A 103759-nucleotide genomic window follows, 5' to 3' on the forward strand; every position below is an offset into this window, starting at 1 on the left:
CGGTCGGCAAGTGGTTAAAAAGAAGATAAAAATCAAAAAAAAAAAAAAGCACCCCTGTCCCCCCCTGCTCTCGCGCAAAGGTGAACGCAAGCATCGGTCTGGCGTCAAATGTAAACAGCAATTGCACCATGCATGTGAGGTATCACCACGAAGGTCAGATCGAGGGCAGTAATTTTAGCAGTAGACCTCCTCTGTAAATTTAAAGTGGTAACCTGTAAAGGCTTTTAAAAATGTATTTAGTTTGTCGCCACTGCACGTTTGTGCGCAATTTTAAAGCATGTCATGTTTGGTATCCATGTACTCTGCCTAAGATCATCTTTTTTATTTCATCAAACATTTGGGCAATATAGTGTGTTTTAGTGCATTAAAATTTAAAAAAAGTGTGTTTTTTCCCAAAAAAAATGCGTTTGAAAAATCGCTGTGCAATTACTGTGTGAAAAAAAAAAAAAAAAGAAACACCCACCATTTTAATCTGTAGGGCATTTGCTTTAAAAAAAATATATGTTTGGGGGTTCAAAGTAATTTTCTTGCAAAAAAAAAATTTTTTCATGTAAACAAAAAGTGTCAGAAAGGGCTTTGTCTTCAAGTGGTTAGAAGAGTGGGTGATGTGTGACATAAGCTTCTAAAAGTTGTGCATAAAATGCCAGGACAGTTCAAAACCCCCCCCCCCAAATGACCCCATTTTGGAAAGTAGACACTCCAAGCTATTTGCTGAGAGGCATGTCGAGTCCATGGAATATTTTATATTGTGACACAAGTTGCGGGAAAAAGACAATTCTTTTTTTTTTATGCACAAAGTTGTCACTAAATGATATATTGCTCAAACATGCCATGGGAATATGTGAAATTACACCCCAAAATAAATTCTGTTGCTTCTCCTGAGTACGGGGATACCACATGTGTGAGACTTTTTGGGAGCCTAGCCGCGTACAGGACCCCAAAATCCAAGCACCAACTTCAGGCTAAGGGCGTAAATTTTTGATTTCACTCTTCACTGCCTATCACAGTTTCGGAGGCCATGGAATGCCCAGATGGCACAACCCCCCCCCCCCCCAAATGACCCCAATTTGGAAAATAGACACCCCAAGCTATTTGCTGAGAGGTATAGTGAGTATTTTGCAGACCTCACTTTTTGTCACAAACTTTTGAAAATTGAAAAAAGAAAAAAAATACATTTTCTTGTCTTTCTTCATTTTCAAAAACAAATGAGAGCTGCAAAATACTCACCATGCCTCTCAGCAAATAGCTTGGAGTGTCTAATTTCCAAAATGGGGTCATTTTGGGGGTTTTGTGCTATCTTGGCATTTTATGGCCTTCGAAACTGATAGGTAGTGAGGAGTGAAATCAAAAATTTACGCCCTTAGAAATCCTGAAGGCGGTGATTGGATTTCGGGGCCCTGTATGAAGCTAGGCTCCCAAAAAGTCCCACACATGTGGTATCCCCGTACTAAGGAGAAGCAGCAGAAAATATATTTTGGGGTGTAATTCCACATATGCCCATGGCATGTTTGAGCAATGTATCATTTAGTGACAACTTTGTGCAAAAAAAAAAAAAAAAAAAAAGTCATTTTCCCGCAACTTGTGTCAAAATATAAAATATTCCATGGACTCAACATGCCTCTCAGCAAATAGCTTTGGGTGTCTACTTTCCAAAATGGGATCATTTGGGGGGGGTTTTGTGCCATCTTGGCATTTTATGGCCTTCAAAACTGATAGGTAGTGAGGAGTGAAATCAAAAATTTACGCCCTTAGAAATCATGAAGGCGGTGCTTGGTTTTCGGGGCCCCGTACGCGGCTAGGCTCCCAAAAAGTCCCACACATGTGGTATCCCCATACTCAGTAGAAGCAGTTAAATGTATTTTGGGGTGCAATTCCACATATGCCCATGGCCTGTGTGAGCAATATATAATTTAGTGACAACTTTGTGCAAAAAAAAAAAAAAGTGTCACTTTCCCGCAACTTGTGTCAAAATATAAAATATTCCATGGACTCAACATGCCTCTCAGCAAATAGCTTGGGGTGTCTACTTTCCAAAATGGGGTCATTTGGGGGGGGGGGGGGTTTGTGCCATCTGGGCATTTTATGGCCTTCAAAACTGATAGGTAGTGAGGAGTGAAATCAAAAATTTACGCCCTTAGAAATCCTGAAGGCGGTGATTGGTTTTCGGGGCCCAGTACGCGGCTAGGCTCCCAAAAAGTATCCCCGTACTCAGGAGAAGCAGCTGAATGTATTTTGGGGTGCAATTCCACATAGGTCCATGGCCTGTGTGAGCAATATATCATTTAGTGACAACTTTTTGTAAAATTTTTTTTTTTGTCATTATTCAATCACTTGGGACAAAAAAAAATAAATATTCAATGGGTTCAACATGCCTCTCAGCAATTTCCTTGGGGTGTCTACTTTCCAAAATGGGGTCATTTGGGGGGGGGGGGGGGGGTTTGTACTGCCCTGCCATTTTAGCACCTCAAGAAATGACATAGGCAGTCATAAACTAAAAGCTGTGTAAATTCCAGAAAATGTACCCTAGTTTGTAGACGCTATAACTTTTGCGCAAACCAATAAATATACGCTTATTGACATTTTTTTTTACCAAAGACATGTGGCCGAATACATTTTGGCCTAAATGTATGACTAAAATTGAGTTTATTGGATTTTTTTTAATAACAAACAGTAGAAAATATCATTTTTTTTCAAAATTCAGTCTTTTTCCGTTTATAGCGCAAAAAATAACGGCAGAGGTAATCAAATACCATCAAAAGAAAGCTCTATTTGTGGGAAGAAAAGGACACAAATTTCGTTTGGGTACAGCATTGCATGACCGCGCAATTAGCAGTTAAAGCGATGCAGTGCCAAATTGGAAAAAGTCCTCTGGTCCTTAGGCAGCATAATGGTCCGGTCCTTAAGTGGTTAATCAGAAGACGATTCAAGCCTGTGTGAGGCTCAGAAGGCATCAAGACACCCTTTTCTGGCAGACGAGATAGAAGAGATACTTAAAATAATTTACGTAACTGAAGATATCCGATAGACATTACCTAGAGACTCAGTACAAGACTGGCTGTACAAAAGATTACAGGAAACCAAACGTAGAACATTTCCCGTTCATAACTTTATCAAAAACATTATAAAGAATGGAAAAATCCGAAAGGTAAAACTTTTTTTTACCAAAAGTTTTAAAGAGGAGGTTTCCATTTGAGGATCAACAAGGGATTCAAGCCAAATGTCCTAAGCTGGAAGCCTCACTAGCCTTTCGCTGCCATGTCCTGTGGTCCATTTTGTACACTCAGGTGACCAGACCATTTTTTCCTTTGCTTTTTCATTTTTCACTTATAGCTTTCAGGGTTTGTAAAAGACCCCCCCAACCATATATTTTCAGAAAGCACATGATCAGTAGAATAAAAAAGGGGCTAATGATTTTTTAGACCCTGCGGTATTTGCGCAAATGTTTATCAAAACAATCTAATGTACAGTCGAACAGAAGTGTTGACAAGTTTACAGACAACTGAACAGTTTCTAGTTTCACTAGGGTGGAAACAACTTGGAAAAAATCAAACAGTCCCTCTCAGAGATTGATCTTTCTGGGTTACACCATCGACAAGGTCCTCCACAAGTTTATCTTGCCGGAAAATAGAATCAGCAAACTGATAAGTACGACAGACCATATGATAAAGTTGATGCAAGTGACAAAGTGGAATATCATGTCGATCCTGGGTCAAACGTCCTCATCGATCCCTGCAGTGCAGTGGGCCCAACTCCATGAGAGCACTCCAGTTCACCTGTTTAACAACTGGGATGGCCAAGTGGAGTCCTTGGAAGAAAGGATTTCTGTCCCTCATATCAAGAGGTCTCTGTGGTGGTGGATGAGGGAAAACACTGTCGGAAGGAAGACTCGACTCCTCCCACTCAAATTAGGCAGCTCTACAGATGTGAGTGCAGTAGGTGGGGGGCTCACATAACCCAACATGTTCGTCAAGGTTTCTGGAAAACAGACATATCAAGGGCTACTTCCAATCTAAGAGAAATTACAGTGGCCCACCAGGTGCTGGTAGCAGTAGGGAGACGTGCAAGTACTCTCCAACTATGCCACTACTGTAACCTACAACAACCATCAAGGAGGCACCAGATCAAAAACCCTGATGAGGGCAGCTCATGCTCTGTTATCTTGGGCAGAAACAAACCTGATATCGGTCACGGCTGTGCACATCAAAAGGACAAAAAATACTCCAGTGCAGTGGTCATCAACCCTGTCCTCAGAGCCCACTAACAGGCCAGGTTTTATGTATTACCTTGGGGAGATATAGACTAGAATACTGCAAAGCTCTGAAAGCTCACTTCACGCACTCAGTTGCTACCTCATGGACCAAAAGGGCTGGGGCCTCTATTGAGCAGATCTGCAAAGCAGCTATCTGGACTACAGGATCGAGCTGGTCTCCCTCCAAGATCTGGCCTTTGGTCACAAGGTCCTTCAAGCAGTAGTCCCACCCTAGGTATGCATAGTTGGGGTCTCATGTGACCGTCCCGGAGGATGACTTGGGAAAGTCTAAGTTACTGAATAACTCCCTTTCCAGGAATCCTCCAGGATGGTGGATTCCTGCCCTTATTTCTATACGTTGGTTCACATATGTTCGAACTTTAGCATTTGCTGTCCAGGTAATCTTTATATAACTGAGGGGCAGCCTGTGGGTGGCCTTTTTAAATACATCTGTGCTTGTGTTACCTGTAGGAGGTGGAACCCATCTCTCATGTGACCGTCCTGGAGGATACCTGGAAAGAGTCATCAGTTAATAACTCAGACTTTCTTTTACAAAAATTTCCCACTTCATAAAATATCTGGGGAATTCATATCATAGTTGTTCATTCCCAGTTCTAACCATTAAAATACTTGCCTCTCCCACAGAAAACCCTTTCAGTTCTTGAAGCCTATGATCAGAAAATGTACTCTTGGTTTAGTTGGTTTAGTAGAATAAACCATTCTACAATCTTTAGCACCTGGGTACCAGCATGTTTCACCTCCTTTACTAATTCATTTTACTATGTCAAAATGAATTTTACATAATTTTTTGAGACAAGCAGAGCTTCCTTTTGGTGGTATTGAAACTGTAACTACACTTTTGTTGAAAAAAAAAAATATTCCCCTGTGTGATCTATGTACATCACAAGGATTTTGACAAATCTTGTTGCAGATTCCTACCTTTTGTTATTCTCAAGAAATCCCTGTGTGTCTGTGCCCACATGCATGATTCTAATGGAAGTGGTTTCTTAACCAGCTTCTGCACCTGCAAAGCTCTGAGGAAAATTGCAGGGTCTGCATCCCTTTAGATGCAATTTCCCACTGGAAGTATCTAACTAAAAATGTTGCAGGGGATGCCTTAAATCTGACATGCATCTTAGTGCAGACTTCTGGGAGAATCAGTGAGCCAATCACACAAGCAGGAAATTACATATCTGGGGGGCATTCTGTGTACATAACACCTCCAGGTAGCCATATTGCATTTCACAGAAAATTACACACTGCAGATTGAAAAGAAAATTAAATTGTTAATGACATTCAATTACAATATGACTTGTGTCACAATTGTATATGCTATATATATTTCTTTCCACAAAAGTGGAGCCGCCCTTTAAAAGCTACATGTTTTTATAATACATAAAAGGAAAATAGACTGAAATTGAAAAACTATTTTTCTTCCTTTCGGTTATAAACATATTCAATAGGCTTTCATAATTTTAGAGAAAACTGTATTCAGCTACCTTTCTTTATTCAAAATATAAAAAGTTACAGAATCTATAAACAATGGTACACATTTAAAACCCTGATGTTCTGACCACCTCTCTTTAGGCCCTAAAATACCAGAACAGTACAAATTACCCTAAAACAACCCCTTTTCGAAAGTAGCTACATCCAAAATATTTAGTAAGAGGCACGGCATTTTGAAGATCTAACATTATGTCACAAGGTTTTGGAAAATTAAATGAAATTTGATTTTTTTTTTTCACAAAGTTGTCATTCTAACAAAGTACCTTCTTCCAAACAGCATAGGCATACTTACAGTTACACCCCAAAAACACATTATCGCATGTAACCGATGGTCCCAGTGATTAAATTCCCCTCTGCATTGTTGTGTACAAAGCACTGTTACCTATGGAAGAATGTGAGTGCAAGTTTGCTTTTATATTTCATAAAAGTATTTTATTGGACCACATCTGTGTACGCTCTTCTCTCGGTTTTGTTTTGAAGTTCTACTGAACAAGAAAGCTGCAAACTGATCTGGGATTGAAGGTGAACTAGAAGATCATTAGTAATGGAAATTGAGTTGTGGTGCACTGCAACACACGTGCACCGGAAGCTGTGTTGCCTTAATACGGTGGGGTGCTATTAAGAATAAATAGCACTGCAATGGGCTAACACACACATTATTGCAATTCACCCAAGCGCAAAAATATAAATGGATTCTAAAGTCAAAGGGTGGAAACAAAATAATTTGACACAGCGTTTCTCTCCTTTTATGCACTTTGTAGGTTACCAGACACAAAAATTTGATTGAACTTTTTAAAGCATGCTTACTTTGCAAAAGTTTTAGACACTTGGAAAAAAATTCTGTAGAGTACTATATACACATTAAAGCATACATGAGGCCCAACTTACCTTTAAAGCAAGGAGATTTGTACATGTAAATACTATATAAACAGGTTACTGCCAGTGCAAGATCCCATTTTCCCCTTTTTCTTTGCATGTAATGTGCTATTTTTTTATTTTTACATTAAAACCAGTGTTAAAAAAAAAAAAAAGTTGTTTACACTATTTTTATACAAGGATATAGAGAAGTTAAGATAAAAAGCAGGTTTTAAGAACATGCAAAAAAACTCAGAAAACGGCTACAGCCAGTTTAGCAAAAATCAGCCAAGTTAAAAGTTGCACTGAACATAACTGGGGTTGATGTCGGTGCTACAGTCCATTTACCATTAGCTGTTGAGCAATATAAAAGTAGAACAAACCAGTAAAGAGTATCACTACTTATGAAAGAAAATTGACAGCACTGCAGAATTCCTAGTATTCAAAATTTTCAGATATACAAACAAGGAGTCCCCTCCACCATCACAAAAAAGTAACTTGTTTGACACATGAACATTCAGACACTGTTACAAATGGTAGTATATTGCATTTAATTGTGGAACAAATTATGTTATGCCCCACTGTGCAATTCAAAGAGAACCGAGATAAACATTAACCAATTGAAAAATACCAACAGTTACATCTTTGTCCAGTGTTTTCACAAACCAGCATAAGGCAGCACTAACAAGCCTGCTGCTATTCTCTTTATAAGTAGATGTGAAAAGTTCTACAACTTTAAGTCTTTATATACACAAGCAAACCTGGCCTCAACCCAAAGAGTATAAATGGTGTTGACAAGAATCTTGCATTTTAAGCTACAGCATACTTCAAATACAAGGGTAAAAAATAAAAAATCACATTTTAAAATTATCTGAAAAAAACATTTATTAATGTCTGCAGTGCATCAAAAGAAATGTCAAATTAATTCAATGTTCTACTTAAACAGAATATGAAAATAAACATGACATACTAAACCTACACTTAGTGCAGAAAATGCAGACCTTTCTAAAGCACTTTACATTTAAGAAAGGATAAAAAAAAAAGTGAAATCTTGCAAAAAAAAAAAAAAAAAAAAAAAAAGTAAAGCCTTATGTCTTAGTAAAAAAATATATTTTAAAAAGTTGGAATGCTCCATCAAAACGGGTGAAAGTTTTTCATTTATTGAAACATAACTCAAAAAATATAAGACGTAGTGTACAATATATTACATAACGCACTCTTAAGTGCAAATTCATTCAAGTATGAAAATCTTAAATCCCACAATCCCAGACAATCATGCACATTTATTGTCAAAGGAAGCCCCATTATACTGATGTCCTAGCACCAAGTACAGTTTTCTGCTGGGAAGATAAACCAAATATATTGTGAACACAGATAAGTACATTCATGAAATGTTACATCTAAATTGCACAAAATGTCTACATGGTACCCCTCATTTATGAGCAAGCCTTCTGTGTTACTTTGAAGTCTCTCAAATTAATACTGGCAATCTTTTAAGAGCAGGCATATTTCATGAAATGCCCACACACAGTTGATCAGTTTTTTTGCTAGAGAATAAGTCTATTAGAGGTGCTGTGAAGTCTGATCGCTCCAGAACAACAACAGGTTTTTGATAGAGCTGGTGAAGTTGTTTTAAAGCTAAGTCACCACAATCTGTCAATGCTTTATCTAACATTGTCCTTAAATTTTCTAACGTGGGTTCAGATGATGCAGTTTTACCCAACGACAAACATGTTTCACGTTCATTTCGCTCTTTACAGGCTCGTTTCCGATTCTGCAAAGAATTTCGACGTTTGCTTTTTTGTGGGAAATCCCATTCATCAGAATCTGATTCATCATCTTCATCCGAGTTCCTACTTTCCTGCAGAAACTTTAAAAAAGATGATTCAAAGCCCATTGGCTTAAAGTTGGTAAGTCCAATGACTGCTTGAACTGGATCTTGTTGATTGCATTTTGTTGACTCAAGCAAGTCTGATTCTGCAGGATCTTGTGAAGGAACTCCTTTATAGTTTTCCTCTTTGTGACCTTTATGGAAACTGGAGATATTTTCTTTTCCACTAGACTTAGAAGTTCTATCCTCATTTCTCCTGTTAGAAGACCTCATGTCAGATTCATTAAGATTATTAGAGATTTTATTATGATGTGGTGATGTGCCATAAAAGTCTCTATCCACAGAGCCATTTTTTCTGAGGTCACTATTAGAGGTTTTGTGAGAGTCACATCTCTCATTTGATGTGCTAATATTACTACTACGCAAACTTAACCTGGTTATTTTATGATCCTGAAAGTGATCACTGCTTTTAGGACTGCCTTCTGGTGAACTGAATTCTTCTCTGTTCTTAGAAAGGTTTTTTACACAGTAAACCAGTTCACGTATTTGATTGCTTACAAATGCAGGATTTAGGTGATGTGTTAGCTTGTAATGCCGAATAATACTACTTTCTAACTTTACAACCGATGAACAGCCATGAACCATACATGGAAACTGTGTAACATCTGTATTTTGTGCACACATCTGTAATGCTTCTTTTCTGGTTTTAAATTCAACCTCCTCTTTTTTTCCAGCATTATTTTGAACCTTTACATTCTTCCTTTGAAAAAAACGTTTGTAGCGCTTGGGCTCAATATAGTTTTCATCCACTTCCTTTACTTTTTTCTTACGCTTTCTCCTACAGTCATAAAGGTTGCATTTTCGGTGACGTGTCATGTGTCGTGAATAGTTTGTATGATCCGTGAACACGGCAGTGCAGCCCTCTACATCACAGTAAAATTCAGATTCCTCACTTTCACTTTCGTCACTAAATTTTACTTCATCTTCCTCGGTTTCAGATTGCAAGTAGTTTTCATCGTCAAAACCATCAACCTCCTTCTCTTCATTTTCACTCTGATCATGAAATTCTTTGTAATGTTTGGACAACGCTCTACCACAAATGAAGCTTTTTTTGCATTCTTCATATTTGCAAGTGAATATCCTTCTACATTTATTTGTCTCTTTTTTGTTCTGCTCCTTATCTTTTTCCAAGCATAAAGACTCCCTGTTATATTGATGTACAAGCTGGTAATGGCGAACTAAGCCTCGCTGACTTGTAAAAGAAGCACTGCAAGATTTATGTATGCAGTGAAAAGGTTTGTGATACTTGTTTAAGGCATAACAAGACTTATCTTTCTCTACAATGCGCCTGGTTCCTCTCGCTTCTATAGAATTCAGATCATCAGGTCTTAAAGCACCAAAAGCATTACTGCTGTCAGTCTCATCGGACAACGAATCTGCATACGTCTCAGAAATAAAACCCTCTTGGACTGGAGATGTCCTGATATTACTGTGGCAGCTGACCTCATTTGTCAGGAGTTTTTCCCAGCAACCTGTGCGTCTTTGATGCTTAATACGTGGCTTCATCTTTTTATCGAATTTCCTGACATTTCTTCTTGGCTTTTCCTTCCCTATGTGGTGATCATTCTTATAATGAAAGCGAAGTAGAGTTCGCCTTGTAAATCGTCTTTGGCAGATATGGCACTCAAAAGGTGAAAATTTTTTTTGGAACATGTTCAGTTTAAGAGCTTTTTCCTTTGTATAGTCATGCTTTTTACAATAATGCAATAAAAGGGCAGCTTTTGTGACAAAAGCAGACTTGCAGCCCTTAAATTCACAGAAAAATGGTTTGGAGGATAATTGAGAAATATACTGGCTGGGGATCTTTTCTTTCTTCTTGGTGTTTCTATTTTGTGTTACTTTAGAGCTTTTAGGGGAATTCGCTATTGTTTCTTGAATACACGTATCCACATTTTTTAAATTAAGCTGTTTCAAACTAGTAAGAAGTTCAAACATTATGTCTTCTGATGTGGATGACTTTGTAAAGTCTTCAGATGTAGGAATCTCCTCCTCTTCACTTTTTATGTGAGCTTCATTTGGCATTGTAACATCACATAAACTTTCAGCTTCATGTGGCTTTTCAAGCAGTTCTTCAACACCTGAACTATGTAGGCATTCCTGTTTGATGTCACTTGCTGGATCAGTCATTTTGCATGTGCCCATGTTAAGTTTTTCAGTATTAATTTGATCTTTGCATTCATTTTTCAATGTGCAGTCTGGACCCATTCCATGATGCAAGCAGGGTTCTGTTTTGACTTGCTCAAGCTTTTCCTCATCCAGATTTTCAGATTCAGGCTCTGTTTTCTTAGAAGACATATTTCTTTCAATAAGTGAAGGCAGGTAATTACATGAAGAATTATTTAGATTGTCAACTTCATTTTTTAGGTTGTTGAAGAACTCGGTCCCATTGCCAAAGCTGTTCTCAGAATGTGCCACATGTGTTGCAATATGTTTCTGTAATTCAGTCTTACAATAATAAAATTTTTTGCACTGCGGAAAAGTGCATGTATATGCAGCATCTCGAAAGTGCTGAGCTTCATGATGGTACAGTAGTCCTAAGTCACTGAACACTAAGTGGCACCCTTCCAATTCACATTTGTATTGAAGTTCTAAGTGTGTATGTTTGTGATGAAGCAGTTCATTGACAGTTTTAAACCTTTCATTGCAGTCTATAGAAACACACATAAATGGATGGGAACCAACATGAATTCTCATGTGCTGGCTTAAGTGAAAATTTGTAATAAAATGTCGACGACAATAACCACATTTCTCTCTCATATTTTTCAAGTCTAAATAATGTTTTGCATTTTCATCATTGTTTTGGTGTTCTGCTTTCAAATGTATGCTTAAATATTTGAACTGCTTAAAGACTCTTGAACAGTCAGTTCCGGGACAAGGATAGACGTCTCTATCCTGTAAATTTTTGTCCCTTAATGCCCTGAATGACATATAACCGTCGGGGTCACTCTCAGGTTCAGGTTCAGGTTCAGGTTCAGGTTCAGGGGACTTTGCAGATTCCCGTTTCTTAGTTTCTTTCTTTTTTTGACGATGTCTCATTGGCATTTTCATATGATCCATTACGTGAGGAACAAATATTTCTTTCTTTCTGAACTTTTTTACGCACACAGGACATGTATAAATGCCATCTTCAAGGTGCATTTTAGCATGATGGAGTATTCGTGCCTCAATTACTTCTCTGTTGCAAATTACACAGTAAAATTTATACTGCAACCACCGCTTATATCTTTCAGAAGACCCAACAGGTTTTTTCACTTTAACATTTTCAGTTTCATTAAAAGTATATTCTTGAGTTTCTTCTGTCTGTTCAGAGTGATAATTATAACTAGCCAAAGAAGCATCCAAAAGATCAGGATCATTAACTGAAGGTTCGCCATAGCTCTCCTCCTCTGTATCAGAACCATCTTGCCCAAGAAGTTTAAGGCAGTGTCGCTTTAATGTCTTCCAATCCCAGAACTCTGGATCAAACAACCAATGACTTTTCAGGGCTAGAAGTAGTTCACAGCGTAAAGAGTTTGAAATAACACTAGATTCCTCAACATTCTTTTGATCAGGCTGAAGATAGAGCTCCTCCAGAATATTCAGTCCTTCAGTTGTTGGCTCAAACAAGAATTCTGTGAGCTGGCAGGCTCTTCTCACCTCCAAGTCTTGAGGTAAGAGACAAGCTATTGTTTTGCAAACTGAAGTCTTTGTGGCATCATTTTCATTTGAGGTGATCTGAAGTGCCCGAATGCAAAGCATAATTGAAACTGGAACGCCTTCATCACCAGCCTAAAAAGAAAAAGGAAACAAATCCATCAGCGAATAATCTAATGCCAAAAAATTTGTACATCCTACAGTTTCTGCCATTTTTGTCGATTTGAAATAGTTTATATTAAGTAAAATGACTGGTTAAGACAATATAACCATTTATAATAACTTATGATTACTTTCTTTTAGATGCCAAGTTAACAGCAACTTTGAAGACACTCTTATGCCTATTGGTGACACTATGTAACTAAATTTGAATTTCTTCAGCCACGTTTTTGAAGTGAATAAAGGGATTATTTACAGCATTACATGGAAGTGGCTAAATAATAAGCTGAAATGCTTACCTGTACTACTATTCTCTTAGCTTTGGAATACAAGCATCCCTTATTAAACAGTACAGCCAGGTCCCCAACATCAAAAACAATTTAAGCAGCAGTTTGGTCATAAACCTGCAACAGCCAGTCTGCTAATTCAAAGTGATTTTAATGTTATTTTTATAGAAGAAAAAAAACTGACTAACATGTCATACTTACTAGCCCTGTGCATTGAATTTGTAAAGGACAGCCCGGATTCCTCTGCTTGGGTCCCTCTTCGGCTCTCCTGGCCCCTCCCTCCTGTTGAGTGCCCCCACAGCAAGCAGCTTGCTATGGGGCACCCGAGACAAGCCAGAGCCGCGATTAGGCTCCGTCCCCTCTCTCTCCCGATTGGCCAACTGCATTTGATTAAAAGCAGCATGAGCCAATTGCGCCGCTGCTGTGTCTCAGCCAATCAGGAGGGAGAGTCCCAGATGACCGAGGCACTCGTAGACATCGCTGCATAGAGAGGGGCTCAGGTAAGTATTAGGGGGGCTGCCGCACACAGAAGGCTTTTTATCTTAATGCATAGACTGCATTAGGATAAAAAAAACCTTCTGTCTTTACAATCACTTTAGCATGTAAATGAGAACTAAGGATAAACCTCTTCTGGCCATAGTTCTCTTTTGGGTCACAAGTGTGCATTTACTTTTGTTCTCCTGTGACCCAGAGCAAGCTAATAGCAGGCTTTTGCCAAATGACGGGTAAGGAGTCAGGCTGTCGAAAGGGAGCCGAGAGATGAACCTGAACATATCATATTCAGACAATGATGGAAGATGTCCTTGGGATTTTAAGGAGAGAAAGAAGGACAGATGATAAAACAATGTGAAAAGAGGGGAGAAAAAAACCTTGGGAAGAAAAGAAGCCTCAAAACAACCCACCCAATATTAATGTAGCACAAGACAGGGTTCTTTACAAGTCAAGGCCAACAATTTAGAAAGACAACCTTGCGACTAAGGGTAAGAGGAACATCCCTGTGGTTTCTGAAGTACCGAAAGAACAAGGTTGAGATGTCACAGAGTTGCATACAGGAAGGATATTGTAAGCAACCCCCATACTAGGACCTTCAGAAAGGCCAATATTTAAGTCTTGATGGCACTCGGGGCCAACTATTGATCCAGAGCAGATTGGAGAGAGCACTCGCCCCTCACAGAACTTTCTGGGATAGAATTTAGTCAGCTCAAATTAAGAAATACATTTTGAAGAGCGTAGGGTACCTGAATCCAACAAGCCTCTGTCCCTCAGGACCTGGGCTTTAACAGCCAGACTGTTGAGTCAACAACAAAGAAGGATGGTAAACTGGTGTAGATAAGGTTGAAATAATCTTAAATAGTCACCAGAGCATCCATTATGAAGGCTAGAGGATCCCTGAAAAGGCAAAAGGTTTTGCCTGGATCAACCAAATTTAATTAATCAATAATTGGCCGTTTTTGCAGGTGAGTATAAATCTATCATGCAGACATAAGTCTGAATGCAGTTCAAGTTGCCCTATTTGCATATAAGAAAAAACAGAGAGAAGGTTCTCTAAAGAGGGTCAACAAAGAACACTTTTGAAAATACAAACCAGCTTTATTAGTTACCAAAAAGATAAAAACCAAATTGAAAATTCAAACAGTGGAAAAAGGAGCAATGTGGACAGACGGCTACCACAAACCAATTAAAAATTGGACAACGTTGTCACAGGGGGTTATAAAAACAAATGGGAGCAGCGGCTATACACCCACTCATACACATCAATCAATACATCATCCATTCAAATTGGAGTATAATAGTGTAGGTAAAGTCCAGGTTAATTTTGGTATTAGTTTCAGGTGTAGAATTATCTTATAGGGGAATATCCAACATACCACGGACAGTTCTTATACCAACGGTATATTAAGGATGTGGAGTAGGTGCACGATCTGGCCGTCAGGTCTGGATGTAATGTGATCCAATGTGGATCCCTGAATCTGAAAACAAACCTGATTTGTTACTGAAATTGGAAAGCGGTTCGAACTGAAACAAAGGAAAAAGGCGCACAGGCCTCCTGCAATACCATAAAAACTCCTTATTAAAAATAGCCAAAATGGCAATATACTCACAAAAGGTACACAAAGTGCAAGTAACAGATCCAGCCCCAACACAAATGTGTCCACTCACAAGGGCACAGCAGACGCGCTTCAAGGGCAGATCGTGCCATATGGGATGTGCGTGACTGGGAGGGTGCCATATGGCTGCCACCTGAAATAGTAGAGCACCCACCTGGCCATATTTGTACAATAGGTTGTGCAAGAAGTGGTATATTTATGAACTGGACGATACTCTGTATATGGTTGAGAAAATTAAAATTATATACATTTCCTTAAAAAGTTAAAATTCTTTAAAACAAGCCTTCACGGCCACCTTTAACTGCAGAACCGTGGAATTCTTCATTGTATATATTACACTCATACATACACACACACACACACACACACACACACACATATATAAATTTTACACTTTTGGCTATAAAACACATCCAATAAAAACATTTTTCTTTTTAAAAATAGGATTTTTTTCGTCATACTACCTGTAAAATCCTTTTCTTTGAGTACATCATGGGACACAGAGTTAGGCTAATATTCATTACCTACTGGGTTATACGCCATCTCTAGGTGAATGGACACTGGTAAACAAAGTCTTAGACAGGAAGTGATCCCCTATATAACCCCTCCCATACTGAAAGTACATCAGTTTTGTAGCTAGAACTGAAGCCTCAAAAAAGAGGGGAGGGATCTGTGTGTTCCATGATGTACTCAAAAGGATTTTACTGGCAAGTATAACGAAAAAAAAATCATATTTTCTTTCTCATACATCATGGGACACAGAGGCTAATATTCATTACCTACTGGGATGTCCCCAGAGCAATAGCCTTGAGGGGAGGGAGACACCCTGCCAAACAATAGCCATCAACATGGCAGCCTGCAGTACACTGCGGCCGAAAGCTGATGAATCCTTAGCTGCTCGAACATCCACTTGATAAAATTTTGTGAACGTATGCACGAAAGATCAGGTAGCAGCCTTACAAATCTGTGCCACAGATATCTGATAGCGAAAAGCCCAGGAGGTTGCTACACCCCTGGTAGAATTAACTCTCACCATAAAGGGAGGAGCTTTACATTTCAGACCATACGCTGAATGACCAATTGATGGACCCAATTGGCAATGGATGCTTTGGAAGCTGCCCGCCCCTTCTTGGATCCTTTTGGTAAAACAAAAAAGGAGTCTGATCCGTGGATCTCAGCAGATCTAGACAAACCTTGACTGCCCGGACAACGTCCAAGGAATGCAGTCGTGTCTCTTCTGTCGAACGAGACAGAGAAAAAAGGCAAAATAATGTCTTGATTTAAATGAAAGGCTGACACCACTTTTGGCAAAAAGGATGGAACAGGTCGTAACACGATCCTGTCGTGGTGAACGAACAAGTATGGTTCCCTGCACAAAAGGGCCGCCAACTCCGACACCTTTCTAGCCGAGGTGATGGCCATCAGGAAGGCTAGCTTGCGTGACAGCAAGTCTAATGGAATTTCCTTGATAAGCTCAAATGGTTGTTTCTGTAACACAGACAGCACCACCTTCAAGTCCCAAGGACATATAGGTGACCTAATGGGGGAAGCAAACAAGTTGCCCCCTGCATAAAAGTTTCGGACCAGCGAATGAGAAGCTAAAAGGCCTTTGGAAGAATACTGACAGGGCCGAAATCTGACCTCAGATTATACTCAAAGCCAATCTGATTTCCACAGCTGACTGTAGAAAGGAGAGAACTCTCCCAATCACATATTTCCGAGGATGCCATTTTCTGGCTTCACACCAAGCAATATAAAGATTCCAGGCCTTATCATAGATCTTCCTAGTGACAGCTTTTCTAGCATTCACTAGGGGAGATACCACAGTCCTTCAGCACCCTGGCTTCAATAGCCATGCCGTCAAATTTAGAGACTGTAAATTGGGGTGGGATATAGGACCTTGAGGCAGTAGATCGGGGTGGCGTGGAAGCATCCATGAACCATCTACCGCCAGTCTCATAATCTCCAAGAATCAGGACCTTCCTTCTGGGCCAGGCTGGTGCCACCAAAATGACTGGAACCCCCCCTCTCTCTGAATCCTACGCAACAAAATGTGGAAGGAGAGGGATCGGGTGGAAAGCATAAACCAGGGAGTACTGGCTCCATGGAAGTACCAGAACATCTGCTCCAATTGCCAGAGGATCCCTTGTTCGGGACACAAACTGCTGTAGCTTGTTGTTGAACCTGGATGCCAATAGGTCGACCTCAGGCCATCCCCAACACTGGCAAATTTCCTGGAACCCCCTCGGGTGAGATAACCTGCCTTCCAATTCGCTACTCCCGGAATATGGACTGCTGATAGAATCGGCACATGTCCCTCTGCCGAGGATAGTATGTGGTTCACCTCCTTCAGAGCTGAACGACTCCTGGTACAGTCTTGGTGGTTTATATAGGCCACTGCAGTGGCATTATCTGACTGAATCCCGATAGGGCAGTCATGAAGCGCTACCGTCCAGGACCAGAGGTACTTGCCCGTAACTCCAGGATGTTGATGGGCAGGTTCTGTTCTGTCCTTGACCATCTCCCCTGAGCTGTGCGCCCCCCTAGAGTCTCTCCCCAGCCTGAGAGACTGGCATCTTTGGTCTAAGTTACCGTGAGGAAGGATCTTCCCTTTCGCTGGTTCTGATCCTGCAACCACCAGCTTAGGCTTAAGCACGCCCGAGGAGAGAAGAACATTGGATAATACAGGGCTTGTCCTCTCCTGCTCCAAGCCAACAAGATGTCTTCTTGTATAAGCCTGAAATGAAAGTGGGCATAGGGCACTGCCTTGAAGGAGGACACCATCCTTTACAGGACAGGTTCCACTCAGAACAGGCCTCACCATGGTCGACCAAAGAAGTTGAGTGCACGTGCTCAGCGTCATATCCAGAATTTGTCTTTGGGAAATAGACGTATGAGTGCTGCCAGCATTGCTGTAGAGGATGAAGGGGTGGGGGGTCAGCCTGTCAGTGCTCAGACCATACGCCGCAGACTGCATCAAACTGGTCTGCATGGCTGTCTTCCCAGAAGGAAGCCTCTTCTAAAAGATAATTCACAAGAAAGCCTGGGGATATGGATTACTGGAACCATGTCCTGTGGTCTGATGAGATAAACTTATTTGGTTCAGATGGTGTCAAGCGTGTGTGGCGGCAACCAGGTGTGGAGTACAAAGACAAGTGTGTCTTGCTGACAGTCAAGCATGGTGGTGGGAGTGTCATGGTCTGGAGCTGCATGAGTGCTGTCGGCATCGGGGAGCTACAGTCCATTGAGGGAACCGTGAATGCCAACATGTACTGTGACATACTGAAGCACAACATGATCCCATCCCTTCGGAGACTGGGCGGCAGGGCAGTATATTCCAACATAACCCCAAACACATCACCAAGATGACCACTGCCTTTCTAAAGAAGCTCAGGGTAAAGGTGATGGACTGGCCAAGCATGTCTCCAGACCTAAACCCTATTGAGCATCTGTGGGGCATCCTCAAAACAGAAGGTGGAGGAGAGCAAGGTTTGTAACATACACCAGCTCCGTGATGTTGTCACGGAGGAGTGCAAAAGGACTCCAGTGGCAACCTGTGAACCTCTGGTGAACTCCATGCCCAAGAGGGTTAAGGCAGCACTGGAAAATAATGGTGGCCACACAAAATATTGACACTTTGGGCCCAATTTGGACATTTTCACTTAGGGGTGTACTCACACTTGTTGCCAGCGGATTAGACATTAATGGCTATGTGTTGAGTTTTTTTGAGGGGACAGCAAATTTACACTGTTATACAAGCTATACACTCACTACTTACATTGTAGCAAAGCATAATTTCTTCAGTGTTGTCACATGAAAAAAATATAATAAAATATTTACAAAAATGTGAGGGGTGTACTCCCTTTTGTGATGAAAAAAAAAAAAATTATATATATATATATATATATATATATATATATATATATATATATATATATATATATATATATACACACACACACACACACATACATATATATATATATATATATATATATATATATATATATATATATATATATATATATATACATATACACACACACATATATATATATATATATATACACATACACATACATACACACATATATATACACACAGTGGCTTGCGAAAGTATTCAGCCCCGTTGAACTTTTCAACCTTTTGCCACATTTCAGGCTTCAAACAAAGATATAAAAATTTTATTTTTTGTGAAGAATCACCAACAAGTGGGACACAATTATGAAGTGGAACGAAATCTTTTGGATTTTTGAAACTTTTTTAACTAATAAAAAAATGAAAAGTGGGGCGTGCAAAATTATTCGGCCCCCTTGCGTTAATACTTTGTAGAGCCACCTTTTGCTGCGATTACAGCTGCAAGTCGCTTGGGGTATGTCTCTATCAGCTTTGCACATCGAGAGACTGAAATTCTTGCCCATTCTTCCTTGCAAATCAGCTCGAGCTCAGTGAGGTTGGATGGAGAGCGTTTGTGAACAGCAGTTTTCAGCTCTTTCCACAGATTCTCGATTGGATTCAGGTCTGGACTTTGACTTGGCCATTCTAACACCTGGATACGTTTATTTGTGAACCATTCCTTTGTAGATTTTGCTGTATGTTTGGGATCATTGTCTTGTTGGAAGATAAATCTCCGTCCCAGTTTCAGGTCTTTTGCAGACTCCAACAGGTTTTCATCCAGAATGGTCCTGTATTTGGCTGCATCCATCTTCCCCTCAATTTTAACCATCTTCCCTGTCCCTGCTGAAGAAAAGCAGGCCCAAACCATGATGCTGCCACCACCATGTTTGACAGTGGGGATGGTGTGTTGAGTGTGATGAGCTGTGTTGCTTTTACGCCAAACATATCATTTTGCATTGTGGCCAAAAAGTTCGATTTTGGTTTCATCGGACCAGAGCACCTTCTTCCACATGTTTGGTGTGTCTCCCAGGTGGCTTGTGGCAAACTTTAGACGAGACTTTTTATGGATATCTTTGAGAAATGGCTTTCTTCTTGCCACTCTTCCATAAAGGCCAGATTTGTGCAGTGTACGACTGATTGTTGTCCTATGGACAGACTCTCCCACCTCAGCTGTAGTTCTCTGCAGTTCATCCAGAGTGATCATGGGCCTTTTGGCTGCATCTCTGATCAGTCTTCTCCTTGTCTGAGCTGAAAGTTTAGAGGGACAGCCAGGTCTTGGTAGATTTGCAGTGGTCTGATACTCCTTCCATTTCAAAATGATCGCTTGCACAGTGCTCCTTGGGATGTTTAAAGCTTGGGAAATCTTTTTGTATCCAAATCCGGCTTTAAACTTCTCCACAACAGTATTACGGACCTGCCTGGTGTGTTCCTTGGTCTTCATGATGCTCTCTGCGCTTTCAACAGAACCCTGAGACTATCACAGAGCAGGTGCATTTATACAGAGACTTGATTACACACAGGTGGATTCTATTTATCACCATCAGTCATTTAGGACAACATTGGATCATTCAGAGATCCTCGCTGAACTTCTGGAGTGAGTTTGCTGCACTGAAAGTAAAGGGGCCGAATCATTTTGCACGCACCACTTTTCAGTTTTTTAATTGCTAAAAAAGTTTAAAATATCCAATAGATTTCGTTCCACTTCACAATTGTGTCCCACTTGTTGGTGATTCTTCACAAAAAATTAAAATTTTATATCCTAATGTTTGAAGCCTGAAATGTGGCAAAAGGTTGAAAAGTTCAAGGGGGCCGAATACTTTCGCAAGCCAGTGTGTGTGTGTATGTGTGTATGTATGTATGTATATATATATGTATGTATATATATATATATATATATATATATATATATATATATATATATATGTATATGTATGTATGTATGTATGTATGTATGTATGTATGTATGTATATATATATATATATATATATATATATATATATATATATATATATATATATATATATATACACATACATACACACACATATATATATACATACACACAATTTTTTTTTTTTTTTCAAATAGCCAAAAATTTTTAACGCCTGTAAAGGAAACGCGGCTAAACGAGAGTTATCACGTTTACAAGCCGTTACAGGCATTTGGAATTTCAAATGCCTCTGAACATCGATCCTGAACACATTTTTTTGCCTAGAAACAACTATAAAATGACTCAGTGTACGTGTACTGATCAGACAGAGCAGAGCTCAGGGGCAGCTGAAAAAAAAAAAAAAAAAAAAAAACGCCCAACTGCTCTTAAACGTCCATTTACCAGCAGCAGTGTACATGAAGCCTAAGCGTATACTGATTGTTTATAGCGTCTACAAACTATGGGATATATTTATGGAATTTTTTATACTAGTAAAAGGTGGCAATCTGCGACTTATAGCGGGACTGCAATATTGCAGCGGACAATCGGACGCTGACACTTTGCGGGAACCAGTGACACCAATAAAGCGATCAGTGCTAAAAACATGCACAAATGACTGGCTGGGAAGGGGTTAAACGCCTAGGGCGATCAAAGAGTTAACCATTTGCCTATCCAGTGTTTGTGTACTGTCTGTGCTGCTTTTACTAGGGGGGGGGGGTTGATGGATTTTAGTCCCGTTTACATAGGTAGAGCTCGGTTCTGAGTCTCTGCCTGACAATTGGGGGGTGCAGGTGGACATCGAGTGTCCAGCACCCACAGATCGGCTTCTGCTGTAAAATAATCACGGAAGAAGCAGCCTGCCCGCAGGCGGAAGTGCATGATCCTGTATATATATGCAACCCGACCCAGAGCTGCCGCCCTGTAACAGCAAAACTGCTACAAGGCAGTCAAGCAAGTGGTTGAAGTGATTGTAAAGCTCAGTTTTGTTTTTTTTACCCCCTTCCTGAACCAGGGCATTTTTTTTTGCGATTCGGCACTGTACCCAAACAAAATTGACGTGACGTCACACACCCCCCCCCCCCCCCCCCCACACACACACACACACACACACACACACAAATAGAGCTTTCTTTTGATGGTTTTTGATCACCTGTGCAAGTTTTTTTTGTGCTATAAAAAAACAAAAAAAAAAAACATCAATTTTGAGAAAAAAAAATAAAGCAATATTCTTTACTTTTTGCTATAATACCGCCCCCCCCCCCAAATATATATATAAAAAAAAAAAATTCTTCCACAGTTTAGACCGATATGTATTCTTCTACATATTTTTGGTTAAAAATCGCAATAAGTGTATATTGATTGGTTTGCGCAAAAGTTATAGCGTCTACAAAATAGGGGATAGATTTAAGGCATTTTTATAATTTTTTTTAATTTTTAACTAGTAATGGCGGCGATCTGCAATTTTTATCTTGACTGCGACATTACGCCAGACAGATCAGACACTTGACACTATTTTGGAACCAGTGACATTTATACAGTGATCGGAGCTAAAAATAGCCACTGATTACTGTATAAATTTCACTGGCAGGGAAGGGGTTAAACACTAGAGGGCGAGCAAGGGGTAAGTGTGTTCTAACTGTGGGGGGAGATGGGCTCACTACAACATGACAGAGATCACTGATGACAGGGAGCAGTAGATCCCTGTCATGTTGCTAGGCAGAACAGGGAAATGCCTTATTTACATACGCATCTCCCCGTTCTGCCTCTCCTCTCCGCAATCGCGTACGTGGTAATCAGAGTTCGCGGGACCCAAGGGCACGTGCGCCACCCGTTAGGCAAGAATTTCAAAGGGACGTAAGGGTACGCCCTTTTGCCTGCTCGTGCCATTCTGCTGACGTAAATCGGCGTGCAGCGGTCGGCATGTGGTTAAATATCAAACATGTTATACTTACCTCCTCTGTGCAGGGGTTTTGCACAGAGCGTCCCCGATCCTCCTTCTCTGGGGTCCCCTGGCGGCGCTCCTGACTCCTCTTCTCAAGAGCCCCCACGGAGAGCCGATTTCCATGGAGGGCACTCGGGGCGAGCTCCCGAGTCTTGCTGCTGCATCCATTGACACAGACAGCGGGACTTGGCCCTGCCCCCCGTGCCACTGCATTTGATTGACAGCAGCAAGTAAGGGGGGGGGGGGTGGTTACAAAGAATGCATTAAGGGGAAAATATACTTGAGAGTTAAGTTGAGAGTTTAATATCACCAACTACTTCCAGTCTCATTTTCTACATTTCTAAGTCTCCAAGACAGAGCTCATGTGAGGGTCATTAGATTCAAAGAGACTGCCTGTACGTCTCACCTCTAGTGCAGACTCCCAGTTACTGAGAAGAAAGAATATGAAACACCAAAATTCAAAAATAAGTAGACATGATGTAAGGAGGACAAGCCACCATCAACTTTTTTTCTGTCTACTGTGCTAAACCTCCTGTAAGCAAAAGCCTATAACCCAAATGTCTAAGAAACACTACATTCCTGTGTCCCTCAATGGATGATAAAGATGGCAATTTGCTAAATAAATTAAACTGTATTAACAAATAGAGTGAATAAAAATATATTGCAAAAGGATAACTTTCCACCTACCTCTGTATGAACAACTTTAATGAGGAAGAAGAGATGCTGACGTGTTTTGGCAATCACACCAAATTGCCTACATCTTTCCAGAAAAGTACTTAAACAGGGATCAATTCTTCGCTGAAGTTTACTCCAAAACAAAGTTAGCTCCCTGTGAGAATGAAAATCCATAATAAAATTTCAAGCCATTAAAAGAAAAACCCACAAACCCATTTAAACTGTTACCCAATTACAATTCTCTAGGGTCTCTGCTAAAAAACATATAATGTTTGGGGGTTCTATGTAATTTTATAGCAAAGAAATTATGATTTTTGACATGTAGGAGCGAAGTGTCAGAAATGGCCTGGATGCGAAGTGGTTAAATGGGCTGCAATGACTAACTGCATATTTTATTGCTTTTACAGACCAGACTCTGAAAGATATTAGTGGATGTGTTACATGTAATAGGTACACAGTGCCTTGAAAATGTATTCATGCCCCTTGATATTTTCCACATTTTGTCATGTTACAACCAAGAACGTAAATGTATTTTATTGGGATTTTATGTGATAGACCACCACAAAGTGGCACATAATTGTGATGTGGAAGGAAAATGATAAAAGGTTTTCAAATTTTATAAATATGTAAAAAGTGTGGCGTGCATTTGTATTCAGCCCCCTTAACCCTAATACCCCTAACTAAAATCTAGTGGAACCAATTACCTTTAGAAGTCACAATTAGTAAATAGAGTCCACCTGTGTGTAACTTAATCTCAGTATAAATAAAGCTGTTCTGTGAAGCCCTTAGGAGGTTTATTAGAGAACAAACAGCACCATGAAGGCCAAGGAACACACCAGACAGGTCAGGGTTGAAGAAGTTTAACCACTTAAAGTAACGGCACACTCACTGAAGCAATGGCACATACGTTTGTGTCAGTGCGCATGTGACGATGACGTTGACACATGCAGATACAGGGGATATCTCCTAAACTGTGCAGGTTTAGGAGATATCCTGGGTAGCTACAGGTAAGCCTTATTATAGGCTTACCCTTAGCACAAAGTGGTCTGTAAGGGTTTACAACCACTTTAAAGACCATGTCTATTTTTCAAACTTGTTGTTTAAAAGTTAAAATCTGTTTTCTTTGCTAGAAAATTACTTAGAACCCCCAAACATTATATATATATTTTTTCGAACACCATAGAGAATAAAATGGCGGTCGTTGCAATACTTTGTCACACCGTATTTTTGCAGCGGTCTTACAAGCGCACTTTTTTGGGGAAAAATACACTTTTTTGAATTAAATAAACAGTAACGTTAGCCCAATTTTTTTTATATTGTGAAAGATGATACCAAACATGTCATGCTTCAAAATTGCGCCCTCTTGTGAAATGGCGACAAACTTTTACCCTTAAAAATCTCCATAGGCGACGTTTAAAAAATTCTACAGGTTGCATGTTTTGAGTTACATAGGAGGTCCAGGGCTAGAATTATTGCTCTCGCGCTAACAATTGCAGCGATACCTCACATGTCTGGTTTGAACATCCTTTTCATATGCGGGCGGTACTCACTTATGCGTTCGCTTCTGCACGCAAGCTCAGCGGGACAGGATGCGTTAAAAAAAAAAAAAAAAAAAAATTTTACTTTTACACTGTTCTTTAAAAAAATCTTCCCCTCACTCAGCTCCATGCCAAGATGGGGACAGAATCCGGTCACCTCTGCCAGCGGATTCGGTAAGCAGCAGAGGGCACTGGAGTGCGACAGGAGGGGGGGCTTTTGCCCTAGCGATAAAAGTGATCTTGCAGTGAATTCGCAGCTGGGACCACTTTTATCTTAAGGCAGACCGCCCACTGAAGTGGAAAACAGGGTTATGGCAGCTAGCTGCTGCCATAACAAAGAGCCGCCGTATGATGGTGGGCAGTCCGTAAGTGGTTAAAGCAGGGTTAGGTTATAAAAAAAATATCCCAAGCTTTGAACATCTCACGGAGCACTGTTCAATCCATCATCCGAAAATGAAAAGCGTATGGCACAACTGCAAACCTACAAAGACATGGCAGGCAAGGAGAGCATTAATCAGAGAAGCAGCCATGAGGCCCATGGAGCTGCAGAGATCCACAGCTTAGTTGGGTGAATCTGTCCACAGGACCACTATTAGTCTTGCATTCCACAAATCCTGCCTTTATGGAAGAGTGGCAAGAAGAAAGCCATTGTTGAAAGAAAGCCATAAGAAGTTCCGTTTGCAAGAAGCCTTGTGGGGGGGGCACAGCAAACATGTGGAAGAAGGGGCGCTGGTCAAATGAGACCAAAATTGAACTTTTTGGCCTAAAAGCAAAATGCTGTGTGTGGCGGAAAACTAACACTGCACATCACTGAACACACAATTCCCACCGTGAAACATGGTGGTGGCATCATCATGTTGTGCGGATGCTTTTCTTCAGCAGGGACAGAGAGGCTTGTCAGAGTTGATGGGAAGTTGGATGGAGCCAAATACAGGGCAATCTTAAAAGAAAACCTGTTAGAGTCTGCAAAAGACTTGAGACTGGGGTGGCGGTTTACCTTCCATCAGGAAAAAAACCTTAAACATACAGTCAGAGCTACAATGGAATGGTTTAGATCAAAGCATTTTCAATGGTTTTGAATGGCCCAGTCAAAGTCAAGACCTAAAGCCAATTGAGAATCTGTGGCAAGACTTTAAAATTGCACAGGCACTCTCCATCCAATCTGACAGACATTGAACTATTTTGCAAAGACGAATGGGCAAAAATGTCGCTCTCTAGATGTGCAAAGCTGGAAGAGACATACCCAAAAAGACTTGCAGCTGTAATTGCAGCGAAAGGTGGTTCTACAAAGTATTGACTCGGAGGGGCTGAATACAAATGCACGCCACACTTTCAGATATTTATTAAAAAAAATTTAACCATTTATCATTTTCCTTCCACTTCACAATGTGCCACTGTATTGGTTTATCACATAAATTCCCAATAAAATACATGTACATTTTTGGTTGTAACATGACAAAAATGTGGAAATTTTCTAAGGGTTTGAATATTTTTTCAAGGCACTGTATATAAGAAATAAAATGTTTTTGTTATTCTTCTAATCAATGTTGCAGTTCATTAAGCTGTTAGGCTGCATTCCCACTTGATCGCATGCAAAATCGCTGCGATTCACTCTGCGATTTCAAATAACTGCAAAACGCGGGGCGCATTTGCGATGCCATTACTTCTAATAGCACCCCAATCGTGCTGCGATATTGCCAGGATTGTAAGGTGGTAAATCGTGCTGCAATCGCAGCAAATCACACTCAAATAGGAACATGAGCTTCTTTTGAGTGATCAAAATCGTGCCACGATTGGGGTGCAATTACAAGTAATGGCATCGCGATCCCGCCCGCCATTATACAGCACGAGGCCTCCTTCACACAATCGGACTCAAAAAGGGACCAGCAGACACGATCGGGCCACCCACTGTCTTCTATGGGGAGGCGGATGTTGGTGGACATGTGTCCATCCCCTCCTGCACTATCTGGAAAAGGCCAGCTAACACAGGCAGAGCAGCCGACCTGTACATGCTCAGTTGTGTCTTTTATGCTGGAGAGAACATTTACTTGTTCTCAGAGATAGCCAGGTCACATGATCTTGACATCACACATGTGGGTGTGTATACAGGCTAAAGTGAAAATCTCCTCCTTCCTGAACTCTTAGCACTGGAGAATCTCTGCAGTTTATCATGTAAACCTGGTATACAGACCATCCAAAAAGGTATATAGTGGCAGTATTTTAATGCAAAAAGAAGATTTATAAGCTGTGGGCACTGTGGGGGCGGATGAACTATTTTCATATTACTGTTTTTTTGTTTGTTTTATTTAAGATATTTTTATTGGGTTTAAAGATAAACCAACATACAAAAGGAAAAAAAAAAAAAAAAAAAAAAACTTTGGTTGTTCATTGGTACACATAAACAAGCAATACAATCTTTTAGTCAATAAATATCAATTCACCTATATCGTGTAATTATTAAAATTCCATTAAATTGACTGTACTGTCAGTGTGAACTTCATATATCAACAATGGAGATCAGCACATTGAAGTACGTGGCACGACCAAGAAATGACAATATAATATATTGACTCTTGGGTAAGGGTCAGAGGGCTAGCTATCCATCTACCCCAAATTTTGTGTAATGTCTTATTCCTTTTCCAGAGTTCAAATGTAAGTTTGTATAGTGGTATAGGATCGTTAGCTTTAACCAGAGGGATTTCAGAGGGGTCTGTGTTCCCTTCCAAAACAGCAAGATAGACTTTTTAACATAGAAACACAGAATGCTGAGTAGTCTCTTAGCATGTGACGGTATGTGTAAATCACCTAAGATGCCTAGAAAGCAGTTCTTGGGATGGTCAATTTTTAGGAGACCCACCGCCGAAGAAATTAAAGAACCTACATCTGCCCAGAAGTCTTGAACCACTGGACAGGACCAGAAACAGTGTAGGAAATCAGCAGTTTGGCCACAGCCTCGAAACACTCAGCCGAGGGGGTTAGCCTCATTTTATGTAATCTAGCTGGAGTAAGGCGAGAGTGGTGAAAGATTTTGATGTGTATAATGCGGTCCCTAGAAGAGATAACTGAGGTCTTGTATGTGTCACTAAATTCCGACCAGTCATCTTCTGTGAGGGAAATGTCCATAGAGGTCCATTTCGTCTAACCCTAGATTCCGTATGGCTTAAAAGTCAGTCGTGAGGGCAGCATAGTAAGTGGAGATGAGTTTAGTGGGATCAGGGTGTCTTTGCAGTTTCTCCAATGGGGTATAGTTATAGGGACATCCAACGAGCCAAACTGGGAGCAAACAGCATGTCGGAGCTGATAACAGGTAAGACCGTGGTAAGTCAAAGTCAATGCATAGTTGGTGGAAAGATTTAAAACCCTATGCATTGTATAAGCGACATAGGTATTTAACCCCTTTAAAGTACCAGCGTATGGTATTGGGTAGGTTCGGGTTGAGCACAGTTCCTGCATATTGGGATTGAACCACAGAGTTATTGAGGGAGGTCGACCAAGATTGTTTGGATATCTTCGAAACAATTGAATGAAATAATGAAAGAGAAGTAGCTAATATGGATGTGCCTAGACAAGCTAGAACACGGTCTATAGAGGTCGACCGATTTGGGGTTTTCTCTGGCGGATGCCGATATTTAGAAATCGGGGAGGCCGATGGCAGATATATGATGCAGCTTTTTGCGGCCTATTTTTCTTCCTTCATCTCAAACTCACCCACTCCCATTCCGCTCCCCCCTGTTTGCTCCTTTCACTCTACCACACACTTGATGTCCTCAGTATAGATGGCACTGACAGGTTTGCAAATCCTCAAACAATCCATGTTAATTGCAGGTTGTGAGGCAACAAAACACAAAACATGCCAAGGGGGTGAATACTTTTGCAAGGCACTGTATGTTAGTTTCACACACACTGAGCAGATCTGGAAAGTGCCAACCGCCACGCTTGTGGGAATGGTTTGGTCAGTGTTAAATATCAGCCTAATATGGATAATAATCGGGCGATTTCTCAAAAATGGCCAAATATCAGCAGATATATCGGTGGACCTCTACCACCCTCTATAGATAACGTTATGGAGGGTAGTACATGCATTTGCTGCAATCGGGTGCAGCCAATCATGAATATGGACCAGTTGAGATGCTAGATAAGATAGATAAAAGTTAGGAAATGCCAAACCTGCCAGATGTGTCGGCAACCTTAGCGTTTTAAGTGCCATCTGGGGAGGTCGGCCATTTCATAAGAATGTCGTGCAAATTGTGACTATACGCTTAAAAATGGATTTAGGGATTTTACAAGGGGAGTTAGCCAGAACATACAATAACTTAGGTATATAATTTTAAGGGTGTTGGCCCTGCCCATGAGATTTAGAGGCAAGTCCATCTATTGCTTGGTTTGTTCTTGTAGCGGAGTTAATAAGGGACCTAGGTTATTCGCAACGTAAGACGATAGAGGTATCTTTACCACAACCCCAACATACCTAAAGGAGGACACAGCCTGCAGTCTGGAGTCTGGGTGAATCTGGGGAATCGCAGCGGAGGCCAAAGGAAAGAGATTAGGCTTATCCCAAATCACCCGGAAGCCAGAATAGTCGCCAAAGGTGTTAATTTTGGAAAGCAAAGTGTGAAGTGACTCATGAGTATCAGCTAGGTATACCAGGGTGTCCTCCTCGTACAGCGAGATTCGTTCCTCTATGGTAGCAATGGGGAGACCCTAAAGGGGAACATTGGATGCGTACAGCAAGAGGCTCCATAGCTAGAGTGAATAGGAGAAGTGACAACGGACACCCCTGCCTTGTGCCCCTAGTGATTTGGAAAGAAAAATCGGTAATGTGAGTTAACTTAGATACGAGCCACTGGAGAGGTACAGAGGAGTCTTATCCATGCTATAATACGGGGGCCAAAGCCATATAGCAGTAGCACCTGAAAGAGATATGGCCATTCCACACTGTCAAAGGCTTTACAAGTGTCTAGGGACACGATGGCATGGGTGGGGGGACAGTTATGGGGGGGTACTGTATATTTTGGATCTACCAGGTATAAAGCCTCCCTGATCGCTGTTGACCAAGTTCGCAACCACAGCAGTCAGACGTTTTGTCAAAACTTTGGCTAGGATTTTAACATCCACATTAATGAGATATCGGGCGGTATGAGTCACATTTGAGAGGGTCCTTGCAAGGTTTCAATAATAGTATAATCAGAGCTTCCCGCATGGTGGGGGGAAGAGTTCCTATATCTAGGGTCTTGTTACAGGTATATGAAAGAAATGGGCATAATAGATCTTGTAACTGGGCATACCATTCGTCCGGAGATCCATGTGCTGGTAGCTGCAAAATGGCCGCAGCGATTTCATCAACAGGAATGGTGCCTCCAATTCTTCTCTTTCAGTCAATAGGGAGGGGAGAGATATCGGCCAAGTAGTCATTTAGTTGGGATTCGGTGTAGTCAACCCTAGATGTATAGAGGTCCTTGTAAAAGTCTAAGAAGGCCTCCATAATATCCCTAGGGGTGTCACTAATTTGACTCTGTGTAGTTAGAATGCGTGGGATAGAAATAGGAGAGTCGGTCAGGCCTAGTCAGGTATGCCAATAGGAGTCCAGCTTTGTTACCATGTTCAAACAACTTGAGCAGCGTGCAACATGCGTTTTTGTGTAAAGGTCTAACAAATGGAGCTCGAATTCCCTGCGACTGTTTTTTCTAGAAAAAAGACAAGAATTCCGCATACCATTGCTGCAACTCTGCGTACCATTGATGCATCTCTTGTGTTGGAGTCAGGGTTAGTAGCATAGGCAGGCTCTGCTGTGAGCATGACCGTCTCGAATGCCTCAGTACTTTGCTGATTTTTTTTGCTTATAAACACCAGTAATGGACAAGAAGGTACCCCTCAATGTGGTCTTAAAGGCCCCCCATTCTGTTAATGGATCTACTGTGTCCAGATTGTCTTTCCAATAACCAGCAATGCCCTTTTTGCATTCCCCCTGCACCACCTCATCCTCCAGCCAGTAGGAATTAAAATTAATTTCTTGGCGTATAGTATAGGACACAGGATCTTAGCCATTTACCTGGGCTTTATGCAGCTACCATCAGGTGACTGAACACTGGCAAAAAAAAAAAAAAAAAAAAAAAAGAAGCTGTTAGGACATCCCTTACATAACTCCTCGCGCCAACAACTAGCCTCAGTTTTGTAGCAAGCAATAAGGAGATCATAAGAACAGTGGGGAGAGACCTGTGTCCTAAAATGTTCTTCAAGTGACTGGCAAGTTTTAGTAGTATTTTCTGAGCTAGATCATAAAAGGACAGGGGAATTCAACAAACTTCTAGTGACACTTTTCTGCCAGCATTGCCCTATAAAATGTCCTGCATCAGTTTATAAAATCCCTGCTGCTTGTTTCAGTAGCTTTACGGACATGTGGCAAAGTCACGTAGTTCTTACTATCGCCACTTTTACTAATGCACCAAATTCAAAAATAAATTACCTTCAGAACCTAGCTCACGAAAACAGTAAGAAAACCAACTCGAAGTTGATGTACAGAAACAGGCAGAGTGCCTGTCTCTGTACACCATGTAGCAGTGCAGCATATTTGTGCATCCTAGCAACCAGCAACACTGACCGTGAGTAGAGCCTGATTGGGGAAGCGTAAAATTTCCCATCAGGTGTGCTTCCCTTGTGATTGAGAACAGTGAGCAGATCTTAATACCAATAGCTGGCTGTTGGCTTGGCTATGGATCTGCCCACTGCCAGTCACAAGGGGAGCTAGTGTCCAAATCCCCATCAGGTTCTGGCCCATACAGCTTTAAAACCAAACTTCAGTTTTCATGTAACAGTTTGAACCAAGATGGTCCAAAAGAACCATTTCCTTCTCTAATACATGCGGCCACTGTCAGCACTGTATAAAATGTATGTAGCATCAGCTACAGTAGAAAGCACCGTATTGCAGCAATAGTACGCAGAATTCTTGTATTGTTTCTAGAAAAAAAATAGGATTTTTATAACAGCTTACCTGTAAAATCCTTTTCTTGGAGTACATCATGGGACACAGGGCACCAAGTAATTACTATGTGGGTTATAGCCACCTTCAGGTGATAGAAACTGGTACACCCTAAACAGGAAGTTGCCTCCCTATACAACCCCTCCCATACCAGGAACACCTCAGTTTTTGTAGCAAAGCAATATGCATATAACCCAGAAGAAGAGGGGAGGGACCTCTGTGTCCCATGATGTACTCCAAGAAAAGGATTTTACAGGTAAGCTGTTATAAAAATCCTATTTTCTTTATCGTACATCATGGGACACAGAGCACCATAGTAATTACTATGTGGGACTCCCCATAGCAATGCTATTTGAGGGAAGGGAGACACAACCCGTAGGGCGCCAACAGACTTGAGGACTTATACTGCTGACTGCAGCACACTGCACCCAAAGGCGATATCGTCATGCCCTTTTTTACACCCACTTGATAAAGTCTGGTGAATGTATGGACTGCAGACCAAGTTGCGGCCTTGCAGATCTGAGCCATGGAGGCTTGGTGATGCACTGCCCCGGAAGCATTAACTGCTCTAGTGGAGTGCGTTTTGACATGAAAGGGTAAAATCTTACCTTTTAATCATTAGGTCTGAATTATAATTTGCCGAATCCACTTAGCAATAGTGGATTTCGATGCTGCCTGTTCCTTCCTAAGACCCTTTGGCAGCATAATAAAACATCAGTCTTTCAGCCCTGAGCAGTCGTCTTTAACCACTTCCAGCCCGCCCACCGTCATATGACGTCCTGGGCTTTGAGCGGGTATATCTGAATGATGCCTGTAATTACAGACATCATTCAGATATTGCCGGTTTCAGCCGGCAAATCTCTACACCATAGGAATGATCATAGCGGCCGTTCCGCCGCTTGATCGTTCATATGGGAGGCGAGAGGAGGACACCCCCCCCCCCCGGTGCTTGTTCCGACTCACCGTTACGATCGGTGAGGCGGAGAGCGGATCCGCCGGCGCCGGGTGTAGATCATAGAGATTCTCTATGATCATCGGAGGCCGGGCGCGATGTTATGACGTCACGCCCGGCCTCTCCATTCAAAAAAACGGCGCCGCTTCGGCTGGGAAGCGGTGATCGTTTTATTTTTTTATTTCAGGCTTCCCAGCCTAGTGGTGAGATATGGGGTCTTATTGACCTCATATCTCACTATTAAGAGCACCTGTCATGTCATATTCCTATTACAAGGGATGTTTACATTCCTTGTAATAGGAATAAAAGTGATCAATTTTTTTTTTTTTTTTTTTAAAGTGTCAAAATAAAAAAAAAGAAAACAATAAAAAAAAAAAAAAAAAAAATTTGTTAAAGCGCCACTGTCCCCGTGTGCTCGCACGCAGAAGCGAACGCATACGCAAGTCCCGCCCACATATGAAAACTGTGTTCAAACCATACATGTGAGGTATCGCCGCGAACGTTGGAGCGAGAGCAATCATTTTGTCCCTAGACCTCCTCTGTAACTCAAAACATGTAACCAGTAAAAAAATTTCAAGCGTCGCCTATGGGGATTTTTAAGTACCGAACATTGGCGCCATTCCATGAGCATGTGCAATTTTGAAGCGTGACATGTTAGGTATCTATTTACTCGGCGTAACTTCATCTTTCACAATATGCATAAACATTGGGGTAACTTTACTGTTTTTTTTTTTTTTTTTTTTAAACGCGTTCGAAAATACTGTGCGAGATAAAAAGTTGCAACAACCGCCATTGTATTCTCTAGGGTCTTTGCTAAAAAAACATATATAATGTTTGGGGGTTCTATGTAATTTTCTAGCAAAAAAAATGATGATTTTTACAGGAGAGAAATGTCAGAATTGGCCTGGTAGGGAAGTGGTTAAATAGAACTTGACCGCTCTCGCTACATCAAGACAATGTAGTGAGTTCTCTATCCTAGAACCTGGGTTTGGGAAAAAAACGACGGTAGGACAATATCTTGGTTTAGGTGAAAACCTAAAAACCACCTTAATTAAATATGGCTTCTTTACAGGAAAGAGCAGCCAACTCTGATACCCTGTTACAGAGGGTATAGCAACCTGAAACACTATTTCCCTTGACAGAAGGACCAAGGAAGTATGCTGTAACGGTTCAAAAGGCTGTTTTTTGAATACCGGCAAAAAAACTAAGTTCAAGTCCCAAGGGTTCAAGGGTGGTCTAACTGGCGGAATAAGCCGCCTTACCTCTTGTATAAAAACCCCAGACCAAAGAACGTGAAGCAAGCGGTCTTTGAAATAAGACTGATAAAGCCGAAACTGGGCCCTTAATAGTACTCAAGGCCAGCTTCATCTGTACTTGTAGAAAAAAACAAGAATTCTAACCATGTTATATTTCTGAGGGTGCCAACCCTAGGATTCACACCAGGAAACATAAGCCCTCCAGAGTCTATATTATAGGACTCTGGTAGCCAGCTTCATTATTGAAGGTAGAAATCACTGACCCGGAGAGACTACGTCTCTTCAGAATGTGGGCTTCAATAGCCAAACCGTCAAATTTAATTTTGTAAGGTAGGATGGAATATCGACCACTATGAGAGTAGGTCTGGCCGTAGTGGAAGAGACCATGGATCCTCCACCGCCATCTTTACGATTTCTGCATATCAGGACCCTCTGGGTCATGCTGGGGCTACCAGAATTACCGGCTTTCTTTCCAGATTGATCCTGGAAAAAAACAACTCAGTGAAAACTACATGTTGAGCCTGGACGCCAAAAGATCTACGTCCGGGATCCCCCATTCTTGGCATATAGCCAAAAAGATTCCGGGGTGAAGGGACCACTCTCCCGGGAACAACTGCTGGCGACTCACGTAGTCCGCCTGCCAATTCTCTATTCCTGGAATGAAGACTGCCGATAGGCAAAGAACATCCCTTTCCGCCCAAGCTAGAATATGGTCAACCACTCTGAGCTGCGCGACCCTTAGTGCCCCCTTGGTGATTTGATATAGGCCACAGCTGTGGCATTGTCGGGTTGGATCCTGACAGGATAATTCTGTAACCTGAATGTTCAGGGCATTAAAGCCAGACGCGCTGCCCGAATCTCTAGGATGTTGATGGGCAAGGCTTTTTCAGTTCTGGACCACTGTCCCTGAACAGTTGTTTTTTTCCAGTATTGCTCCCCCATCCTGAAAGGTTGGCATCTGTCATTACCACTTTGGTATGAAGGTTTTTTCCTTCTGCAGATTCCCAGGTACCAAGCACCAACTGAGGTTCTGGAACACCTTTGGGGACAGCCGCAAATCTAGAGCTTGAACCGTTTTGTTCCAAGCAGACAGGATACTGTTTTGCAACAGTCCCGAATGGAACTGGGCATAGGGAACCGCTTTAAATGAAGCCACCATCTTTCCTAACAACCTCATGCAAAGGCGAATGGAGGGATCTCTTTTCTACCTGACCATCTGCATCAGCACTCTTATGGCATTTGATCTTGCCTGAGGCAAAAAACACCTTCTTCTGGGCTGTGTCTATGATCAGACCCAAGTACTCCAGCCTTTCTAGCTATTTTAAGGAAGACTTCTCTAATTTGAGAATTCAACCCAGATTTTTTCAGATAATTTGGTTGTAATGCGCGGGCTTTTCTCCAAACGAGCCAATGACTGGTCTATTAGCAATAGATCGTCTAGATACACCAAGACTGTTATGCCCTGTGCCCTTAACCTGACTAGAGGTGGGGCCAGAACTTTTGTAAACACCCAGGGTGCTGTAGCTAGCCCGAAGGGCATGACTACAAACTGAAAATGCTGCTGTTCTACCTTGAACCGCAGAAACCCTTGGTGAGTGAGAATATATGGACATGCAGATATGCCTCCCTAATGTCGATAGACGCCAGAATTTCTCCTGGTAGGATAGAAACCACTGACCTGATCAACTCCATGTGAAAGGAGCGGATCTTCAGGAACTGATTTAGATTTTTTAGATCTAGAATGGGTTTGACATCACCATTCAGTTTTGGTACCGTAAAGAGGTCTGAATAAAAACCCCAAACCTTGCTCTTCTGTGGGGATCTGTATGATCACTCCCTGAGCCAGTAAAATCGGTCTAGTGCCCGAAACAGGGATTGCTTTTTCCATAGATCTTTGGGAACATTTGATCTCAGAAAACGAGATGGTGGAGACTCCCAAAATTCTAGTTTGTATCCTAGAGACACCGTGGAGATGACCCATCTGTCCTGAATTTCCTCTTGTCAAACTTCTGAGTATTGCATAAGTCTTCCCCCCACTTTGGTGAGGGGGAGCGCCTCTTCATGAGGCTTTAGAATTCTGCTTTGCAGATTTCCGGCCCCAGTTCATCTGTGCCTGGGCCTGACCCTGAGGCTTTCCTCTAGAGTCTGACGCCACTGCCTAGAGGTGGATGCCCCTGGCGCAGGGGAAAGAGTCAGCTTAAATGAGGGACGTTTATACTTTCTTTTGACTGGCAAAAGAGTACCCTTCCCACTAGAAATAATTTGAATGTATTTGTCTGAATCATCCCCAAATAGTTGATCCCCATGAAAAGGGAAACTAGTCAGAAGCCTTTTGCAAGGTGCTTCGCCTGAAATGTATTTATTTTTTTTAAACCACAGAATCCTTCGCATGTTCGCCTGATGAATAGAGTCTTTCATGGCGTCTATGGCTAAACATAATGCCTTTGGTATTTCGGTCAAATCACAGGCCTGTTGTGCAGGGACCTCCTTAAGGGCCTGTTTAATTTTTTTTACTGGTCCTTTAGGGACTGACAGAAACCTATTGCAGCGACTGCAGGCTGAGTAACGGCCCCTGCCAAGGAAAAAAGAGGATTTTAATAGGAATTCCAACCTTTAGCCCGGGTTCACACCTACGCGAATTAGATGTGCATTTCCCCGCATCTAATTCGCATAGTAGGAGAATGTGACCGGCTCCCTATGGAGCCGGTCCACATATCTCCGGGGCAGCTGCGGAGCGCACTGCACAAAAACACTGTGTCTTTGGCTCCGTTTCAGGGCCGAATTCAGGCATAGAATTGGCCCTGATTAGTCTCTGAAACGGGGAACAGGGACGCACAGCTCTCCTGTGCGATCCGCAGCCCGGTATAGTGTAAACCCGGGCTTAATCTGTTGGATCTTTAAGCATTTGTGCATGGTCTACTGGACAAGTTAAACTTGTACTGGTACATTCCATTTTTTGGTTAATTTCTACAGCGCTGTAGGGGGGATCCCTGCATCCACCCTGAAGTGGATGTGCTAGTTTTTTTTTTTTTTAATTAGTTTAACCAGCTGGTTGAACAACAACAAAAAAAACTGTGTGTATACCCAGCTTTAGAGTCAGACTTTCCCATAGGTTACTGCAGTCTGTAAGACCGGTCCCAATAGCCTCTTCCTCCCCTATGTTCTGAAGGTTTCAGGTCCTCTGACATCATGAAGTACAATACAGAAACCACAGGCATGCATTTTTTACTCTCCCGCTGCTCCGCCCAGGTCTGCCATCCCACCGGGAGACCTGGGCCATCAGCCACGTTGTGCCGGCTGGCTGGAGACTCGAACCCGGATTCGGCTTTCATCGGGTCACCGATGTAGAAACTCGGAAGTGCCATTTTTAAATCTTGGCATTTTCAAAACTTTCAAGTGTAGGAGGGTTTTAGACCTCAGATCCCTCCATAAAGAGTACCTGTCACTGCCTATTACTGTGACAAGGGATGTTTATATTCCTTGTGACAGCAATAAAAGTGTCACAAAAAACGCCCAAAAAAAACTCATACGTATGTCGCGCCCACAAATGTGAACAGTATTCAAATCACACGTGAGGCATCGCCGCGATCGTTCGAGCAAGAGCAATAATTCTAGAGGAAGACCTCCTCCGTAACTCTAAACCTGTAACCGTTAAAAATTTTTAAAGCGTTGCCCATGGACATTTTTTAAGTACCGTAGTTGTCACCATTCCACGAGTGTGCGCAATTTTAAAGCATAACATGTTAGGTATCCATTTATTGGCGGTACATCATCTTTCACATTATACAAAAAAACTGGACTAATTTTACGGTTTAGTTTTTTTTTTTTTTTTTTTTTTTTACATTTTATTAAAGTGTATTTTTTTCAAAAAAAAAATTGCATTTGAAAGACCGCTGCGTAAATACAGTGCGACAAAATATTGCAACGACCTCCATTTTATTCTCTACTAATATATATGTTTGGGGGTTCTAAGTAGTTTTCTAGCAAAAAATACTGATTTGTACTCAACAAATGTCAGAAATAGGCCCAGTCTTGAAGTGGTTAATTATCCTTTTTACCCTAGTATTTAACCACCCCAGTTTAGCTTTTGTTAATTTAGATTTGCTGTCTATTGAAATACACTTATGAATGCTATGGTTTAATATGTCCCTAAACTACTCTCACTTTTCTTCAGTGTTCCTAGTTGCAAGAATTTTTTTTTTTTTTTTAACAGAATATCTAGTTGCAAGAATTTGATCCCATTTAGCATCATGTAGTGCAGCTTGGCAAAGTTGGCGCTTTTGAAATTTTAAGCGAAACTAAACCTCTCGATTTAACAGTTTCAAAAAGCAGATTCCTGGCATGTGCCGGAACTTTCACATTGGTTATGCCCTCTACCACAATGGCAAACCATCAAAAGTCTGATGTCATAACTGATCACAAGTGCAGCATCATGGCAGTTGAAGATCACACAGAGGCCAAGATGGCAACTACCATGACTGAAAACAATAGGAGGGTTTACTTCCGCTTTAAAGTGGAGTTCCACCCAAAAGTGGAACTTCCACTCATCAGATTCCTCCCCCCCTCCGGTGACACAGTTGCCACCTTTCAGGGGGGAGGGGGGTACAGATACCTGTATATTACAGGTATCTGTACCCACTTCCGGCATAGATAGCCCGCAGAATCTGCGGTTATTTACGCCACTTCCTGCTCCCTCCCCGCTGCCTGCTGGGAAACACACGGGTCCCAGAGGCAGCAGGGACCATCCGTATTGCGCTGCGCGACTCGCGCATGCGCAGTAGGGAACCGGGAAGTGAAGCCGCACGGCTTCACTTCCTGATTCCCTTACCGAAGATGGAGGTGGCAGCACCCGAGGACGGAGAGACGCTTCGGCCTCGGGTGCCGACATCGCGGGCGCCCTGGACAGGTAAAAGTCCATGTTTTAAAAGTCAGCAGCTGCAGTATTTGTAGCTGCTGACTTAAAAAAAAAAAAATTTTGGCGGCGCTCCGCTTTAATGTTATGTTTCTACCCTTATGCCTCCCTTTCCTATATGGCAAACGCAATTACTCTGATCATGGTTGCCCAAATGATCTCTCACTTCCACATTTGCAATGAGCTTGGTGTTGTTTGTAGTTAGTAGATCCAGCAGAGTCTTGTTTCCAGCTGGGGTTTCCACCATTTCAGTCGTTAAATGGTCTTGCAATACTGCCAAGAAATTATGAGCCTTGGTTGAGTGAGCAGTTCTGTCCAATCAGAACCAAGATAGTTGAAATCTTCCATGATTATAACATTGTCCTGCCAACCCCCTTGCTCTAACTGCGTCGCCTATTGGCTCCGATCACCGGAAGTGACTTCATCCCTCTGGTTGTCGGCGTGCGCTCCAACCCCAGGAAGTGTCAGCAGCCATCGATGCAGCCTGCTCTCCGAACACAGCCGCCACAATGGATCCAGTCACATCAATGATACCCGGCAGTTCATGCCCTAATGCCTGTGGCCAGTGTACCCTTGTGAGTACTGTGTGTTCAGCTTTTATTAAAGATTGTGTGATTTTTTTTTTTTAATCCCAGTATAAAAGTTAATATAAACTTAAGCAAAGGCATAAGAGAGTGCATTTAATATGTGAGATTATATCTATATGATCTATCTATAGCTGCTTACCAGGAGCAGGATGCTACTTCATTCTGCAGCTGCTGAGTAAGGTATGTGGTACACAGAATAAATGCAGTGTTAATCTGTCCTTCAGATTCCAGATTACAAATCGCATCCAACACATCTTGTCCAGCCATCTTAGAAATCTATATGAAGATGTAAAATAATTTTCAGTGCTACAATTACATTGATTGGCAAATTGTTAAGTGCATGCCCAGTTAAAAAAAAAAAAAAAACACCCAACAACAACACACACAAAACAACTTAGTACATCTCTGCAATACATACACATTTCCCAGGGTTTCATCCCTTTAAAGGCCTTTTAAGTATGAAAAAAAATAGAATGTGTATCACAGGACAGGCCAAGACCATTGAGGGGTTATTGCTACACCTCCAGGTGACTGGGATACTGGCACAGGTAAACCTGAAAACACAGCCCTGCAAAACCCCTCCTACACTGATCATGCCTTCAGTTTTGTAGAAATAAAAGAGCACAGATTAAAAAATATATAATAGGGCATTGTGCTGGACACTATGGTCCCCAAAAGGTCTCGAACTACTCCTGCCATCGTTTTTATAGCTTTTTCCCAAGCACAAAGATTTTGAAGGAAGGGTACTTTTTGGGTTAATCAGGCAGCTTTAAATTTGACACTTTGGGAGAGAGGGGATGCTAGTTCTTCTCCCTTTGTACTGCTTATGTGTCATATATATACACATATTTGAGGATCTCAACAATGTCCAGGTGAGAGTTACTCTTCCTTAAAAGGAGTTTTTAATATTGGGATTACATTTTTGGTATTTTAAGGTCTCCCCCCTTGACAGATTTAAGCTCTCTGTACCCCAAGATATTGTATCTTGCTAATCAGGAAGGGGATTTGTTATGTAATAGTTGTGAAAGGTAGTTGTTCCTTTAAGTGGGCAGGTAACAGATCCAGGACAGTTGACTAAAGACGTTAAGCATCCCGAGATTATGTCCTTAAGAAGTGCCAAGGAAGCGCCCTCAGACACAAGCAAAAAATAGACAAACTAATATAGTTACATAGTAGGTGAGGTTGAAAAAAGACACAAGTCGGTGTGGGGTAAGGTGATAAGAGGATATCCAGGGTGCATGTCCTCAAAAGCTCTGCTAGGGTCCAATCACCCAAAGGTACCAGCCTATAACCAAGGGTCTATCGCAATGGTGGCTGGACATAGAAACGGTTTTATTTTTTATAACTTTAACCATGGGACATCCAAAAGCAGTCCAACTGAGGGGAGGGCAATGACACAAACAAATGCCAACAGGTCCACATAACAAAAGGGTCAAGAAAGACTTGACAGACAGAGCAGTTTGAAGCACCTTACGCCAGAAAATAGCATCAACGGAGTCCTAAAAATCCACCTGGTAGAACTTAATTGAAGGCAAAACTTTTTTAGTTTTAGATAGTGGAGAGGGATTAGAACACCTGTTAGAGAGAATTATGCTCTTTATTTGTCCGGTTTACTGGTAGTACTTAAAAGTAAAATAAAATCCCAAATTTTGAGCTGTCCCCAGAAAAATAATAAAGGGGAAATCTTCCTTTGGGACACTAGTTCTGGTGAACTGGGGGGCCCCAAGGGATTCCATTAATTTGCAGGTATTTCCTCACTCACCGTTTTGGATATGGGACAGGAAGTGAAGGTAAATCTCCAAGACACAGGTGGCAAAATAAATAAAGACAGGGAGCCTTCCCTTACTCTATCCAAAATGAAATAAAATAAAATAAATTATTAGACTTTAAATGTATGAACAGAAGATCAGGTGGATGCCTTGTCAGCCTGGAACAGATAGATGCCTGATGGTGAGAAGTCTATAAAGCACTAAGAGATTGTAGAATGAGTCTTAACAGGGAAAAGAGGAACCCTATTTTTTAGACCATCTTGAATGAGTTATCTAATCCACTTATCAATAGTGGTGCAAGAAGCAGGGATCCCCCCCTGTGGAACCCCTGAGAATCACAAAGAGGAAATTAAAGTTAAAACAGTACTAAACCAAAAAGCTAAAATTATACTGCAGCTTACTAATTTTTAGATGTGATGTCATTTTTTTAGGCTTGCTTTTCGGCAATTTCTATCTGGTGATCCAGCCAGTAAGTCTGTTTTTTTTCAAAAGCTCAGGTTCTCCAGCAGAATGTATTAGTTTACATGGATGAGATGAACCATTTAACACTGGCAGGGGTGGTTAAACGGATCAGTGTTAGCTGGAGTTTGGCTTCAATTAGTTAGTGTATTTAAATCTGCTAAGAAATAACACACCCCTTCTACCCAGACTGACCATGCTGCTGTTTGCTATGCCTCCTTTGCTCATTTAGCAAGAGATGCGTCTCACTAATACGGGTGGTGCGATACTGGCCAGATCACCAGGTGAAAACAGAGGGAAAAGGCCAAAGAAAAGAAAACTGATGCAGCTCCACATCTAATGACTGGTAAGCTGCAATATTACATTTTTGGTTTTGGGTTCAATACCGCTTTATAGGATAAGTTCGCCTTTCGTAACATGTTACATATTACACCCATATTCTGTATGTAAAATGTTACAAACGGACCAGCCCCCGCAGCGGCAGGAACTTGGAGACTAGCCAGGATCAAGGGAAAGATGAATGCAGAAATATACAGAGACATCTTTGATGAAAACCTGCTCCAGAGCACTCTGGACATCAGACTGGGACGAAGGTTCATCTTCCAACAGGACAATGACCCTAAGCACTCAGACAAGATAACAAAGGAGTGGCTATGGGACAACTCTGTGAATGTCCTTGAGCGGCCCAGCCAGAGCCCAGACTTGAACCCGATTGAACATGTCTGGCGAGATCTGAAAATGGCTGCGCACCGACGCTCCCCATGCAACCTGATGGAGCTTGAGAGGTTCTGCAAAGAATGGGAGAAACTGCCCAAAAATAGGTGTGCCAGGCGTGTAACATCATATACAGGGATGTAGTGAGCGCTAGAGCCAACACACTGTGACCACCACTCTAATCTGCTCACGGTAAGAAAATGAGACACAGAGTGGCGACTCAATAATAAATTCTACTAAAAAATGATGAACATGATAAACCAATGGCATGTGTAAAGTCCATATGGATTATAAAAAGATAGCAGCTTTGGAAGGCAGCCCCGTTTAAAGGATAAGAAGCAATCTTCTGGAGATTCTAGAGATAAAAAAAAAGGCGCCACTCTAAGTGCAGTAAATCACACAATCTTTAATAAAAGCTGAACACACGGTACTCACAAGGGTACACTGGTCACAGGCATTAGGGCATGAACTGCCGGGTATCATTGATGTGAACTGGATCCATAGTGCTGGAACGCACGCCGACAACCAGTAGGATGAAGTCACTTCCAGTGATCAGAGCCAATAGGCGACTCGTTTATGGGGCTACGCCCCTTCTTCAGGCCCGTAAACGCATGGCCTATTGGCTCCAATCACTGGAAGTGACTTCATCCCCCTGTTTATTGGCGTGCGCTCCAACCACAGGAAGTGTCAGCTAGCAGGAAGTGTCAGCAGCCATCGACGCAGCCTGCTCTCCGAACACAGCTGCCATCCAGCACTATGGATCCAGTTCACATCAATGATACCCGGCAGTTCATGCCCCAATGCCTGTGACCAGTGTACCCTTGTAAGTACCGTGTGTTCAGCTTTTATTAAAGATTGTGTGATTTACAGCACTTAAAGTGGCGCCTTTGTTTTATCTCTACAAGCGTGTACCATCATACTCAAGAATACTTATGAACATGTGAGGTTTTTTTAATTTTAATAAATTTGCAAAGATTTCACACAAACTTTTTTCACTTTGTCATTATGTGGTATCGTTTGTAGAATTTTGAGGAAAATAATACATTTAATCCATTTTGGAATAAGGCTGTAAAAATAAAAATGTGGAAAAAGTGAAGCGCTGTGAACACTTTCCGGATGCACTGTACATACACTTTAAAAGTGAATTCACAGTATGTGCGCTGACAGACATTTTACTGCATCGTAAAACGTCTGTCACCGCAAGGACACAGGAAACAATTGTTTCCTAAAAGAGAAGAATGGCAAATGTTTTTAGCCCTACCTCTCTTGTGGGTCACAGGAGCCCAATGACAGTCACTGCTCAATAACAGCAGTAATGTGATCACTCAGTTCCTCCTCTTAGTAGGGATGTGGAACAGCTACAGCATTACACAGATGCTGCAGCATTGATGTATCTGCTTTTTTTTTTTCCAAAATTATTGTAAGAATTCACATAGCAGAAAATCTGTAGAGGGAGAGGCACTACCAAAAAGCAAGTGCTAAAAAAACAAAAACCTGTTGCTGTAAACTTAAAGCAACCCTGTCAGTAAACACAATTATGGCCAAAAAGGTTATGCAACAGTGAATGCTTACAACTCCCTCTGCACCGCTCAAGTGAAATCCCTAGTGTAAATCTATTGAGAAACCAACATTTCTGGTAAAGCAAAGCACCAAGAAGAGACGCAGATAATAAAATTGGTTCTAAGGGCAGGTGTTTTTTTGTTACCTAAACGCATTTTATACATTCTGTGTGCAGCTCCCCAGCCCCCCTTTATACCTACCTGAGCCCAATAGCTATCCAGCACTGGGCATGAGAGTAGAGTAGCCATTGGCTCCTGCTACTGTCAATAACAGCCAATGAGGAGTGAGCAGGGCCAAGCTGCCTGGGATAGAGTCTGCATGAGTGCCCCCATAGCAACTGTTTGGGACCTCAGAAAATAGGTATTGGGCTGCTCTGTGCAAAATCTTTTTTTTTTAATAACAAACACAGTTTACAAATCACTTTCACCTACTTGATTTAGGTCTGTGTAAGTACACATTTTGTTAACATGACAGTTGGACAATTGAAGAAATAACATAAGAGCAAATACCATTACCCTAATCATCTTTGGAATGCTTATATGTACCTCTTTAAATGCTTCATCATCTGGTAACATTGTGCACAAGCATGTAATATAGGACTGTCGAAAAAAAGAGTCACTTGAAGTCTCTTCTGAATCTGAACATATTTTTGAGAGTAGCATTGCTTGCTGGATACAGTTTGTCTTCATTAAATGTTTAATGCGCAACTGGAGAAAGTTGAGGCCTTCTTGTAAAATCCAGTAGTTAACTGTGGAAAAAAAATAAAATAAAATCTGTGTAGAAACAAAGCTTACAAAAGCAGTTACTCTGGAAGAGGGGAGTTTATATTCGTCAAAGATTGGTCAATGTCTCACTAAAAGCAATGGATGAAGAGACATCTGCTCACCCCATTTTACATGACCATCACAGGGGATTTAGGATTTTAAAAAGGTATTCAAAAGCTCAAAAATGCCAGCTAACTTCCTAAAGGCTTACATGGACGCATTTCCTGGACCACACCAGGTCACATGCCAACATGAGGGGGGGGTCATGGTCCTGACAAAATTAGGTTTCACAGGTCGCACTGTAGAATTCCTACGCAAAACGTATTCCAACCTGTCTACACATCTTATCACCTCAGTAGACTCATATGGTAATATACCCCTTTATTTAAAAAAAAGGTACAAGACAAGACAAGGTGCCCACTATCTCCTCTTCTATTCAACCTAGCTTTGGAACCACTATCGATAATCCTGCTGACCTCCGCTCCCCTCCAAGGCATTCACATTGGCCCCAGGGAATTACGTACGGTGCTGTTTGCTGACGACATGCTAATCTTTACATCTGACCCCTCTTCAGTTTTAATTACCTTAGTCTATTTTAGATATATTTTACACTTGCTCAGGATGGTATGGTAAAAGCGAGGTATTACCCCCTCACTTGCTCTACCTCATCCAGATGGGACACCTTCATTCTCTCTGGCTCAACACTATATTGTTTATCTAGGTTTTAAAACAGGGAAGGAACTGTCTTCTCTCTATGATATCAATTTCCCCTCCTTGATCACTAAAATTGTGAAGCAATTGGGGGCTTAGATGACTCTACTCTTGTTCTACAGAAGAGACCATCTAGTTAAAATGGTGAGCTTCCTTCGTCTTTTTTATACCCTTTACAAACCACCCTCCTCCTTTTGAAACATAGGGATGTACAAAGGCTTAATAAAGCAGTTACTTTTTATTGTGCAAGAAAGGCCAGTTAATGCTCTATCCAAGTTACAACTTCTGAAGAACGAAGGAGGAGCTACATATTAGGAGGTATAAAACTTAGCTTGTTTACTTAGGTATGGTGTAGACTGGCTCTCTCATTCATCTGTTTATGCTATGTCCTGGAATCTGACCAAGCCTATCCCTATCACCTTTTTAGTATATTACACCGTAAAATACAGTCCCTCATAACAAAATATTTTGATCCAGGACACTGTTATGGTCTGGCAGGAGATCAGGAAGAAACTCAACCCACCTCCCTAGGTTTCCCGACATCTCTTGATCCATAGTAAACCCATGTTCCACAGACCACGGAACACAAAGCCTACAGCTTATGGCATGCTAAAGGATTGGTAAAAATGACCTCTTAGTTTCATCTGGACACTATGAAACAGGAACCTTTTAGAGATAACCGAACTTCAACTTCCCTCAATGCATCTCCTATACCATCATCATGCAATCTTTCAAGTCACCTCTTGCTGCCTAGACACCTCTAAAAGGCTGCTCCTTTCTCTGAATGATAGTCTGCTTAAAAGAGAAGAATGGTTTTTTTTTTTTTTTTTTTTGCGAATTATACTGACCTTGGTGGATGCCGCATAGGTCCGATGCTGAATCTGTCCCCCGATGCCTCTGCACTGAGAACCGAGCGATCGAACATCGCCGATCACTTGGTTTTCAGAGATCCCCAAGCTAAGAGCTGTAGACTGTCAGTCACAGCTCTCCGCTCTGCTTTCTCCTTGCACACTGGAGTGCTGAGCTGTGGAGGGGTGAGAAGCAGCCGTCTCAAACTCTCAGCGGCTCACTGAGAGGGGTGTCAGTCCAGGCACCAGGCGAATCCAGACTTTGTCGTGATGACGCGGCGCATGGACTGAAATCTGATGTCAGCAGAGGGCGGACTTCAGAATTGCACACCTATGGCCCATAAGAGATGTACAGCCAAACAAGCTTTGGCTGGACTTCTTTAATAAACGTACACATTCCATCTCTGAGGTTTATAAATCCATTGCACTCTGTCTTCAACTCTGCCACCCAGAGTCACTTTCTGGGTAATGGCACAAGGACTTTCTGGAAATTGACCTAGGAGACAAGATCTTGGAGTACTTTATGAAAGTCCACAAATGCATCACTGAAACTTGGAGAAACCCAGTTTGAAAGAATACATAGGGCCTTTATCCCGTTTCTCTTCTTCAAACTCAGTTTCTCACTTTACCAAAATGCCCAGAGTGAGGGTCCAACAAACCCTCAATGCTTCAGTTTCTGGTACTGTCCCCCTGATCTCAACCTTTTGGGACCAAATTATCAACTTCATACATGGCATCACTGGATTGCACAGGCCCAAGGCACCTCTCTCTTGAAAAAATGGTTTGAAAATGGGGACAGCTTTTTCTCCAGCTACTATTACCGCAATCAAAAAGGATCTCACAACACTCCACAGAGAGAAACTAGAAGCTGAAATACAGAACAATTCTTTACAAGATGGCAATTTTATCGAACATACCTTCTCATCATCTGAACTTTTAACAGAAATCACTTCCTTTCAATAGAGGGGGGTAGAGAGAGAGAGAGGGGGGGTAGAGAGAGAGAGAGGGGGGGTAGAGAGAGAGAGAGGGGGGGTAGAGAGAGAGAGAGGGGGGGTAGAGAGAGAGAGAGGGGGGGTAGAGAGAGAGAGAGGGGGGGTAGAGAGAGAGAGAGAGGGGGGGTAGAGAGAGAGAGGGGGGGGTAGAGAGAGAGAGAGGGGGGGTAGAGAGAGAGAGAGGGGGGGTAGAGAGAGAGAGAGGGGGGGTAGAGAGAGAGAGGGGGGGGTAGAGAGAGAGAGGGGGGGGTAGAGAGAGAGAGGGGGGGGGGGGTAGAGAGAGAGAGGGGGGGGGTAGAGAGAGAGAGGGGGGTAGAGAGAGAGGGGATAGAGAGAGAGGGGATAGAGAGAGAGGGGATAGAGAGAGAGGGGATAGAGAGAGAGAGAGAGAGAGAGAGAGAGATTCCACAGTGAGTATAACATGCATGCTATTCTGCATTTACAGGCAGATTTTACTGTTGTGGGTTTAGTAACACTTAACTTTTTAGACACTTTAAAGCCATTGTTTCTATCCTTTAGGGACTCAATAATGGGAATGGTACCACTGGATTGGCGTAAGGTCAATGTGGTGCCTATATTTAAAAAGGGAACAAAGTCTTCACCAAGTAACTATAGACCTGTTAATTTAACTTCTATAGGTCAGGAAGATACTAGAGGGATTATTAAAAGACCAAAAAGAGGAGTTCTTGCTGGAAAAAAATATTTTAGGCAACAGACAGCATGGGTTCACGAAAGACAGAAGTTGTCAAACAAATCTGATTTCTTTTTATGAAGAGGTAAAACCTTGGACAGAGGGATGGCTGTGGACGTGGTATACTTGGATTTTGCAAAAGCTTTTGACAGTTCCCCACACACGACTAATGTGTAAGGTAAAGTCTACAGGCTTGGAAATATCAATTTGTACATGGAAAGAAAACTGTCTAAAAGACAGAATTCAGAGAGTAGTGGTTAATGATTCTTACTCTGAATGGTCTAAGGTTATCAGTGGTGTACCCCAAGGTTCAGTGTTGGGACCTTTACTTTTTAGTACCTTTATAAATGATATAGGGTCTGGGATTAAAAGTACCATTTCAGTCTTTGCAGATGACACCAAACTATGCAGTGCAATAACATCCTTACAGGACGTCTCCAATTTACAAGCCGACCTCAATGCACTGTCTAATTGGGCGCCTATGTGGCAGATGAGGTTTAATGTTGATAAATGTAAAGTTATATAGTTGAGGGCTAAGAATATGCATGCATCATACATACTGGGGGGAGTACAACTGGGAGAATCCATAGTGGAGAAGGATCTGGGGGTTTGGGAGATCATAAGCTCAATAATAACATGCAATGCCAAGCTGCGGTTTCCAAAGCGAGCAAAGTCCTTTCTTGTATTAAAGCGTTTGTTAAAAAAAAAAAAATTCATTATCTTATTTCAGACTCAGTGATGGCATCATTGCTGGTTCTCTGTGTGTGTCTGTGCAATTCTGACAGATAAGGGGGCCAGAAGGATGCCGTATAGGGCTGCAACTAACGATTATTTTCATAATCGATTAGTTGTCCGATTATTGTTTTGATTAATCGATTAATAATAACCTTAAAGAAAAGTGTGGTGTATAATTTAGTTACTATGTAAAGTTTTAAAAAAAAGACAATTTATTCTTAAATATCTCTATGCAGTGGTAAATATAAATAACCAACTATATAGTTAGAGAGCAAAATCTCTAATCCACTCTGAGAATAGACAGAAGAGATATACCGTATATACTATTAGAGGAGATATACCGTATATACTATTAGAGGAGATATACCGTATATACTATTAGAGGAGATATACCGTATATACTATTAGAGGAGATATACTGTATACTATTAGAGGAGATATACCATATACACTATTAGAGGAGATATACTGTATATGCTATTAGAAGAGATATACTGTATATACTAGAGGATATATACCATTAGAGGAGATATACTGTATATACTATTAGAGGAGATATACTGTATATACTATTAGAGGAGATATACTGTATATACTATTAGAGGTTGAATCTGGTAAATATCATCAGACTCAGATCTTTTTTTAAAGAAAAGAGACTGTTAAAGACTGTTTTGCAGATTTTGAAACAGAACTAATAACTAATATATTATATGCTGGCCATGCAGAAACAATATCTTCCTTCAAAAAAAATGTAATTTTAAGAATGTTCGTTGAATCATTAGTGGGGTCAAATCGACGTTAGTTTTCAACCACAGTGACGGGAAAATTTAGAAAACTTCTTGGTCAAAGGAATTTTCAGACAGTGTATGTTGTTTTCGTTCAGAAATTACATTCATTTTAAAACAGAATGTTAAAAACAAGTGAAAATTTCAAACAACATTCTTTCATTCAGCGAATGTACAAAGATTTTTCATATGAATATTCTCATCTGAAAATTGATCCGTGTGGCCAGCATAAGGCTCAGTACACACCTATGCAGTTTGCTTTTGATCTGTTTCTACACTGCTTTTTGCTGTGCGTTAAGTACAGTATAGAGTGCCCCAATAGAAAGGTAAAGAAAACTTCTGCCTTTATAACCACTTACTTCCTGCCCGGGACTACATGTCCCATGAGGCATTGCTCCTCATACATTCACAAGTTCTCAGGCACTTACTGACATGTATGGAAGATGTACTGAGCTGCACTGTATTTCCTGATATGTAAACAAAGAATGCATTCTGTATGCAGGCCAACTAATCGGCTAAGTGCCGGTTCACACTAGACGCGGCACGACTTGCAGGTCGCCTCACCGAGGCGACCTGCACACGACTGCCGGGGCGACTTGCAAGACGACTTCTGTATAGAAGTCTATGCAAGTCGCCCCCAAAGTAGTACAGGAACCTTTCTCCTAAGTCGGAGCGACTTGCGTCACTCCGATTAGAACGGTTCCATTGTACAGAACGGGAGGCGACTTGTCAGGCGGCTAGGTCGCCTGACAAGTCGCCCCCCTGTGAACCGAGCCTAAATGATTATGAAAATAGTAATCGATTAATTTCATAATCGATTAGTTGTTTCAGCCCTAGTGCCGGACATAGCTTACTGAAAACATCACAGCACCCTGCCTCAGTACTCCTATCGAGAGCCCTAAACCCTATGTATGCTTGTTGCAGAATTTGACTTAAGTATGGAAGCTTGACACAGCCAGGCAAATAACATTTGCAAAAGTAATGGTGGCAGTCATTTCATCACAGGTGCAATTTTGGATCAAATGTAAAATACAGCAATATCATTTTTAATGAATTATGAAAAGTTAACAGACCCACAATGCAAGTGTGTGTTATCCTCACCTTCTTCTGGGTCTACAGACTGTCGAGACAAGATTTTGACAAGTACAGGGTTTCTCCATGCTCCGCCAAGATTAACGTTATCTACCAACAATTGCAAATGTTTGTTTCCAAAATCCGCCAACATCTCATGAGAATCCTAGGATTAAGATTGGTACAACATTATGTTAAAAGGGTTTTGTACGCAGTTGCTTAACACAACAGTTGTTCATTCTCTAAACAGTGGGACATTTACGTAAAAGCTGTGGTACCATACACAAAAAAACAAGACTGTTGTATTACTTTTCTAATAGTTTCCTGGAGTACAGAACAGTATACAGGCTTCTTTAATCATTAAAACTTGATAACATATTACTGTCAGGTAATTGGAAATGGCAAGAGAAAAAACAAAAACAAAAAAAAAAACCTGCTGGACATCCCCCCAGCCCACGTTTACATTGGGCCACTTTAACATGCAATGCACTGGTGGTGTGGCTGAGCCACACGGCATCAGTGTTAAAAGGGCTACAGGCTATAGGGGGCTGGTAAGCACTCACGTGAAAGCAGTAAAGTTATTGGAAATAGAGGGTTCTAAAAATAAAATCAAAAGCTACCCTGTCACACTGTGCACATACGTGAACATCAACACATGCTTACGTGTATGTAAACAGCAGATACGCCACACATGCCTAGGGCTGCTAATGATTTTTTTCATAATCGATTAGTTAGCAGATTATTGTTTTGATTAATCGGATAATAACCTTAAAAGTGTGGTATATAAATTTAGTTAATATGTAAAGTTTAAACAAAAAGGCAATTTATTCTTAAATATCTATATACAAATATAAATATAACCAACTATATGGTTAGGGAGCAAATTCTCTAATCCACTCTGAGAATAACAGACAAAAGAGATATAGTGGAAGAGAGAAAAAACTGCACTAAGGTGTATCAAAGTAATGTGCCAAAACACAAACAACAATTAAAACAAATGGTGAACCATCTAAATAGTATGAGCAGCGATTCTTCTGCACAACAAAAACAGTGTAAATATAAGAGTAATAATAGAATCGCGCTACAACATTAACTCAATAATGTGTGATCAATCAATAATACTGCTCATGAGACAAATTACATAACATGAACAGGCTCCACAAAAATGTTAAAGTGCCAAAAATAAGAAAAAAATGTTGGTTGATGAATACAAAGATATGTATGACATAGTGTAATAACCAAAAATAAATAATCAAACACCCGTGAACAAATGAATGGATACAAAAATTGGAAAAAGTCCATCAAATTGGGAAACGTATGAGGTCTTCCATGACATGGAAAATATTGTGTTCAATCCACCACCAGTGATAAAAATTGTCCGCTTATCAGAGCCCCATGACCCTCCACTACAGAGGATCAGGGGGAGCCTGTACAGAGATAGCCCTCTGGAGCTTAACAGATGGACTCAGATTCAAGAGTTGTGGGTGGTCATTAAACATCCAAAGATACCAAATGGAGCTATTGGAACTATTGGAAATCAGATCCCATCGTATATCCCTGGCTCATAGGTGATAAATATGGCATGAAAGATAAGAGAAGCTCCAATAGTGTAAAACCTTCGATTTATTTAGAAAAAACAAACATGTATTGCACTCACATGTAAATAGCAGAAATAGCGCCTGTAATATCTGGTGCTCCGGCTGGTGAACACACAGACAAACCCATCCTACTGGGACATCCACGACAATGTGAGGTGACGCAAGCACGTCGCTCCGCCCTACGCATTTCGTAATAGGTTACGTCGTCCAGGGGCACGGGCGGCACGCTGCGTCACCTCCCCAAATACTAAAATATTCTAACCAAGCCTCGTTTTGAATCCAGTCTATCAGCGGACATGCGCAGCAGCAATGTAGGAATTCAACACTCAATTCTCTGCGCAGAGAGCCAAAAGGACACGAAAACCAGGTGGATCGCATTATAAGTAAGAAAAGTTACAAAAGTAACGAAATATAAAATGTGTATATGCCATTGGTGGGTGTCAGAGTCAAAAAGTCAGTAGACAAAGGTGTCACACTAAATGTGAAATTGTCTCACTACGCCCTGACCGGGCGGAAATAGGCTAAAAGTACACTACAGTGTCACATATGGTTGCCTGACCAGACGACACCAAGTGGTCAAAATGTATAACACATGAAATGTTTAAATAACGGCCAATGGACAATTGATAATTCTAGGGACTGACAATAATGACCAACAATGGCAATATACGAAATCCAAAAATTGTAAAAATATATGTGAAAATATAAAAACATATAAATAATGAAAATTAATAAAAATATAAAAACAGTGTCTACGACTCTAGAACACCTAAAAATGTATATACTCAAAAATGTGGTGTTTGCACCCCTGTATGACTGCAAACGTCCAAACAGATGTGGACTCAAAAAAGACTTGGTGTTGATACAACAAATACCCCAAAATTCTAATAATACTATAAGTTATGACGACATATATTTATGTCACATGAGATCATGGAACTAAAATTCAATAAAAAAACCTACAAAAAATACAATTTATATATCAGGAGGCCTAACCAGCAGTGAAAAAAAATGCTTAAAAAGAAAAGGATTTTAGAATGTTTATAAAAACAACGCGCCACCCGTGCCCCTGGATGACGTTACCTATTACAAAACGCTTAGGGCGGAGCGACATGCTTGTGTCACCTCGCATTGTTGTGGATGTCCCAGTAGGACAGGTTTGTTTGTGTGTTCACCGGCCGGAGCACCAGATATTACAGGCGCTATTTCCTGCTATTTACATGTGAGTGCAATATATGTTTGTTTTATCCAAATAAATCGAAGGTTTTACCAAAAATATGTAGAAGAATACATATCGACCTAAACTGAGGAAGAAATTCGTTTTTTTTTATCATTTTTCGGGTGATATTATAGCAAAAAATATTGCTTTTTTTTTTTCAAAACGTTCGCTTTTTTTGTTTATTGCGCAAAAACTAAAAACCGCAGAGGTGATCAAATACCACCAAAAGAAAGCTATTTGTGGGGGAAAAAAAGGATGTCAATTTTGTTTGGGTACAACATCGCACGACCACGCAGTTGTCAGTTAAAGCGTCGCAGTGCCGTATCGCAAAAAAAGGCTTGGTCAGGAAGGGGGGAAATCCTGCCGGGGCTGAAGTGATTAAGAACGTTCGTTCTATTTTCTAATTGTTAGTGGGGTCAAATCGACGTTCATTTTCAACCAGAGTGACGGGAAAAGTCTAAGGAGCAGAATAGCAAACTTCTTGGTCAAAGGAATTTTCAGATGGTGTATGTGGTTTTTGTTCAGTGAATACATTCATTTTAAAACTGAGTGTTAAAAGCAAGTGAAATTTTCAAACAACATTCTTTCATTCAGCAAATGTACAAAGAAATTTTCATGTGAAAATTCTCGCCCAAAAATCTATACGTGTATGGCGAGCATTAGACTCGGTTCACTCCTATGCAGTTTGCTTTTGTTACATTTCTGCAGTGCTTTTTGCACAAGCGATTTGCATTTGTTATGCTTTTTTTAGCCAATTTGTTGTTGGGCAGATTAAAAAATTCAAATCGCTGAAAAAAAAAAAAAAAAAAAAAAAAAAAAAACAACACACTACATGTTTCTCTGCAGCTTCTCCATTAAAGTCTTTTGAACCAAAAAAAAGCAAAAAAAGCACTGTTTTGGGTTGAAAAAAAGTCCTTAACCCTTTCCAAATACGCAGCAGCTGAAAAAAGCATAGATGTGAATATGCCCCATAGGAAACCATGTTAAATGAACTGTAGTATGTCAGCGCAAAAAGCACCAAAAAACGCACAGGTGTGAACCAGCCTTAAGCTGGTAAAAGTTTAACTTTAGAGGTAATAACATAAGGCATTACAATTACATTTAGTCTATCAGCCTCCACCTTCTCTGGGTTTCCCTGCACAGAGTCTTTAGCCTAGGTTCACATTGGAGTGATTTATCATGAGATTTGAGAGATCAAATCGCATGACAAGTCGCAGCCTATTGGAGGCAATGGCACTGTTCCAACTGGTGCGATTTTGCAAAAGTAGTTCCTGCACTACTTTTGATGATTTCAGGTGCGACTTCAATAGACATCTGTGCATGAAGCCACACAGATGTCTATTAAGTAGCAGCTGAAATCACGCTGACCTTGCTACTTTGAAATCGCGCTACTTCAAGTGAAGTAGCATCAATGTGAACCAAGGCTTAAAGTGATTATTTTTTTTAAACAAACATGTTATAGTTACTTGCTCTGTAATGGTTTTGCATAGAGCAGCCCAGATCCTCCTCTTCTGGGTTCCCCCACCGACGCTTCTGTCTGCATCTGCCTTTAGACTGCCCCTATAGCAAGCTGCAAAGTATAGTATAGACTGCCCCTATAGCAAGGTAAAAATAACTTCTGCCTTTAGAACCACCCACTTCCTGCCCAGGACTACATGTCCCAAGAGGCATTGCTCCTCACAGAGTCACATGCACAAGTTCTCAGGCACTTACTGCCATGTATGGACGGTGTACTGAGCTGTATTTCCTGATAAGTAAATAATGCATTCTGTATGCAGGCCAATTGGATGGCCAATTAATCGATTATGAAAATAGTTGACATTTTCATAAACGATTAGTTGTCGATTAATCGATTAGTTGTTTCGGCCTCAATAGGGTTATCACTCATTCTCACAGATGAACATGTAAGGCTTTGAAAGCATCACCTATGGACACTTTCTTGCCCTTTCACAAGCATGTGCAGTTTAACCACTTGCCGACCGGGCCATAGCCGAAAGACGGCTGCAGCGCGGTCGGCTAGTTCTGGGTGGACGTCCATGGACGTCCTCCCAGAAAACTGCTCTCGCGCGCCCTCTGGGGCGCGCACCCGAGAACTTCCGTGACCGCCGGGTCCAGAGAACCCGGCGCATCAGGGATCACGGTAAACGGCTGCTGATCGCGGCCGTTTACCATGTGATCGCTCCGTCAAATGACGGAGCGATCACATGTCAACAGACCGGCGTCATGTCATGACGCCAGTTTGTCCCTCCCCTCTCTGTACCGATCGGTACAGTGCGAGGGGAGAGGGGGAGGGATCGGATGGCAGCACCGCTGTGGGCTGCATGTGTAGTGCCCACAGCGGTGCTCAGTGACAATTACAGTCACATCCATCCATCCCTCCATGCTCAGCCATCCCAGCAATACGCTGCATAATACCCTGCATAATACCCTGCATAATACCCTGCATAATACCCTGCACTACTCCGCAATATACCCGACACTACTCCGCAATATACCCGACACTACTCCGCAATATACCCGACACTACTCCGCAATATACCCGACACTACTCCGCAATATACCCGACACTACTCCGCAATATACCCGACACTACTCCGCAATATACCCGACACTACTCCGCAATATACCCGACACTACTCCGCAATATGCCCAGCAATATACCCTGCAATATGCCCAGCAATATACCCTGCAATATACCCTGCACTACCCCGCAATTTTTAACCAGTTCCCGCCCACAGTCATATGACGTCCTTGACTTTGAGCGGGGATATCTGAATGATGCCTGCAGCTACAGGCATCATTCAGATATCAGCTTTTTCAGCCGGCGATTTCCTACACCATAAGAATGATCATAGCAGCTGTTCCACTGCTTGATCGTTCTTATGGGAGGCGAGAGGGGACGCCCCCCCCCCCCCCCTTCCCGCCACCCTCCGGTGCTTCTACCAACTCACCGCTACGATCGAAGCCAAGATCGTTTTTTGTTTTTTTTTTTTTTTATTTCAGGCTTCCCAGCCTAGAGGTGAGATGTGGGGTCTTACTGACCCCATATCTCACTGTAAAGAGGACCTGTCATGCCATATTCCTATTACAAGGATGTTTACATTCCTTGTAATAGAAATAAAAGTGATCAAAATTTTTTTTGGGGGGGAAAAAGTGTCAAACTAAAATAAAGTAAAATAAACAATAAAAAAAAAAAAAAAAAAAAAAAAAAAATTAAAGCGCCCATGTCCGTGTGCTCACATGCAGAAGCGAACACATACGTAAGTCCCGCCCACATATGAAAACAGTGTTCAAACTACACATGTGAGGTATCACTGCGAACGTTGGAGCGAGAGCAATAATTTTGGCCCTAGACCTCCTCTAACTCAAAACATGTAACCAGTAAAAAAATTTGAAAGCGTCACCTATGGAGATTTTTAAGTAGCGACATTTGGCACCATTCCACGAGCGTGTGCAATTTTAAAGGGTGACATGTTAGGTATCTATTTACTCGGCGTAACTTCATCTTTCACATTATGCAAAAACATTGGGCTGACTTTACTGTTTTGTTTTTTTTTTAAAGCACAAAACTGTTTTTTTACCCAAAAAAAACGCGTTAGAAAAATTGCTGCGCAAATACCGTGCGAGATAAAAAGTTGCAACAACTGCCATTGTATTCTCTAGGGTCTTTGCTAAAAAAATATATATATAATGTTTTTATGGTTCTATGTAATTTTCTAGCAAATGATTATTTTTACATGCAGGAGAGAAATGTCAGAATTGAATTGGGTGCTCCAGAACGCCTGGAGGTGCTCCTTGCATGTTGGGCCTCTGTATGTGGCCACGCTGTGTAAAAGTCTCACACGTGGTATCGCCATACCCGGGAGTAATAGCAGAATGTGTTTTGGGGTGTAATTTGTTGTATGCATATGCTGTGTGTGAGAAATAACCTTCTAATATGACAATTTTGTGAAAAAAAAAAAATCTTGATTTTGCAAAGAATTGTAGGAAAAGATGACAATTTCAAAAAAACTCACCATGCATCTTTCTAAATACCTTGGAATGTCTTCTTTCCAAATAGGGGTCATTTGGGGGGTATTTGTACTTTTCTGGCATGTTAGGGTCTCAAGAAATTAGATAGGCCGTCAGTACTTCAGGTGTGATCAATTTTCAGATATTGGCACCATAGCTTTTGGACTCTCTAACATTCACAAAGACCAAATAATATACACCAAGTTGTACTTATTTTTACCAAAGATATGTAGCAGTATAAATTTTGGCCAAAATTTCCAAAGAAAAATTACGAATTTGCTAAATTTTATAACAGAAACAAAGAAAAATTCATTTTTTTACCAAATTTTCAGTCTTTTTTCTTTTATAGCGCAAAAAATAAAAAACCCAACGGTGATTAAATACTACCAAAAGAAAGCTCTATTTGTGTGAAAAAAAGGACAAAAATTTCATATGGGTAAAGTGTTGTATGACTGAGTAATTGTCATTCAAAGTGTGAGAGCACCGAAAGCTGAAGATTGGTCTGGTTAGGAAGGGGGTTTAAGTGCCCAGTGGTCAAGTGGTTAAAGGATTGATGCCCTATATTACCAAAAGTATTGGGACACCTAACTTTATATATATATATATATATACACACACACACACACACACACGCGAACTTTAATGGGTTCCCAGTGTTAGTCCGTACGGTTCAATATTGAGTTGGCTCACCCTTTGCAGCTATAACATTTCCAACTCTTATGGTATAGCTGTCCACAAGGTTTAGGATTGTGTCTATGGGAATGTTTGACCATTCTTCCAGAAGCGTATTTGTGGTGTCAGGCACTGATGTGGATGAGAAGGCCTTGCTCGCATGCTCTGTTCCAAAATCGACTGGTGCACAGTCATGTTGGAACAGGAAGGGGACTTAAGAGTTTCCTTCACTGATTTGGACCAGTGCACAAAGCAAGGTCCATAAAGACATGGATGAGCGAGTTTGGGGTGGAGAAACTTGGCTGGCCTGCACAGAGTCCTGACCTCAACCCAATAGAACACCTTTGGGATGAATTAGAGCGGACACTGAGCTAGGCCTTCTCGTCCACATCAGTGTCTGACCTCACAAAAATGCGATTCTGGAAGAATGGTGAAACATTCCCATAGATACACTCCTAAACCTTGTGGAAAGCGAAATCAAAGGCCGATTCAGGAAGGGAAGAGGTTTAATTGGCATGGCTGTGACCCCTGCTATCAATAGCCTCAATAAAGGCCAGAAATTCTGCCCATGAAATCTGGCACTGCAGGAGATAGAAAAGATGAAGCTGGTGCAGCTGATGGGCCAGCTGAATGGCAAGAGGTAGGCAGAAAGTCAGAGAGGGGGCAACCATCGGAAGAAAGAGTACTAGGGCTCTGAAGGGATGAACCACCACCACTGGAGCTAAAAGCTTACCCTCAAAGCTAGAAAGTCTATGATTTTTTTTCCCTGTACTTAATCTACCGTGCCATACTCAACTGTACTGAGCCCTCAGCATAGACAACCAGCATATGTTGCCAGATTGAAGTTAGCCAATCTGGAAACTGCAATAGCACCTAGTGGCTATGGTGCAGCAGTAATCTAGATTGAAGAATCATTCTGTAACACAATCATCCAAAAAGAGACCTATATGGAAGAATGTAAGCTGTTCCTCAGAAGACAGAAGAGGTCTATCACCTAAATACACTAGAAAAAAAAAAAACTCGCCTACCAGGGAGTGTGAGGTGTTGTATAGAGGATATCCCAGCAGCTTTTTTTTTTTTTGCCTGTGTCTAATTACCTGAAGGTAGTTCCACATAACCAAGTTTTAAATATTGGAAAAGCCTGTGCTGTACAACTGGGAAACAACATTTTACTACAAATAATAGAGCTCAACTCAAGGCATATACAAAAGACACAAATAAATGCAACTCTGTATTCATCAATACATCATTAAAGCGGAGTTCCACCCAGAAATGGAACTTCCGCTGTTCAGATTCTCCCCCCCCCCTTCCAGTGTCACATTTGGCACCTTTCAGGGGGAAGGGGGGAGCAGATACCTGTAAAATCCAGGCATCTGCTCCTACTTCTGGGAAGAGATTGCCGCACATTGTGCTGTGATGTACGCAACATCCGGCAAATCCCCCCCCACCGCTGTCTTCTGGGACACACACAGGTCCCAGAAGTCAGCAGGGACCAATCAGAATGTGCAGCGTGACTCGCGCATATGCAGTAGGGAACCAGGAGTTAAGCCGAAATCTTCACTGCCCGGTTCCCTTACCAGGAATGCAGGCGGCAGCACCCAGGAGTTGAACCGAAGATCAGCTGGGGTGCCATCATGGGCTACCTGGACAGGTAAGTGTCCTTATATTAAATCTGTAACTGCTGGCTTGATTTTTTTTTCTGCCGGGGGAACTTTGCTTTAAAGTGGCTATAAACCCTCTCGTTTGCCCAGTGAAGTAAATTGCATAAGATGACACACAGAGATGAAACAAATCCTTCTACATAAGTTTTACTTCAAAATGCTGAATTTAGAGAACATGCTTTTGCATCTGTCAGTAGCACAGAGGAGGGGGCAGGGAGCTGCAGCTAGACCTCTTGAACAGGGTGCGAAAGCTGATTGGAGTAAAGGGACACACCTCCCTTCACACACACAGCTCCTTTATATGTATTTCATATCTGTGTTTAACTCTTTACCTGGGGTTCAGCTTTAAAGAACTAGTTCTTTACCAAAAAAACTGGCTTTTCAGGGTAAAGGACATTTGTAGAAAACAAATGCTGAAGCTGAATAATGTCCTTGTTTTGGGTGAAGGCAATTTATGTACCTCTTGAAGCCTGGGCAAAAACTTGTAGACATGTCAACCCCCTGCCATGCCTTGTTGCTAGGATGTTGCCAAGACAATCCCAGTTGTTACTGCTCACCTACACCATGACAAGCGCAATCTTTCTTGGATTCTAACTCCCTGACATGCACTCTTTTCACCTGATTCTGTAGCGATGAGGTCCCCATTTGAATGGCAACTCTTGTGCTGGAGGTGGTGAACAAGAACAGCTGGAAGTGTCTTAGCAACAAGGAATAACAGGGGATGCCATCTCAGGGAGTTCTTTGGCCATGCGCCGGGAGGTACATAAATGGCCTTCACCTATAGCAAAGGGCATTATTCAACTTTAGTCAAAGCTGCATTTTTCATCTACAGGCAGCCCCTAACGGCATAGGCAGTTTTTTTTAGTAAAGGTAAACCCTTTAGATTAGGTTTAGACTAGTGCGATCTCAGACATCGCATGTGATTTGCACCTGCAATGCAGGTGTGTTCACATGCAATGTCTGAGCAATGCAAGTTCAGCCATACAGATTCGCACAGAAAAAGGTGCAGGGACTAGTTTTTCCCTGCACTGAAATCGGATTGCATGGGCGAACCATTCTGCTGGTGTCATTAACCATTTCAATACAGGGCACTTACATACCTTCCTGCCCAGACCAATTTTCCGCTTTCAGCGTTGTCGCACGTTGACTGACAATTACGCGGTCATGCTACACTGTACCCAAACTAAATTTTTAGCATTTTCTTCCCACAAAATAGAGCTTTCTTTTGGTGGTATTTGATCACCTCTGGAATTTTTATTTTCTGCTAAACAAAAAAAAAAAAAAAAAAAAATTTTGAAAAAGAATTTTTTTTTTGTTTCAGTTACAAAACTTTGTAAATAAGTTTTCTCCTTCACTGATGGGCACTGATGAGGTGGCACTGATGGGGCTGCACTGACGGGCACTGATAGGCAGCACAGATGTACTGTAATGTATGGTACTGATGGATGCCAATCAGTGCCAAACAATAATGCCTGCCAATCAGTGATGCCCATTGTGAGCACTGATTGGCATCCCTGGTGGTCTAGGGTGGCATACCTGGTGGCATCCCTGGTGGTCCAGTGTGAGCATTCTCAGGGGGAGCTGCGCTGATAATCGATAAGCACAGACCCCCCCCGGCAGAGGAGCAGCCGATCGGCTCTCCTCTACTCGCGTCTGACAGATGCAAGTGAGGAAAAGCCGATCACCAGCTCTTCAGGTTTACCTCGTGATTGGACACGGCTGATCACGTGGTAGAGTCTCCGTCAGACGCCACGATGCAATGCGCGCTATTGCAGCAAGTTGGCTGGAAAAAATGGGGTTAAAACAGGGGGTGAGGAGGCATCCAATCACTTCCTCACTGCCTGTCAAGAGCTTCTGAAGCGCGAAGGCAAGGCATGTCTAACCTACCCTTATTAGGTTTTTTATTTTTACAATTGTTTTTACTTTTTTTTTTTTTTTTTTTAATGGGAGACCCCCAATGTGTCTTTTTTAAGACTGAAAAAAGGGACTGAAGATAGTCCCTTTCTCTGAACCCTGACCTGCACTGTATATGAATGACATAGGAGTCTGCATGCAGACTTCCATTCATTCACAAACACAGAGTAAACAGTTTACTCCGTGTGTAGCTATCACTATGTTTACCTAGGAAAGGAAGGGGGTTGGTAAAACTATGTTTACCTAGGAAGAAAAAAAAAAAAAAAAAAGTTCAGCTCTGCAATTGCCGGCGGGAGTGGCAGCGGAGGGAGCCAGCAATTGAAATGGATCCACAGAGATCCGTACTGGCAAGAGGGGGGAAAAATTAGTGCTGGGGACTGACAGATGCAGTAGGCAGAGGACAGCATGGGGGGGGACAGAGCAAAGATTTGAGGTAGTTCAGGAGGGGAGGAAGCAGCGGGTGAAAGGTAGAGAGGCAGCGGCGGAAGGGGGGGAGGGGGGTTAATTTTAACTGAATACCTTTGATCAGCGGCTTGTAAGATGCTAAATCAGAGCTATCGTGTTCAGCAGTCTGAAGTTTAGGGTCATTGAAGTGACCATGAGCTTTAACAGAGGAATGTAGGTCTGTATGGCGTGCGGATTTGGCCACCTGCAGGCACGTCTGTACGTCCGTACGGCATACAGACCTGGCAGCGAAAGGGTTAACAGGCCAAGGTATCCAGCAAAAGTGGCAGTTAAAAGGTTGAACAAAAATTAACAGGGGTGCTTACAATGATCATCTTATCAATAGGGTTTAAACCTTTATCAAAAAAAAAAAAAAAAGTCGCTGTAACTGCTTAATAAGTGATAGCTGGAGTTTGGGCTTTAATATGTTAGCCACGTATGTGAAGTCCACCAAATCTAATAGTCCATTTAAAATTACCCTCTCCCACAGGTTGAAAACAATGCTGTCCAAAAGTGGTTACACTGGGATTTAGTGAGTGAGTATATAGCCACATTAAGACAGTGGGGTGTGTTATTGGAAGGATTACCAGGTAAAAAAGGAAAGGGAAAAAAAAAAAATCAGCGGCCATAACATTTAAAAGAGTTGTATTAAAATTTTGCTCTTGGATTTCGATATGCTTCAAAAAAATAGAGACGGATACTTGACTCACAATTATTGACTTTTTCATGCGCTCTCCTTGATCGCTTGAAAGATCATCTTCAGACATTGACAGTACTACTTCAAAGCAACTCCTGAAAAACAGTAAACATACTAAGATAAGGGGACAAAACTCAGCTTAACACGAAGTCAGAATTTGCATTTCATACATTACCAACTGCTGGGACAAACATAAGGATGTTTAAAAATATGTATATGCTCTTCTAAGGTTTTACTAAATTATCAGTATAACATTTTAGAAAGTGTCAGCTTTACTCCAAAGGCACAAACCAAAAAAACTTGCAGATACACATAACAGCTATAGCCTTCAGAACAAAGCTGTTATGACAATTATTGGGCCACCATGAAAGCATTGCTCCAACATTTCCTAATGGTGGCAAAGATTGCCCATCCCTTTTAGCCATCAGCACATTCAAGGGGTGGGCCAATAGGAATGAGGGTGGGGAGGTGCTGAGTTTTTGGCCTCTTGATTGGCCGGTGAAGGGTGATATCATCATGTGCATGGAAGTCAGAGTGCGCCAAGAATGCACATGTGCAGCTCAGTATACATTTAATAGAAAAAGCGAGCAGGCAGATAAATGTGCCTGCCAGCAGTTTTCAAGCTAGGTTTTATTCCACTTTAAGGCTACATTCACCCAGCACTTTTCTGTGTTCAGAGGCAACAAAACTGGCCAATTAACTGCACCCAAATTGTACATGGCCAAATTTCTGCAGAAACGCCAACCCCTGGATGCATAATGTGTCCAGGGTTAGTCAGCAGCTTTATTCATATGTAACCACTCAGATGAGCGGTTAGCATGTAAAAGCAGCAGCAGCAGACACTTATTTGTACGGAGTACAAATCTGGCAGCCGCGGCTATTCACACACTGTGTGCATGCACTGTTTACAACCGCCGGCAAGAATCCACTGATTGTTGCTTGTGGCCACCCCTTGCAACTGCTAAAGGTTAAAAAATAAATTAAGTTTATAATAGGCTCCCGACTACAATGAAGAAATAAACAGAGCAGTGTTAAATTTGCCTGATCACTTCTACAGGTGGCAGAAGTACAGGTCCCAGGTGATTCACCTAGTCCCTCCCAACCTAGAGAGAGGACAACAAGAAGCTGTTCAAAAGCAGGAGCCAGTGCTAGGACCCTTCTTAACACTTTGGGGGTTGAAGCAAGTCCGCAGGGAAGAGCCACAAACCAAACAGTGACTGTGACCATGGCAGTGAAAAAACCACTGGCAAAACCACATGCTTTAGGTTAATGGATGTCAAGTCTCTGATGCAATAGAGGCAATATCTGAGCAAATTAATTCCAGTTGTGGGCATATGAATGGGCGGCAGAGTGGTGTAGTGGGTAGCACTCTAGCCTAGCAGTAAAAAGGGTTGCTGGTTCGAATCCCAACCATGACACTACCTGCCTGGAGTTTGCATGTTCTCCCTTTGCCTGTGTGGGTTTCCTCTGGGTACTCTGGTTTCCTCCCACACTCCAAAGACATGCTGTTAGGTTAATTGGCTTCTGTCCAAAATTGGCCCTAGAATATGAATATGAGTTTGGGACCTTGGATTGTGGGCTCCTTCATGATAGGGTGCGATGTATGTGTAGATTGCTGCATAAATTGACAGCACTATATGGGTACCTTAAATAGGTATAATTGTAGATACGCAACCACACTCACTCAGGTTGAACTGGATGGACTGGTGTCTTTATTCAACTTTACTAACTATGTAACTATGTGTTGAGAGCCTTCAAATCAAAGATAATGAAGGCATGCTTTGTGTTTCAGACCTGTAAGCAAGGGTTGCGTAAAAACCTTGAAACCCTTCAGTTGCAGGAAAAGGAACAACTTTTCCTTAGTACAACAATCTTTGATGGGATGAAAGTTGAGCGGTTCATCGGAGAAAGGGACAACCAAATGGCATTGGAATTCATCTTTAAAATTAAATCAAAAGACACAACTCAGAGTGCTGCTGCAAGAACTTTGTGGCCAAAGGCTACATCTGCAGAAGACTGAAGGTCTACAAGGCAAAAAACTTTAAAAATGTATGAGCAGAGGACCAGGGGGTAGCTGGACTATAGAGGCCTGGCTCTGGAATGCCCAGGAAACAACCACCGATCTGGTGAGGTTGGTATGTAAAAAATGCAAGAGGAGTTTTGTTCTTTAGGCTACATTCACACCTTCGCAACGTATTTCGTTTTTTCCCGCTATTTGCAGGTTTCTCATGAAACACATTCAGGGTGTGAACCCATGTTATAGTTATGGAATTAAAAAAAAAAATTGACATATATATGTTAACTACGGTAACTGTCCCATGAATGTAATCAAATTTCTTAAAAAAAAATTTAGGCCAAAATGTATTCTACTACATGTCTTTGATAAACAAAGACCAATAAGCCTCGGTTCACACTGGGACGACTTGTCAGGCGACCTAGGTCGTCTGACAAGTAGCGCCCCGTTCAGTACAATGGAACCATTCTAATCGGAGCGACTTGCGTCGCTCCGACTTAGAAAAAGGTTCCTGTACGACTTTGGGGGCGACTTGCATAGACTTCTATACAGAAGTCGTTTTGCAAGTCGCCCCGCCAGTCGTGTGCAGGTCGCCTCGGTGAGGCGACCTGCAAGTCGTGCCGCCTCTGGTGTGAACCGAGGCTTAGTGTATATTAATTGGTTTGCATTAAAGTTATACAATATACAAACTATGGTATATGTATTTGAAAAATGTTCAATCCTGATGTGACTGCCTATCTATGGTTGCACTCCAGGGGGGGCTTGGGTGGTTAGGAGAAGGCAGGAGCTCCGGGCGGAGGACCCGAGAAGAGGAGGATCAGAACTGCTTTCTGCAAAACTATTGCACAGAGCAGAGCAGGTAAGTATAATCTTCCACTGCCTCTGGCCCCTCTTCTCTATCGTCTGCCTCTAAGGCTGGGCATATTGGGGTTCGGTAAAAATGGTGGGACATTTTGGGACCCTTTGTGTGTCCATAGCCCTTTCATGACTAAGCCTATTTTTGAAATTTGGTGTTTACAAGTTAAAATCCGTATTTTTTGCTAGAAAATGACTTAGAACCCCCAAACATTATATATATATATATATATATATATATTTTTAGCAGAGAATCTAGAGAATAAAATGGCGATTGTTGCAATATTTTTTATCACACGGTATTTGTGCAGCAGTGTTTTAAACGCAAATTTTTGGAAAAGTGACATTTTCATGAATTTTAAAAAATCCAAACAGTAAAGATACCCCAATTTTTTTGTATAATGTGAAAGATGATGTTACGCCGAGTAAATAGATACCAAACATGTCACCCTTTATAATTGCACGCACTCGTGGAATGGTGACGAACTACGGTACCTTTGAATTTCCATAGGCGACGATTTAAAATTTTTTTACGGTTACCAGGTTTGAGCTACAGAGGAGGTCTAGGGCTAGAATTATTGCTCTCGCTCTGACGATCGCGGCGATACCTCACATGTGTGGTTTGAACACCGTTTACATATGCGGGCGCGACTTCCGTATGCGTTTTCTTCGCTGCGCGAGCTCGCGGGGACAGGGGCACTTTAAAAAATTTTTTTTTTTTTTTTAATTTATTTATTTTTGTACTTTATAAATTGTGTTTAAATTTTTTTTTTTTAACTTTTATTGCTGTCACAAGCAATGTAAACATCCCTTGTGACAGTAATATGTGGCGACAGGTACTCTTTATGGAGGGATGGGGGGTCTAAAAGACCCCCCATCCCTCCTTTACACTTCAAAGTATTCAGATCGCCGAAAACGGCGATTCTGAATACTGTGTACTTTTTTAAATTCGGCGCCATTGGCAGCCGAGTAAACGGGAAGTGACGTCATGACGTCGCTTCCGCATTTACAACAAGAAGGCTGGAACGAAGCCGCTCGCAGCTTCGTTCCAGCCCGCCCCCAGCCGCCGAAGGCAGCCGAACGGACACCGGGCCTCCCGATCGCACGGGAGGCCCGGTAACAGCGGCGGGAGGGGGGGGGATGTCCCCTCCCGCTCCTCCGGTATAACAGCCGAGCGGCTTTTAGCCGCATCGGTTGTTATACACAGGTAGCCGATCGCCCGCTGTAAACAACGGTACCGGGATGATGCCTGCAGCTGCGGGCATCATCCCGGTATAGCCCCGGAAAGCCGAGTACGCATATGTGCGTTCGGTCGGCGGGAAGGGTATAGACAGCGTTACTCGGCCCCACTTTCTCCTCACAGGATATGATTGACAGCAGCAGGAGCCAATGGCTCAAGCCTCTATGCCCATGAAAAGAGGGGAGAGGCAAGAGAGAGTCAATGTTTCTCCTGGGAACAGCACTAGATCGAAAGAATAGAATGCATAGAATAGAATGCATAGAAAAAGCCCCGAAAATATATAAAATATATATATATATATATATATATATATATATATATATATATATATATATATATATATATATATATATATATATATATATATATATACATATACACATACACACACATACATATACATATACATACACACACATACATACATACACACACACACACACACACACACAGAGACACCCTAGAGAACAAAATGGCAATCATTGCAATTTTACGTCACACTATTTGCGCAGCTGTCTTTCAAATGCAATTTTTTTGGGAAGAAATACACATTCATGAAAAAAAAACAAAAACAAACACACAACACAAAACCGTATAGTCCAATTTTTTTTTTTTTTTGTATAACGTGAAAGATGTTACACCAAGCAAATAGATACCCAATGTCCCAAATCAAGCTTCAAAATTGCGCACACTCCTGGAATGGTGACAAACTACGGTACTTGTAAAACATCCCTAGACTTTGAAATAAAAAAAATAAATAAATAAAAAAAAGAAAGAAAGAAAAAATGTATATTAAAAAAAGAAAAAAAAAAAGAAAAAAAAAAAAAAAAAATGAAAAGTTGAGTTCCAGTCACCTGTGGTAAAAAAATAAAAGTCAGCATCAACAAAAACTTTAGCTGCTGACTTTGAAAAAACAGCCTCTCTTTACAAAGTGCCGGCATCTTCACCATGGGCACCCGGCTGCGATAGCTTGCGGCTTCACAGCCGGGTGCCCTATGCGCATGTGTGAGCAGCGCATCCTGAATAGTGGAAGCAGTCTTCTGGGACCTGTCACATGTCCCAGAAGACTGCAGAGGGGGGAGGGAGAACTTCCACTCTGGTAGTCGGAGAAGTGGGAACCTGTCAAAATTTGGTACCTGCTCCCCTTCCCTGCTCCTCAAAAGTGCCAATTGTTCAAGAGGAGAAGGAGACGAGTCCTTTAAGAGGAACTTCCCCTTTTGGGTAGAGCTCTGCGTCTTTAAAACTACTTTAAAGAACTTTGGGAAAAATAAAACCCTGCAAGACAAAAGGCATAATGAGCTAGTATGCATGAGCGCTGTGATTGTCTGGATCTGCAATGACGTCACTCCCGCGCATGCGCGCAGGAACCGCCAGTCGCGGCACGACTCCTGAACAAACGACACCAGCAGCCCATTTGTTCGGTGCACATGCCCCAATGACATCGGCAGCAGTGCATATACTGAATATCTACTGTGCAAGTTTAGGAGATATTCACGGTACCTACATGTAAGCCTCGTTATAGGCTTACCTGTAGGTAAAAAGTGCTGTAACAGGATGTACAACCACTGTAAGCTACGAGTAGCTGAATTTTATTGGCAGGCATCAAAAGTTTGCACTATGAAGTGAATACATCCCAAACAAGCCCCAGTTTTTAACAGTAAGGAGATACAGAGTAACCCTATCATATTGTATCGTACCTGTCCACAATACTGGTCTTTATATAGGATCCAGGCTTTGCTGGTGAAAGCGGGCATAACCCCAAAAGAAGTCTCCAGGGATCTGAACCTGTACAGTACCCCATGGCCAACTAAACATATTACAGTCTGTGCCAAAGTGAGCACCCATGCACGATTCAGTGCCCGAAGCAACATAAATGGCTATCCCCATGGCAAGGGGTCTGTGTACGGCTCCCAAAGTTTTACCAAGGTTGCACTGCTCCTAATGTTCTATCATAAGACCGTGAAGAGCTGATTGAAGAATCCAAAGATAAAATATGAACCTAGTTAACCCCCCCAAAATTTTTATATATATATATATATATATATATATATATATATATATATATATATATATATATATATATATATATATATATATATATATATATATCCTGACATTGTGGTCTGTTTGCATGCCTCCGTTATCTGCAGCCTACTCTTCTGCATCTGTCTCCCCTCTCTGTGTCACCTAGTGACAGTGCCGCCCCATCCCCCTCCTGCTGCAGGAATAACACATACATTATAAGAAATATATATATATATACACACAAACATTTATTTATATTAGAGCTGCACTGGCTAAAATGAGAATCACATTTTTTTTTTCTTAGAATAAAGATCACGATTCTCGCAGTGTAACATCTTCTTTCACATTATACAAAAAAAGTTCAAAGTAATTTTCTAGCAGAAAATAATGATTTTTACTTGTAAGCAACAAAACGTCAGAAAAGGTTTGGTCTTTATATGTTTAAACTTTCCTCATCTACATGCCTGAACTCTCTGCACTTGTTAGAAAGATGCTGTTTTGAAGATTGGGAAAGGAAAAAAGATCGCAATCTTGATTCTTAGCGATTAATCATAATGTGCGTATAACGCGCACTTTTTCCCCTTAAAATCAGGGGAAAGTCGCGGGTGCGTGTTATACACCAATCCCCTGCGATCCCTCGCTGACAGCTTCAAAATTGCCGACCGCGATTTGAAAATGGCGCCGCCGGCGCCGAAATACACAGAGCCAGTCCTCGGCTCTTCTCGGCCACTTTCGGCTTCACTCGAGCGCCGCCCGAACCTAGCCGAGTGTACTCGACTAGGTTCGGATAGCTCCGCTCACAGTCACGCCCATCCCGGGCGGGACTACAAGTGGAGCCGAAAGTGAACGAGAGCCACCGAGAACCGGCTCTGTATTTCGGCGCCGGCGGTGCCATTTTCAAACTGCAGTGACAATGAAAAGTCACTGCAGTTTAACTGCAGCCTGAGCAAGGCTGCAAATGGACACAGAAAGCTGCAGATCAGCACTGACAAAGCTGCAAATGACACCAAGGATGCTGAATGACACTGGACAAGCATGCAGATGGACGCTGTGCAAGGCTGCATTGATGGGCATTTAAATGTAAGTTTTTTTCCTTATAATACCCTCCTAAACTTGGGGTGCGCGTTATACGCCGATAAATACATACACACACACATATATATATATATATATATATATATATATATATATATATATATATATATATATATATATATATATATATATATATATATATATATATATATATATATATATATATATATATATAACACACACACATACTATTCGTTCATCTCCTCATACAGTGCCTTCTGTCTGTGTATTATTAAAAAAAAAAATCCTCCTTTACCAGCTCCTGGTGGTCACGTGACCGGCCGTGTCTACTCTCCTCCCTCGCCTCCCACTGACATAAGCAGGGAAACTTCGGCTCCGCCCGCTACTTCTGTCAGACAGGCAGAAAGGAGAAAAACGGCTACTTACATAAGCGCCAGGAGCCGTCGTGAAATATGGTAAAGGAGGATTTTTTTTTTCTTAATAAAACACAGACAGGTGGGCACTGTATGAGGAGACAGAACGGATTATGTGAACATAGGAAAGTGGGTTAACAACCACTTTAAAAGGGAAAAGAGGTCCAACATCATAGGACAGTAGCAAAAAAAAACTGAGGACTTGGAGTGGGTTAGGGTTATAGGGGAGGCACCCAGGGGGAGTGTGCGCAAAAGCTTTGCCAGTGTCCAATCACCTGACGATACAAGCTTATAACCCAAGGTATATAAACACTGTGTTCTGTTCTATACAATTAAAAATACTTTGTTTTTTATCGATTGAGGGATCTAAGACAGAACCGGGGCCACTTACAACAATCAGAAAGACCAATGCCCAATTCTGAACCAAAAGAAGTGAAGTTCCCAAAACAACAGAGAAACTGCCAAGAACCCATGGGAAGTCACAGAGAAAAAAAACCTGAGGCTCAGACCAGGATTGAATCATTAAAGGGAATGTTTAAAGTGTATTTCCACTTTTGCAGTCAAACTTGAGAAAACCCCAACAAGAAAGCAAAAACAGTCTTTTCCTATTAAATATTTATTTTCTCAGTTTCAAAATATAACAATACAAGCATTAAAAACGGAGTTGGACAACACAATGCACAATGTAATAGAGCTTACAGATACATACAAACTATAGCGCTGCTCAGCCATTCACAGGAAGCTTTATAGTTTATGAATGAATACAAAGCTGCCTGAGGAGGAAATCGTGATGTCATCCACCTGCCCCTCCAGGGAGGTAAAAACACAGCTAGGTGTAAAAGCACAGGAAATTTGCTGTGGGGCAACTGAAATAAATGCAGTCTCCTAGAAATTAACCTATGAACTAAAGTGGGTATCACGTGCATCCAGAAGCCAATATGTCCGATACCCGGGGACCCATCCAGTAGTACAAATTGGCCAACTACTTTAAAGTAGTGACAGTGCACCTTCGTGCCAAAGGTTTGTAGAGGGAGGCTTAAGCAGATCTCCAGCATCTGGACCTATATTCTGAGTGGAGTTAGACTTAAAGGATCTGCACGTATGCACTGCTAAGGCAAAAAAATTACGAATGGGGCTGCTCTGCCATTTCCGCACAACAGCAAGAGCATACTGTGGCCACCAAAGGGATCACCAACGAATGTGTAAAAAAAAAAATTAAAAATTAAAAAACAAAAAAAGGCCCTTGATGTTCCTTGAAGGGACAATTAATCAGTTTTTTTGGAACACTCATCAGTATACCATGTATGCAGTGTTCTGAACTTGTGCTGTGCACAATTTCAGAAACTTGTAAAAGACTATCACAGCTAAAAGTACAAGGCTACAAACATCTGCTCCATAACATCAGGGACCTACACCAGCAACAGGTATGAGGTAGATAGACAATACAAGAAGGGGAGGATCTATGCATACAGGATAAAACAACCCTTTTACACAATGCAGAGGATTAACCCCTTCATTTCCACAGTAAGTAGAACAAGCATGCTATGCTGCATATACAGACAGATTTTACTGTTGTGGGTTTAGTAACTCTTTAACCACTTGCCGACCGCCTCACGCAGATATACTGCGGCAGAATGGCACAGGCAGGCAAAGTAACGTATGAGTACGTTACTTGCCTCCCGTGGGCGGGGGGCCCGTTTGGACACCCCCCCCCCCCACCCTCCCCGGTGCCCAAGGCAGTCGGCATCTTTCCCCGAGCTATCAGAGGTGAGGGGGAGGCCATCCATTCGTGGCCACCCCCTCGCAATCGCTCCCAGCCAATGAGAATCTTCCTCTGCTGCTGTAATGTAAACAGAGGCAGAGGAAGTGATGTCATCTCTCCTCAAAAAAAAATTTCCAGCGCCGAGAAGAGAAGACATCAATGTGAGTTGCACCAACACTAACAGTAAAACACACTAGGCACACTTTTCACCCCCGTCACCCCCCCTGTACCCCCTGTCACAGTGACACCAATAGCAGGTTTTTTTTTGTTGCATTGGTGTCAGTTTGTGACAGTTATAAGTGGTAGGGCAGTTAGGGTTAGCCCCCTTTAGGTCTAGGGTACCCCCCTAACCAAGTTTTAACCCCTTGATCACCCCCACGTCGCTAGTGTCACTAAGCGATCGTTTTTCTGATCACTGTATTAGTGTCACTGGTGACGCTAGTTAGGGAGGTATATAGGTTCGCTGTCAGCGTTTTATAGCATCAGGGACCCCCATATACTACCTAATAAAGGTTTTAACCCTCTGATTGCCCCTAGTTAACCCTTTTACCAGTGATCACTGTATAACTGTTATGGGTAACGCTGGTTAGTTTGTTTTTTATAGTTTCAGGGCACCCGCCGTTTATTACCTTATAAAGGTTTAAACCCCTAATTGCCCGGCGGTGATATAAGTTAAGTTTTAGGGTCAGATAAGGTCTACGTCGCCCCAAGCAGCGTCAAGTTAGCGCAAGTACCGCTAACACCCACGCATGCAGCATACACCTCCCTTAGTGGTATAGTATCTGAACAGATTAATATCTGATCAGATCTATACTAACGTCCCCAGCGGTTTAGGATTCCCAAAAACGCAGTGTTAGCGGGATCAGCCCAGATACCTGCTAGCACCTGCGTTTTGCCCCTCGGCCCAGCCCAGCCCACCCAAGTGCAGTATCGATCAATCACTGTCACTTACAAAACACTAAACACACATAACTGCAGCGTTTGCAGAGTCAGGCCTGATGCCTGCGATCGCTAAGTTTTTGTTGGTAGCATTTTGATACAGTTGCTAACAGTCAGGAGCTTTTTTACCTGTGAGTCTCACTGAGCATGACAGATAGTGAAGAGGAAGTCACTCATCTGTCAGATTCAGGCTCAGAATACGATCCTGTAGAGGACAGCGGCTCCATGACAGATAGCTCTGACGACAGAGTTGTGGTCCCTGCCAAGGTCAGGCGTACCAGATGCCAATCTTCTTCTGCTGTTATTGAGGTGCAAGAACCGCAGGTCCCTCGTATGGAGCAGAGCAGTACTAGCGCTGCTATTCCTTCTGATGAACTGGCAAGCACCAGCGGCCTAGTACACCCTGGTCGTACATCCAGCACTGCATTAACACTTGGTGATGTGGCGAGTCCCATAAGTGCAATTCAAGCTGGTAAGGTGGCAAGCACAAGTAGTGTCCCGTTGCCACCAAGAAGAGGAACACAGGCCCGTCGTGCCCATAGTGCCCCCTGCTGCTGCATTCGCCAATCCTAATTGGGAACCCACCCCTTCTGCAGCACCCGTACTTCCCCCATTCACTGGCCAACACGGCATTCAGGTGGAAAACTGTTGATATTACATCACTTGATTTTTATTCGCTGTTTTTCACTGAAGATCTCTATAGATCTATTGTGGACCAAAGCAATTTGTACGCTGGTCAACACATCGCCACTATTCCCCAGTCCTCCCTTGCCGGAGATTGGAAACCAATTACGGTCTCCGAATTTAAGATCTTTCTGGGCCTTTCCCTCAACATTTTTGGTCCACTGACCCAATTCACCATATGCCCTTGTTCTCTGCCTCCATGACCAGGGTACGATACGAGCAGATTTTGCCGTTCATGCACTTCAACAACAATGAACTCGGTCATCCTCGTGGAGACCCTGGATACGATCGGCTCTACAAAATTCGGCCCCTCGTAAACCACTTCAACCAACGTTTTGCAGACTTGTTTACTCCCCATCAAGTTGTCTGCGTTGATGAGCCCCCGATTAAGTTTTCTGGCTGCTTGCCATTCAAACAGTACCTTCCCAGCAAGCGTGCCAGATACCGGGTCAAGATGTATAAGCTCTGTGACAGGGCCACAGGCTATACGTGTAGATTTATGGTTTACGAGGGCAAAGACAGTCACGTAGAGCCGACAAACTGTCCTGACTACATAGGAAGCGCTGGCAAGATTGTGTGCGACTTCGTGTCACCCTTATTCGGAACAACAGATTGGAGCATGTGGCACCGTGCGACCTAATCGCCGGGGCTTTCCCCAGTGGCTTGTAGATTCCTGTCTTAGGCTGGGGGAGAAAGCCTGCTTCAAGTGTAATAACTTGCTCGCTATGAAGCGGAGGGATAAGAATGTTTTCGTTCTTACCTCCCTTCATCCAGACACGACGGTTCAAATTCCTACGGCGACTGGTGTTATGGAGAAACCCCTCTGTGTCCACGAATATAACCTTGACATGGGAGGGGTGGACCTCAACGACCAGTTGTTGGCGCCGTACCTAGTTGCCCGTAAGCCCAGAGGCTGGTACAAAAAAGTGTCTGTTTATTTATTTCAATTGGCTTTGCTGAACGCTCATGTGCTATACAGAGCTTCAGGATGGATTGGATCCTTCCTTTAATTCCAGGAAGAGATCGTCAGAGCCCTTCTGTTTCCAGACGGTGCTCCACCTCACCTTTCCCAACCAAATGCAGTAAGCCGACTGCAAGACAGGCATTTTCCGTATGTCCTCCCGAGTACCCCTACCCAAGTAAAAAAAATTTAAAAAAAAAAACACAAAAAAAATATATAAGATAAAAAAAAAAAAAAAAAAAAAAAAAATAGTTGTCGTTTTATTGTTCTCGCTCTATTGTTCTGCTCTTTTTTACTGTATTCTATTCTGCAATGTTTTATTATTATGTTTTACCATGTTTGCTTTTCAGATATGCAATTTTTTTTTATAGTTTACTATGTTTTATTGTTAACCATTTTTTTGTTTTCAGGTACCCCATTTAGCTGCAGAGCGGATTTATCTTGACAGCAACAGCGTTTGCTCCCACGATACATAAAGCCGTGACTCCAGCGCTGTCGGAGGTGATTTCACCACCACAGTTACATACTTCAGCATATATGCCGAAGCGTGGGGGCATCAGTGGGTGGAGGAGCAATTTGCTCCTACCTTTTGCGGGAGGATGCCCCCATGCTTCGGCATATATATATTTTATACTACTTTTTTTGTATTTGCTTTTCAGGTATGGTAAGTCTTACTGTAATGTTACTTTGTTTTATTGTTAACCATCATTTGCTTAGCAGGTACGCCATTCAGTTGCAGCGCGGATTTATTTATCTTGACAGCAACAGCGTTTGCTCCCACGATACATAAAGCCGTGACTCCAGCGCTGTCGGAGGCGATTTGACCACCAGTTACATACTTCAGCATATATGCCGAAGCATGGGGGCAGCAGAGGGGCGATTTGCTCCTAACTTTTGCGGGAGGATGCCCCCATGCTTCGGTATCTATCTATCTATCTCATGTATGCTCATCATTAGAAGCTGGTGGATGAAGGGAGGTATTCTAATGGTGGGCATACCCACCGATCAATCTTTTTTTCGTTCAGCCCACAGGCTGCATGAAAAAAAAGTTTACAATATATGCCCAACAAGGACCAGCAACGTACTGGTATATTACAAGGAGTGGGAGGGAATGCCCCCCCCCCCACCGTCTTCCATGTTTTTCTCTGGCTCTCCTGTCCCAACAGGGAACCCGAGAATGCAGCCGGTGACCATAGAGCTGATCAGAGACCAGAGTGGCTCCAAACATCTCTATGGCCTAAGAAACCGGAAGCTACGAGCATTTCATGACTTAGATTTCGCCGGATGTAAACAGCGCCATTGGGAAATTGGGAAAGCATTTTATCACACCGATTTTGGTGTGGTCAGATGCTTTGAGGGCAGAGGAGAGAATTTTTTCAAAAAAAAAAAAGGAGTACCTGTCACTACCTATTGCTATCATAGGCGATATTTACATTCCCTGAGATAACAATAAAAAGGATTTAAAAAAAAAAAAAAAAAAAATATATATATATATATATATATATATATATATATATATATATATATATATATATATATATATATATATATATATATATATATATATATATATATATATATATATATATATATATATATATAAAAGAAACAGTTTAAAAATAAGATAAAAAAGCAAAAAAATAACAAAAAAAAAAAAATAAAGCACCCCTGTCCCCCCCTGCTCTCGCGCAAAGGTGAACGCAAGCGTCAGTCTGGCCTTCAAAACTGTAATAGGTAGTGAGGAGTGAAATCAAAAATGTATGCCCTTAGAAATCCTGAAGGCTGTGCTTGGATTTCGGGGCCCCGTACGCGGCTAGGCTCCCAAAAAGTCCCACACATGTGGTAAACGCAAATACTCAGGAGAAGCAGCTAAAATGTATGTTGGGGTGCAATTCCACATATGCCCATGGCCTGTGTGAGCAATATATCATTTAGTGACAACTTTTTGTAATTTTTTTTTTTGTTTTTTTTTGTTATTATTCAATCACTTGGGACAAAAAAAATGAATATTCACTGGGCTCAACATGCCTTTTAGCAATTTCCTTGGGGTGTCTACTTTCCAAAATGGGGGCATTTGGGGGGTTTGTACTGCCCTGCCATTTTAGCACCTCAAGAAATGACATAGGCAGTCAAACTAAAAGCTGTGTAAATTCCAGAAAATGTACCCTAGTTTGTAGACGCTATAACTTTTGCGCCAACCAATATACACTTATTGACATTTTTTTTTTACCAAAGAAATGTGGCCGAATACATTTTGGCCTAAATGTATGACTAAAATTGAGTTTATTGGATTTTTTTTTTATAACAAAAAGTAGAAAATATTTTTTTTTTTTTTTTTCAAAATTTTCAGTCTTTTTCCGTTTATAGCGCAAAAAAATAAAAACTGCAGGAGGTGATCAAATACCATCAAAAGAAATCTCTATTTGTGGGAAGAAAAGGACGCAAATTTCGTTTGGGTACAGCATTGCATGACCGCGCAATTAGCAGTTAAAGCGACGCAGTGCCAAATTGTAAAAAGTGCTCTGGTCAGGAAGGGGGTAAATCCTTCCGGGGATGAAGTGGTTAAGCGTAAAAACAATATAATTAAATTCAGCGCTGACTAATATATGGACATAGCAAAGTAAATGCAAGCAGGCACTAAGGTCAATTCAAAAAATACCTCAAGAGCATAATAATATAGAAAGAGTGCTGCGCAAATAAAAGTCCTTAAATAAACATAAAAAGTATAAAAGATGTAGTGGCAGGATAAGAGGACAGGAACCACCAGTGACAATATACAGGCTGAGATAAATATCAGGATGGTGACTAATATCCCTCCACCGGGCTTGGATGGCCCCTCACCTCAGATATTCGACCTGAAACAGGTCACACCGCTTGTATAAATGGATGGATCAATCTGTATAATTGGTAATTACTCCTTCACCTCCTTCACCTCCCAGCAAGAACTGATAAATGCCAACCCATTGGGAAGAATCTCAATGTCTTCAGATCCATACTCGATGCCGGCCAGAAGCTGGCAGTTTGGAAGCTCGACGGGTTCTATGTCTCTGACCAGGTTGATACGATCGGTGAAATGCACAATCCTTTCTCCTAGAAAGGCCAGGAAGACCCCAAATCACACTCTTTGGGGTCTTCCTGGCCTTTCTAGGAGAAAGGATTGTGCATTTCACCGATCGTATCAACCTGGTCAGAGACATAGAACCCGTCGAGCTTCCAAGCTGCCAGCTTCTGGCCGGCATCGAGTATGGATCTGAAGACATTGAGATTCTTCCCAATGGGTTGGCATTTATCAGTTCTTGCTGGGAGGTGAAGGAGTAATTACCAATTATACAGATTGATCCATCCATTTATACAAGCGGTGTGACCTGTTTCAGGTCGAATATCTGAGGTGAGGGGCCATCCAAGCCCGGTGGAGGGATATATTAGTCACCATCCTGATATTTATCTCAGCCTGTATATTGTCACTGGTGGATCCTGTCCTCTTATCCTGCCACTACATCTTTTATACTTTTTATGTTTATTTAAGGACTTTTATTTGCGCAGCACTCTTTCTATATTATTATGAAGTGGTTAAGACCTTGCCTCACATTGGTCCTTGTTGCTGACTACCACATAACCTATCTTTTCAAAGACAGAGCACAAACCCCACTCTACAAGTTACCTCATCCCAGACTTCCCTAATGGGTCTGGGATGCTTTACAGGGACACAAAATCCATCACTTCCCCCCCTGTCAGAACGGAGCTTTGCAGATCAGTTTCTGCAGTGAGTAATCGCAGCAGAAGCTGCACATGTGCGCCACCTGTAGGCGGAAGTGCAGAATCTTATTTATACGCAATTCTGCACAGAAGGGCCGCCCTGTAGCAGTATATCTGTTATGGAGCAGTCAGTAAGTGGTCAAACATTGATGCATTGCGTATCACCCTGCTGATATAGGCAGAGGACTATAGAGCTCTTGCAGCTGCAAAGATCTTTCCACTACTCGCTGTTTGAGGACTTCTATGTGCAGACTAGAAACACCCTGAAAGGTCCTGGGCCCTACCTGAGGCTGTGCCTTTTTAAGAAGAGATTCACAAATGGGTGCTCTGTGCCCAGTGTGGATGCTGGATTGATCCAGGTTAACAAAGATACCACTAGATGGGTCAAAGGCATCTACCTACCTCATACAGTGCCTTCTGTCTGTGTATTATTAAAAGCATCCCCAGACACATTAGGGAAGTATGGGATGAGGTAACTTGTAGAGTGGGATTCGTGCTCCGTTTTCGAAAAAATAGGTTATGTGGTAGTCAGCAACAAGGACCAATGTGAGGCAAGGTCTTAAAATTTTGTTTGGGAGCCATGTCGCACGACCGCGCAATTGTCAAAGTGACGCAGTGCCGAATCGCAAAAAGTGCTCTGGTCTTTGGGCAGCCAAATGGTCCGGGGCTTAAGTGGTTAAAGAGGATTTGAAGTTAAAATTTAAAAAAATTGCAAACAGGTAGGGTCTTTATTGCAGGAGAGACATGCAATGTCTCTTTTGAAGTAAAATGCATTTAACTGCCTGTTCGCAATCCCCTGCAGAATGTACACTGAGCTGCGCATGTGCCTGTGTGTTAGGTTGAATGCACTCCTGTGCGTGCGCATGGCTGATGTCATCCCACGCCGGCCAATCAAGCAGCCAAAGACTGGCACCTGGAAATTCTGGCAAGGGACTTTGTGGGTGTCACTGTTGAAACTAGGGTAAGTATTTTTTACATTTTTTGTTCAGCTTTGAGAGTCTTTCTTGTACTAAGTATCAGGCAGTGTTTAATACTTTTCAGGTCTATCAAATGTTATGTCTATTTTGGGACTGGCATGGCTTTGACGGGTTGTGTTGAGCCTTAGGGCTTGTGATAATGATCCATTAAGGTTACACTTGCTGTATTGCCAACAAATGCTTTGAATAGCACTTGACAATACTGCCAGTTATGTAGACAGATACAGAGAGGGCTCAGATGGACTAGTTACCGTTCAATACATGGTCTTAAAGAGGAGGGTCCGCTTACCCCTGCAAAAATGAATAGCCAGCAGCTACACATACTGCAGCTGCTGACTTTTAATAATAGGACACTTACCTGCCCTGAAGTCCAGCAATGTCGGCACCGCAGCTGATGTTTCTGCCTGTATGTGCCCTTCTGCCGACGTATATCGGCGTGAGCCGGTCGGCAAGCGGTTATAGAGTAACTACACTTTCATTGTGAAAAAAAAAAACATTCCTCTCTGGGTGATCTATGTACAAGTATTTTAACAATCTTTGCTGCAGATACCTAACTTTTGTTATTCTGAAGAAATCCCTCTGCATTTGTCTGTGTCCATGTGGGATAGCGAGTCGAATGGCAGTGGTTTCATAATCAATCAGCTGTGCACCTGCAGTGCTTTAATGAGGAAAGCTGTGATTTCCTATTGGAAGTATGTTACCAAAAACAACATTTTTGTTGCAGGGGATGCCTGAAGTCTGCCTTGCATCTTAGTGCAGACTTCTGGGAAAATCAGTGAGCCATACAAGCAGGAAATGACATATCTGGAGGGCGTTCTGTACACATTCTGTTTACAGAACACCGCCAGGTAGCCATATTGCACTGCATTTTCAGAGAATTACAGAGCTGCAGATTGAAGGGGAAAGGTCATTTTTAAGAACATTCAATTACAATACGACTTGTGTTGCAATTGTACACGCTATATATATATATATATATATATATATATATATATATATATATATAGATATATATATATATATATATAGATATATATATATATATATATATATATATATATATATATATATATATATATATATACACATATACACACATATATATATATATATATATATCTATATCTATAGATATAGATATATATATATATATATATAGAAGATTAAAATGCTTAATATTTCTAGGGGCAACTGGAAGAGGCTGTATTACATACCATACTCCCTTCTCTGCCTGGTTTTAGCATTGTCATCTTCTCCCCAATGCTACAGGCAGTGGTTCAGCATGATCGTCATACAGGGTTATGAATTCTGCATTATATGTTGAGGAGCTTGCCACAGAACAACTGCCACTGGCAGCAGCACTGGACCAGCCACATGGATGGAGGAAGTCTGCTGAAGCCAAGAATGGGGTAAGTATTACTTATTCCTGTACCCCCTAGGCAAACATTTAATGCTTGCAGTGTTGGGGCAAAGGTATTTTTTACAACCTAGAGTTCAGATTTGAAGTGTATGTCAGAGCACTTGAATAAAATACAAAACACATGCAAATCCCTGATTTTACTTACAATACAAGTCTTTCGAGAAGTAACAAAACATCTTCACACTCAGTGGTAAGGTAAGGTCTTGCACTTGCAAAACTTCTCAGAGCAGTTTCATAAACATCTGCACAATGCATGAGACTTTCTGATGCTGTATTATCTTCAGTGTGTTGTAGTAACATCTAAAGGAAAAAAAAAAGCAATTGTAATGAAACGTATTTAATTTTGAAGTGTCTATTCAGCCTAATATCATCCTGGACGCTAGAGTTACACGATTAATTGTTAAAGCAGAGTTCCACCCCAAAAAGGACGGGAGACCGCACACAGGAACAGAGCTGAGGGTGTCAATCACAAGTTGTGTGCTTCCCCTATCACCTTTTTACCTCTTGGTGTCAGGAAAACCTGCCAGATGTGAAGCAGATAGAGGAACAAGGCAGCCAACAGAAAAGAAACTTAGTACTCTGACTTGAGACAAATATACATTATAGAGGAATATGCTTTGCTCATGTTTCATGTCTGAGGTTTACAACCACTTGCCACTGGGCGATGTCGCTTGACATTGAGTCGTTATACCCGGATTATCATCCCGGTATTTTTTTTTATAGCCAGCGGAGAGCTTTTACAAGTGGTGGGAGGGGGTCCCACCAGGGAATCCGGGGATTCCAGCTGGCGGTTCCTCTGGCTGACCATGGATGGAGCAGATCGGGACTGAGTATTTCATCACTTCTGGCTTTGTCAGAGGTAAACAAAACTATTATGGGGCGTACACACGGTCGGACTTTTCGTCTACAAAAGTCCAACGGACGCCGACGGACTAAATCTGGCTGGTAATCCGATCGCGTGTGGGCTTCTCCGGACTTTCAGCAGACTTTTTCAGCCTCAAATCCGACGGACTTTAGATTTGAAACATGCTTCAAATCTTTACGTCGTAACTACGACGGACCCCGAAATCCGCTCGTCTGTGTGCTAGTCCGACGGATAAAAACCCACGCTAGGGCAGCTATTGGCTACTGGCTATGAACTTCCTTATTTTAGTCCGGTGTACGTCATCACGTACGAATTCGTCGGACTTTTGTGTGGTCGTGTGTATGCAAGTCCGTTCGTTAGAAAGTCTGCTGCAAGTCCGCCGAAAGTCCGCAGGAAGTCTGTCGGACCGGCTGTCGGACTTTTGTAGATGAAAAGTCCGACCGTGTGTACGCCCCATTAGTGGTTTTTTAAAAAGCGATCTTGGTATGAGCCGAAGCTTTTAAGGGCAGAGGAGACATCTGGGATCTAATAGAATAGTATAGGAGGACCTAACACTAACTATTGTTAGGGCAGCTTACATTCCTTGTGATAATAAAAGTGATACAAAAAAAAAAAAAGTTAACCACTTCCAGACCAGGCCTTTTTGGGCACTTTTTATTAACCACTTAAGGACCGAGCCTCTGAGATTTGCTGTTTCCAAGTTAAAAAGTTTTTTCCTAGAAAAATTACTTAGAACCCCCAAACATTAGAAGACAATTTTTTCTAACACCCTAGAGAATAAAATGGCGGTTGTTGCAATATTTTGTCACGCCGTATTTGTGCAGCGGTCTTACAAGCGCACTTTTTTTTTTTTAAAAAATATATATTTTTTTTAATTCAAAAAAGTGTAAGACAATAGTAAAGTTAGCCCAATTTTTTTTTTTTTTATATTGTGTAAGAATGTTGCGCCGAGTAAATTGATACCCAACATGTCTCGCTTCAAAATTGCGCCTGCTCGTGGAATGGCGACAAACTTTCACCCTTAAAAATCTCCATAGGCGACGTTTAAAAAAAAAAAAAATTCTACAGGTTGCATGTTTTGAGTTACAGAGGAGGTCTAGGGCCAGAATTATTGCTCTCACTCTACTGATCGCGGTGACACCTCACATGTGTGGTTTGAACACAGGTTTCATATGAAGGCGCTACTTACGGCTGCGTTCGCTTCTGCAGACGAGCTGGTCGAGACGTGGCGCGTTGAAAATTTTCTTCTTATTTATTTTACCTTTTATTTTTACACAATTTTTTTTTTTTTTTTTAAATTGTGTCACTTTTATTCCTATTACAAGGAATGTAAACATCCCTTGTAATAGAAAAAAAACATGACAGGACCTCTTAAATATGAGATCTGAGGTCAAAAAGACCTCAGATCTCATATTTACACTAAAATGCAATAAAAAAAAAAAAAATAAATAAAAAATTGTCAATTTAAGAAAAAAAAAAAATAAATAATGGTCCTTTAAGAGCTATGGGCGGAAGTGACGCTTCCGCCCTGCAATGGGTATGGAGACAGGTGGGGGCCATCTGCCCCTCACTTGTCTCCATACTCAGGAAGGAGAAGCATCCGATCGCCTCCAACGCTACCGACGGCTCTGGTAAGTGGTGGAGGGCAGCGGAGAGCGACGGGAGGGGTGACCCCCCTATCTCCCGCCGGCGATAAAAGTGATCTTACGGTGAATCCGCCGCAAAGACCACTATTATTCGGAAACTGGACCGCCCGCTGAAGAAGAGGATACCGGGATTATGGCAGCTAGCTGCTGTCATAACAATGATATTCATCTTCAAAGTTAGGTTGTATATCGGCGTTCAGCGGTCCGGAAGTGGTTAACATGTAACAATCAGCATTTTCTGCTAGAAGAATTACTTAGAACCCCAAAGACAAGAAATAAATATATATATATTGCAACTAACGATTATTTTCATAATCGATTAGTTGGCCGATTGTTTCGATTAATCGGATAATAATTTTTTTTTACAAAGTGTGGTGTAAAAATTAATTTTAAGAAAGTTCTATTTTCTAATCGTTAGTAGCGTCAAATCGATGTTTTAATTTTCCCATCACTGTGGGTGAAAACTAAGGAGCAGAATAGAAAATTTCTTGGTCAAAGGAATTTTCGTACAGTGTACAGTATAATATAGAGCGCCCCTATAGCAAGGTTTAAAAAGAAAAATAAATAATTTTTCCTTTAGAACCACTCACTTCCTGCCCAGGACTACATGTCCCACAAGGCATTGCTCCTCACACATTCACAAGTTCTCAGGCACTTACTGACATGTATGGACAGTGTACTGAGCTGTATTTCCTTATATGTAAACAAATAATGCATTCTGTATGCAGGCCAACTAATCGGCTGACAGATTATGAAAATAGTTGACAACTACTTTCATAATCGATTAGTTGTTGATTGTTTTGATAGATAGATATATCTCTATCTATCCACAGATGCCCAGAGAATAAATTGGTGTATTTGTCAATTTTTTCAGCTGTTTTTCAAATGCAATTTTTTTTGTAAGAAAATTAACTTTTGTGAAACGTGATCGAAAAGAGAAAAAAAAAAAAAAATTAATAATACATAAAACACGTTTTGTAAAATATATATAAAAAAAATTATTTAATGCATTTTGCTATATATAAATATTTGTACTTTAGTACATATTGTAGGATACATAAGATAAATAAAACATGATTATATGAATAAGAGTAGATAATTGTACAGACTCATAACAATCAAGATATTACTGAAATGAGGTAGGGAAAAGGAACGGCCATACAAAATTTGCATAAATTAATACATATCGGTTGTTAGCTCTACGCGTTTCAAGGCCTTATAGCCTATCATCAGGAGAAAAACCTTGATAATTATCCATGGATAAAAGAAACAATAAAGTTTAGATATTCTAAAGAAAATCAAAGGGCCAACCCAGGACATGAGAGAACCCCCCATGAGCTCAATTAGCCCACACAGTAGTGGTACTGCTACGAAGTTCCGAGACCAGCCAAAAGGGCCCCAACTGGGAGCTGAGGGAACGCGATGCGGCAAGCAAAGCCAAACACGGGCAAAACCCCATGTGGGAATGAGTGTATGGGATAGTGGTGTTGAGTGAGATAACCACATGTGTGGGAGACCTCTGATAAAAGGAGTAACAAAAAAACAGCAATAATGGAGTGAAAAACAGTGATGAGCGTCAAAAAAAAAAGGAGGATGTTACGCTAAGTAAATAGATACCAAACATATCACTTTAAAAATGCACATGCCTGTGCAAAGGTGACAAACCATGTAAATTTTACTATCCATAAGCGACGCTTTCGAATTACTGCCCATAGGCGTTCACGGCAATATCTCACATGTGTGGGACGATCGTTGTTTGCATGCAGGACCGACATACATGGTCACCTTTGTGCGCGGTGACAGGGGCACTTTACATTATATTATATTTATTTCTACTTTGTTGCTTTCATTTTAAACCACTTAAGCCTCGGACCATTTGGCTGCCCAAAGACCAGAGCACTTTTGGCAATTCGGCACTGCGTCATTTTAACTGACAATTGCGTGGTCGCGCGATGTGGCTCCCAAACAAAATTGACGTCCTTTTTTCCCCACAAATAGAGCTTTCTTTTGATGGTATTTGATCACCTGCGGTTTTTATTTTTTGCGCTATAAGCAAAAAAAAAAAAAAAAAAAAAAAAGTGACAAAAAATAGTGACAATTTTGAAAAAAAAAAAAATGCATTATTTTTTTACTGTTTGCTATAATAAATATCCCCAAAAAATACATAAACATTTTTTCCTCAGTTTAAGCTGATACATATTCTACAAATACGTAAAAAAAAGAAAATAATAATAAAAGAAAAAAAAAAAAAAATCGCAATAAGAGTTTATTGATTGGTGTGCGCAAAAGTTATAGTGTCTACAAAATAGGGGATAGTTTTATGGCATTTTTATTAATATTTTTTTTTGTTTACTAGTAATGGCGGCGATCAGCAATTTTTATTGTGATTGCGACATTATGGCAGACAGATCGGACACTTTTGGCACGATTTTGGGACCATTCAAATTTATACAGCGATCAGTGCAATTAAAAATGAATTGATTACTGTGTAAATGTGACCGGCAGTAAAGGGGTTAACCACTAGGTGGCGCTGTAGGGGTTAAGTGTGTCCTAGGGAGTGATTCTAACTGTGGGGGGATGGGCTGTGTGTGACATGACACTGATCACATAGTGTCCTGTCACTAGGCAGAACAGGGAAATGCTTGTTTACATCAGCATTTCCCCGTTCTTCCTCTCCGTGAGACGATCGTGTGTATCCCCGCAGGCATCAGGTCCGCGGGACCCGCGATGACACTCTGAGGTCGCGGTGGGCGGGCGGGCGGGCGCACCAACCGCTTCTAAAAGGGCAACTTACAGGTACGTTAATCTGCCTGTACATGAGCCGGTCAGCAAGTGGTTAAACACTTTTATTGCTGTCAAAAGGAACGTAAACACCCTCGTGACAGAAATAAGCATGTGACAGGTACTCTTTATGGAGAGATCTGAGGTCTAAGACACCCAAATCTCTTCTTTACCTTTAAAAGCATTCAAAACACCAAGATCGGTGTTTTCAAATGCTTTTCATTTTTAAAAATGGCACTGTTGACATCCAGGTAAACCAGAGGTGATGTCAGGTCATCACTTCCAGGTTACCATAGCTGCAAGCCAGTCCGGGCTTTGTTTGGCTCTCCGATCAGCCGGTGAGGACAGGTATGCCCAAGAAAGCCGCGGAAGGCCATGTGGGGAGGTGGACATCCCTCTCCGCTGCTTGTAAAAGCAATTCAACAGCTAGTTATCCAGGATTTCTTATACAAGAGAGCCGACCACTGGCTCTAAGTGGGGTGTCAATATTTGCAGCGTTGACCCTTCTTTTTCAAGACCGCTGCAATTCACCCTGGCATCCTGTCAGTCAACTTCTGGGCCACATCCCGACTGATGGCAGGCCATTCAAACATAATCAATGCTTGGAGTTTGTCAGAATTAGTGGGGCTTTTTTGTTCACCTGCCTCTTGAGGATGGACCACAAGTTCTTAATGAGAACAAAATCTGGGGAGTTTCCTGGCCATGGACCCAAAATTTTGATGTTTTGTTTCCCCAAGCCACTTAGTTATCATATTTGCCTTATGACAAGGTGCTCCATCATGCTGGAAAAGGCATGGTTCGTCATTAAACGGTTCTTGGATGGTTTGGAGAAGTTGCTCTCGGAGGATGTTTTTGTACCATTCTTTATTCATGACTGTGTTCTTAGGCAATATTGTGAGTGAGCCCACTCCCTTGGCTGAGAAGCAATCCCACATATGGTCTCAGGATGCTTTACTGTTGGCATGACCCATGACTGATGGTAGCGCTTACCTTTTCTTCTCCGGAACAAGGTTTTTACCGGATGCCCCAATCAGAAAGGGGATTCAGAGAAAATTACTTTACCCTAGTCCTCAGCAGTCCAATCCCTGCACCCTTTGCAGAATATCAGTCTGTCCCTGATGTTTTTCCTGGAGAGAAGTTGCTTTTTGACACCAGGCCATCAAAGGACTTCGCCTCACTATACGTGCAGATGTACTCACACCTGCAAAAGCTCTGCACTGGTGGTGCCCCGATCCCGCGGCTGAATAAACTGTAGGAGACGGTCCTGGCGCTTGCTGGACTTTCTTGGGCGCCCTGAAGCCTTCTTCACAAATGCAGTGGAAATGTTTTTTATGGGATTAAGTTCATTTTCATGGCAAATAGGGACTTTGCAATTGATTGCACTTATTTTGATCGCTCTACATAACATTTTGGAATATATGCAAATTTCCATCATAAAAACGCAGGCAGGAGACTTTGTGAAAATTAAATATTTGTGTCACTCAAAACTTTTGGCCACGGCTGTACACTAAAATGAAGTCCGTAGAGTGTCAGTGACTGCTCTTAGGCCTGGTTCACACTAGTGTGATGCCAGACATTGCATATTATTCGCACCGCATTGCTGTGCAGATCACATGCGATGTCTGTGCGATGCAATTTCAGCCATACAAATTATATGGCTTAAATTGCATTTGCACCAAAATGGTGCAGGACCCTTTTTTTGGTCCGAAGTGGAATCAGATTGCATGGGAGTTCATACCTATGCAATCAGATTCCTGCAAAATTTCACAGTTAGCACTGCGATCCGATCTGGGGGTGTCATTAACCTTACACTGACACCCGCAGAGGTTTGCAGAACTCAGTGTGAACCACTGTGCGATTCAGGAACCCGCACTGGATTTGCAGGGTTCTCGCATCACACTAGTGTGAACCGGGCCTTAAAGTGATTGTAAAGGTTTTTTGTTTTTTTTTTCATAAAAAGCATGTTATAAAACTTACCTCCTCTGTGCAAAGGTTTTGCACACAGCGGCCCCGATCTGCCTCTTCTGGGGCCCCCTGGCGGCGCTCCTGGCTCTTCCTCCGCATTGAGTGCCCCTATGGACAGCCGCATTCCATTGGGACACTCGTGCGGGTGCACTCCAGAGTCCTGCCGCTGCGTCCATTGACACTGGATTTGATTGACAGCAGAGGGAGCCAGTAACTATCAATCCAATGAGGAGCCGAGACAGCATACATCGGGTTCAGGTAAGTAAAAGGGGGGCTCTGCTGCAGTACAGGAGGTTTTTCACCTCAATGCATAGAATGCAATAAAGTGGATGTAAACCTGATTCATGAAATTTGAGCTGGGCACATATATCTGCAGTGTTTTCTTATCTCTCTCCAAAGCACCGAGTCCGGTGGCTTTCTCCTGCTCTGTAGCTTGGTTATCAGCCTGATAACTTCTGACAAGTCCTCCAACACAGGAGATAAAAGCAGCTTGAAATTTGTGTTGTGTGAGGTCGCTATTAGGGATGAGCTTCGAGTTGTGAAAAACCGTCTCTTGTCATTTACATTTTTGACAGTTTTTTTGTGAAATGGTAGGGGTACGTCCAGATTCCGATAAGCCCCCCGCCCGCAGACCCGCACAATCACCAGGCAAGGGTTGTGGGAATGAGGCCCTTGTCCCCATCAACATGGGGACAAGGTGTTTTGGGGGCTACTCAAAGCACCCTCCCAATGTTGAGGGCATGTGGCCTGGTACGGTTCAGGAGGGGGGGGGGGGCGCTCTCGTCCCCCCCCTCATTTCCTGCGGCCTGCCAGGTTGCGTGCTCGGATAAGGGTCTGGTATGGATTTTTGGGGGGACCCCACGCCATTTTTAAAAAAAATTTTGGCCGGGGTTCCCCTGAATATCCATACCAGACCTGAAGGGCCTGGTATGGAATTTAGGGGGACCACCCACGTCATTTTTTTTTTTTTTAATTTTGGTTCGGGGTTCCCCTGTGGGGAATTCCCATGCCGTTTTTATCAATGAACTTCTATGTGTATTGTCGGACCGGCAATTCCTTAATAGCCGCGAGTAGTTTTAAATGACTTTTTTTCCTTTGAAATGTCATTTTTTGGACAGACTGTTCTAAACACAGGAAACATGCGCCCCTTTACAGGCATACTATAGACACCCCCCAGGTATGAAATTTAAAGGAATATTACACTTTTATTGTTTCACTTTAAGCATTATTAAAATCACTGCTCCCGAAAAAAAGGCTGTTTTGAAAACTTTTTTTTTTGCATTGATCCATGTCCCCTGGGGCGGGACCCAGGTCCCCAAACACTTTTTATGACAATAACTTGCATATAAGCCTTTAAAATTAGCACTTGCTCATTACTCATGTTCGTGCCCCATAGACTTTAAATGTGTTCGCGTGTTCGAACGAATTTTTTGCCTGTTCGCAAGTTCTGGTGCGAACCGAACAGGGGGGGTGTTCGGCTCATCCCTAGTTGCTATAAATAGATTAGCACAGAGCTGCCCCATTCACAGAACAGCTCTGAGAGTCTTTGGCTATGTGGAGTGGGGGTGTGTACCTTTACTCCAATCAGCTGTCTTGGCTGTATGCAAAGATTCCACTTCCAGCCCTGAACAGGAAGAGAAAATCTTTAACAGGAGGTAAGAATACTAAAGAATATAGAAAGGGAAAGACAGCAGATATGCATGTAAAACTTATGTAGGAAGATTTTCATCTCTGTGTATCATCTGAGGCTGTTCACTTCACTGGGTATATGTGAGGGTTTACATCCAACTTATACAATTCCTTTAAGAACAAGTGTACCACCATAGGAAAAAAAGCTTACTGTGAATTTTCAAACAGGTGTGAATTCAACAGTGGATTTTGTATATAGCATCTAAATCTTAGAAATTCTAAATACTACACCTGTCCTAAAAAAACAAAAGAAAGACACGTCAGCTAGAAGCACTGGACTATGACCAACTGCAGCTCCTGCTACAAACAATATAGGGGTTGTGATATGCCAAGGCTTTATTAGTGTTTTGATACATAAGTAAATGCTAAGTACAACAAACCGGTAAATTATCGCTAGCCAGAGGTTCACACATTAACAGGAAAACTATCACATTCAGGATTTTACACAACCAGCTAAAAGGAACTTCGTGAACACAGAGACCCCTTTCACACTGGGGCGGTTTGCAGGCGGTATTGCGCTAAAAATACCGCCTGCAAACCGCCCCTAAACAGCCTCCGCTGTTTGTTCAGTGTGAAAGCCCGAGGGCTTTCACACTGAAGCGGTGCGCTGGCAGGACGGTGAAAAAAGTCCTGCAAACCGCTTCTTTGGAGCGGTGAATTCACCGCTCCTAAACCGCTCCTGCCCATTGAAATCAATGGGACAGCGCGGCTATAGCCGCGCTGTACGAGGGATTTTAACCCTTTTTCGGCCGCCAGCGGGGGTTAAAACCGCACCGCTAGCAGCCGAATACCGCTGCTAGAACGACGGTACAGCAGCGCTAAAAACAGCGCTGTGTACCGCCGACGCCCCCACCGCCCCAGTGTGAAAGGGGCCAGAGTGCAGAACGTAATTCACAAACATCATGGAACTCTGAATGACCCTCTAATTTTCACAAAGGGGGATACATTCCTTAGTTCACAATTCTGAAACTGTTTCTTGCAGACTAAATTATGTCCAGATGTGTTTTACCTGTACATTTTAGACGTCCCCGCCGGGAGAAGACAGTGATTATCACTAGCGACTATAGCAGCCGCTTGTGATAATGGAAAGCAAATCCAGCAGGCTGGTTGTACCCAAGTTCATTGATAAACTTAGTACATTCAGCATGTCCATTAACTGTTTGAATTGCTGTTGGTTCCTGCTGAACTGGCTGAGATTCGAACCGTGTATGGCCGGCCTTACACATCCCAGGAGGCTGAGGAAGCCGGGACATACAGCAGCTGGTGGGCATCATGGAGGGCTGGCTGCCTGATACTAGAAAAATCAGCCTCTTGCAATCCCAGTTTGGAAACGCTCCTCCTTTTCACAGTGATACTATACTGCACTCTACTACTTTCTCCACTCACTAGACCTCAAACTAGTATCACTTCTCTCCAAGGAGCAAGCAGGTGACCCAAGTAAACTACAAGCTGAACCAATAAGTGGGCAGTGATCTTCATAGTTATGCAGTGCAAGCTTGTGTGTGAATCACAAGACTGGCTAGACAGACCTATAAATTGACTGGAAAGTAAAACAGAAAATGTGGGAATATTTAAACCATCTATTTATCCGTTTAGCTTAAAGAACAGAGAGCAAGTGGATAACATGCTGAGAGGAAGAAGTTTCAGAATTGAGTAAACACAAACCAGCTTTCCATAGAAGAAACCTAGTAAGGAAGATGCCTGTACATCAAACCTAGTGTAGCCGATACAATTGAGACACTTCCCCTTTATCCTAGGCAATGTTTCTACAATAGACTTTCCACATCAGATCTGCAAACTGTAAGTTAAAGTGGAGTTCCACCCACTTTTACAACTCTTCAGCATCCCTCACTAAACTGTGCGCTGTAAACGAATTGGATATTTAAAAAAAAAAATTCTCAGCACCTACTGTATATCTGCTGTATTCATTTTTCACTTCCTCCTCCCTGGCCCATCGCATAATTTCCTGTTTGCAATGCCTTCTGGGAAGGGGCGGCAACTTCCTCTGACACTGCCGTTGCTATGGAAACCTGACCTGAAACCTATTACACTGCTTGTGCTGCACTGAGCAAGTGCGAGATCTGCAAGGATGAGATCCAGGAAGAAATACAGTCTGGCTTCAGATGCCCACACTTAAGATGGCCACGGCCTGCTGTAAGTTTATAAAATAACAAACTACTACTATAAACTAACAAAACAGACCTTAGTTTACAGACTAACTTTACTAGAATACATTAAGCTTGTGTATTATAGGGGTATTTTTATTTAAAAAGTATGATTTCGGCCGGAACACCACTTTAAGTGGTTCTAAAGTGATTTTTTAACTTAAGGCCCCTTTCAGACCTACAGAGACCGTTCGTCCGTTTTTCATCCATCCGTTGACTGATGAAAAATGGACATGAATAGCATCCCTATGAAAAAACAGATGATAAAGGATGATCATTCATTTGCATCCGTTTTCATCAACTTCCGTTTTTTTGAACAGATGAAAGCCCTATTTTCCATCCGTCAAAAAAAAAAAAAAAACGGAACAGACGAGAAACATGTTAGCAGAAGACATGCGATCCCCTGACCTCTGTTTTTAAACCCCCCCCCCCTAATCAGGGGCCAACCAGCCGCCGTCGTAATACTGCGGCAGATTGGCTCTCCTGGGCAAATATTGTCGTAGCTGTACGCCGGACGCTTTAAGAACACTATGTCGATGTCCATCGGGCACCCGCGACCGCTCCTGAGAGAAACAGATCGGAGATCTGCCAAAGTAAACAGACATATCTTCGTTTTGATGGGGGAGAGGAGACAGATCTGCTGTTCATACTGGTTATGAGCAGCAACATGTCTCCTTCTCCAGGCACCCCCATCCCCCACAGTTAGAAACACTTCCTAGGACATATTTAACCCCCTGATCGCCTCCTAGTGTTAACCCCTTCCCTGCCAGTGACATTTACACAGTAATCAGTACATTTTTATAGCACTGATCGCTGTATAATTGTAAATGGTTTCAAAAGTTCACTATAATGTCGCAGTCCCGATAAAAATTGCGGATCGCTGCCATTACTAGTAAAAAAATAAAAAAAAAAATAAAAATGCCATAAATCTATCCCCTATTTTGTAGACGCTATAACTTTTGCACCACCCAATCAATATTTTTTTTTTTTTCTTTTTACCAAAAATTTGTAGAATACATATCGGCCTAAGCGGAGGAAAAAAAAATTTTTTTTTGATAAAAAATGTGGATCATTATTGCAAAAAAGGAAAAGATAGTGTTTTTGTTTTGTTTTTTCAAAATTGTAGCTCTTTTGCTTGTAGTGCAAAAAATAAACGCAGAGGCGATCAAATACCACCAAAAGAAAGCTCTATTTGTGGCAAAAAAGAGACGTAAAAATCCGATCTGCCCAAAAAAAAAAAAAAAAAAAAAAAAAAAAATCGCAGATCACTGCCATTACTAGGTAAAAAAAATAAAAATTAATAATAAAAGTGCCATAAATATTTCCCCTATTTTGCGGGTTTTTTAGCAAAAATATCTAGAATACATACCGGCCTAAACTTTTTTTAAAATATTTTTTATAGCAAAAAAGTTAACATTGATTTTTTTTGTTTATAGAGCACAAAATAAAAACTGCAGAGGTGATCAAATACCACCAAAATAAAACTATTTGGGGGGGCGTAAATTTTGTTTGGGTACAGCGTCGCACCACTGCGCAATTGTTAAATATTGCCGGGGGGGGGGGAGCTATGAAGAAATCAGCGTGGGGATCGGACCCACCCATGCAAAAATAATCGTAAAAAACAGCGTGCCCCCCCCCCCCCCGCTCCCAAATCCATACCAGACCCTTATCAGGTCAGGAAAGGGAGGGGACAAGCAAGTGCCCCCCGCCCCCAACCATACCAGGCCGCATGCCCTCAACATGGGGGATGGGTGCTTTGGGGGGGGGGGGGGGGGGGGGGGAGCACAAAGGCCTCTTCCCGACAACCCTAGCAGGTGGCTGTCGGGGTCTGTGGGCTTATCGTAATCTGGAAGCCCCCTTTCACTAGATCCCGCCGTCCCTATGTGAATGGGTATCGGGTACATCATACCCCTACCCATTCACCCCAAAAAGCAGTGAATTGTAAGGAAAAAAAAAAACAAAAAAAAAAGTCCTTCATTAAAATAATTGCTCTGAGCTGTCTTCTTCCTCACTGCAGGTTACCCGCTAAAAACAAAAAAAGCCACCCTTCTCCTGAGGCTGTCTTCCTCCGTTGTGTTGCTCCTTGCTGTCTGACATATTTTATATAGCCATGGGGCGTGGCCAACCAATGCCGTCACAAGGGGCAGGCTCTCCAGGTGCCGTCATCAAGTGGCTATATAAGATGTCACACAGCAGGGGACAACACAACGAAGGTAGACAGCCTCAGAAGAGCGGCTTTTTTTGTTTTAGCCGGTAAGCAATGGCAAGGAAGAAGACAGCGACGGCAAGGAAGAAGACAGTTTAGAGCTTCTTTTTAAATATAGGATTTGTCAAAACCCCACGCGTTTGGGGTGAATGAGTAGGGGTACGATGTATCCAATACCCATTCACATGGGAGGGGGGGGGGGTCGGGATCTGAGGGCCCCTTTGCTTTCAGATTTCAATAAGGCAAGGGTTGTCGGGAAGTGGCACTTGTCCCCATCAACATGGGGGCAAGGTGCTTTGGGGTGGGGGTGCAGATCAAAGCAACCCCCCTATGTTGAGTGAATGCAGCCTGGTATCTTTGGGGGGGGCCTCGCTCATCATTCCCTCCCTTTTCTGACCTGCCGGGCTGCATGCTCGAGTAAGGGTCTGGTATGGATTTTGGGGGGGACCCCAGGCCATTGTTTTTTAAATTTTGGCGTGGAGGGGGGTCCACTCCGCCGGCAATTTTTTTTTTTTTTTTTTTAACATTAAGCTGTCGGCTCGTCGGTTGTTAAGGACACGGCAGCCAGTTTCCCGGCCACTCCTTAGCAACCAGCTATATACAGCGTTTGAAGTTCAGTCACTTTTTTTGTTTTTAAAACTGAGGAAAAACAGATGAATACTTCATCCGTTTTGACGTGACTGAACTGATGAAATGAGCGGTCCGTATGTGAGAAAGGGGCCTAAAGCATACCCTGCGCGTTTTCTACCCCCCACCCCTAAACACTTACTGGTCTCCGCTGATCAAACCAAGGCTGTACCTGGCTGCAGGTCCCGTCCCTTCACTTATCTTCACTGCCTGGGAGCTACTGGCTCCTGTCTGCCAAATCCTGTGAGGCGGGAGCAGGGGCATGGCTGAGCGATGCCAGGTGTTTCTATGGATGCACAAAGCCCAGCTCTGGAGCACATGTCGCAGAGGTGCCCCCAAGATGCAGAGATCACCAGCAGAGGAACACTAAAAAGGGGTGGTAAGGGATCGCTATGTACAACATCGTTGCACAGAACAGGCAAGTAAAAACCTAGATTATTTTCATTAAAAAAAAAAACAAAAGAAATACGACCATTAGGTCATCTCTCATCTCTCCGTTTTGACGTGACTGAACTGATGAAATGAGCGGTCCGTATGTGAGAAAGGGGCCTAAAGCATACCCTGCGCGTTTTCTACCCCCCACCCCTAAACACTTACTGGTCTCCGCTGATCAAACCAAGGCTGTACCTGGCTGCAGGTCCCGTCCCTTCACTTATCTTCACTGCCTGGGAGCTACTGGCTCCTGTCTGCCAAATCCTGTGAGGCGGGAGCAGGGGCATGGCTGAGCGATGCCAGGTGTTTCTATGGATGCACAAAGCCCAGCTCTGGAGCACATGTCGCAGAGGTGCCCCCAAGATGCAGAGATCACCAGCAGAGGAACACTAAAAAGGGGTGGTAAGGGATCGCTATGTACAACATCGTTGCACAGAACAGGCAAGTAAAAACCTAGATTATTTTCATTAAAAAAAAAAACAAAAGAAATACGACCATTAGGTCATCTCTCTGCTGTTAGCATTTTACTGGTCAACACATTCACATGCAGCAGATCTGTTTGGCTCCCAGTGATGCCCATCTACTCCCATTATGAGTGTTGCTATATAGTGAACTAGTACAGCTACCAAGGTCGTGGTGGGTTCGAACAACGAGAGACAGCATTGCTTTCTTATACAGTGAGGGAAAAGGGTATTTGATCCCCTGCTGATTTTGTAAGTTTGCCCACTGAAAAGATGGCCAGTCTATAATTTTAATGGTAGGTTTTTTTTTAAACAGTGAGAGACAGAACAAAAATATCCAGAAAAACATATTTCACAAAAGTTATAAATTGACTTGCATTTTAATGAGTGAAATAAGTATTTGATCCCCTATCAATTAGCAAGATTTCTGGCTCCCAGGTGTCTTCTTCTATACAGGTAACAAGCTGAGATTAGGAACACGCTCTTAAAGGGAGTGCTCCTAATCTCAGCTTGTTACCTGTATAAAAGAAGAAGTACACAGAAACAATCAGATTCCAATCTCTCCACCATGGCCAAGACCAAAGTGCTTGCTGTCCAAGGATGTCAGGGACAAAAATGTAGGACATACACAAGGCTGGAATGGGTTACAAGACCACCGCCAAGCAGCTTGGTGAGAGGGTGACAAAAGTTGGTGCAATTATTCGCAAATTGAAGAAACACCTTTCAATCTCCCTCGGTCTGGGGCTCCATGCAACATCTCACCTCGTGGAATTTCAATGATCATGAGAACGGTGAGAAATCAGCCTAGAACTACACGGGAGAATCTGGTTAATGATCTCAAGGCAGCTAGGACCATAGTCACCAAGAAAACAATTGATAACACTACGCTGTGAAGGACTGAAATCCTGCAGCGCCCGCAAGGTTCCCCTGCTCAAGAAAGCACATGTAGTGACTGAAGTGTGCTAATGAACATCTGAATAATTCAGGGGAGAACTGGGTGAAAGTGTTGTGGTCAAATTGAGACCAAAGCATCAACTCAACTCGTCGTGTTTGGAGAAAAACGAATGCTGCCTATGAGCCCAAGAACACTATCCCCACCGTCAAACGTGGAGGTGAAAACATTATGCTTTGCAGTGTTTCCTGCGAAGGGGACAGGACAACTTCATCGCATCAAAGGGACGGGGCCATATACAGTCAAATCTTGGGTGAGAACCTCCTTCCCTCAGCCAGGGCATTGAAAATGGGTAGTGGATGGGTATTCCAGCCTGACAATGATCCAAAACACATGGTCAAGGGAACAAAGGAGTGAGTGGCTCAAGAAGTAGCACATTAACCACTTCAGCCCCAGAAGAATTTACCCCCTTCCTGACCAGATCACTTTTTGCGATTCGCCACTGCGTCGCTTTAACTGACAATTTTGCGGTTGTGCGATGATGTACCCAAACAAAATTTACGTCTTTTTTTGCCACAAATAGAGCTTTCTTTTGGTGGTATTTGATCGCCTCTGCGGTTTTTATTTTTTGCGCTATAAGTAAAAGAAGATTGACAATTTTGGAAAAAAAAAAAAAAAAAAAAAAAAAAAAAAAAAAAACACAATATCTTTTACTTTTTGCTATAATAAAAATCCCACATTTTTAATCAACAAAATGTTTTCCTCAATTTAGACCGATATATATTCTTCTACATATTTTTGTTAAAAAAAAAAAAAAAAATTCGTAATAAGCATATATTGATTGGTTTGTGCAAAAGTTATAGCATCTACAAAATAGGGGATAGATTTATGGCATTTTTATTATTTTTTTTACTAGTAATAGCAATTTCTGTCAGGACTGTGACATTATGGTGGACACATCGGACACTTGAAACCATTGACAATTATACAGCGATCAGTGCTATAAAAATGCACCGATTACTATGTAAATGTCATTGGCAGGGAAGGGGTTAACACTAGGGGGCGATCAAGTGGTTAACCGAGTTCCCTGTGTGTGTTTCTAACTGTGGAGGAATGGGGCTGTCTAGGAGAGAGATCCGTGTTCATACATAGTATGAACACACAATCTCTTTCCTCTCCCCTGAAAGAACTGGAAACTGTGTTTACACACACACAGATCCTGGTTCTCGCTCTGTCACGAGCGATCGCGGGGGGGGGGGGCCCGGCAGTCATCGCGCCTGCCGGTCACTCGCATCGGCTCCAGGCACACAGTGCGGGGGCGCGCGCCCCTAGTGGCCAAAAGGCGAAGCAACGTATGGTAACGTCGTTTCGCCCAGCCGTGCCATTCTACTGCAGTACAACTGCTATTTTTCCCATAACAGATGGTATTTAACCACATCTTTACAGCCAGCACAGACCATAACCAAGGAGCTCCACCTGGTCAATTGTGTGGAGCCACTGCCTTCTTTCACATGGACATGTCAGCGCAGTAAAGGCGTATGTTTAATGCACCTCCGCCTCCTGTCAAAACCTGGCAATGACCACCAGGTAGCCCCGTCCACACTGTCGTGGCTCCAACGCTGTGCAGTTGCCCTTATAGTGTGTGGTGAAAAGGGACATCAATGTGAAAACCCTTTTCAACAGGCAGGAGGTGGCACACAGGGGTTGATTTACTAACACTGGAGAGTGCAAAATCTGGTGCAGCTGTGCTTGGTAGCCAATCATCCAACTTCAGCTTGTTCGATTTAGCTTTGACAAAAAACTGATCGGTTTCGATGCAGAGCTGCACCAGATTTCTCACTCTCCAGCTTTAGTAAATCAACCCGTGTCTCCCAACTGCTGCTGACAAATCGCTTCACCGTGGATCATGAATAAGCAGCACTGCCCATGTGGAAGGGGCCTTACCCAGCAGTGCACCCAGAATTGCTGGTGTATAAAACAGATACAGCCATAAGTGTTCCTTTTTATTTCTTTTATTACAAAGTAAGATAACAAATGCACCCACGTAGGGGTAAGGCAAAGTTTTGCAAATAGGTCATACATGGTCAAGGTAAAGCATTCTCAAACATGTAGAATCACATACAAAATAGTTGGCCAGAGATCCAGCCAGGGGTGTACATATATAATTTTAAATACCTTCTGTTATAAGGAGGTTATGTTGTATCTGTCAAAACATTGGACTGCAAGTGGCTATCACCAAGTCAAACTCGGGTACTTGTTTAAAAAACAAACATTATGGCCCTGTTCACACTGGCATTTAAGCGATACTAAAGTCTATACCTACCTGCTCTGTGCAGTGGTTTTGCACAAAGCAGCCAAAATCCTATTTTTAGGTCCCTCTTCTGTGCTCCTGGCCCCTTGCTCCTGTTGAGTGCCCCCACAGCAAGCAGCTTGCTATGGGGACACCTGAGCCCAGCCACAGCTCCCTGTGTCTATTCATCCATGGCCCAGCCCCATCTCTCCTCATAGGCTCACTGACTTTGACAGCAGCGGGAGCCAATGGCACTTTGCTGCTGTCCCAGCCAATGAGGAGGGAGAGTCCCGGACAGCTGAGTCTCTCATGCAACATCGCTGGATCGAGATGGGCTCAGTTAAGTATTAGGGGGCTACTGCACACAAAAGTATTTTTATCTTAATGCACAGAAAGCATCAAGATAAAAACCTTCTGCTTTTACATCCAATTTATAAGCATGAGGCGTGCTTTTAACTCTCCTCAAAACGCCCAGTATACAGTCAGCAATTGCTAATATAGACAGCACATGGCGCTGTTCACATTATCAATACATGAAGCCCTTGCGTTGCTGCACTTTCATAAATGAAGCTCCATGTGGAGTTTGGAAGGAGTTGAAGCATCTCAACTCCTTCTATTCAAGTCTATAAAACCACACTGGCACATGTTTGCAGCAAGTTAAGCCTTGTTCACAGCAGCCCAAAAAAAACAGGCATCTGAGATGTGTTTTTAACACGCCTTTAATGCATGTCAAATATATAGGGCATTCCCGGGAGCATTTTTAAACATGCCTTTAATGTGTGTCAAATTCAACAAACTCCCTGCATTAAGGCTTCTTGCACACTGCAGCTCAAAAAAGCTGCTTCTTTACGTCTTTTTCTTCTGTCTGTTAACTCCCCTCCATGTTAGCCTATGTGTCCTTGCACCGATACCTTCATGGGTCCAGTGGGATTTCATTCAGTGGTTCAGGTGCAAATTGTTAAAATGACACTGTTAATGACACTGGAAGTCACATCTGAACTGGACTAAAAATAGTACAGGACTCTTCAAAAAAAAAAAAAAATTATAATAATAATAATAATAATAATAATAATAATAATAAGGCCTCATGCACACTGGATGTTAAAATAACGTTCTAAAAACATCAGTAGCTTTGCAGTGAGTTTTTCAGCGTTATTTTTTTTCCTTCAAAAAAAAAAAAAAACAAAAAAAAAACACTTTTTTTTTTTTTTTCCAATGGATCAAAAACCTTAAACGCTGGTGAGCAACGTTTTTGAGCGTTTACCGACATTTATTCGCGTTATAACGTTTTTACAGCTGAAAAACGTCTCTCAGAACCCACTAGTTTTGGGTTTTTTTACTGCTCAAAACCGTTACTGCCCAAAACTGCTGATAACAGCCTATGTGTGCATGGACACATAGGATAACATAATGGAGATTTTAATAACTGTAGAAAAAAAATGTCTACTGTCAAAAACAGCTGCTGTAAAAATGTCCAAAAACGTCCAGTGTGCATGAGGCATTACACTGCAGGCCAGCCACAATGCAATTTTGAAGAGAGTCGGTACGATTTTCAGCCCAATTCAGGTGCAATTTCCCAAGTCATAAACTTTAACAATTTGCATCTGAACCGCTGAACGAAGTTGCATCGGATGAGGCGTGAAATTGCGCCGCAAACCAGCCTCACACACATGTGAACCCAGGCTAGGTATCTGTAATTGGTATTGGCGAGTACTTAAAGGGTTGTAAACCCTCATGTTTTTTCACCTTAATGCATCCGATGCATTAAGGTGAAAAAAAACTTCTAACACTGGCCAGCAACCCCCCCCCCCCCCTTTACTCACCTGAGCCCGTTCGCTACCCTTGGCAGAGACGCGCTCTACCTCTCTGCCCGTTGTCTCGGCTCGATTGGATAGATTGATAGCAGCACAGCCACTGTCTCCCACTGCTGTCAATCAAATCCAATGACGTGGGCAGTACAGAGTCCGGCAATCTGTGTTGATAAGCGCGAATGCTGGACTCGGGAGCAGGCGCGCACAGTAACCCCCAGGGAGAGCGCTTCTCCTAGGGGGGTTACCGATGCAGGAGGAACTGATAGCGCCGCCAGGGGACCCCAGAACAGGTGGATTGGGGTCACTCTGTGGAGAACGAACTGCACAGTGGAGGTAAGTATGACATTTTTGTTATTTAAAAAAAAAAAACAAGGGTTTACAACCCCTTTAAGATGAAGTATTGGTACTAGCTTTCCTTTCTGATTTTCTTACCTCTAAACACCCCCCTATGTTACTAAAACACACCTAAACGCTAGTGCTTGAGCATTAATTTCAATGGTCAGAACCAATTTTGTATCCTGGCCAATGAAATGAATTTGTTTATGCCTCATGCACACTGGTCGTTTTTACAGCTGCTTCTAGGGGTGTCTAAATGTCCTCCTCCCATGTTAGCTAGACTGTCCATGCACACTATGGCTTTTAGCAGCGTTTAGTGGCAGGAAAGAAAAAAAAGAAAAAAAAAAAAAAAAAAAAAAAGGAAAAAACACTGCCAGTGCGACCAGGAGCAGCAGGGCAGAAAAAATGCTTGATGCTACAAAAAGCTAAATGTGCCTAAACACTAGTGCTTGAGCATTAATTTCAATGGCCAAAATAAATGATTATTAATAACCAATGAAGTTAACGCCCAAGACCTAGACGCCTGTAAAAGCTCCTAAAAGCTTTAGACATTTTACAAACATCGGGCATTTTTTCTGCAACAACGCTGCTGGCTTTTAGGGGAGTTCAACTGGTTGTAAAAATCTGAAGTTTTTTTAATCTTAATGCATTAAGATAAAAAGCCTTCTGTGTGCAGCAGCCACCCCTAACACTTACCTGAGCCCCATCTCTATCCAGTGAGGTTGTAGGATTGTCTCAGCTGCCCGTGACTCCTCTCCTCATTGGCTGAAACAGCAGAGCGGCGCCATTGGCTCCTGTTGCTGTCAGTCAGCCAATGAGGAAAGGGGGCGAGCCACAGCTCCATGTCTGAATATATACACGGAGCTGCAGCTTGGCCCGGGTGCCCCCATAGCACGTCAGGAGGGAGGGGCAGAGAGATCTGAGAAGAGGAGGTTCCAGGCTGCTCTGTGCAAAGCAACTGCACAGGGCAGGTTAAGTATAAAACTTTTTTTTTTTTTTGTTAAAAACAAAAAAGACTTTACAATCACTTTCAATAAAGGTCACTTTCAGGCAGAAAAAAAAAACAAAACACACACATCACTTGTGCATTTTGAAGAGGAGCTTTTGTGCAAAAAACAAAAAACGCTCAAAAGCTCCTTAACGCTATGTGCATTCCCGGCGTTAATGCATTCTATTGCCCAGAGTTCTGCCTAACGCCAAACATGAAAATTGCGCTACCACATTTCAGCTGTTGTAAAAATCCTGTAGGAGAAAGAAGTGTGCACGAAGCCTGGCGCTATAGGTGCGTTTGTTAAGCGTCAGTATTTTGAGCAAGTGTGAACAAGGCCTTATTGATAAATAAATCCAGAGCTCCATTAGAGTGCCTGCAATGACTGTTGGAGGTCCAGGCCTACACTGGAGCTCCACTTGCCAGCAGCACGACCAGGGCTCCCCGCCGGGCCGTTTCCTTGTTTACTGCAGCTCCGTCCATTGCCTGGGCGCTGTGCACTGTGGGAACCGCTCTCCGCCATTCCGCTGAACACACCCCCTTCCTTCCTCCCCGCTCAACACAACGCACCCGCTTCCCGTGAAGGAGATTAGCGGCTCGGGTGTGAATGAATTAAGGAGAAAAAGGACTGGGCGGCCACTGAACCTCCCACCTATCCCGCCCCCATCACTCCCTGTCAGGCACCAAAATAAAACGCTACAGCCCTACAAACTAACAATGTAGCCCCCCCCCCTCCCCCGGTAATACCCCCCCTCACCTCACAGAAACGTCTGCAGTAAGCGGAGGAGGTAAACGCGGACACCTCGTCCTCCCTCAGCCCGTCCTCCAGCGCCCGGAGAGTATCCGTCAGGCGGCAGGCCGACGGTACCGGAGACAGCCTGCCCCCGTTGGCCAGCCCCGCTCGGGACTCTCCCTTCCCGTCCGCCATCTTCTCTCGCCTTTGCCGCGCGTAGGCAACACACTCGCACACTCACTCTGGTGTCACGTGATTCGGCGTCGGTTGGGCGACGTCATCACCAGGGAGACTGGCGTAGCAGACGCCCCCTTCGAGCGCCGTGTACGGCCCCGCCCATTCCAACGGTAGACATTTTGTTTGTTGACATCCCTTGTGAGAAGCGTGTGATCGCTGTAGTTTATGTAACCTTGCAGAAGCGACCCGAAGAGCTCATAGACCAAGTCAGTGTTATGGTTAATTAAAAAAACACTTGACAGTGTATGTTTTTACTGTGTTACGTTATACTCACTAATAGAACCAACCAAGCAGGTTAACCACTTAAAGAACTGCAGTCTGCTCCCGTAATTTGTAATGAAAACATATTTGCCATTCTGAAGCTTCCCTCTAACCACTTTGCATATTATTTGATATATACTGCATACCTCCCAACATTCTGAGATGGGAATGAGGGACACCTACTAGCAAATGTATGTAGGCATAGGACACGCCCCCTTAAAAGGAGAAAAAAAAAATAATAATTAAATCCACAAGGGCTTTTTTTTTTTTTTAACAACTACTATTCCTTCATATTGGCTTTTAAAATTTACAAATGCAGCAATTTAGAAATTGGATGAAAGGTTTAGCTTTTAGTTTTTGGGAAACACTTTTTGAAAGATAAAATGTGCATTTTATATACAACTATATAGATCAGACCAAAATGAGGGACAAATGAGGGAGACAGAGGGACATTGTTCCAAATCAGGGACAGTCGGGAGCTATGTATACTGTCATTCTGTACTTGCCAAATATGTTGCAGACATCTCCCTCCACAGAGTCTGGCTGCAATCATCTTAAAGAGGAGGGCCAGTCAAAAAAAAAAAAAAAAATTAAAAAAGTCAG

At 42.2% G+C, this 103759-nt stretch overlaps 1 protein-coding gene across 1 annotated transcript; it reads right to left on the reverse strand.

The window, feature by feature from the left end:
* Positions 1-7698: 7698 nt before the first annotated feature.
* Positions 7699-102929, reverse strand: RLF (RLF zinc finger). The gene is made up of 8 exons (XM_073615455.1): positions 102683-102929; positions 80917-81071; positions 62683-62764; positions 50484-50619; positions 44402-44604; positions 39494-39630; positions 23146-23287; positions 7699-12269 (listed from the first exon to the last, which is right to left on the reverse strand). The coding sequence occupies exons 1-8, from the start codon at positions 102851-102853 to the stop codon at positions 8121-8123; spliced, it is 5175 nt and encodes a 1724-aa protein (XP_073471556.1). The 5' UTR covers positions 102854-102929; the 3' UTR covers positions 7699-8120.
* Between the last annotated feature and the right edge of the window lie 830 nt (positions 102930-103759).

The sequence above is a fragment of the Aquarana catesbeiana genome, linkage group LG02, assembly GCF_042186555.1.
Source record: "Aquarana catesbeiana isolate 2022-GZ linkage group LG02, ASM4218655v1, whole genome shotgun sequence".
NCBI lineage: Eukaryota > Metazoa > Chordata > Amphibia > Anura > Ranidae > Aquarana > Aquarana catesbeiana.

What these genes read in the sequence shown, in the direction of transcription:
- RLF (XM_073615455.1), bottom strand. Translation starts at nt 102,853, where the DNA reads ATGGCGGACGGGAAGGGAGAGTCCCGAGCGGGGCTGGCCAACGGGGGC. An exon ending in CTTCTCGAAAGACTTGTATT is followed by an intron (nt 62,765 to 80,916) that starts GTAAGTAAAATC and finishes ACTGTTTTTCAG; the next exon opens with GAGTTGCTTTGAAGTAGTAC. An exon ending in GCATGAAAAAGTCAATAATT is followed by an intron (nt 50,620 to 62,682) that starts GTGAGTCAAGTA and finishes TCTTAATCCTAG; the next exon opens with GATTCTCATGAGATGTTGGC.